General features: G+C 46.9%; 4 protein-coding genes across 15 annotated transcripts; 1 reads left to right on the top strand and 3 right to left on the bottom strand.

The window, feature by feature from the left end:
* The first annotated feature begins 22303 nt into the window (after positions 1-22303).
* Positions 22304-42026, top strand: PINK1 (PTEN induced kinase 1). The gene is given in 9 exon segments (XM_020973156.2): positions 22304-22567; positions 22569-22763; positions 30130-30417; positions 31382-31482; positions 33366-33548; positions 34586-34749; positions 36386-36513; positions 36996-37232; positions 41727-42026. Coding segments are annotated over 9 exon segments (1749 nt in total). The 5' UTR covers positions 22304-22372; the 3' UTR covers positions 41985-42026.
* A 1271-nt stretch (positions 42027-43297) lies between these two features.
* On the bottom strand, positions 43298-52050 carry DDOST (dolichyl-diphosphooligosaccharide--protein glycosyltransferase non-catalytic subunit). Its single transcript, XM_020973157.2, is given in 12 exon segments — positions 43298-43643; positions 43745-43851; positions 44231-44351; positions 44644-44791; positions 45313-45461; positions 45747-45840; positions 46201-46295; positions 46413-46516; positions 48804-48890; positions 49575-49685; positions 51511-51874; positions 51877-52050. Coding segments are annotated over 12 exon segments (1704 nt in total). The 3' UTR covers positions 43298-43493.
* A 1245-nt stretch (positions 52051-53295) lies between these two features.
* Positions 53296-114012, bottom strand: KIF17 (kinesin family member 17). Of its 12 annotated transcripts, XM_020973145.2 has the most exons (16): positions 113139-114008; positions 107400-107546; positions 105615-105716; positions 91208-91397; positions 85116-85568; positions 79989-80098; positions 77806-77953; positions 75842-76503; positions 74225-74302; positions 71966-72093; positions 66931-67162; positions 62330-62588; positions 61057-61124; positions 57312-57432; positions 54005-54169; positions 53296-53657 (listed from the first exon to the last, which is right to left on the bottom strand). In XM_020973145.2, the coding sequence occupies exons 1-16, from the start codon at positions 113367-113369 to the stop codon at positions 53653-53655; spliced, it is 3099 nt and encodes a 1032-aa protein (XP_020828804.1). In that variant the 5' UTR covers positions 113370-114008; the 3' UTR covers positions 53296-53652. The 12 variants fall into 12 exon arrangements, with proteins under 12 accessions (XP_020828804.1, XP_020828801.1, XP_020828802.1 ...); XM_020973142.2 differs by having other exon boundaries at positions 53296-54169; positions 57312-57429; positions 113139-114009; XM_020973143.2 differs by having other exon boundaries at positions 53296-54169; positions 57312-57429; positions 61057-61121; positions 113139-114009.
* Positions 114013-115163: 1151 nt separating this feature from the next.
* SH2D5 (SH2 domain containing 5) lies at positions 115164-131448 on the bottom strand. The gene is given in 10 exon segments (XM_020973240.2): positions 115164-119275; positions 121710-121869; positions 122047-122155; positions 123759-123933; positions 126121-126369; positions 127634-127780; positions 128906-128980; positions 130176-130256; positions 131361-131420; positions 131422-131448. Coding segments are annotated over 10 exon segments (1491 nt in total). The 3' UTR covers positions 115164-118867.
* Between the last annotated feature and the right edge of the window lie 10694 nt (positions 131449-142142).

Raw genomic sequence — 142142 nt, 5'->3', positions numbered from 1 at the left:
TTTAAAAAGAAATTAGATTAATAGTAATAGCTAAAATATCAAATCAGCCCTAGCACTACCCTTTTTAAGATATACAGTATCAGGCTCTAAATGTGTAATGTTCTAGTGCCTCAGATTCTTCACCTATGAAATGTGGATAATTATAGCCATCTCCTTTATTGGAATGTGGCTAAGAATGTCCTATTATTAATGGCTACTGGTCTGAAAATAGCATCACAGGAAGATTTTTTTTATAACATTTTTCAGGGTGCCCAGAATTTTGACCATAAGTTGGTGGAAACATTCTGATGCTTGAAGCTGTGACTCTGAACTTGGAGAAAAATACACTTTATATTTATGGAAATGTTTTCAAGGAACATTTTAATGAAGGTTCACTATTTCATGAATAAGGAGCTATTGAAAGGAAAGTGAATGTTTGGAAAAAAAACTATTCAGCAATAAAACTGTCTAAATATACACTTTGTGAGATTTTTAAAAGAAATTCAAAAAGCAAAATCCTCACATGTATCTCTTTTTCTCTAGATGAGGGGATTCCTTTATCCTTTTAGCATGATAACTAGCAGAACTGATAGGCTCTGAGCCACCAAGACTGGGACCCCTGTTTAGTTGTCATACGGTTGGAGGGTCCATGGATCCATTTTTGTAGCGAAAAGGCTAGATGCTGGGGACTTCCATCTTAGCTCTGCTTGTATTACTTTCCCTTCCTCTCCCCAACATGAGTTCATTCATATGATCAGATTCATGGTTTAAGATTGTTTTGGCAGCCTTGTGGAGGGTGGATTTGAAAGGGGGAAAGACTAGAAGCTAGGAGGTTTTTAATAACCAATAATATAATGAACACAATAACCAAATTAATAGGCAAGGAAAGAGGTGATTAAGGGTTGAACTAAGATAATGGTCATGTAAATGGAAAGAAAGGGATGGATGTAAGGGTGTTGCGGATGTAGAATTAATGGGATTTATCAAATGTTTGGATAATGGGAGATAAAGAAGGAAGAGTCAGTGACGACCTGTGAACCTGAGTGTCAAGAAGGATAGTGGTGTCCTCAACAAAAAGAAAGGAATTTGGATGAGGAGCCAGGTTGAGGGGCAGTGAAGTGGGGGTGGGGGGGAAGATGATGAGCTCCTTTTTTTGATATATTGAGTTTAAGATGCTAATGGGACATCCAGGTGGAGATGTCCAATAGGCAATTAGAAATGGGTGACTAGAATTCTGGAGAGATTAGAATCACATATAAGCCAGAGCACTATCAGAAGTGGGTGAACTGGTTAGTGAAATAACCAATAGGTGTGCCATAGGAGGACTAGTTGAAGAAAATGGGGAAACTTAGCCTGAAGAAAAGATTTAGAGAGAGCATGATAGCTGTCTTCAAGCATTTGAAGGTCTGTCCTAAAAAAGAAGTATGTAACAACAACTAGCATTTCTATAGTGCTTTGAGGTTTGCAAAATGCATTACAAATATCTTATTTGAGCCTCACAAGTTAGGTACTATTATTATCCCCAATTTGCAGTAAAGGAAACTGAGGCAAAGAGAGGTTGAGTGACTTGCCATGGGTCATGCAGCTAGTAAATGTCCAAGTTCAGATTTGAACTCAGGTCTCTCTGACTCAATGATTCAATGCTTGCCACCTATTTTCCAGACTAGCTCTCTGGGGAAAGAACTAAAAGCAAAGATGCAAAGAGGCAGATTTTTAAGGATAATAAACTGCCTAAGGTGTAATATACTGCTTCAAGAAGTAATGGACTTTCCTTCATTTAACACTGTCAGGCAGAGGAGGGACAATTACCTGCTGGGGATTTTGTAGAATTCTTAGGCACAGGTGGTTAAGACGGCTTCTCAGATCTTGATTCTGTGATTCTGAATGGGTAAGTGGAGGACTGATTCTTAGACTCTTAGGATCACAGATTTAGACCTGAGAAGAAACTCAGTGACCACTTAGGTCAATCTCTTCATTTTACAGAGAAGGAAGCAGAGAGGCCCAGAAAGGTTAGATGACTTACTCAAAGTCACAGGGGTAATAAGTGACAGAAATCGATCAATCAATCAATAAACATTCCTTAAGCACCTACTATGTGACAGGCTTTATGCTAAAAGCTGAAAGATGGAATTAGAACCCAGGTCCCCTGACTCCAAATCCACTGCTCTTTCCACTCCATCACGAAGTTTGCCAATGAAAGTGAGATCAGCTATATGGCTGAAGCATGAAAGAAACATGAGATGAGCAAATTTAGAGATAACTCCATTCCAAATGTACTTACGGACTATTTGTGCCTGACCTGTGGTCTACTTTCCAAGCCTTCCAAGTTCACATTGGTCTGATCAGCCACAGTTTGACCCCAACACAGGGATGTCATTTTGATCCTTTTCAACCACAAAGGACAAAAACCAATCAGCTATAGTTTGAAGGGATGGCAGGTCAAGGCTCAGGGAACAGCTGAGCACATTTATAGACAACAGGAAGATGATAGAAAGAGAATGAATGAGCAATGGAGCAAGCTCTGGGAGAAGGAAAGAAATAGGTTCAGAATGTAGAGGATTACCCTGCCCAGCTCAGTCAAACCATCAGTCAATCAGCAAACAGACCAAGAACCAACTATTGCTAGGCACTGTCCAAGGTGCTGGAAATACAAAGAAAAAAGGAAAAAATCCTTGTCCTCAAGGATCATGGGAGTCAGTGTCAGAGAATTCAGACTTAGGGTCACAAATGTCCTTCATCCCCCCCTCTTAAGCCTCTCGGGACTCTGTGAAAGGGCTCCCGAATCATCAAAGTCACTTCTCACCCTGGAACATCCCTCTGCTATGCTGACCTCCTTCTTCCACTGGTGAGTTCCTCTTGGAGCCTCCATTTTGGAGAAGGGCCCGGGCCAGTGAACATTCATTTCCCTCTTAGTTGTGCTTCTGACTTTTCAGTCTTCAACACTCCGCTCCCATGTGAGATGCCTTCCCCTCCTTCTCCCTTTCCCAACTCCCTTTTATGTATTAGACTGTAGGCTTCTTAATTAAGGCCAGAAATTGAGGTCATAAAGACTGGCTTTCTTTTTTCTTGTATTAGTATCCAGTGTTTAGCACAGTGCTTGGAACATAGTAAGCTTTTAATAAATGTTTCTTGCTTTGCCTCCTCTTCTTAATCTAGGATCACAGTTTTGTGATGGCCTCAAATATCTTGTTCAAAGTCTTCATGTGCAAAGGGGTCAAGTTGGCTCTAGAAAATGTAGCCTTCGTTGAGCACAGCTGCCATTCAGGGAGCCTGCTGATTACACCAGGAGCTTGTTCCCAGACATCATCTTCCATCATAGTCACTGGAGTCACGAACTAATACTGAGGAGGCCTAGAATTATCCAAGCATTTTTATTAAGCCTGCAGGGCTCCAGCTAAAAACATGGGGCACAAATGTACCGCATAAACATAGCCCTAGTCCAACTTCCCCTCTGGATACAGCAGCTAAAAATTTGACAAATCACATCCCACTCCCCTGCAGTTATGCAACCATGTCTCCTTCCAGACCCCCTCTCCAAATGGAACTCAAACATCAGACCCATGTGCCCTGCTCTGTTCACTGTGGATTGCACAGTCTTCTATAACTAGTTCAAGCTCCAGTGAGAGGAAAAGGAGGAGGAGAGCACCCATTATCCTGGCAACGATCTTTTGGAAGTTGTATATTGTGCCTCAGTTGACCCTCTTGTTATTTTGACCTGGTCTCTGCAGATTCTGCATTCTTGTGTTTATCTTCTCTCGTTTTTACCTGGTAAATCCCACGTCAGCCCTGAGGACAAAGCATCTTCATCTCCTCCATACATTCCTTCTGCTCTTGCATCCTTGAGATGGCATATTCTGAAAGATAAAGCTAACAAGGTTATTGCAATGCCATGGAAGGACCCTCTGTTTCACAGTCTGAGTCCAAGCCAGCCCCTGTTCAGGCCTTATATGCCTCATACAGCCATAGCCTCTTTAATCCCCTCTTTGACCACTCTAACACTCCCTTCCCGCTCTGAGTCTGATTCGGTTCAAGGCAACTGGGTGACAATGTGGATAGAAAGTTGGATTTGGAGTCAGGAGGACCAGAGTTCAAAGCTCGCCTCTGATATTTATTAAGTGCCTAAGTATGTGCCTTTAGTAACTTAGTGATCCCAGGCAGGTCTCTTAACTTCTCTCTCAGCCTCAGTCTCCTCTTCTATAAAATGAGGGGGCCAGTATATGGTGGCCTTTGGGGTCCACTCCAGCTCTAAATCCTTGCTACTGTGAATTTAGTAAACATTTATTAAGCATCTACCCTGTGCAAAGTATTATGCTAATCACTGGAGATACAAAGAAAAATTAAAGTTTCTGTCCTCCAGAAGCCTATTGCTTACTAGAAGGATAAAACATGTACAAAAATAATTGTGTAACTGCTTCCACTCAGTCTGGTGAAGTTTTCCTAAAGGACAGCCCTGAGATTTGCAGGGCATAAGCAAGGGACATGACTCCTGAGAGAATAATGAGCCATGATGCTGAAGGAATGGAGAAGCGACTGACTTCAGATGGACAAGAGGAGGACTTGAAGATAAATGGTTTTGAGAGATAAGCACAAACTCTTAAATGCCTGTTGGGAGCACTGAGTCACAGACAACATGTAATCCTAGAGATTGCTGAAAGCAGACTTTATTATAAATATGTGTGGAGTCACATCGCGTGCGCATTTAGCTTATGGGAATTCAACGATGCATTTGGGGGGGTGGAGGGGAGGTAGGAGGTGGGGGAAGAAAGAAAGAGAAGGAGCAGAAGGAGCAGGCAGAGGAAGAGAAAAAGGAAGAGGAAGAGGAGAAGGAGGAGGAGGAAAGAATGGGTGAAGGGGGAGAGGAGGGGGCAGAAGACACAGGAAGATAAAAGAGAGTGGGAGGGAGGGAGAAGGTAAGGAAGGAGAGAAAGAGATGGAGGAAGGAAAGAAAGGGAGGAGAGAGAGAGAGAGAGAGAGAGAGAGAGAGAGACAGAGAGAGACAGAGAGAAGATGGAAGGAGGGAGGAAGGGAGGGGGAAGGGAGGAGAATGTATTTATAGGACTTCTCTTAAACACCTGACTTTCACCCTATCCAGAGGTGGCACTACCCCTTCACCCCTACCAGTCCTCTACATGCCACCCCTCCTCTCTTCCACACTCCACACTAAATCCAAGATCTCCTAGGTGAACAGCCTAGGTGAACAGATGTAGGTAAGAGAAACTGCTAAGTCAGATTTCAATCTTTGGAATAAGGAAGAATCAACAATAAGGACTGAACTGGTGGAGCCAGGATGAACAAGGTGTCCCTGCCCTTCAGCTGGCACTCTGAGTTTGCCTCTATATCACCAAAAGAATCCTCATCTTCTGCCCTCCTTTCCACTGGTCCCCTTGAAATGAGGCGGTAATTATACTGGGGAGTGGGGAGGAAGGTGTGTAACAAGGGGGCTGAGAGGTCTTCTGATTCTGTGATTTATAGGCGATTTAAGGGACTCCTGAGAGAAGGCAGAACTCTACTCAATTTCTACTCTGTACACAGACTTTAAAACCTCACCTCCAGGTAACATGAGTTTCCACTCTACAAAGCAATCATAGAAGGGAGAATCCTCATAACTTGGGAGACCGGGGAAGACGATGCCTGAGCTAAGCCTTAAAAGGATACTAAGAGGCAGAAGTGAAGGAGTGTTTTCTAGGCATAGGGTAATAACCTATGCAAAGACAGGGGGTCAGACAATGGAATGTCAAGTTCAGAGGGCAGCCAATTTGGCTGAAATGCTGAGTTCGTGAAAGGGAGAAATGTTAAATAAAGGCTAGAAAAGTTGATTGCTGAGAACTTTCAATGGCAGATATCCAGGGACTTGGTATCTTATGCTGATGGGAATAGGGAATCAATGAAAGTTTCTGAGCAGAAGAATGACCTGGTCACATCTGGGTCTTAGGAATATCCTTTTGGCAGCTGTGTGGAGGTCGGATTGGAATGGGAGAGACTTGAGGCAGGGAGACAGATTAGGAGGCCACGGTAAGAGTCCAGGTGGGAGAGAAGGAGGCCTGCACCAGAATGGCAGCAGAGTTGAGGATTTCTTTCTTTCGGGAGGTGTTGGGAAGAGGAGTGGGAGGGGCTGGACAGAGTACTTTCTGCTCTCTCTGTTCAGACATCCCTGTTAGTTTTTGTGCCTAGGTTTCCCCGCCACTATTCCATATCCTTGGGTCTATTCTGAGTGCCTTTCTAATTATAAACCTCACAGAACATCCTGTCTTGCAGGCACTGGGCTCAAATTTCCACCAATTTGGATTTCCGTTTTGAGCTCTTGGGAGAGCTGCAGCCGTTTGTCTCTGCAGAAAGAACTGGGCACTTCAGCAAGGCTGATGAACTCATCTTGCTTTCTGGATAGTTAGATCCCTTGGACTCTTGGTCCACATTAAGAGCTGAACTTCAAGGTTGTCTTGCTTGGGCACTCCCTGCTCTCTATCCTTGACTTGCAGGCTATTGTGTGGTTGATTATCGGTGACCTAGGAGCAGCCTTATGCCCCTGGATGAGAGAAAATTTCTGGGTCCTACTCCAGGAAAATGCAAGCTCCTTGAGGGCAGGGTCTGTCTAAACCACTCTTGTCTTTGTTTCCCCGTCCCTGAGCACAGTGCCAAGCAGAGAAGGAACTTAAATGCTTACAGATTGATTTGCCACTGACTTTAAGTACAATTCCCATCAACGTGGTATGGTGGGGGAAAACCAAATGGAGTGGGAGTCAGAAGACCTGAGTTTGAATCCTCATTTTTTCCACAGGCTGGCTTTGTGATCTTGGCCAAGTCAAATCTCCTCCCTAGGCTTCAGTCCCCTTCCTCGCACAACGAAGCACACTAGGTGGCACAGTGCATGGAGTGCTGGGCCTTGGAGTTGGGTTTGACCTAAGTTTAAATCCAAATCTGAGATGCTTGTTAGCTGTGTGATCCTGGGCAAGTCACTTAACCTCTGTTTGCCTCTGTTTTCTTAACTGCAAAATAAGGCTCATAATAGAACCTACCTCTCAAGGTTGCTGTGAAGATCAAATGAGATAATAATTGTAAAGAGCTTAGCACAGTGCCTGGCCCATAGTAGGTGCTTAATAAGTACTTATTCCTTTCCATGGTCTCTGTGATCCTAGTCTATAGCACTTCCCTCCCAGGGACCACACAAGGAAGAAAGTCTTTCTCCCACTCTGCCTCCCTCCCCGGTTTTTTGTTTGTTTGTTTGTCTGTTTGGGTTTTTTTTTTTGGTCTGGGCCCATGATTTCATTAATGTGAAGAACTTCTAGTGTGGAAATTGCCTCCACTAATGTAGAACAGTAATTTATCTATAAATTTAGTTCTTGAAGATTTGCCTAGAGGGACTGACTTGCCCATGGTCACACTAGTAACACACAGCTAGTATGTATTAAAGGCAAGACTTGAACCCAGGTCTTCCTGACCCCAGGGTTGGCCCTTCATCCACATGCTGTCACTCATTTCCATTTTATGGATGATGAAACTGAACTTCAGAGAGGGGAAAGCAACTTACCTGCTCTCACACAATTGGTGTGAGAGCTGGGACTTGCACCATGGTCTCATGACAACCAGGCCAACATTCTTCTGTCATACTGTGCCGGCTTTCCATTGCCATCCCTAGCATTTAAAAAAACAGTTTTAACATGTTAGATAGATGTTAAAGAAGTCTATTATTGCCTTCCCATGAGCCGCACACAGCAAGATAGTAACACAACATAGTTATAAAGCCTATGTGATTCCAACATGAAAGGTTCAATAAGAACAGGCATTTATTTAGTACCTTAAAGCTCAAGAGCCTTTCCCACACAATGTCACAATAACCTTGGAGGTAGATAAGGTACAATTATACCCATTTTATAGATAAGAAAACTGAAGACCATAAAAACTGAATGACCAAATGAGTAGAAGCTGCAAAGAGGCAAAGCTAAGTTTGATGTCAAGAAAAACTTCTGAATAATGAGAACTGTTAAAAGGTAGAATGGTTTGCCTCAGGTGGGTTTCCCTCACAGGAAATCACCAACCTTAAATGACCACTTTTTGGTTATGTTATCACAGGTGCTCTTTTCATGTATGGGACGGATTAGATGGCCACTGAGGTCCTTGTCAACTTTAAAGTTCTGTGATTTACCCACTGTCATACAGCTAAGAACTGTTGGAGATGTTGACATAGACATAGGCATAGGCACAAGCATAGACACAAACATGGACATAGACACAGTCATAGATATAAACATAGACCCAGACATAAAAATAAATACAATCATAGATATAGACATAGACATGGACGCAGTCATAAATACAGACATAGACATAGACCTAGACCTAGACACAAACATAGACATAGACACATTCATAGATATAGACATAGACATGGACATAGTAATAAATACAGACATGGACATAGACCCAGACATAGACACAAACATAGACATAGACACATTCATAGATATAGACATAGACATGGATATAGTAATAAATACAGACATAGACCCAGATAGAGATACAAACATAGACATAGACACATTCATAGATAATAGACATAGACATAGACCCAGACATAGATGCAGACACATTCATAGATATAGACATAGACATGGACACAGTCAAAAATACGGGCATAGACACAGACCCAGACATAGACAAAAACATAGACATAGATGTAGCCATAGACATACAGACATTATTGTAGTCATAGACACAGACAAAATTATGTAGATTGGAGTTGGTAAACTGGGACCATGGGTCAAATCCAACCAGCCACTTGTTTTTGTATGACCTAAGAGGTTTTTACATTTTTAAGTAAAGTTTTATTGTTAAATGGGGATAATAATTGTACCTATCTCACAGGGCTGTGGTGAGGCTCAAATGAGATAATGTATATAAAATGCTTTGCATTAGAGCACTATATAAATAAATGCTAGCTATTAGAATTGTTATTATGTTCTAGCTCAGAGGGACAGGTATGGATATAAGGAAACATCCTACATGATTGGTTGGTTTATTCTTGAAGAGAATCCAAATGACATCACTATGTTAGAGTCACGTTACAGTGCGTCCAACTGTGGATCAGACCACTATGAGCTCGGAAGGCTCTACCACAAGTCAGGCACAAATAGTCTGTGTGAACATCTGGGGTGGTTTCTCTAAATCTGCACATCCTATGTTTCCTTTGAGCTGTTTCAATTCTGCTTTGCTCATAGAACACAGGCCCTTCTCTGATGAGAACACGCCACGCTGGTCCTGTGCCAGTGTCTCCCATGTTTCACAATTGATTCCAAAGTTCCTCAGAGAGACTTGGGACTGTCATTTCTTCTAATCTTTGCATGAGTGCTTGCCTTGTGTGAATTCTCTGTAAAATAGTCTTTTAGGCAAACATATGTTTGACATTCGAACAATGTGGCCAGCCAGCCCATCAGAGCTGTGCTCTCTGCAGTAGACTGTGAATGCCTGGCAGTTCAGGTCAAGAAAGGACCTCAGTGTCTGGTATCTTATCCTGCCAGGTGGTCTTCAGAATCTTCCTAGGACAATTCAGATGGAAGTGATTCAGTTTCTTGGCATGGCACTGGTAGATTGTCCAGGTTTCACAGGCATACAACAATGAGGTCAGCACAACAGCTCTGTAGACCCTCAGTTTGGTAGCCAGTCTAATACCTCTTCTCTCCCACACTTTCCTTCGGAACCTTCCAAACACTGAGCTAGCTTTGGCAATGTGTGCATCAATCTCATTATCAGTACATCACAGCGTCTACATCCCTGGAAAGTATACTGCCGAGGTAAGTGAGCTTGTCCACAGTATTCAAAGCGTTCATAGTTGGAATGACTGTACAGATACTGGGGAGAGGAAAGGTCCAGCAAAGGGGAAAATTTTCTTGCCTATGTCCTATCTACATCTAATGAGTGTCCTTTCTACATCCTTGGTTTTCTGTGATAAATTTGCTATAAGTTCCATGGTGCTTGCAAAGAAATGAAGACACTTAGATGAGACCTAGAAATGAAGCAGATTCCTTTTTTTAAAATTTTTTTTATTTTTGGTGAGGCAATCAGGGTTAAGTGACTTGCCCAGGGTCACACATCTAGTAAGTGTCTGAGGCTGGATTTGAACTCAGGGCCTCCTGGCTCCAGGACCAGTGCTCTATCCACTGCACCACCTAGCTGCCTAAATGAGATCTTTTTTTTCTTTTTTTGTAGGCAATCGAGGTTAAATGACTAGCCCACAGTCACACAGATAGTAAGTAGCTGAGGCTGGATTTGAACTCAGGTCCTCTTGACTTCAGGGCCAGTGCTCTAAACAGGTGTGCCCCCAGCTGCCCTTAATGAAGTAGATTCAGATGCTCCCAGGGCCTAAGCCCTGAGTGGAGCCATATGGATCATTTCTGGACAAAGGGCATTTAGCATTTAAAGCCCTTGACTGCCTGGCCTCAACCTACCTTTCTGGCCTTATTATACTTTCTATTCCTTTCTGCACTTTTCACTCTATCTAAATTGCCCTTCCTGCTGTTCTTTACACGTGACATCCTATCTCCCACTACCATGCATTTGCATAGGCTGTTTCCCATGCCTAGAATGCCCTCTCTGCTCATCATTGGCTCTTAGAATCCCCAGTTTCCTTCAAGGTCCAGCTCAAACGTCATCTCCTACACATGGCCCTTCCTCATCCCCTTAACTACCTATACCTCCCTCCCAAAACTGCCTTGCATTTATTTTGTATATGATTTGAATATGGCAGTTAGGTGGCATAGTGGATAGAGTACTGGGCCTGGAGTCAGGAAGACTTGAGTTCAAGTCTGGCCTCAGACACTTACTAGCTGTGTGCCCCTGGGCAAGTCACTTCAGCCTATTTGCCTCAGTGTCTTCATCATAAAATGATCCGGAAAACGAAATGGCAAACCACTCCAGCATCTTTGCCAAGAAAACCCAAATGAGGTCACAAAGAGTTAAACACCACTGAAAAATGATTCAACAACAACAATTGGAATCTGCTTATACGTAGACATTGTCTCCCCCTTTAGAACGCAAGCTCCTTGAGGATAAGGACTGTTTGATTTTTGTCTTTGTGCCCCCAGGGCCTAGCACAGTGCCTGGTACACAGTAGGTGCTTAATAAATGTTTGTTGCTTGATTGATTCAAAGTTTGATCCAGCACAGGTAGTCCCAGAGTTTTAGTTCCGGGTCACAGCTTATATGCATAGTCTGGAACCCAGATCTCCAGACTCTCCCTATATTGTACTGTCTCTGGTATCTCAGCAAATTAACCTGTTCCTCACAAGCTGTGTGACCTTGGGCAGGCTGCTTCCCCTCTCTCGGCCTCTAAAATCAGGGGGTTGAACCAGCTGGCATGCAGCCCCAACCACCCTCCCGTCCTTGTATATCAGTCCACCTACACGGGCGCGTCCTCAGAAACTGCCATTACTAAAGCAGGCTCCTTGCCTCACTGCAGGAAAAAGAATGCTGACAGCACTGGGACAGCATTCCGTATCAGAAGGACTGTTTAAGGCAGATAGGACTCGGTGGCTTGGCAGATATGACAACAGTCTTTGTGCCTCTCCAAAGCCACATTCATTTCAAGGAGAGAAAATAAATGAATCCGCAGGTAATAATATGTAAATCATGGGTCTCAAAGGTATTTCTAGAGCCTGTCGCATAGTGAGAATGATTTTTTAAAAAATAACAAGCAAGCCAAAACTTTTATATCCCACTGAGCACTGTTCCTTAAAAGAAGTCACCTTGGGAAGTTCCAGACTTATCCCAAGGCCATAGCCCCTGCTCAGAATGCTAAAATGCTTCTCTTTGGGTAGAAACTTCAGAGATTGTGGCAGGCTAATAATCTATAACCCATAGTCCAGCACCCCACACTCAGGGTATGTATGGATCAGGTTCAATCTTGGGGACCTCCCACAGATCACTCTTTGGCTTGGATCCCCGTCCGGTGTTTGCCCTAGGAACCTAGAACTTGGCTCATTTTGTCCCCACTCACAGTTTCCCCTGGGAATAGCAGAATAAAGTTGGTATCTAGATCTCTATAGATTTGTCTAGTTCTCAGCTCCCATGCAAGCATTGATGCTAACAATATGTATATTGGTCAAAAATAGCCTTTATTTCACTACACAGGAAGAACTCAGAAACACCAAGGACTCACTGGTGCTCATAAACAGTTCAAGAACTTTCACTATTTTACCACTGCCCCTAAGTACTACCATCTCTCATTTCTTGGGGTCATATGGTTTCCTGCCTCCAGAAACTCCTTGGCTACTCTGCCACTGCCTCTTCACAGCTATTATTTTTTTGGTTTGGTTTTTTTTTGGTGAGGCATTTGGGCTTAAGTGACTTGCCCAAAGTCACACAGCTAGTAAGTGTTATGCGTCTGAGGCTGGATTTGAACTCAGGTCCTCCTGACTCCAGGGCCGGTGCTCTATCCACTGCGCCACTTAGCTGCCCCCCATCACAGCTATTATTTCTGGGACTTCTGGCTCCCCTGGAGGATTGCTTGGAGTCACAGATTCATGGCACCCTCCCTCTCTCCACCCTAATCTATGCTCCAAAGACAAGAGTGCATTTAAGAAATGTGCCCAACTCAGTTCAGCTTAGCCCAAATTTGGTTGTTCCTTTGTATGTATTACTATAAAGATATAATAGAGGTTACCTACTACATAGGGTACTATCCCTGGGTAGAGTTTAGAACTTCAATAGCCCTGATCGAATCATATCCCCAAATACCTGTCACTCAATTATCTCCATACGTTAATGGGGAGATCCATACCTTTCAAAAGCATAATAAAGGCCTTTTATTTAACCACCCCATCTCAACTGGGAGGACCACTTCTTCTAAATAGGATTTCACAGGATTTAGAACTACAAAGGACTTTAGAGAGGATTTATCTCCTTAAAAATTGAAGTATTTTACTAAAAATTCACATTTCTATAGCAACACAAGGGTTAAAAATAATTTCCATTATAATGATACTGAAAAACAGATACTATGAGTAAGATGATGCCACTCTGGTGGAGAAAGTGAAGAATGAAGAAGCCTCTTGATGAGGGTAAAAGAGGAGAACATAAAAGCTGGCTTGAAATTTCACATCAAAAAAGCTAAGATCTTGACAACTGGTCCCATCACTTCCTGGCAAATAGAGGGAGAAGAAATGGAAGCAGTGTCAGAGTTTATATTCTTGGGCTCAAAGATCGCTGCAGATGGTGACTGCAGCCATGAAATTAAGAGACGCTTGCTCCTTGGAAGGAAGGCTATGGCAAATCTGGACAGCATACTAAAAAGCAGAGATATCACCTTGCCAACAAAGGTCCATGTAATCAAAGCTCTGGTTTTTCCAGGATCGACGTATGGCTGTGAGAGGTAGACTATAAAGAAAGATGAGCACTACAGAATCGATGCTTTTGCATTGTGGTGCCGGAGAAGACTTTGGAGAGTCCCTTGGGCAGCAAGGAGGTCAAATCAGCCAACATTTAAAGAAATGAACTCAGGCTATTCACTGGAAGGTCAAACACTGAAGCTGAAGCTTGAACGTTGGCCACATAATGAGAAGACAGGACTCGTTGGAAAAGATCCTAAGAGTGGGAAAGATTGAAGGCAAAAGGAAAAGAGAATGTCAGAGGATGAGATGGGTGGACAGTGTCATGGAAATAATGAATAGGAGCTTGGACAGACTTCAGGAGATAGCAGAGGATAGAAGGGCCTGGCATGCTGTGCTCCACAGGGTCATGAAGAGTCGGACACAACTGAACAGCAACAACAAACATTATACCCATTTTACAGGTGAGGCTTACATTGAGACTTAAAAAGGGGGAGTGACTTGCTCATTGTCACAATACTATATAGTCTGTGTGACTTCATGACTCCAAGTACAATTTGGACTAGGTGACATGACACCTGGGCTCTCTTCTAACTCAGAGATTCTGTCGTTCTGGGAAGTGACTGAGCTGGCATTCTTTACACTACCCTCTACCACATTCTTTTTGTTGTTGTTGCCATTCAAGTCCTTTCAGTTGTGTCTGACTCTTCCTGACCCCATTTGGGGTTTCCTTGGCAGAGATGCTGGAGTGGTTTTGCCATTTCCTTCTCCAGCTCATTTTACAGATGAGGAAACTGAGGCAAACAGGGTTTAGTGACTCACCCAGGATCATTTATCCAGTAAGTGACTAAGGCTGGATTTGAACTTAGGAAGATGAGTCTTCCTGACTTCAGGCTTGGTGCTGTACTACCTATCTGCCCCACCACATTCTTTGGAATAGTCTCAAATCTTTATCCTGTGAGGTCAGTCTGATATTTGGAAAGAGCAGCAGCCCCTTTAGAGCCCAGCTGGATGGCAAATAAGGTGGAGAAGCAAGCTAAAGGATCCCTTTGGGGATCCAAAACAAGGTTCCTCTCTAGCGGAACGAGATGAATTTTCTCAAGTAGCTAATAAGTCAGTTCTAAAGGTCACCCCCACCCACTAGTGTTTGGAAATATAGGGAAGTTGGCAGCTAGGAGATGCAGTGGTTAGAGCACTGGCCCTGGATTCTGGAGGACCTGAGTTCAAATCCAGCCTCAGACACGTAACACTTCCTAGCTGTGTGACCCTGGGCAAGTCACTTAACCCCATTGTCTAGCCCAAAAAAAAAAAAAGGCAAGCGATTCGATATAGGTTATACATGTGTAGTCATGCAAAGCATTTCCATATTTGTCATGTTGTGAAAGAAAACATGGACCAAAAATGAAAAAATAAAACCTCAAGGAAATACAGGGAAGCCCTTCTGGGATGAGGGTCCCTGGCTTCTTTGAGAAGAGCTCTCCAATCCAATCCAATCTAACCCAACAAGCATTTATACATAGACATTTTGGCCCATTAAAACAAGATCTTCACCTCATAGTTGCACTGCCTAGATACATAATCTGCAAGCTGTTTTCAGAGTAGCACATGCTGTGATTCCAACACTACTAAAAAAAAATTAAGCATCCCAGATTCCATAGAAATAAATAGAATTGTGCATATTTCTGGACTTCTTAGCAATTCCTCCTCCATCACTCACGTAAGCGTCACAATTGTTTTCCTCTAGGATTCCATTCTTGGAAATTGTTTTCAGACATGTAACTAGGGCAGGGCAAACTGGGCCTTCACTCTAGGGCACCAAAATTTGAGGAGAGCTGACAGCACTCCTTCATGGGGTAGGAACAACTCAGCTCAGCACCTCATTAGGAAGAACAATGAATTCCCAGCTTCACCCTGCTCCTTCCCTAGTGGAAGCCTCCCCAATACCCACCTTGCTGTGACTGTCTTTACCTAAGGTATCCCTATTCCCAGGTGAGTTTATAAAGGTTTCTTTCCCACTGCTTGTCCCAGGGAGGCCATTGGTGATGTTTGTCCTGGAAACCAAAACTGTTAGTTATGGCTCTGCTGGTCCCTAATGGCTAGCAGAGCCATCCTGGGTGCTTGAGTCACAGGGCATAGGTCACAAAACCAGCAGGAGCCTTGGAGGTCTTCTAGCCCAAGATGTTAATTTTACAGGGAACAATGAAAACTAGACAGAGGAAGTGACTGGCCCAAGATCACACAGTAAACTAGTGTTACAGCCTCAACTAAATCCTGATTGCTAGACCAAGAAACCATGCCACTTTCAATAACTTGGAAATACATGTTTTTCCTTATCTCAAGCCTCAAGCCATTTCTTTGTCATTTCCATTCACTACTCCTTGTTCTGGCCTCTGAGGCCAAACAGTATAAATCTAATCCTCTTCCACCCAGACACCCTTTAGCGTACTTGAACACATCCATCCTCTCCCCTCCTGAGGCTTCTCTTTTCTCTGATAATCACCCTCAGTTCCTTGAACTGACCATTGTGTGGCAAGGTCTTCAGACCCCTCATTGTCCAGGTGGTCCTCTAGACAATTTCCACTTTATCAATATCCTAAAACAAGACTGCCAGAATTGAATCGGCCTCTGAAGTCTCTTTCAGTTCTAGATCTCTGATCCTATGACGCTATGTGGTCTCACCAGAAAAGAATACAGAGTTTTCTATATTAGATACTATTAGATACTAGACATAGGCCCCTATATATTTTTTTAGTTTTACCTATAGTTTTATCTAATAGGTATAATCCATTTTTGAGCATGAGATACAGAGAAGAATACAGGCTATCATACACACACACACACACACAAACACACACACAGAGGTGTCTTAGATCCAATGCCTCTCTTAATGTAATCCAAGATTCCATTAGCTTTTTTAATTGTCATATTTTTCACAGGATTGTCAGTAATTCTTACCCCTAGGATCAGGCATCATAGCATCATAAATTTAGAGTTGAAAGAAACTTTAATCTAACTCCCTCTTTTCACAGAGGAGGAAATTGAGGCCCAGAGAAATTTTTTTCTTTTTTTTTTTTTCTTTCTTTTCTGTTGTTAATCACCAACAATATGCAATGTGCTGTGGGAAACACAAGGCACAATCCCTGTCCTGGTGGAATTTATGATCTCTTAGACTTCTCATAGATATAAAAACTGAACCTTTGGATCACCTAGTTGTAGTAGATGTAAACTCTCAGGGTCTTTATCCTAATTCATACTCACATTGGCAAGTCAGGTCTCCACAGCTAGGCTGCTATATCCCCCCTCAGGTTTCTAGGGGTAGTCCTGAGGAGTTGAAAGTGTCTTTCTAAAGCAATAATAGCTCATGAGTCCCCCATAGGTGTGCTTCCCACCATCATTGTCAGTTGATTATCAATAAGTCAGCCAGACTTAGCTTTTAGAAAGGGGTATTTCCTAAGGTGATCTAGTAAGAACAGTTGGTATAAAATATGGCCCCTCAAAAATCTATGGCACTCTCTCCCACAAGAATATGCAGATTCCTAGGAAAATGAAATCAAGCTTAGAGAACATGTGTCAAAGAAAGTCCTTCACCCCTCATTGTGGGGTGCTCCAGAAGTTCCCCTCAAATATATGTAGCTTCTCTGTCGAATTCCTTGTGGAAACATGAATCTGCCTTGACTTCCAATGCTAATGTTGCCTCCAATTTCTCCACCAAATGCTTGAATACTTTGGGCACTGGATTCATTTTCTGTTTCATAAATGACACACAAAGTGTGACCGAATTTCCTCAGACAATCTGAAAACTACTACTGTCAATGTCACTCCAGATCATCTAAGGATTTTTTTCTAAAACATTTAATTGAAAGTCTTTGACTAATTGACTGGGACATCATTTCACCTCATTAAAATAGCATTTACTTTACATGGGATGGGATGATTTAACTGATTTATTCAATCTAGTCCATACTTATATAGTACATCTCCTATAGCCTTAATGTTTAGCACAGTGCCTGACACGTAGAAGGGATTTAAATACTTTTTGGCTGACTGACTACAAAAGGCCAAGAAAATGGAAGTGATCTGCCCAAGATCACATAGCTAGTAAGTAATGGAGACAAGATTTGAACCCACATCTCCCAAATCCAAATCCTAGGTTCTCGCCACTCTGCCCACCCCCTTTATGTTTTCATTAATAATGATGCTTAGACTAATAACGAAATTAATGATTTCATTAAGTGAGGTAAGTCAAGAGGCTCAGCCAGAGTCACATGGTGAAGTCAGTGGCCAAACAGACTTGAATCCAAGTATCCTGATTCCTAGGCAGCTAAGTGGCAGCAGTGGACAGAGTGCCAACCCCGGAGAGTTCAAATGCAAGTCACTGCACCCTGTTTGCCTCAGTTTCCTCATCTCCATTTCCTGGAGAAGGAAATGGCAAATCACTCCAGCATCTTTGCCAAGAAAACGCCAAATGCGTTCATGAGGAGTTGGATACAACTAATTGACTGAACAACAGTATCCTGACTCCTGGGTAGCCTTCTTATTTAATTCATTATATGCTCCGTGGAATAATGGAAAGAGTGTTGGGGGAACATGAATGCTAGTACTCAAATATTACCCAAGTTCTCTAAATTTCTGGGGCTCTGATCTTTGATTTGACCTGGACTATGATTCATATTGGTTTCCCCATGCTTCTCCTTCCAAGACAGTGGGGACCTTCAGGACTGGGCTCTGACTCTCTGACAGAAAAAGTGGGGAAAGTAAGCAGAGCCAAAATCATCTTGTGACGTGGTGCGGCGTCCATGAAGGCAGGAAGAGACACGAGAATGGACTGGAGGAGGAAGCTGAACAGGAACCAGGAGCTATGGCAGCTGACCAGTATCTCAAATCCAGCTCACAGCCCATTAAAGGTTTTCTCTCCTCCCACTGAGGGTCACCCCCAGAGCCACTTTATTTATCTGATCACGTCACTTCTTTTCCCTGATAAAACCAGTGGGAGAAGAGAGTAAACCCCATTCCTACCTCCCCCTCCCCTGCTGCAACCATCAAATCGTCATGGCCTCCAAACAGAAGGCCGCTCCTCTGGATGCGTTTTTATATTCCTGCGCTCTTTGAAATAGATGTTTAAGCTATTAACTGCGATTTAAGCTGTTATGTTAGAAATTAAGGTAAACCAAGAGACAAAGTTCTTTCTGAGCATGATCAATTTATTACTTAGGCTAGCAGTAACCAATAAACAGGGTCAATGGCCTCTCTCAAAGACCAAAGACCCCAAGTGAGGGCTGGCAAGGTTTTTTTATAATAATTAGTAAGATGACAGAGCAAAATCTTGAGCAACATCGTTGTGTCTTCTGATTGGCTGTCCATGACATAGTGAAAATTAAGATTACATCATTTGGACCGCCCCTTTCTCAAAGTCTCTTAACCACACAAAGGTAGCCAGGCAATGGGAGTAGTCTATAAAGCTTTGATTGAATCAACTTGAAATGGAGTTAAGTGGGTGATGGGTGTGGGTTTCAAAGATAGACAATATAAAGGTATAGATTCAATTCATAATAGAATTGAATCTGGAGTGGAGGTCATTATAAAAAGCTTGGCCTTTTGGCAAGGGCGAAGGGTGAAGTTACAAAGGTTACATTTGGATTTACACAATATGAGGTAGTATTAAGTCCTAGCCAGCTCCATTAAGTCTTAAAAAGAGAATTAAAATCAATTTTCAATTTTACAATACCAAGGCTATAAGTGCATAGTTTGGGACTGAGAGGAGAAGATAATTAAAAGGGTACAAAGATTTTCCTCAGTTTAAGTTGAGGCTTACCTCAGCTAATTAAAAGAGAGAATTACTACAATCTAGCAATCTCTTTAATAGTCATACCTAAACTACATTTGAACCCGGAAAAAGATTTAATAAAGAAATGAGCCAGTAACAGTGAGAGGTGGCAATCGGTGTGTTTGTTCAGGTAATCAGACTGTGGGCAGACAGCACTCAGCCTACCCATCATCCGGCTACCTAAAAGACTGAGTGGGAAGAATGGGATTCTACACTGTCAGAACTGGAAGGGACAACAGAAACCATCTAAAGTCCAGTCTCTTCATTTAGCAGGTGAAGAAACTGAGGCACAAGAAGATTAAATGATTTTCCCAAGGTCACATAGGCAATGAGTATCAGAAGCAGGCTTAGAATCCAGATCCTCTCCTTCCAAAACCAGCAGACTTTCCATGTGGCAAGGTACTGTGCTGGGGATGAGGATATACCTTCCTTCAAGCTTTGTTGTTCTGTCCTGTACCACTCTTTGTGACCTCATGAACTTATCCGTGGGGTTTTCTGGGTAAAGATAGTAGAATGGCTAGCCATTTCCTTCTCCAGTGTGTCCCATTTTACAGATGAGGAACTGAGGCAAATTGGGGTTAAATGACTTGCCCAGGGTCACATAGCTAGTGAGTGTCTGAGGACAGATTTGAACCAAGATCTTCTTGACTCCAGGCACAGCACTCTATCCACTGCACCACCTACCTACCTGCTTACATATTATTGGAGAACACTGCATGTATAAAGATAGGTAAATATAAAGCAATTTCAGGGGATGAGGACATGGGATCAGGAAAGACCTCTGTTGAAGAAATGGCATCTACACTCAACCTTAAAGGGAATTCAGAATTTTTAAAGCTTCAAAGATGGAGAAGGAAGAGCATTCCAGGCCTGGGGGATGGCTTGTGTAAAGGCAGGAGCTGTGGGCAAGGAAGAGTAAGCAGGTCAAAGTGGCTGGAAAGCAGAATGCATTAGGAGGAGCAATGTGAAATAAGTTTAGAAAGGTTGACTAGAGACAGCTCATGGAGACTTGTAAACGTCAGGCTGAGGCATTCGTATTTTATCCTGATGGAGAGATTGTTAAGCAGGGCGCTGATGTGGTCAGAGTCAACGTCAGAGCTGGGAGAGACTTTAGAATACAGAATGTCAGAGCCAGAATGGACATTAAAATGCAGAGGATCAGACTGACTAGTTAGACTGACTAACTAGTTGAATGTCCCGGTGTGTGGGACAGCAACTCTAAATCAATTAAACTCAGAGACTTCTCAAGGTGGAAGAAAAGTTACTTTTTATTACAACCCCACCAGAAGGGGCGTCCGCTCCCCCGTACACTTCCAGGAGGAGAGAGGCAGGCACAGAAAGCAAAAATGAGATTATATACCCTAACACAAACAAACCTCCACCCACCACTATCCCTTATTCCCCTTAGCTGGGAGGCAGGCTTATATTCTAGGCTCGAAAATTCAAAGACAAAGAACAATGAAAAGGGGTATAGCCAATCCAAACATACATGTCCTTATTTAGTAAACCTAATTCTGATGTGACAGTGGTGTGGTAATCAGGAGGGGGTTTAGGGCCAGATTCCTATAGGTCTAGGTAATTTCTAGGAAACCTTCCCCTCCCTAACCTCCTTCTCCTTATCCCAGAGACAAGAAAAGGCAGGAAGCTTTTCAAGGGCAAGCAGTTCAGGTTGGGGGCAGGGCTATTCTTTCTGCTAAGCATTTAAAAACAGGGTGGTGGGGGGGAGGGTTTTGAAAGCAACAATCAAGAAATATTAACAAGAACCATTGATCCCCTGAGGAGGCTTCACTTCTGAGAGATCATCTCTCACACTGGGGTCAGGAAAAGGCTGAAGAAAATTCCAAGACTGTGTTGAGGTTTACAGTTGGCAGAGCTGGTTCAAGTGTGAAAGAAGTTACTTAGACCTTCTCCGTAGACACTGGTGATGAGTTCAGGGTGGACCCCAAGAATGTCGGGGTGCTACCTGAAATGATGAGAAATAGACATGCGGGTCCTAGCGTCCTGAAAGAATTCACTCGGAGAGTCTCCAAGTTAAAGAAAGGCATTTATTGGGGTGAGGCACAGCCCCAAGGGGCTCTATTCCACCTGGGCGGCAGCGAGTAGGCCTCAGGCCCTGCTCCCCTAAGGGAGTAGAATGGCCCTTGCTTCCCATAAGAGGCAAAGGCGGTTAGCTAGGTCAAAGGTATGGTTTAAATACAATTTGATGGAATAGCGGGACAAGAGAATGGGAGGAGCAAGCGTAGCTCCAAAATGCCTGGGACATCAGGTAGTCCAAAAGTGGTAAGCAAAGACAACAGGAAAGGGGAGGGGAAGAGTTGTTCTGGAATTCAGGGTGCTTTGTGAAATCACACAGGAAGTCCATGGTGAGAGCTTCAATGCATAGTCTTCTTTGATCACTTCTCAGGCTAGTCGAATCCTGCATCTCATCTCCTATCTCTCCTCCTGCTTGCTCCATGCCTCACATTCCTTTCTACTTCATCAGACTGGATGGCTGTTAGCACAAAACAGGTCGGATTTAGGGGGAAACCCGGACAGGTCTTCAGCTTCATCTGCTCTGCCCCACAGGGAAGAACTGGGAGCAAAGGGTGGGACGTGCAGAGGTAGATTTAGGCTGGATGTCAAGAAAAATTTAGGAGCAGGGTAGACGGGGCAGTGGATAGAGCTGGGCCTGGAGTCAGAAAGACCTGACTTCAAATCGGGCCTCAGACACTTACTAGCTGTGTGACCCTGGGCAAGTCACTTCACCCTGTTTGCCTCAGTTTCCTTATCTGTAAAATGAGCTGGAGAAGGAAATGACAAACCACTCCAGTATCTCTGCTGAGAAAACCTCAAGTAGGGTCATGAAGAGTTGGAAAAGGACCTGAAATGACTGAAGGACAACAAAGAAAAACTTTCTAACATAACTGTCCCCAAAGTGGTCTAAGCTGACTAGATAAGAAATGAGCTCGCCACCACTGGATGTATTCAAGGCATGGGGAGCGTGCTGCTGAGCTCCTCCCCATGCTGGAGACTGAGCCAGAAGAACCTGGGAGGCTGACAGGTCTCAGGGGCCAGGTGCCGCGCATGCGCACGAACCCGCACTGCGCCCCACCCCCTCGTGGAGCAGATTCTGTAAACAATAGCCTCGTGGGCAGAACGCGCCCCCCCACCCCGCCTGTGCGCCTGCGCAGCAGCTGACGCGTGCGCAAACCAGCTCAGGCCTGCGGGCCCGTGGGTCAGTGCTCCTCGGTGTCGTGCGGGCCGCGGTCAAGGCCATGGCTCTGCGACAGGCGCTGGGCCGGGGCTTGCAGCTCGGCCGGGCGCTGCTGCTGCGCTTCTCGGCCAAGCCGGGCCCGCCGGGAGGCCTAGGGCGGGCGGAGCGGCCCGGGCCGGGCTGGGGCCTCAGGGCCCGAGGGGCGGCGGAGCCGGCTCCGGGGCCGGGGCCGGGGCTGGGGCTGGGCCTTCCCAGCCAGCCGTTACCGCTTTTTCCGGGAGTCGGTGGCCGGGCTGGCGGCCCGCCTGCAGCGTCAGCTGGTGCTGCGGGCCCGGGGCGCCGGGCCCCCCTGCGGCCGCGCAGTCTTCTTGGCCTTTGGCCTGGGGCTTGGGCTCCTGGAGGAGAAGCAGGCAGAGGGTCAGCGGGCGGCCTCGGCCTGCCGGGACATCCAGGTGAGGGCCGGGCCCCGGGCAGCTCGCCCCGCCGGGCCCCGGGACTTGTGTCCTCCCCTCGGACCGCCCCCCGCGGAGACCGCGTGCCCGAAGGCGGGGCAAGGTCAAACCGGAGCCCCAGGCGGGAGGGTCAGCTGGGGGGGGCGGGAGTGGGGAGAGACCTGGTAACCATGAGAGAGCCTAGAGCCTTCGCTGTCCGAGGTAAAGGTGCGCTAAGAGCAGGCGCTGTCTGGCCCGGCCCAGGAGAGACGTCTTAGTGTTCTCCTGTGTGATGTCAGCGTGGGAGCTGAGCTGGGAACGGCTTTAGACCCAAAGACCTAGACCCAAAGACCTTAGGATGTGGCGTGTCACCCCTGAAAGGAATCCTAGCCCGTGGAATGTCACAGTTATAAGGAACCTTGGAACACAGAATGTCATGTCTAAAATCACCTTAAGACATAGCAAGTGTCAAGTTGGGAGGGCCCTTAGAACAGGGGATGTCAGAGCTGGGAGGGAGCCTTAGAAGCCAGAATGTCAGAGCTGGGAGGACCCTTAGAACACAAAATGTTAAAACTAGGAGGGGCCTTAGAACACAGAGTGTTAGTACTTGAGGGACCTTGAAACCTAGAACATAGTCATAATTGGAAAGGACCTTAGGACATAGAAATGTCAGTGCTGGGACAGTCCTAGGACACATAGGACTAGGAGGAACCTTAGAACATAGAACGTTAGAACTAGAAGAGATCTTAGAACAAAGAACATCATAGCTGAGAGATTATGTGTTACAATGGAAAGAGTATTGAATTTGGAGTCTTTGGACTTCCTTTGAATTCCAGTATGCCATTTATTACCTATTTGACCTTGTGCAAGTAGTACAGTGGAAAAAGCATTGAGACTTGAATCAGGAAGATTTGAGTTCAAATCCAACCTCAGATACTTTACAAACTGTGTGACCCTAGGCAAGTCACTTAATTTGTCTTCCTCAATTTCCTCAAATGTAAAATGAAGATAATAATACATTACCACCTAGCAGCTAGGTGGTGCAGTAGATAGGGCCTGGAGTCAGGAAGATTCGTCTTCCAGAGTTCAAATCTAGTCTCAGACACTTATTAGCTGTGTGACCCTGGGCAAGTCATCTAACCTGGTTTGCCTCAGGTTCCTCATCTGTCAAATGAGCTGGAGAAGGAAATGGCAAACCAGTATCTCTGCCAAGAAAACCCCAGATGGGGTGACGGAGAGTCAGACAGGACTGAAAAGAGTGAACAGCAAGCTTAGCAGTGTGCCTGGCATAAATGCTGGTTCCCCTCAATCTCATCTTTAAATGGAGGGCGTTGGATGAGAAGGTCTTCCGTTTCCAGATCCTTTAAAGCAATATGATGTGGCACAAAGAGTTCTGGATTTGAATTCAGGTGACTTGGATTAAAACTTGTTGTTGCTTCACTTTATGGCTTGACAGTGTCCAGGTTTTAAGGTATCACAGATGCCATCTGTAGAGCCAGAAAGGACCTCATAGGCCATCTAGTACAACCCTCTCATTTATAAAAGATGGCGAAGCTAGGGCCGAGTTAAGTAAGTGACATGCTCAGTTGCAGTTTAAGCAGGAAGTGGCAGAGCCTAGGTTTGAAGCAGGCCCTCTGACTCCAAGCCTGTTGTGTTGGGGGTGGAGAGATGAAGACATTGGCACACAGAGTATCCCAGAGTTCCTTGAGGGCTGAGACTTTTTTTTTTGGTCTCTATCCTGATTTTTGTGACTTTAACTCACAGGATGTCAGAGATAGGAGAGGCTTTGGAAGCTCTATAACCCCTTAGCATTCGAGGTACAGCCAGCCTGAGATTTAAAGCAAAAAAACTTGTTTTAGCTATTTAGCTAGCACACATGATGTCAATAGGGTCCAACTAATTGGCTTTCCTTATTGGTGTGTAATTTGCTGATGCTGACTGTTGTGTTAGTGAGCTTAAAATGAAACAGTAATTGACACCAAATGTAATTAAATCTGTAATTAAACTCATGTTGTACACTCCCACTTAGGAACTTCTGACCCTGTGGCCCATGCCTACACCTGATCTGGCCCAACATCCTTATTTTACAGAGAAGACTGAAGCCCAGAACGTTTAAGGGATTTTCCCAGGGTCATAAAACAAGTTATTCAGCAGCCCCAGACCTGGAAGCCAGATCTCGTGATTCCTAGTTCCAAGTCTCTTTTGTTTTACAGATAGGAAAACTGAGACCCAAGGAAAGGGATGGGTTTGTCCAAGATCAAGTGATCAGTCCACATTTAAGGTCCTGTTTGGTGCCTTAGCACTTAGCCCTCAGAATACAAAAAGAGGCCAAAGGCAGTCCCTGCCCTCGAGTGAGGCATCTACAGGATAAATGAGAAATAGTTAAGAAGAGGGAAGGTACCAGAAACAAGAGGGGCTGGGAAAGGCTTCCTGTAGATGGTGGGATTTTAGCTGGGACTTGAAGGAAGCCAGGAGGCAGAGATGAGGGAGAACAGTCCAGGCATGGGGGACAGCCAGAGAGAATGCCCAGAGCTGAGAGCTGGATGGTCTCCTTTGTGGAACACCCAGAGGCCAGTATCACTGGATCCAAGTACGTATTGGGGTGTGAGGTGGGAGAAGACTGGTGAGGTAGGAGGGGGACGATTGAGAAGGCCATTGAGTGCCAGACTCTTTTGTATTTGTTCCTGGAGGCAGTAGGGAGCTGCTGGAGTTCATTGAGTAGAGATGTGACATATTCAGATCTGAACTTTAGGAAACTACTTTGAGGCTCAATGGAGGGTGGATTGGAGTGAGGAGAGACTTGAGACAGACAGGAACCCCCCCATCCCCATAGCAGGCTACTGCAGCAGCCTAGATGTGAAGCGATGAGGGTCTGCACCAGGGCGGGGTTGGAGGAGAGAAGGGGGTGTATTGGAGAGATGTCGTAAAGGTGAAATCGACAGACCATGACGACAACTTGGATGTGGGGGGGTGCGGGATGACATTGAGGTTGGAAGGATGGTGATGCCCTTTCCAGTAACAGGGAAGGTGGAAGGAGGCGGGAGTTTGGGGAGAGAGATAAGCAGTTCTGTTTTGGATGTGTGGAGTTTAAGGTGACTACTGGACATCCAGTTTGAGAAGTCTGAGCTTGTTAGGGACCAACCTATGTGAACTTCTGTCTTCTGACTCTTGACCCAGGGCTCCTCCCACTACTCAGGGCCACCTCCCAGCTGAGCTTGAGCCAACCTTTGGTGACCCCAAGTTCTATGCTTTGGCTCTTCCTGCCCTTCTGATGAGCAGAGGCCAAGGACAGGAAGCTTAGGGAGGTTCTCCACCAAGTGTGTCGGTGGAAGAGACGGAACCACTCCCGGCTCCCAGATCTTTCCATTCCATACTCCTGCTTCTTCATTCCTTCTCCCACATGTTTGTGTTGAGTAAGTGAGAAGCCGAGGGGGACGCTGGGGCTGCCAGCCTGCATGACTGGAAAGATGGTGGGGAGGGATGGAGGCCAAAAGGGTGGTTTCTCCTCGGTTCATTTTTAGAGTCTCTCAGCACATATTTATTGAGGCTTTCCTAGGCACAAGTCACTGTACTGGATACTGTGAGAGATACGAAGATCATGATAATATCTCCAGTTTACCTGTGGCTTCAATGCTTGCCCAGCATTGTCCCTTTGACAAATAGCCCCATTTCACAGATGAGGAAAACAAGGACTGGACATCAAATGACTTGTCTAGGGCCACTTAACTAGTAGATGACACTCCAACCCAACTCTTTTTTTTTTTTTAGGATAGGCAGTGGGGTTAAGTGACTTGCCCAGGGTCACACAGCTAGTAAGTGTTATGCGTCTGAGGCTGGATTTGAACTCAGGTCCTCCTGAATCCAAGGCCGGTTCTCTATCCACTGCACCACCTAGCTGCCCCCCAACCCAACTCTTATGACTTCATGGCCAAAAGTCATGGCCACTGACCTAGAGAACTTGCAGTTTGTTGGCAAAATGAGACATACATAAAGTAACAAATATCATACATAAGACAAAAATGGCACGGTGGAAAGAGTGGTGGACTTGGAGTGAGGAAGAGTTGAGTTCCAATTTTGCCTCAGCTATTTGGCTGTGAGCCCCTGGACAAGTCTCAGCTTTCTGTGGGGATAATAATAGTACCTGCCTCACAAGATTATTGTAAGGGCCAAATTAGATAACATATAAAGTCTTTGTAAACCGTAAAGCAGTAAATAATAATTAGCTGTTCTTTTTATTTAGTCCTGTAATGTTACGAAGCGCTCTCCTCGTAACAGCCCTGTGAGGTAGGTGATGCTGGTATTATTCACATTTTACAGATGAAGAAACTGGGGCTCGGAGCAGTTACGTGACTTACTGGTAAATGTCAGAGCTGGGATACAGACCCAGATCCCTGGCTTGTGCCATGCTGAGAAGATACAGAGTAAATGTGAAGCACCATGTGGTTGGTCTGGACAGAACCGTGGAGGAAGTAAGAAGTGAGGGGGGCGCTGAAGTCAGGGAAGTGGGTGCAGCAGAGTAGGGAGGTGAGCATCCCTGTCAGTAAGCATTTATTAAGCTCCTGCTGTGTGTCAGGAACTGAGCGAAGGGTGAGGAGTACAAAGAAGAGAAACAGCCCGTGCCTTCAAGGAGCTTACATTCTAGCGGGATTCAAATGAAATTTAGCTGGTTAGATAACCAAATAGATACAAAATGGACGTTTTAAGGTAGTTTGGGGAAAGAAGGCACTAGCAGTTGGGGGAAGCAGGAAAAGTCTCGTGTAGAAAGTGAGACAGGGATTCTAAGAGGCAGAGGTGAGGAGGGAGGGCATTCCAGGGTGAAGAACAGCCAGCGCAAAGGTGTGGCGATGGCAGATGGAATGCTTGTTAGGGCAGAACAGCAGGTGGGCCAGCAGGACCACGTTGCAGAGTGTATAGAGCGAAGTAATGTGGAAAAAGACTCAAGGAGCTTTTATATGCATATATATGGGATCCTGCAGGTAATTGGGAGCCATTGCAGTTTATTGAGAGAGAGAAGTGTGCAGATCTAGAAACTGGAGTGTCGGAGTCAAGAAACATTAAGGGTCTACCATGTACTCAACACTGTGAAGAAGGATCTGGGAGGAGCTCTCTCTCCAGTCAAACGTGGAGGGGGAGCAGGTAGTATTGAGGAGGTGAAAATTTCAGAGTTGATGTCATCTTGTGGGATGATGAATTTACAGAGATCGTGAAGTCCAGAAGAGCAGGCAATGATTTAGGAGAATCTCTTTGGCATAGTGGAGGATAGATTGGAGTGTGGAAGCTCAAGCAAGGGAAACCAAAGACACTTGAGAAGGCCTATCCCAGGGTGATGGCTATGTGAGGGGGAGGAAGGGTGGTGAAAGATGTGGAGGTGAAGTGACGTGATGTGGCAGCTGACGTCAGGGCGAGGCGAGTGAGAGGAAAGAGCAGCAGATGACCCTGAGGCTGCAAACCTGGGTGACCAGAAGGGTGCTGGTGCCCTTGATAGCACTGTCTAAGAAGAGGGGTGTTGAGGGTAGGGGAGATGATGAGTTCTCTTTTGGACGGTTTGAATTTGTGGTGCCTACAGGACAAGTAGCTCAAATGTCCGATAGGCAGCTTGTGGTGTGTGGGACTGGAGCTCAGGAGAGGGGGACTATTGTTGTCTGAGGTCGAATTTGAACTCAGGTCTTCCTGACTTCAGGCCTAGTGCTCTATCCACTGTGCCACTTAGCTGATATGTCGATCTGGGAATCATCAGCACAGAAAAGGTCACTGAACCCATGAGAAATGATAAGGTCACCCGGGGAAGAAGCAATGTGAATGTGAGGAGGAAGAGGAGACAGGATTGTGCAAGGCATGCTTGACAGATGTCATGTAGACCAGAGCAGCTGGAGCCAAGTGTCCATGGAGGGCAGAAGTGCTTTAAGGAAGCATTTCCTAACAGAGCTACCCGGAGGTGATGCAGATGTGTCAGAAGGAAGTGGTTTTCCCCCTCTGCGGGCTTTCACTTGGGGCCAGATTCTGCAGGGCCCTGAAGGCTGTACTCTGTATTTAATTGTGTTGGTCATAGAGGACCTTGGAAGGCTTTTCAGGAGAGGAGTGCCGTATTTCTGGCAGATTCATTTGACAGCCTTTCCAGGCTGAATTGGGAAAGGGTAGAGACTGGAGGCAAGGGGAAGCAGTGTGGCACAGGCGAAAGAGTCAGAGGACCTGGGTTCCAATCCCGCCCCGGATACGTGTCTGAGGGAACTTGGACAAGACGCTTACCATCCTTGGGCCTTGGTTTCCTCATCTGTGAAATGAGGGAGTTGGACCAGAAGGCTGTCGCGGTCTCTTCCAGGTCTAGGTTTCTGATTCTTTGAATTAGTTTCAAAGTCATTGCACTTACCTCTAATTGAAATTTAGCCTTTCCTTCAATGATGAGTTTTAAGGAACGTAACATGAAGAGTCCCAAAGGTTCACCAAACTGCCAGAGGTGGGCATGATACCCAAAGAGCTAGGAACTCCTGCAGTTGTCCCCAAAAAGGGTCATAATGGCTTGGACCAAGGGGGTAGGAGAAGGAATGGAAAGCAAGGACCGAAGAAAATACAAAAATCTTAGGTCTTAGGATTTAGAGATCCTCTGGATGAGGACTCGTTGGATATGGGGGAGAAGGGAGAGAAGGGAGCACCAGCTATTAGGAGCCACCCTGATTGGGAGGATTCCATTAACAAAGAAAGGAAAGCCAGCTTTAGGGTGGTCGACCCATCTTCAGGCTTTTCCTTTTTCCAGCAGCTCCTGGTTGTCCTGTAGGCACCACAAAGATTTCACTCCTTATTAAGACCTTCTGCTTCAAACTGAGAGGGAGAATCAGCCTCATTAGAAGATGGATGTTGGGACTTTGCTCTGTCTTCAGATTTCAGAAGACCTTGATTAAGGGCAGTAGTGACCTCAAGGCACTAACAAGTCATTAGCCTAACTGCCAGTTGTGGCACACTGCCCATCATCCTCACTACCGTGCCCAGTACCTGTCTAATACTTGTCGTCTAAGGTCTTTGTAAAAAGAGGTATCTCTCTAGTACAGAGAGCTCTGAGTTGGTGCCAAGAGACAGATGGCAGCACGTCAGTAATTGTGCCAGCTGCAGAGTCCCGAAATTCTGACCCCTAATCAATTATTCTTTCTGCTGTGCAGGGGAAAAAAAAATGAGTGTTTGTAGCAAAGTTGCTTTGAACAACAAAAGAAAGAGGCTGAACAGCTTATGGCCTGAGCTCAGGCCTAGCAGCAAAGGACAGTTGTTTCTGCTGGCTCCTAATCTGACCTTGCTTGAGGGACCTCTCTACCTCAGCACTGCTCTGTTCACAGGTCTGTGGACATATAAGCCTCAGCTAGCCCCTTGCTTCACCAGGGCCTTTTTTCTAACCTCACAGGAAATTTTTACCCAGAAAAATAAACTTCTTCCTGACCCCCTGGCAAGTAGGCGTTGGCAGGGCTTCCGGCTGGAGGAATACCTCATAGGACAGTCCATTGGCAAGGGGTGCAGTGCTGCAGTTTATGAAGCCACCATGCCCACCTGGCCCCAGAAGCCAGAAGGCCCCAGGGACAGGCTTCTTCTGGGACAGGATCCAGCCATTGCCCCTCGGGCAGAAAGCAAGCAGAGTGCTCAGCACATGGCCACAGCCTTTCCCCTGGCCATCAAGATGATGTGGAACATCTCAGTAAGTACATCACCCCCTCCGGCCCTGGCTCCTTTAGAGGAGGCTGCTCTTCTGTGAGAGTACCAGTCTTGCAGGACAAAACAAACTTCTTCAGTCGATAAATGGACATCAGAAAGGATGTTTGCGACGACCAGTCCTCCTCACCCTCCTTAACTGGTCAATCATAGTAAACAAGTTGATCCCAGGGCGTTGGCTAGTTGATTTGGGGGCTTCAAACCCGCAGAGTATATAACCTGGAGTACCCAGCCCTTTGTCAGGCTGCCTTCCTTCCCTGCGGTCTGCCAGCATTTCAGGGGCAAGATATGCCATCTCAGAAAAAGTCAAGTAGTCTGGCTTTTGTTAGAGAAATGGCCAGCCTGAGCACTTCTGTCGATTAGGTTTGGAGTCGGAAATGAGAAGTAACTTGTGAGTGACAGCTATTTCACTTAGAAAAACCAGAGAAATTGATCTGGAATCTCGTGGTTAATGTGATACTCTGAGGAGAGCGTGCGTTTCCTTATCCCAACTAACCAGGGCTCTACAGTAGGTGACGTGCGTGTCCCACCAAACAGGCTGATTGAAGCCCAGCTACCAGAGCCAAGTAAGGGGAGTTTGTTTGCCCCACCACCTTTGCTCACCCTGGGTGTTACAGGTGCTCGGATTGTTAGGAGTCCAAGGCTTGGGGTAGCTCCAGCAGTGCCTGACCTGCCCTTCCTCGGGAACCTCACTCTCTAGACATCCCTTATCCCATACCCTACCCACTGCCCCCACGAGAGGGAATGAAGACTTGCTTGGCCTGTCACTGAAAGGTGCTCAGGGCTAAGGAGACTGTGTCTGATTTCGAAATAGGAGATGGGGGCTGGTCTCGGCTTAGGCCATTGGAAATGCTTGCCATGATAGCTCCCTCTCCTAACACCCTGTCTCATCCCGTATATGATGCCTCTTGTGTTTGTATAATGCTCTGTTTGTTGGGGACTTGTCACAGGCAGGTTCCTCCAGTGAAGCCATCCTCAGCACCATGAGCCAGGAACTGGTTCCAGCCAGCCGCTTGGCCCTGTCTGGGGAGTATGGGGCCACCATTTCCAGGTAAGGGTCAGTAGCCCTTGGCAGAGATTGGGGGTAGGGTGGGGGATGAGGGAACAGTGGGTCATAGTGGAAGGACCACTCACCTGGAAGGCAGCAGAGGACAGACTTGGCAGAGGCAGCAAACTCATGCCCCTGGACCCTGAGGACAGAACCAGGGGCCATGAATAGAAGTTGCCAAGAGGTCACTTTAGGCCTAGTGATGAAGACAGCTGTCCAAGGTGGAAAAGACTGCCTCAAGAGGTAGTAGCCTGCCCTTCTCACCCACCTACCTCACCCCCTGGCTCTCGAGCCAAGGCAGGCGGTGGCCCTGGAGGAGAGGGGACCCTTAAGCATGCTGACCTAGACAGTCGCCGAGACCCCACCGATGCGGAGCTTGTAGGCAGCCCAGAGCCTCGCACCACCTTCATGTGGGAGGGCACTGGCCTGAAGATCCCTGAGGCCAAAGGTTCTGTGCCCTAAGGTTCCTTCCAGCTTTTCAGTGCTCTTCTGCTCGAATTAGTGGGCTAACTTTGCCTGGTAAAGAGGTAAGAGCCTGAGGGTCAAGCCATTCCAGTACTCCCAGTTTTTAGATTGTTGAAGCCTATCCCAGGATTCCTCTCTGGAAGGTTGGCAGCTGCTGACAAAATGCAAGTGGGGGGCGCCCTCTAGTGGCATCCACAAACAGGGTGCCCATATAGCTACAGCTGGTCAGCGCCGATCTCCCATCCTTGCAGGAGCCCTGGGATTGGCACAAGAGGAGACACTAAGGTAAATATGGTGAGACTCCTCCGGAGTAGCAGGGGAATGAGGTGTGCACAGGTGTGTGACAGCTACAAGTCTTAAGAGCAACGGAGTGCAGCGGGCATTGTTGCAACCTGGGGTCTCGGCAGGGGTGTCAGCAAGGAGGCGGCATCATCAAAGATACAGGGGCCAGAACGTTCACGTAGTGACATATTGACTGGGATGTCACACGGAAGGGGAGTAGTGGGACACAAAGGGAGGCAACAGAGAATGTGGCCGCATCCAGGCCTGAAGGCCCAGCCAGGCCAGGCCCACAGACACTGATTAAGTGTACACTCTGGGCTAGGCCCTGAGAATACAAAGTCAAGACAGCCCTGCCTTTAAGGAGCTTACATTCCGGGTTTGAATCCAGGTGCGTGTGACATAGAATCAGATCTGGAGCCAGAAAGGACCTCACAGGGCATCTGGTCCAACCTCCTCATTTTATAAATGAGGAGACCGAGGCCTAGAGAGGATGAGGTTGGAGTCTCTACGTGTCAGCGTCAGCAGGGTTCAGACTTCTCCTTTCACTCCAAAGAGAGTGCTCTTTCTGTTGTACCAAGCAAGTCACTCGTATCTTTGGCCCTTAGTTTCCTGGTCTGTAAATGAGAAAACTGGACCAGATGGTCTCCAAGGTCCCTTCGCGCTCTGAAGCTCCCATCCTCTTAAAGTGTAAAATGAGCTCAGGGGCTCTGCCAAGAAGTTTGGCCTTTATTCTGTAGGCAGTGGGGAACCACTGAAGAATTTTGAGCAGGTAAGTCATGTAAGTAGTGCCAGAGGGCTAAGATATGAGTAATAATGGGAATATGAACTGAGGCTGCTAACAGACTTAAGATAGGTCTGTCTGGCCCTTACATGTCATAGATACTTAATCAGTGTTGATCAGATGAATGAGTAAGTAATCAGCATTTTCTCAAAGACTGTAATGTAAGCCGCTTGTAAGGTAAAAGTAAATGGTCTTCCAGCCCAGTACATGTGATCTTAGACCTGGACCCATGCTTTGGAAGAAGGGTCTTATGTAAATAGCTGGTATCTGCCATATTAGCATTCCTTATAAAGTTGGAGCAATAGAATTCTTTGCGTGTTCAAGGCCTGGCCTGATGTGTGCTCTCACTTTGAAACAGAAAACACGAGAGAGGTTCCAAGCAGCTGGCCCCACACCCCAACATCATCCGGGTACTCCGGGCCTTCACCTCATCTGTGCCCCTCCTGCCTGGGGCCCTGGTGGACTACCCTGATGTCCTGCCTCCAAAGCTCTGCCCCTCAGGCCTGGGTCATGGACGAACGCTGTTCCTTGTTATGAAGAAGTAAGTGCCAGTGAGATCTGTGGGAGCCTGGGCCTTGCCTGGGCAGGCGCCTCATTTTTGGAGTGTGAGAGCTGGCCATGTACAACTGCATGGTTACTGCACAGCAGCAGATATCGGGGGTTGTCTGGGAGAAAGAGCCTCCAAGTGGGATGTGTCAAAGCTTAACTAAGGAGAGCCTCCCTTTGGGAACAGGGTGTAGTATAGAGAATACTGATGTGGAGACTGGCCTTGCATCTCCTCTTTGGTACGTAGAGAGTAATTACTAGGGGGCAGCTAGGTGGCACAGTGGATAGAGCACCAGCCCTGAAGTCAGGAGGATCTGAGTTCAAATCCGGTCTCAGACCAAACACTTGACACTTACTAGCTGTGTGACCCTGGGCAAGTCACTTAACCCCAAATGCCTAAAAAAAAAGAGTAATGACTAACACATTTGTAAAGTGGGGGCAATAGTCAGTGCACCAGCTGCCCCATGAGGTGTTCTTAAGAAAGCATTTTGTAAACCTTTAAGTGTTATAAAAATGAGAGTTATGTCATTTAAGTCAACCTGATTCAACAAACATTAGGCACCTGCAGTGTGCAGGACACTGTGCTGGGTGCTTGGAAAACAAAAAGTAGTCTTTGCCCTTGGCAAGCGTACATTGCACTGGGAGAATTGGGGGAATACACTGTGTGCCCTGCTGACTAAATGCAGAGTCCAAATGGAGAAAAAGAAAGTCATTTCAAGAGGGTTTGGTTGGGCAGGATGGCTGCTGAGGCCCCTTTCAGACCTCAGGATTCTGAGATGCTGGATTCAGATGCTCCCTAATTAAGACATGTGTGTTACGCCCTTCCCTGGGCCCAAGCCCTGCTGGCTGTCCTACTGAGGTGGTGATTGGGCTGGTGCCACAATGTGACATCAGACAAGTGGGGGAGAGTGTAGAATGCAGAGTGGAAATGAGAAGACAGGCAGGTCCCAGACAGAGGCAAAGGGAAGTCCTTTTTGGTACTGGAGACGGGAGATCAGCCACTCAAGTGAACCTGTCTCCCTCTGTGCCCAGCTACCCCTGGACCCTGCGCCAGTACCTGCAGCTGCACCCTCCAAGCCCCCGCCTTGCCACCATGATGACCCTGCAGCTGTTAGAAGGGGTGGATCACCTGGTTCAGCAGGGCATCGCACACAGGGACTTAAAGTCAGACAACATCCTGGTGGAGTTTGACTCAGGTAGGTGGCCAGCCATTGTATTCACTGAGAAGAGCCTCTCCCAGAAAAGTCAGCCCAGGCTCTTCTGCCTGTTCTCTCTGGTCCCTTCCAGGGTGTGAGGCAGAGGTGGAATCCACCTCCTTCTGCAGAATGTGTCACCTCTCACTGGGGGAGGGTGGATGGAACCCCCAGAACACTTTGGATCACCAGCTTCCTTCCTGTTGTCTTTGACTGGGCCCCAGTTAGGTCTGGAACATGGGCAGCCATGCAGTTTGTTAGAGCCCTGGATTTCTGGATTCTGCTTTTGTTCCCTGTGAGGCCTTGGAGAAGTCAGTTCTCTCCGAGCCTCAGTTTCCTCATCTCTGTGATGAGGAAATGTGTCAGTTGCATAAATCAAGGTCAGAGAGTCACAGGATTTAAAGCTGGAAGGGATCTTAGAGACTACCTAGTCTAACGATCTCATTTTACAGATGAGGAAATCGAGGCGCAGAGGGGCTGGGTGACTTGCCTGGGGCCATACAGCTAGTCTGAAGTGTTAGAAGTGGGATCTGAAGCCAGGTCTTCCTTATTTCCAGTGTAGTGCTCCACCTATCACTTTGCTTCTGTCTCACATAGTAAGATGGCGTTTTGGAGCCTTCCAACTCTAAATCCATAAATACTTATATGGCCTTTTTTTTTTTAATGCAATTGATAAATAGTAAATGGCCACTGTTTTTGTCTGTCTCTTAATTTTGGATATTTGTAGATTGGGTTTTCTTAAAAATCAATGCATATCCTTTACCACACTTGGTCCTCCAGTCTTCTGGTATGCCAGTAAATTATTATTAACAACCAGTGATTTGGGGAGATCCAGATGTCCCCCTTTTTTCTAAAGTCCTGATTTCAAAAGCTCAGTTTCTTGAAGGACATTACTGATAATGAGTTTGGACTAACTTTCTCAGCAATTTTGATCAGACCCTACCCAGATGGGGAAGCCATTGTGCTCCACTCAGGTTTGGGTGGGGGATAAACTTTTTGACTAGGTTGCCCAAGGCTGGGGGTGGTCTCTCTTTGACATGATGTCACTCTCAGCCCCTCATTGTAATATTCATCCTCTCATTAATTGTTAACCAATCGGAGTTGATTGCTACCCTCAGAATACCCATTTACCAATGGACATAAAAGCTGTAAGCTCACTGTCATAATGGTCTTTGGTCTAAGAGAGAGATGGCCAAATGACCATCCTTAAATGCTGGCATTATTAATAAAATGATTAAATTATCCTGAAATTACATCTCTCAGACTTTTTAAGCACCACATCAGCCGTTTTCCCAAACAGACCCTGTCCGCACTGCCCAGATTCCTGTTCCCTCTCACCCGTCTTCTGCTGCTATGGGAAGAGTGAGAGGCACAGCAGGTTTTGGAAAATGCCCTGGACTAGAAGCTGGCAACGTGGGTTCTGGTCTGGTCCTAACTTGCCCTGTGACATGGAAGGAGCCTCGTCCCCTCACTGGGCCTCAGCTTTTTCATCTGTAAAATGAGAGGGGTTGGACCAGGTGACCCCCTCAGCCAGTCAGGGACCTGTGGCTTTAGACCTGAAGTCAGTGGGGATCGGAGAAGGGAGGGAGGGGGTCCTCTCCACTGACTGTTCATTGGCCCCTACCTGTTGCCTTACCAGCTGGCTGCCCCTGGCTGGTAATAACAGATTTCGGTTGCTGTCTGGCTGATGAGAGCATTGGCCTACAATTGCCTTTCACCAGCTGGTACGTGGACCGGGGAGGAAATAGCTGCTTGATGGCTCCTGAGGTAACTCTTGCTGTGTGTTTGTCATTAGGCAGGAACCCCTCCCTGGATCCGATGGTTGGGTTTCTTCCCCCATCACACAGTGGATCCAAGACCTGACACTCCATCGTCCTCTAGGACCCCTTGATCTTTGCATGTGTGTGGTGGATAAAAAGAGCACTGCATTTGGAGAAGGAGCTAGGTTCAAATCCAGGCTCAGACACAAGTGCTATATGAATATGGATTATGTTTTCTGGCCCATACACCCAACAAAGACCTTTTCTATCCCTTATTATGAGACATTTAACCTTTTGTAAGTTCTGTCTGAGCTTAAAAAGGACGTACAGGATTCTCTAAGGAGCAAGTCTAGTCATGCCAGGGCCAGCAGATGCCCATTCAGTGTGATTTTGATTATGTCAGTGGACCACACGACCCACACAGTCTTTATCGAAACACCAGCAGCACAAGGTGGTAGGTGTTCCACCTCTTTCTTGTTGCCCATGCAGGTGTCAACAGCCTGTCCTGGTCCTGGAGTGGTGATTGACTACAGCAAAGCTGATGCCTGGGCAGTGGGAGCAATTGCCTATGAGATCTTTGGACTCCCCAATCCCTTCTATGGACATGGCAGGACCCAGCTGGAAAGCCGCAGTTACCGTGAGTCTCAGCTTCCTTCACTGCCAGAGAACATGCCCGTGGACGCGAGGCAGCTGGTAAAGGCGCTGCTCCAGCGAGATGCCAGCAAGGTGAGGACTGACGCCAACTCCACTGGTGTCACCTTTAGTTTGTTACCTGGGACACTGGTCTTAAGGCCTGAAAACTCAGTTCATCTGCAGGGCCTGCCAGGTTGTGAGGAGCATTAACTAAGAAACTGGTAGGTACCACAGTGAGAGAGTTAGCTGAAGGCTAATCCTCACAAGCTTAAAATGTCTTTAGTTTTTCCGTCAAGCAGGAGGTCACCGAGGCAGATGATTGGTCAGAATTCTAGGAATTTTGGTTCACTTTCCTCTCTCTGGGGGAATATATAAGTTGTTAGAAGGCATTTAGAAGAGAGGGCAGAGACAAGATGGTAGAGTAGAGGCAGCAGTCCAGCCAGACTCTCTCAATATTCCCCTCCAACTTTATAATAATTCCTCAAATCAAATTCAGGAGCAGGAGAGCCAAGAAAAGGGCAGGATGAGATATCTCTCCAGTAGTCCGCAGGAGTGCACACAGTGGCAGTACCAGCATTGGGTCTTGGAGGTGGGCTGTGGCATGGCAGCATCAGCTTTGGGAGCCTACCACCCAGAGATGGTCAGGGGATGATTAGACAGCTAGAAAGATGTCCAGAAAGAGAGTAGAGGGTACCCTGAGCTGACACTGGATGCTGGACCACATGCTATTTGGCAACTCTATCATCTATACCCAGTTCCGGGTCTCAGTTAGTTCCATGGCAGCAAGAGCACCAGCATTTGCAGCTGCAGGGAAGCTGGGGCCCTTCCTGACTAAAGGCCAGAACACAGACCATGACAGCAGTAGCCCACACCTCTCCCTAGATCGTACCTCCTTGGAAGCACTGAAAATTTGCAGACTCCCCAGAACTAACTGAAAACAGCAGCAGGAAAAAGCCTGAAGCTTGGAACAGTGCCTCCCTTCCTCCCCCCAAGGTGGGCAGAGCCCAACTTTAACATAAAATTCAAAGTCAAGAAATAGACTAGAAAAATGAGAAAACAACAACAAAAAGAACACGACCATAGAAAGTTACCATGGTGACAGGGAAGGTCAAAACACAAACTCATTTTTTGTGTGTGTTTTCTTTCACAACATGACTATTACGGATATGTTTTGCAAGACTACACATGTATAACCTATATCAAATTTCTTGCCTTCTCAATGAGGGGGGGTGGGGAGGGAGGAAGGGAGAGAATTTGGAACTCAAAAGTTTTAAAAACAAATATTAAAAATTGTTTTTACATTTAACTGTGGAAAAATAGAATACTAAATTAAAAGAAGAAAATTTTTTTAAATTAAAAAAAATAAAGTATGAGCTCCTCAAGAGCAAAAATGATATAAAGTATTGGCTTTAAAAAAAACTCAGAAGATGACAAAGTCAAAAGCAGTTATATCTAAAGCCTCAAAGAAAAATGTGAATTGGTTTCAGCCCCCCCCAAAAAAATTCCTACAACAGCTCAAAAAGGATTTTTAAAATCTAATAAGAGAGATAAAGGAAAAATTGGGAAAAGAAATTAGAGGGATACAGGAAAATAATGAAAAGAGTCAACAACTTGGTAAAAGAGGCACAAAAAAAGTACTAAAGAAAATAACACCTTAAAAAACAGAATAGGCCAAATGGTAAAAGAGGCCCAAAAAATTCACTGAAGAAAAGAACTTAAAAAGCAGACCTGGCCAAATGGAAATGGAGGTACAAAAGCTCACTGAAGAAAATAATCCTTAAAAATTAGAATTGGGTAAGTGGAAACTAATAACTCTATGAGACACTAAGAAACAATAAGACAAAGTCAGAAGTATGAAAAAAATAGAAGAAAACGTGAACTGTCTTATTGGAATAACAAATGACCTGGAAAATAGACCAAACAGGGATAATTTAAGAATCACTGGACTACCTGAAAGTCATGATCAAAAAAAGAGCCTAGACATCATATTTCAAGAAATTATCAAGGAAAACTGCCCTGATATCTTAGAACCAGAAGGTAAAATAGGAAATCGAAAGAATCTACCAGTCACCTCCTGAAAGAGATCCCAAAATGAAAACTCCCGGGAATATTATAGTCAAATTCCAGAACTCCTAGATCAAAGAGAAAATATTATAAGCAGCCAGAAAGAAACAGCTCAGATATTATGGAGCCACAGTAAGGATCATACAAGGTTTAGCAGCTTCCAAGTTAAAAGGATAGAGAGCTTGGAATATGATACTCTGAAAGACAGAGGAGCTAGAATTACAACCAAGAACAATCCACCTAGCGAGACTGAGTGTAAGTTTTCAGGGGAAAGAAATGGCTATTTAATGAAGTAGAGGACTTTCCAGCATTCCTAATGAAAAGACCAGAGCTGAATAGAAAACTTGACTTTCAAACACAAGACTCAAGAGAAGCATAAAAAGGCAAATATGAAAATCATAAAGGACTCAATAAGGTTAAATTATTTATATTCCCACCTAGGAATTCCTACATGGGAAAATGACGCTTGTAACCCTAAAAACGTTATCATTATTAGGGCAGCTAGAAGGAGTCTACACAGTCTGAGGGCACAAGTGGGAGCTGATTGGGTTGCAGTGATCTGGGGGAAGGAGGGGAACAAAGGGGTAAGAAAGAGGGATGAACCAGGATAAGGGGGAAGGGAGAGGCAGGATGGGGAAAACTACCTCACAGTAAGAGGCATGCAAGGGAAAGCTTTTACAGCAGAGAGGGCAATTGGTGGGGGTTGGGGGTGGCTCACAACACTTGAACCTCAGTCTTATCAGAACTGGGTCAGAGAGAACCAGTTACATCCAGACTCAGTGGGTATATCTGTCTTAACCCAGTGATAAGAGGAAGGGGGAAGAGTGGTAAAAGAGAGGGTGGATCAAGGGAAGCAGTGGTCAGGAGCAAAACAGACTTGAGGAGGAACAGGGTAAAAAGAGAGAGAAGACAAACACTAAATGGGATGTAATCATACCTGTGAATGGAATGAATTCACCCGTAAAACAGGAGCAGATAGCAGGATGAATTAGAAACCAGAATCCAACAATATGTTGTTTACAAAAGAGATACTTGAAACAGAAACACACACACAAGGGGCTGGAATAAGCCATTATACCTCCTCCAAAATAAAGGTAGGGGCATCAATCATATTATCTCAGACAAAGCCAAAGCAAAAATAGATCTGATTAGAAAAGATAATCAGGGAAACTACATTTTGCTAAAAGGCACCATAGACAATGAAGTAATAACAAAATTTTTACAGCAAGTTTCTTTGATAAATGCTTCATTTCTCAAATATGTAGGGAACTGAGTCAAATTTATAAAAATGAGAATCGTTCCTCAGTTGATAATGGTCATAGGATATAAACAGGCAGTTTTCAGAATAAAAGGTATCAATAGTCATATGAAAAAATTATGTAAATCACTAATAGGGAAATGCAAATTAAAACAACTCTGAGGAACCACTTCACATCCATCAAATTGAGGAACATGATAGAAAAGGATAATGAGAACTGCTGGAGAATATGGAAAAATAGACACTAATGTACTATTGGTGGAGTTGTGAACTAGTTCAGCCATTCTAGAGAAAACTATCTGGAACTGTATCCAAAGGGCAACCAGACTGTGCGTCCCCCTTGACCCAACAGTACCACAGCTAGGTTTGTATCAAAAGAGAGATCAAAGAAAAAGGAAAAAGACCTATTTGCACAAAAAATACTTACAGCAGTGCTTTTTGTGGTGGCAGAGAATTGGAAATTGAAGGACGCCCATTAATCAGGGAATGGCTGAGCAAGTTCTGGTATATGGTTGTGATGGACTAGTATTGTGCTATAAGAAATGAGGGGGATGGTTTCAGAAAAACCTGGACTTATGTGAACTGACGTAGAGTGAAGTGAGCAGGACCACATCCTTGTGCACGGTAACTGCCATATTGTAATGATGACCAACTGTGAAAGACTCAGCTTCTCTGATCAATACAGTGAGCCAAGACAACTCCAAAAGATGCATGATAAATGCTATCTGCCTCCAGAGAATTGATGAACTCTTGAGTGCAAATCAAAGTATTTTTTCACTTTTTTTGGAACATGGCTAATATGGACACGTTTTACATGATTGCATATGTATAATTGATATACTGCTTGCCTTCTCAATGAGTGAGGGAGGAGCTGTAGGGAGGGAATCTGGAACTCAAAGAAAAATTTTAATACTAAAATTTCCTACTATTTAATATTAAAATAAAGAAAAAAATAGAAGTCATTCAGAAGAGAAAGCTGAATTTTTAGTGTGCATCGAGAGTAGAGCAGAGCAGAGATTTGAGCAGGTATAGACTGGCCAAGAGGCTTCCTAGGAGGAAAGGGAGACATTCTGAATTTGTGCTAAAGGCAAAAGAACTAATTATCAGTCAACTAATACAACAGGGAAAATGTATACGAGAACTTTTAGCTTCTGAAATGTTTCCTCTTCTTTACGAGAAACAACAGCCAATCCACCTACCTCTTAAGGTAAGGTGGGTTGTGGGCTAATTGTACTGTGGCTCATTCCACCTTTCTTCTCTTTCAGAGACCATCTGCCCGAGTAGCAGCAAATGTGCTTCACTTGAGCCTCTGGGGTGAAAGCATTTTAGCCATGAAGAGTCTGAAATCAGACAAGATGATTGGCTGGCTCCTTCACCAATCAGCTGCCACTCTGCTGACTGATCGGTTGATAGAGGGGAACAGCGTAGAAACCAAAATGAAGATGTGCTTCTTGGCTAACCTGGAGTACGAAGCCCTCTGTCAGGCTGCATTCCTTCTCTGTTCCTGGAGGGCAGCCCCTTGATGCTCCCATGTCACCCAAGTTTACTAAAAGCACTTAGCAGCATTCTTTGTGTCTTGACAGTATCTCAAGGGAACCCAGTGGCTTTGCAGGTGCAGGTGGTTTGTGTGTGGATAGGGCAGGAAAATAACAGATGGAGTCGGGGGGAACGATGTGTGGACTCCCAGTCTTTGAGCCCTGAGCCAGAGCAGGGGAGACACAAAAGCCTTGGAATGGGTAGCTGTTGGAAGGATTGTGAAAGGAGTCCCTTCATGATCAGATTGTAGCTATTAACTCTAGTTATGCAGCAATGGGCAGGTCATTTAACTTGCCAGTTTCAGCTCCTGGTCTATAAAATGAGAAGGATCAGACTAAGAGGTCATGGAAAAAAATTGATTCCTTGTTTGCCCAGTTATTTAGTAGAAGCAGGCAAACTAAAGAATCCAATCCTGATTTCCAAAAAATGAAATTCTTTTATTTCACAAGAAACTTAAGACAAAAACACTCTTTTTGCACCAGGGGGAAAGGGAAGAGGCAGAGGCTGGCCAAGTCAAAGTGATGGAGAAGGTCCAAGTTAGAACTCTCTGGTTGTAAAATTAGAGTATCTTGTGCTGAGAAGTGGGGGTTCTGCTACCTAATTGGTAAGCATGCAGCATGGTCCTGGTGCATTTCTGGGAGGAAAAACCAAAAACCTGGCTCTTGTAGCAGCTTTCTGTGAAGCCTTCTATTTAACATATCCAGCATCTCAAGAAACAGAAGTAAGTGTGCTGTGGAGCATCCTTCTGACTAAGGTCTCTTGCAGGAGCTACTTTCAAGAATTAAATGCATGTTTACAAAGGTACAGTATGCCTTGAAATGAATAATAGGGACTTTGTGTGGTTTTATGTTTGGGGACAAAAATAATACCTCTTCACAAACATCTCATATAGTTTAAAAAAAAAAAAAAGCTCAGGCCCAGTTACCCTAAACTTTCGGCTATAAGGAAACCTGGGTCCAAGGCTTGGTTGTGACAACTGCAAGCTTCACAGACCTCTGAATCTCATCTATAAAATGGGGGCAAGAACAGTTCTAATATCCAGAGGCGAGAGCCAATTTTTAGATAGAGACAGATATATGTATATGTTTATACATATATATATATCAGTTGTCACAGATACTGTTTGGTATCATTTAAATGCAAAATAGTTCATAAAAACACACTAGCAATGGCTTAAGGAGTCATTGCCCTAATATGGTTTTTAGTGATCTGATACAGAGAGCCAATGGACAAAAGATGTTTTGAGTACAGGTAGAATGTGACTCTGTGTGGCTTGTGTTTTACATGGATCAGGAACCAGTTAGGGGAACACCTATTTTTATTTCACAAGTGGGAATGGGTGGCTTCAGCCACAGAAGACCCCAGGGCAGAGATGCTGGAAGAGAAATGATGCCCCACCCCTGGTAACCCAATTGTCTCTCAGAGAGGTCAGGCTGGTCCAGGCCACCCACACTTGCCAAGCCAACAGCCCGTGAGGGTCCAAGGGCTCTGCCTCTTCAATCAGATTTTTCTTTCTCTTTCATGTGCAAAAAGACGGCGCTGAAGAGAAAGAGTCCAGCCATCATAGAGAAAGCACTTGCGTAGTAAGGGAAGGCCGAGGGGATGAATCGCTCGTACTGTGTGTGCTGAAGGGGCCGCACAGACACCTGTGAGAAAGACAAAAGAGGGAGCAGACTGGTCTAGAATGATCGCTTGGCTGGGCACCTGAGCACATGGTTTTGCCCATCCGGAGCCATCAGCTGCTTACCTGAGTAGAGGAGTACAAGTGAGTGTAGCCCAACCGATTGTAATCCACTTTGAACTGGAAGACCCCATAGACATCTGGCAACTTGAACTGGACGCTGTACTTGCCACCTAGAAAAGCCCCAACCACATCAGAATAGAATTCAAAGGGTGTCCTGTCTTAACCCCAAAAGCAAGGTAGCCCAGCCAGGCAGGCTGTGTCAAGAGTCAGAATTTGAACTCAAGATCTCATCCCTCCTACGTCTAACCCACTTTTTTAGGACACTGTGATTACCCACTGGAGGCAGGTGCTTGCACTGTTGCCTGCATGTTCCTCCCCACCCTATTTCAGCATGTTGGGATCCAGATAGGGAGTCAAAGGGGCTGTGGCTAAATACCACTGTGAGGAAAAGTGGGAGCTACCAATAACTGTACAGCTAATAAAGCCAGTCTAGGACCACCCTGCCTGGTGGGGAGAGGGAGGCTGCCTGGCCTCCAGACTGAGACTTACCCTTCCTCTTCAAGAAAGTCCTCACAAAAGGATCAATCCGAACAAACTCTAGCTGAATGTCATCTCCATCAAAGGGGACCCACTTGCCTTCGGAGAGCTTCTCGATCACAATGCTATACTCCTAAGGCACAAGGTGGGGTTAAGCAGGGCACGACAAAGGCCATGGTCGCTGATCTGACCCCCGCCCCCCCCAACACACACACACACACACACATACACACACACACAAGACCACTGAAAAGGCCTAGAAATAATCACAACCAGATAAAAGTCAGCTACTGCCCCTCACCCACAAACGGTATCTCTGGGGTACACAGACATGTCCTCTTAATTCCTCATCACCAAGTTTTGCATTGAACCCTTCTCAAGCAAAACATACACTCCATAGCCTCCTTGCCCCCACAGGTCCTTACCACGAGGTCTGTGACAGTGTAAGCACTGGGTGGGGCCTTCTCTCCAACTCGATGATGAGATACAGCCCCTACCCGAAGCACACCCTCCTCCTTGAACACCCATCGAGACAAAGCAACCGCCAACTCGTAGTTGCCTGTTTGGGAGTACCTGTACAAGACAGACAAAAAAAGATGGGAACCGCGATGGCTAAGCAGCCCTGAGGCCCCAGGCTAGAAAGAAAGGGGAAGCGACACACTCCAGCTGACAGCAACATCCTTGTGCTGGCCTGAAGGGAAAGGCACACTGCGCCACGCTGGGATCAAAGGACTCCAAGCTGGAAAGGATCAGATAACCCTCTCTTTACGAAGGAGGAGGCTGAGACGCAAAGGTGGAACGATTTAGTCATGAGGGCCAAGTGACAACCTGGAATCACTTAGAAGAACCCCAAAGGTTTCACTGAAGAGCCAAGAAGAGGAAAGAGAGCCCCCAGGGAGGTTACCATCTACTTCTCTCCTACAGACATCTTTAAAAACTAGAAGTAAGCTTCTAATATTCCTGGCTCTACATCACACGTAGGAAAATGCTTTAAATGACTCCAGAGGATGATGTGCTGTGTACATCTAGGAAGAGCTAAGCTAGCCCTGCCTGTGGACACTCCTAGCTCTCTCACCAGACCCTGTGGGCCATACCTCTGTGAGCCAGGGCTGGCCTTCTGCACAGCCGAGTTAAAGAAGGCATCACTGAAGAAGTCCAAGGAGCCGCTGAAGATGACTCGGGCGTTATTCCGGGCCTGGAGGCCTGCAATCAGGAGGGTGTTCTTCCCCACTGCATGGGGATACTAACAACAAAACAAGATTAAGTCAGCTTCTTGTCGGCTTGGGCCCTGGCCCAAACCCTGAAATCGTAGTTGACCCTAGCTTTCTTAAATGTCCTTCCACTTCCTACCCAGCACCCCAGCTTTCAAAGTCCACCATCCCAAGGTCTGATTTGCTCATCCAAATTCTGCCCCTAGAGTCAGTACAAGAAAGACATGTGTCACCTGTCGCCAGATGCCCAAGGGCTGGGTTACTTGAAGCCTCCTAACGACAGGGCTGGTATCATAGGTGCTCCAGTGGGCACTCACCTGTGTGATGGGTTTGTCTGGGAAAAAGGAATATGAAGTAGAGGAGCCTGTTAGAATATCCAGTACCAGAGGATTATCGGGATCAGCAACCATCCTACAGGAGAAAGAAAGGAAGCCAGTGCATACACAGGACTTACCATACAGACGTGCCCCAATGCTGAGCCAAGCAGGTGGCACCTGGAGTACCCTAGTGGCTATTTTCCCCAGGGGTGAGTCCCATTTTAAAATAACCAAACAAACTGACACTTTCTATCCTGAGAAAATGAAGTCTGACTCCCAATGACAAAGAACAGAATAACACTGTTATGCTCACAGGGGCAAACTAATAGCCAAAGAACGCTGAGTTTTGTTTTGTACCCAGGGAAAATTTCTACCATTTTCTATGGGAAGGAAAAAGTGACACCCCGCCTCCCACTTCATGGAGGTCTCTGCCGGCCTTTGCTGGATCACTTACCCAACACCCCGAAACAAGATGGGATTGAGGGATGTTCTTCCTACAATGGTCGGGGCCTTGAGGAGGTTTTCAGTGTCTGCCACGATGAGTGTGTGCTGTGAGGAACGGAGGGAAAGGCAGAGATGATAAAGAGAAGGTGCCTCCCACACAGTGCTGCTCTCCCACCACGGCCCTTCCCTTCTCTGCCTGCATCACGGAGACTGGGTCCTTACCTCTCCAGGGTCAGAGATGTCATAGTTGTGATGGTCAATGACAGCTGTTTTCTCCTCGTCAAATTCAATCCCACATTCACTGCCCAGCTCCCTCAGTGGGTCACCTAGACCAGGAAATGCCCAGCTTAGCCTTTACAAGTTAAAGATAGGGACTTAGGGACCAAAAAGAAACAAGTTGTGTGTGGCATTTTCCACTGCCTGCCTGTCAGCCCAAGCATCACATTTAGGGGCCAAAAAATCTAAATGTCAAGGCCATCTATCATGTTCCCTCTTCTCGCCAGTTCTTTAGCTCCAGTCCCCTCCACCTCAATCCCTTTTGCTCTAAGCTCAAGGAGGTGCTTCTCAGTTTCTGGCCAAGGCCAAGCCCTTTACCTGTACCCTCCATCCCTCTCTCCCCTAGGAGCTTACCCCTTTGATCATTCTCATTCTCTTCCTAATTTTCAACCTCTTTTTATCCACTGGTTCCTTCCCTGCTGCTTATAAACACTCTCCCATCTCCCCCATCCTTGACCATCCTCTCAAGCGCCAGGAGTGGGGAACCTGCAGCCTCAAGGCTACATGTTCCCCATCTCTGCCTCAAGCTATTGGACTGAATCGCTCCTGCTCACAGCCAAACTCCTAGAAAAAGCTGTCCCTTCTCACTGTCTCCACTTTCTCCCAAGACACTGTCCCTACCACTCCAATTAAAGTGCTCTCTCTGAGGTCACCAACAGCATTCTTCTCAGTCTTCATCATTCTGGACCAACCTGAAGCATCTACGACAGTGAGCCAGACCCCACTCCTACTTCTGGATACTCTTTCCTCCTCCCTGCATTTCAAAAGGCTGTTCTGTCAGAGTTCCCTTCTGCACAGTCAGAATGCTCCTTCTCAGTCTCCTTTGCACGTTCACTCATGATCCACCTGTCTCTTTGTATGGATGAACTCCAGGCCTCTGTCCTGGGCCTAGTTCTTAGGCCCAAGTTTTGTGTGACAGACCCCTTTAGCAGTCTGTGTGATGACTACGGACACCCTTCTCAGAATGTTTTCATATGCATAAAATAAATACACAGGATTATAAGGTAAGCCAATTATATTGAAACAGTTATCAAATTAATGTTTTTTAAAAACCAAGTTCAAGAACTCCAGGCTGATTCCTACTCTACATTCTCTCTCATTTCCTCCCACGGGATCAACTATTATATCTCTGAAGACAATACCACATCTATATAGCTACACCTCATCTCTCAAATTCCATTCCATAAAACCAACTGCCTGCCCTACATCTCCACCTGACTGTCCCATAGACGACTCAAACTCAACGTGGTTGAAACAGAATTCGTTACGTTTCCCCCTAAACCCACTTCTTCTACTCGCCAAAGTTCACAACCTCAGAAACATCCTTGACTCATTCTCCTTCGTATGCAATCAGCTGTTAAGTCTTGTTGATTTTCCCTCCTGAGCATCTGCCCCCTTCTCTCCACATACCTACTACCTTAGGTCAGTGGTCTCTCTCTTCATGGCTTCCCAGCTGGTCTCCCTGACTCCAGGCCCTCTCGATTCCATCCTCCACTTGGCTGCCAAAGTGATCTTCCTAAAGCCCACAACTACCGAAGATACTCAGCTGCTCAAGAAGTTCCAATGGCTTCTCCTTGCCTCCAGGTAAAATACAACCCCCTCTGGTATCTACAGCATTTCACACGCAGGCTCCTACCCACCTTTCCAGACTGGTCACACACATACAAACACACCCCCTTCCAGACTGAAATCTCTATCTCTGTCTCTCTCTGACACTCACTCCCCATCATACACTCTACATTTTTGCCAAACTGATAGTTCCAATACAAGACAGTCTATCTCCCACCCTGTGTACAGTCTCTTCCCCTTTGCCTCTCTTCTTCTGGATCACAAGTTCCATAACGAAGGGAGGGGAGGAATCCTCCCACCCCCTCCCAAAAAAAAGAATCTTTTAGGGCCCCACACCAGGCTCACAGCTTCTATTTCCTTTACTCACAATAACAGCAACTTATAACCATACAGCACGTTTTGGTTTAAAATATCTACCCCCTTTGAGTCTCACAACAATCCAGTTGGGTAAAAAGAAATAACAATACAAGAATCATCACCTCCAAAACCAAGGACCTAAGAGATTTGGCCAGTCTCTCATCACACTATGAGTTACAGAGCTGGGCTCTGAACTTGTCTCCTGACTCCACACCAATTTTCTTTCCAATATACCACAGTTAGAACCGTAGAGAAACAAGGTCGGGGTATGATGGCATTGCCATGTTGTTCCAGCTCACCCAGGCTAGGCAAATACTAATCTGACAATCTGCACTTGTGATTGGGGGGGGGGGTGCGCCAAGAAAATGAAAAATAGCCTGTGTCTTGAATTCAAGGAAAGGCCATACTCACCAATGTCTGAGCTGGCAGCCACCAAGACACTGCCCCCTCCATCAATAAAAGAACTGATGGTCTCTACATTAATATTGCCTCCAAAATCTGAAAGAAATCAAGGCACAATGAGTCACTACTGTCTCAAGGATTCTGCCCCACAAAGATCAGAGACGTAGCGGGCCCAGCTTGGGCACTACCTACACCAGGAAGTCTTATCTAACCCTACTTTCTACCTCCAACAAAAGTAAACACTCTCACCTCAAATTCCTTTCAGCTCTTTGATGGGACTTCATCCTTTGCACTTACCTGATCCTCCCCTGTTTGTGGTTTCCCTTCCTTTCCCATCTCACCCCACCCCCATCTAGTCAGTTATGCTTCTGTCCTCCATGCTTATGCACAGTGCTGGACAGTGTGGACACAAAACAGATGTGATGGCGAATGAAGGGGGCTGGGAGCTGCCCCTGTCATGGGAACAAATCACTGTATTGCTGATTCCCCTTCTGCTTCTAGGAAACCTTTTAAGCATCGACCCCAGCCTCAACACAACAGCAGGCAGCCTGGGTCAGCTGCCTGGTCCATCTGGTAATGGCTGGTGAAGGCTCTGCACCACCCACCCCTAACTTTGGGGACCTGAAAGTGGACCATCTGTAATAAAGAAGGCTTCTTTGAGGACAGCAACAACAAAAGGCAGGCTGAGGACAGAGTGACTGTTGCTTCAGCACCGTCTCTACTACCTGGGCCTCTCTCTTCAAGGTCAGATGCTCCCTGCTCAGGACCACAAACACTTACCTTCCACAGAAGGAGAGAAGATGATAAGATTGTCATATAGGAACTCCCCATACTTAATAAGAGACAGGCTGGGGTCATCAGCAGTCCTATAGGTGAGGTCAAAGCCACGGTCTGCAAGAAAATAAATAAGGAGGCAATGACACTACACACGTCAAGGCACAAAGACCACAGGCCCCACTGAAATCTCCCTTCTAAGGATTAGACAGGAGTGAGACGAAACGTTTTCTAGGCCTTCCCTAAACCTGTGCTGTCCTCCCCAAATCTCTATGTGTTAAAATCCTACTTACCTTGGAAGGCCAAGCTTACTCATATAAATGCCACCACCTCCATTCAGCTTTCCTTGATTCCCTTCAGCAATGGGGCACACAGTTCATAGATCATACATGAATATTAATGATAATTTAATTCTTTATGTGTAATGAACTGATCAAGGACATGTGGTAGCAGGTAGAAAGGGGTCCTGCATTTTCCCTTGACATGAGTAATCCCATTTTTTAATATGCCTTCATTTCAAGTATAAATGAGCAATTATACCTAATTCTAATGCCAATCAAAAGACAAAATCCACTATCTAGGACCCACGAAGTCAATGCCAGAGTAGCAGACAGAAAATATCTGTATCTCCTACTCTGAAACACAATGAACAAGGCCAGTTGCTACCATCCTAAAGTCAGAATGGCTGTTTTCTGTATACTCTAAGTATCTATGGGAAATAGTATATATTGAGAAACCCATTTGCCCCACAAAGACACACTTCTCTGAGTGTTAACTGATTATATCTTCTGCCATGACATACGAAAATGTAGAAATGAAGCCTTCTTCTAATGTATTATCAATTTTTTATCTTGCCATGACAGTTCAATTCCGAAAGAACTAAGCTCTTAGTACTTCTGATCTATTAAAAGAACCAAAGGACAGCGGGGTAGATGCCAGAAGACATAGACAAGATTAGGCTACAGAAGACTGGGGGAGTGAGGGGAAGAAGGTTTGAGGCGATGAAACTAATCAATACCTACAAGGGCCCTGGAATCAGCAAGACCCAAATTCAAATCCAGCCTCAGACACTTCCTAGCTGTATGACCCTAGGCAAGTCACTTCACCCTGTCTGCCTCAGTTTCCTCATCTGTAAAAGAGCTGGAGAAAGAAATGGCAAACTACACCCCAAACGGGCTCACAAAGAGAGGGGTGCGACTGAAACGACTCCACAAGAAGAAGCACCTACTAATCGAAGGGCATTGTGCAAAGGATGCGGAGAAAGGTAACAGATAAGCCCTGGCCCTCATGGAGCACAAGATCCTAAGGGAGAGACACCCAGCCAATGCCTTGGTACAAACAAGCGACAGACAAATTAAGACAGTCTTAAAAGGAAGGAACTAACACTGAGGGAAATGGAAAAGCTTCTTGCCCAAGACAGGACTTCTGTTGTTGAGTTATGTCTGACTCTTCATAACGCCATTTGGGTTTTCTTGGCAGATACTGGAGTGGCTTGCCATTTCCTCCTCCAGCTCATTTTACAGATGTGGAAACTGAGGCAAACAGGATTAAGTGACTTGCCCAGGGTCATACATAAGTGTCTAAGGCTGGGGGCTCTATACCTAAGCACAGAAGGAAGCCGGGGGGAAAGAGGATGCAGGGAGAGGGCATTCCAACCCATCCCAAGGCCGCCCCTTCTCGGTCAGCCCGGGACCTCCCCCACCTCAATCCTTCCATCTCCTCCCCTAGACTCCTCACCCTCGTGACCTCTCCACGACCCCCGTTCTTACCCCACAGCCCCCGAAGCTGCCTTCCCCTCCTACCTATGCCCCCACTTCGTGGTCAATTCACTTCTCGCAGAAGACAACACCCCCATCTCCCGGGGGTCCCTCTCCCCCAGCGCAGGCCTCCGCCCCCTCCCCCCACAGCGCCCTCCCCTAGCACACGCCCCCCGCCTCCTCACCCGCCAGGCTCCGGAAGAAGAGCGAGTGTGTCTCGCGCAGGTTGACGTTCTCCAGCAGCACGAGGGTCCGGCGCGCTCCGGCGCTGGCGCTGGCGGTGTCGAGTCTCAGCAGCGGCAGCAGGAGCAGGAGGAGCAGGCTCGGAGCCCGCACGGAGGCGGGGGCGCGGCAGGACTGGCGAGCGGCAGACACGGGGCCAGCCTCCATCTTCCTCCCGCCGCCACAGTGCCCCGGAATGCCGCCCCGGAAGTGCCGCGGCCGCAGCCGTCCAATCGCCACGAGCGGGCGCCGGTAGCAATTCGGCCTCCCGGAAGTCCGGGTGGAAGTGTACTGGCAGCACGAGCGGAAGCTCCCGAAGGGCGGGGGGGGGAAGACTCTTGAAGCCCATTGGGTAGGAAGGACGACGTCCCGCCCTCGCCACCTAGGGAACGCGTCAATCCCGATGAGCCAGCTCTGCAGAGGAGACCAATCAGTAACGCCCGCCCCAGAGGGGCAGCCCCTTTCCGGCTCGTCGCAGAGCTAGTACCTGGAGCTCTTCCCATCACACCGTGCGTCCTCCGCCCCCCAGCCCCTCCTGCAGCGCCTGTCCTCCCACTCGAGTTTGCTGACCACGCCACCCCGCTGCAGGCCTAGGGGGGCGGGAGGGGGGCCGACACTGGACCTCGGGACTGAAAAGAACCTTGGAGGCCACCGGGTCCCCGCCCCCATTTTGTAGATGAGAACACTGAGGCCCAGAGAGGGCGAACTGGCCCAAGGTCACACCACGAGGCAACGGCCTTGGAGCTGCTCTTTCCATCCCCTTGTTCTCACGCCCTGAACCACTCCTAGGAAGGCGCCCCGAAGTACTGCAACATCCTCCTTGTTTTCCGGTGTCCAGTCCCCTCTCCATTCTGCTTCCAGATCAATCCAAGGTCCATCTGACCAGGTCACTCCTGCTCAGAAACCTTCAGTGACTCCCTATTGCCTCCTACTCACTTGGAAAAGTTAAAAAAAAAAATACTGAGTCACTTAACCTCAGTGCCTGAGTTAGCACCACTTACTTCCAAGGTTTATGAGGATAAAAATAAGATAGTTGCAAATGACTTTAGGAATCTTAAAGCCCTATATAAATGTTGTTACTTTCATCATAAGTGTGATTTCCTGGTGTGAAATGACCCCTGATCTGATGCAGATACTATAGAGTTGCCTGGGACACAGGTTAAATGACGTACTCAGGTGTCAGGAAGGTCTCCAGCCCAAGGCTTCCTGATTCTGAAGCTAGTCCTCTGGCTTCCCACCCAGTAAGTCACTTGCATATTTACAGAGTAGGCATTTAGTGTTTATGGAATTGAACTGACTTGAGGGTATGATTTGTAAATGCATGCCTATCAGTAATGTTTTAAGACAATGGTCATAAATGGGGCGGATGAGATGGAGGAGGAAGACATAGGAGTCAGGAAGAACACTCCAGGAGCCTATTAAATCGTGCTTCTTAGGGTCCTCGCTGTAGAGACATGTAGTTCAATTGTCTATTTTTGCCTATGAGGAAACTGACAAGGGCTCAAGGGACTTGGCCAAGGTTAGACACATAATATAGATAGGGGCAGAAGCCTGGGTTTGAAGCCGCCTCATCTAACTCCTTACATCCCACCTTCCCCCATACCATGTTACCTCCCCTTCCCAGACTCCCCGTTTTGGGGGCACCTGAGGGGCCCAGCTCCGGATGGCCCTGCTAGACGGGCACCTTGGGTAAAACAGAGCCCAGAAGGGGTTCTTAAAACAACAGAGAGGAGTCGCTCCGGGGGAGCTTGTCAGAATGAGGCAGTTTAATGTGCCAGCTCCGTGGGAGGCTCCCCGTGTTCGTTGGGGAGGGCCGGCTCCCACCTAGAGCCGGGGGCTCCGCAGGGAGGCCAGGGCTTGTCCCTCCATCCATCTGGACGCGCCATTTATTTTTCTCATCAGGAATCCAAAGCTCAGTCAGCAGGAGAGGCCAAAGAAGGACCCTCTCCCTCCCTCTGGTCAAATGGCTTTCGTTCCAGTCTCATCCATGCAATTAACCCTGAAGGGTGGCCCCCCAGAAAACCCTTGGCGGTGGTGCGTTTGGGGAGGGGTGGTCTGCTAAGGTCCGTCAGGATCACCACTGGCTGGCAGGTTCTCAGGGGGGCTCAGGCTGCAGGTGCAAACAAAATGGGGGGGAGTGGGGGGCAGGAAAACAGCTACTGCTGTGTCCCTTTTTTAGGAGCGAGAACAGAGCTGTTGGAGGGGTTGGACAGGTGTCCGGATCATGAAGCGCAAGGAGTCTTTCCTTGCCTCAGTCCTGCCAGCCAGGCAGGCTGAGGGCAGGCTGGAGGAGCTGTCCCTGGCCCAGGGCCAGCTGGCACCCTCCGCACCCCCTCCCCCCGGCCGGAGGAGAGGGGAGGCAGAGTCTAGCAGGGCCAGGACAGGGGCAGCTAGCTCCGGGCGGGGCGGGGTGGGGTGGGGGGTGCGGAGCTCAGAGGGGCTCATTGCCAAAGTTACTTTTGCTTTTCTTGCGCTTGGCCTTGGCAAAGGGGATGTCCAGGGACTCGAGACGGAAGGGCCGAGGCTGGGGCATGTCCGTGGCCTGGGTGGGTGAGATGGGTGTCAGGATGGAAGAGGCGTTGTTCAGGGAGGAATTGAGCCCGGGCGGTGAGTTATGGTGAGCTGCGGAGGCAAGGGAGACAAGGAAATCAAATGAGGAATCCTGAAGGAAACAGAGCTTACAGAAGTGGCCATCTATCCATCCATCCACTGCTTCACTCACCTTCACTCACCTACTTTGTGCAAAATATGATAGGCAGCATAAGACCCAAGTCCTTGCATTTAAGGAACTTAGTAGGGGTGATAAGTCTACAGACATAAAATAAAGCACCCTGAGAAAAATGACTCCCATTCATAGCGCTTTGGGAAATATTGCAAACCCCATCTTACAGACGAGGAAATGTAGGCTTGGAGCATGGTTGGGACTCAAGGTCACATTGATAGCAAGGGGCAGAACCAGGTCTTGGAACCCAGGACTTTTATGCCTTGAAGGGTAATGTTCTTTCCATTGTACAAGCTGATACCTAAGCAAGGTATTGAACTGTTTGTTGCTTAAGTGATCAGAATTATCGTTACATACACATATCTTTGCAACGTCAAGGGAAAGGAAGGAAGACACCGGCTGCCCCTCCGCGCGCTGGATGGACCCCCAGTGATGAATTTAAGGAAGGACACGGACAAGGGTCACAAAGGGCAGGCACACAGGGATAGGTTGTAATCTGCGTTGTTGGAGAGATTAATGAGACCTTAGCCCTGTTGGTGTGTTTGAGTAGCATTATAGAAGAGCTCCCATGGATAGTGACTTACAATTTATACAGGATTTGGGGGGGGGGGGGTCAGTCAGTAAGCATTTATTAATAGTCTGCTGTGTGCCAAGCACTGAGGACACACAGAAGGGAAAAAGGTAATCTCTGCATTCAAGGAACACATACTCTAGTGGAGCATTTGAGGGGGTCAGGAAAGGCTTTTTGTAGAAGATGGGATTTTTGCTAGGGCTTAGAGGAAGAAGCCAGGGAAGCCAAGAGAAGAAGATATTTCTCTGTGTGGTCTCTTCTCCAAGTTAAACCTCTCCAATTCCTTCAATGGATCCTCATATAATGTGGACTACAGCTGTCCAATTCGTTGTCAATGGTCACCATCCTCTGGAAGTACTTCAGTTTGTCAATATCCTGTCTAAAATGTGATGCTCATTAAAGAGCATAATACTCCAGATCATACAGAATTTTCTTCACTAGGGCTGTGAGTTGGGTGACTTAGTATTATCCCCATTTTACATAAGAGGAAATAGGCCCAAAGAGACTGGGTGACTTGCCTACAGTCATGCTGCAGGGTCAGGACTCAAACCCAAGATTGCTGACTTTAAGTCAGAGATGTTCTCCCTCCTACATCTTGCTTTGCACAAGTACGATGTATATTGCTTGCTTTTAAAAATTGAAAAGGTTGTTTTATACACCAAAGAATTACCACTGATGATCCCCCATAGAGCAATGGAGAGAGGCAGTCTTCAATCCATTGGGAGTGAGAAATCATACAAGAGAAGTGGTTTAAAGCGGTGGGACCAAGTTCAGATAGAAACACTTCCCTATAGACTGCACATTGACTCAGAAGCCCACAAATCAACATTTATCTGTTATGTTGTATTCTTGCTTATTTTGCTAAACATTTCCTAATTCCCTTTTCATCTGGTTCCTGGCTGTGCCAGACATCTGGCTACAAATTTGACACCTCTGGCCTAAAGGATATCACCTATAAAAAGTGTGACTGGAGAAAAAGATGAATATGGAGGGAGAGCAAAGGACAACAGATAGCCTGTACACTCCAGTGGTATATAGAACAAGTGTCAATAGAACAAGAGGAAGACTCTCAGCATGTTGAATGGACCATCAGGGATAACTTTATGGAAGGACCTTGGCAAGAGTAACCCAAGATGAGTAGGCAGGTAGCTGTGATCTCCATCACTTCAAGGAAAAGCCATGTCGATGGGGTTATGTATAGTTGTTGTTCAGTCTTTTTTCAGTCGTGTCTGACTCTTTGTGACCTCATCTGGGGTTTTTTTGGCAGAGATACTAGAGTGATTTTCTATTTCCTTTTCCAGCCCATTTTACAGATGAGGAAACAAGGTTAAATGACTTGCCCAGGATGACACAGCTAGTAGGTATCTGAAGTCAGATATGAACTCAAGAGTGAGTCTTCCTAACTGCCAGCCAAGTACTCTGTCCACTATGCCACCTAGCTGCCCACAGAACCAAGAGATCCTTTTACCTGTATGTTCCATCCCTTTATATATTTTTTTTCTATTGATTACTGGCCCTTGGCAGATCAAGTTTCTCTGTCCCTGGTGACTATAACTTAGTAATCATCATTTCCATTTCTATAGCACCTGAAGGTTAGCAAAGTTCTCTCCTCTTGATAGCTCTAAGAAATGAAGAACTTCTGCTTACAGTGGACCCCTGGTTCTCCCCTACAGCACTAAGATTTGGGTTTGAATCCCAGCAATGCCACTTAGTGACCTTGTAGCCACTGTAACCCTAGGCAAGTTACCTGTCCTCTAAGGTGTACAACAAGGTCTCAGAAAAGACATTAGTAATTCCTTCTCCCATTTCCGTGATTTTGCCATTGGCATCCCCTGTGTCTAAAATGCACATTCCTCCTTTCTGCTTCATAAAATCCTTCACTTCTGCCAAGACTTCTACACAAAGCCTTCCCTGTTCCCCCTAATATGTTAGAGTCCTCCCTCCCAAATTAACTTGCAATTACTTTACACATATTTATATGTGTATATATATATATATGGGTGGGTGTATGACATATTATTCCCCTCAATAGAATGTAAGCTCCTTGAGGGCAGGGGCTGTTTCATTTTAGTCTTTGTATCCCCAGAACCTTGGACAGTGCCTGGCCCACAGTAGAAGCTTAAGAAATATTTTTGATTGACCAATTGATGTATTTGTAAATATGTATATATTATTCCCCTCCCCCAACAGAATGTAAGTTTCTCGAGGGCAGGGAATGCTTCATTTTAGTCTCTGTAACCTCAGTGCCTGGCTTACAGATGGATTGACTGACTGATGGACTCACTAATATAGACCAAGAGTCCCACCCTGGATGAGGGACCAAGATTCCGTGGACAGCCACTTTTTCTTCCCTTCCCCTCTATCCTCTCCAGGGGTGTCAGGGTTGTCTGGCCAGGTCTAGTTATAGCAAGACTTTTTCAGACAGGCTATGAATTAAGGAGGAGGAGGAGGAAATGAGAAGCATCCCCTACCCAGACTCTTCATGGGATCCGTACTGAGGATCTGGCTGGCCCGTTTGGATCGGAAATAGTTGCTGGCAATATTTTCACTGTCGCTCCTATTCAGCATTAGCTTGTAGCGATCTTCTTCCTGCTGGGATAACCAAGGCCCGTAAGCTGAGACCCCTCAGTGGCTCCAGTCCCACCCCCACCCCATCCCCACCAATGCCAGCACACAAAGCTCTATCACTGCAGGATTTACAAAACATTTTCCTTAAATAGGTAGGGCAGAAATTATTAATCTCATTTTATAGATGAGGAAACTGAGCCCCAAGAAGGTGAAGTTTCATGAAGCTATTAAGGGCCACCAATAGGTTTCAAACTCAAGACTGGCCATTCCCAAGGCTTTCCCAGTCTTTGCACTTTGCACTAATACTAGTTTCTCCCCCTCCCAAACCCCTTTCTGCTCCTGCTGCAGCTGCCATCTTTAGCCCTTGCCCCCATCTAGTAATAACAACAATTATAATAATTGCTAGCATATATAGCACCTACTATGTGCAAGGCACCATGCTAAGTGCTTTACATATATCTCATTTGATTCTCACAACAACCCCAAGAGGTAGGTGCCATTGCTGTTTTACATTTGAGGAAACTGAGGTGGACAGCGATTAAGTGACTTGCCCAGGATCACATAGCCCATTAAGTGTCTGAGGCCAGATTTGAACTCAAGCCTTCCTGCCTCCAGGCCCAGTGTTCTATGTACTGCTCCATCTTTTCCCTACCTTGTCCCCATGTTAGATTGCCTCCATTCTTCCTCATCCCTCCAGCTGAAGAATATGTATTCCACTCACCTACTCCAGGCCCAGCCCTGGCAGCCTCTGGCCCACCCTCAACCCCTGAGATCTGTTGTGAAAACATCATCAGTGCCTCCTTTGACCTTCTCAGTGGTTTTCAGAGAGCAAAGGTTCCAAGCAGTCTTTCCCTTCCCTGTCTGTGGAGCCTACGCTCTCTATCTTTTTTCCCTCCTTCATCAAGTTCTGGCAGGTCCATTGGCTGTGATCCATCCACATTTGGTACACTCTTATCTTTGCACACACACACAGCCCACTCCTCTAAGTGTCCCCTTCTCCACATCAATCCACAATTCAACTTGGTCCCACCTCCTCTAATCCTAACCATTCCCACCCATGCCATCCTCTGACCCCCTTCCCCAAACTCCTACAGTGCTTGTCCATACCACCATTCAGTTTAGCCTTAGACTGATTCATACTGCTGATTATCTTCCAATTTTTTGCATGAAGTCCTAATACCTGAGCAAAGAAAACTACCCTAAGGCCTTGGAAGTGTGCAGGGTTCATTTCTTCTATGCTTTCCCATTTCTAGCCAAACCAACAATGCCATGCTCCATTGCCCCCATAGGCGCGTGCTGTACCCGAGATGGTGATGCACATCTCCATCTACGAGTGAGTACAGCCCTGAGCAGGGAGGGGCCGAGAAAGCCATCCACACATGCAATGTGCCCCAAGCCCAGGCCAGTATGGGGGTCAACATATGCAACAAGAGGCCAATACGTGACAGCCAAAAATCCTAACGCTGTCTTGGGCTGCAATAAGAAAGGCATTGCTTCCAAGAAGAAAGGAGGGAAGAGTCCCTCTGTTCTCTGCCCTCGTCAGACCACACGTGAGGCATTGTGTTCAGTTCTGGGCTCCACCATTAGGGAAGGACACTCCCAGGACAGAGGCCATCCAAACAAGGGCAGCTCGTTTGGTGAGGGGCCTCGAACCTATGCCACGTGAAGAAAGGCTGAAGGAACTGCAGACGTTTTGCCTGAGGAAGAGAAAACTCAGAAAGAATGTGATAAATGAGGTCAAGTATCTGAAGGGCTGTTATGTGGGAGGAAGATTGGGCTTGCTCTGTTTGGCCCCAGAAGACAGCCCCAGGAATAGTAGGTGGAAGTTATAAAGAAGTCAATGTTTTCAAGTTTCCAGGAAGTTTTCCCTGAAATTGATGCCTGGCGATCAGAGCTATGCCAACGAGGAATGGGTCCTGGAGGGGTGGCAGCTCCTTCTCCCCAGAAGTCTTCAAGCAGTGGCTGGATGGCCCGTGGGAGGGATGATGTCGAAGGGACTTTTGGACGGGAATGGGTAGGGCCTGGTGACCTCCCCTCTGCGGGTAAGATTCTCTGACTCTGAGAGACTAACACCAATAATCATCACTAACACTGAGGAAGCACTTGGAGGTTTTCGGCCACTGAGAAGAGTGACTTTACGTCTGCTGACTCAGAATCTAGCTAAGGGAGAAGAGGCTCAAATGCCAGGTTTATTCATTTCTTCAATTCACAATGGATCGTTGACTAAGTGATTGGTTACTAAGACACTGGAGGGTTCGTGAGCTACACTGACTGAAATGTGTATATATTATATATATATACACACACACAACTTACTCATGGTGTTACGTGCTCAAGAAATTCTATAATAGACATTCTATCTTTTTTTTTTCCTTTTGGTGAGGCAATAGGGGTTAAGTGATTTGCCCAGGGTCACACAGCTAGTAAGGGTTATGTGTCTGAGGCCAGATTTGAACTCAGGTCCTCCTGACTTCAGGGCTGGTACTCCATCCACTGCGCCACCTAGCTGCCCCTGAGTAATAGATATTCTAAAGGGCAAATATGACTAAAAAAGAAGGAGGCAGGTAATGTAGTGAGAATTAACAGCAGCACAAGGTCAGCTTAGGTGTGGCAATGGTATCCAGAGGTTTTTTGTTTCTTTTTGTTAATTTTTATTTTTTTAAGACTAATTCTCTCCATGTCCTCCAGGAAAGTCCAGGGATTCGGTCCGGTCATCCCACTACTAATGGGCATGGGAGCTTTGACCTGCTCTGTTTATGACCTGGGCTGGTTCACCCCTCCTTAGACAAGCTGGTGGCCCCCCAATATGAGAGGCTCATCATAATAATGCCAAACTTAGTGGTGATGCCCAGTCAACGTAACTCACTGAGGCTCAGAACTGGCAGATGGGACAAGCCACCATGCCCGGCTCTAGAAGTTTTTACAAGCCAGAGGAAGGCTTCTGACAGAATAGGTCAGTCCTCTGTGGGACTTTACAATGTAAAAACCAGTATAAGAATCTTGTAGGAATGGACAGGTTGCCATCTGTACTGAGGGAGGAAGTCCTTGTGCTGATAAAATCATGGATCCATTAAACATGCCAATTATCAGCAAATTATTGAGAATAATCATCCTTCAGTCTTGGTTCAGAGGAGCCAACAGGAAGAGCATGGTCAGCTTCAGCTTCATAAGCGCCATGCTACTCTAACTGTAAGTTAATTTGAAGGATAGGGACATAAAGTTAGGTCAATCCAAATACAGTCTTTCTTCATTCATGTAGGAGGTAATAGGTGGGAGGACTAGGACATGAGGATGTCAATCTTCAGGCTCCTAGAAATGGAAATACTGAATCTAAAGCCTTACTATCTCTAAATTCCCTTTCCAACTTAAATATTCTATATCTAACATTACTCTCAAGTTCTAACATTCTTTGTTTTAAGTTCCCTCCCAGCTCTGACATCCTCTGTTTTAGGGTTCCTCCCAGTTCTGATTTCCATGTCCTAAGGGCCCTCTCAGCTCTGACATTCTGTGTTCTAAGGCTCCTCCCAGCTCTGACATTTTGTGTTCTAAGGGCTCTCCTAGCTCTGACATTCTTCATTCTCTTGCCTTCATTCATACTATGTTCTACCAAACTCAGTTCAAGCTGCATCATGAGATACTGGGACCTACCAATGGTTCTCCATTATCAGCTGAACAGGTTTTTCTTGAAGGCTTATTCTGTGGTAATGTTGAAACTGCTATGAGAAAAGAGAAATTGGAGTCACTCCTTACACAAACAGGCCTCTGGGCAAAAAGCAGGTCTCTTCTGACTTCAAACCCAGGGTGCTTCTACTACACTGAGCTGTGGCTTAGGAGTAAGAGGGAAACCTTGGCTAAGGAGGAAGGAAAAGATGATGCTTCTAAGGGAGCAGATGACAGTTCCTCGGGAAAACATGGACTCGCAAGGAGGCTACTGAGGCCATTCCTCTGCCTCTGACAGCACAGGTGGAACACATCATGGCAGATCTAGAAGGTCCCCTAGAACATGCATGGTTAGAGTTAGAAATAAACTTACAGACCATCTAGTCTAATCCCTGGGTGTATGATAAGGAAACTGAGGCCAGGAAAAGGTAAGTGGCCAACCCAAGAACAAACAAGTTTGGTTCAAAGGGCACATTTTAGGGTTTGTTTGAAGGCTCAAAGGAGCCAGAAAGCTGTGAGATGGAGGGGGAGGGCAGATATTGAAGACAGAATTAGGCAGAGGGTGGGAGGGAGGCAGTGTTTCGTATTAGAAAGATGACTGGATTAGGCGCTAGAAGAAAGGGGTTTGAATCCTGTCTCCGCCACTAACTTAATGTTAATTTTACCTGTGTAAAATGAAATATTTGCCCTAGATGACTATAAGTGCCTCCCAGCTCTGACGTCCTGTGTCCTAAGGGCCCTCCCAGCTCTGACATCCTGTGTTCTAAGGCCCTCCAGCCTGTGTTCTAAGCTCTGCATCTGTTTAAGGGCCTCCCAGCTCTGATATCCTGTGTTCTAAGGGCCCTCCCAGCTCTGACATCCTGTGTTCTAAGGGCCCTCCCAGCTCTGACACTCTCTGTCCTCAGGGCCCTCCCAGCTCTGACAGCCTGTGTTCTAAGGGCCCTCCCAGCTCTGACAGCCTGTGTTCTAAGGGCCCTCCCAGCTCTGACATTCTGTGTCCTAAGGCTCCTCCCAGTTCTGACATTCTGTGTTCTGAGGGCCCTCCAAGCTCTGACATCCTGTGTTCTAAGGGCCCTCCCAGCTCTGACATCCTGTGTCCTAAGGCTCCTCCCAGCTCTGACATTTTGTGTTCTAAGGGCCCTCCCACCTCTGACATTCCCTGATTCTGTGACACTTGAAGAAGGAGGGGAAAGCACCCATGCAAAGGTGAGGGTAACAATTTCTAGGCGCCTTTCAGGTCAGACGCAGCCAAACTCTTTACCTACAGGGAGACTGGTTTTCACAATGACAGGCTCTGGCACCTTCCAGAAGCCATTCTCTTCATCCCAGGATGATTCCCGCTTGATCTTATCAAGGTTGCTATAGTTACAGTCCCGTCGAATCAGTGGCTGCATCTGTTCAAGAAGCTGCTGGAAAAGCAGGAAGTCTCGCTCTTGCCTGCGGATGGTGGCCAAGTAATCAATCTTCTCCAGCTCAAATTCTGACTGTAGATCTTTGATCTCTACCTCTGCAGCCCGCAGCTAAAAGACAAGCATGCTGATGCATGAGATGGGAAAGGGCATTTCATAGTTTGTTTCATTCATTCATTCATTCATTCATTCATTCATTCATTCATTCATTCAATGACATTTCCCCTCCTCTCCAGCCTGTAGCCTGAAAGACAAGAACATCAGTCAGTGAGTTAGTAGTAAAGGGCATTTCATGAGGAGCCATAAGTAAAAAATTATTTATAGCAGCTCTTTTTTGTAGTAGCAAAGAACAGGAACCTAAAGGGAGTTGGCCTTTTATTAGAGAATGACTGAACAAATTTATAGTATATGAATGTAGTGGAATATTATTATTCTGCCATTGGAAATGACAAAAGGTACTTTTTTTTTTTTTGCAAGGCAATTGGGGTTAAGTGACTTGCCCAGGGTCACACAGCTAGTATCAAATGTCTGACGCCTTATTTGAACTCAGGTCCTCTGGACTCCAGGGCAGGTACTCTACCCACTGTGCCACCTAGCTGCCTCCAAAAGGTACTATTTTAGAGAAACCTGGGAAGACTCATATGTACTGATGCAGAGGGACATGAGCTGAACCAGGAGAACAATTTATATAATGATAACATTGAAAAAGATAAACATCTCTGAAAGCATTAAAAACTCTGGTCAGCAAAATGATCACACATGACTCCAGAAGACAGAGGATAAAGCGTGCTACTCACCTTATGTCAGGGAAAGAATGGACTAAATATGTAAAATGAGACATATAGTTTTTGGATGTGACCAATGAGAGAACTGGTTTTACTTGACTATGTATAGTTTTTGTAAAGATTTTGTTTTTGTTTTGTTTCTTTTAAATTGGGGGGGGGGGAGGAAGGAAAGAAAATTCCATGAATTCTCATCATTCACAATAGTTATGTTCTATAAAGTCACCATGAACACTGAATTAGCAAATATTGAACCATTGTTCCCAGGGAAAATACAAAGTTAAGTTCCTGCGGACCTCTGGTTATATTTACTTTAGCACATCACAGAGAAGTCTGCAGACCAGAGAATTTTCTCTTCCTTTTTCTAGATGTATCATATTGTTGATTCATTAACTTTAAACTCACAGTCTTCAGTGCTATAACTCATGCATGACGGAAACGTATTTAATGCACATATTTTCTCTGCAAGATCCCACTTGTGCCTTTATCCAATTCATTGATAACAATATCAAACAGCATCTGGCCAGAGCTGAGATACTTCCCCGCAGACCTACGTCTGAGATTTTATCAAATCATCAAGCCGGCTATCCAACCATTTATGAATCCATCTAATCAGACCATCTCTACCCCACTGTTCTCTTTTCCACAAGAATAATGTGAGATATATTACTGGGTAATCTTAGGTAAAATCAAGGTAAACTCAATAACATTCTCCAGGCCTATCTGTGTAGCAACCCTGTCAAAAAGAAAAGAAAGAACTAAGTCTAGTCTAGCAAGATCTGTTTTTGTTGGAGCCATGTGGGACCATGGGATCACTTCTACATAATCACAAACCTTCTCTTTAATCATCCATTCTAAGGAATCAGTCAAGTTCACTGCCTATAGTTTCCAGACTTGATTCCCTTCCCTTCTTTGGAAATCAGGACAACATTTGCCCTTCTCCAATCCTGTGACAACTTTCCCCTTCTCCATGATATTTCAAGTATCACGCCGAGTGATCCAGCTAGCTCTTTTGTTGTTTAAGGAAGTAGTGCATTCAGGCCAGATGCCTTGAATTCATCAGGGGAGCTAAGTGCCCTTACCATCTCCTTACTTATCTAAGCTCCTGATTGGTCTGGGGGCTATTATTGGTCATTTGATGAAAGCCAGAGGGATTTGGGTAGTAGCCAGTAGAGATTTGCAAAGAATCACTGGACTCCTTTCAAACCATTATTTAAAAGAAAAAAAATAGCCATTTTTGTCCTTTCCTTTCCAGGACTCAAAGTCATTCTCTTTGGCAGAGAAAATAGAAGGAAAATAAGTCATTCGATTAGCATTTACTACTATGGCTTACTATGTGCCAGGCTCTGTGCTAAGTCAGCTCTGCCTGCCCTGTCATCAGTTACCAACATCTCACCCGTCCCTTCTTTGATCCTGCTCTGCTCCTCTAGATAGCTTTAAATTCTATTTTTGTCATTCTTTGCTTTCTTCAGAAATCTCAGCTCATTCTGAGCTTTAGCATTCCTAACACTATTATTATAGGATTGTGCTAGGCTTTGCATTAACCGCTGTTACCTGCCCTAATTTCCATCTTTGGTACATTCTTTTTTAACATTTAAGCTGGTTGATGAGTTCCCAATACACCCGTATCGATCAGTCTCTCCAGATAATTCTCAGTTTCCCTCCTCCTATGAACTGGTAACCTTTGTGGCAAAGGCTAAGAGGGAATTGATACTCAAGCTAAGTAAAGAGGTAATCAGAGATTGCTCAGCTGCCTGAGATGAATTCAAGTCACCCATCCCCAGTGAACTGCTTCCTAGGACACTGAAAATGGGCAGAATATGGAGCCAACGTTCAGTGATCCCTTAAAGGTCATGGAGAAGGAAGAGGAGAGGTACCCCAAGATTGGAGAAGGGCAAATGAAATTTTCCCAAAAAGCTGGGGGGGAGGGTGGAATTTAGAGAATAGAATTTACAAACTATAGGTAGTGAATATGACTTCAATCCCTGGTGGAATTCTAGAAAGGAATACTTTTCTAACATATGGAAGAGTAAGTCTTGCTCACAAGGAACCAGCATGGCTTCAACATGGTTTTTCTGGACAACAAATAATGAAACAACTTGTCCCCATGGCATTAAGATGGGATGTAACCAGGGCACAGTACCATATGCCCATATCTACAGATGCAGTCACCACATCGGGTGATTTTGCTTTGTTACAAGGGAGCACTCGATCTGTAGGGAATGACATGGGTTCACCACTCCCCCTGCCCCCAGAAATGACTATGATGGAAAGACAAAAGGCGTCAATAAAATACATTTAAAAAAAAAGACATCATGCTGCATTAAACTCATTTCCTTTTTTTTCCCACGTTACCAGATTCTTGGATCAGAAGAAAGCTATAAATTAGGGATTCTTAAGCCTGGGGCCTGTGAACTCGATTTTAAAAAATTCTTGATAATTGTATTTCGATATAAATGGTTTCCTTTATTATGAGCCCAGTTCACTTGATCCTCACAACATCCCTGGGAGGTAGGTGCTATTATCATCCCCATTTCATAGACGAGAAACCTGAGGCTGTCTCTCGCTTAGGATCACACAGCACTTGAATTCAGGTCCTCCTGACACCATCTAGCTCCCTCCAACTGGTAACTGGTAACCAATCGGGTTTCGAGAAGTGAAGGAGAGAGAAGAGTCTGGCAAAGAAGACCAGATGAATGGATCAGACTTTGCTGGCCATCTGATCCAACTGTCTCAACTGAAGGATGAGGAGACTGGGGTCCAGAGAGACCACTTGCCCAAGGTCACCCTGGTACTAAGGGGCAGAAGTGGGATCGGAAGCAAGGTCCTCTCTCTCCAGACCCATTGTCCTTTCCACTGCTCCTTGGTATACCATGGGGTCACTGACAGATTTGGAGATGTGTTCTGGGGGGGCTCAGCTGTTGCTACAGTGAGTTCTAGGTGCTGGGCAGTGGGGACCACCGGTAAGGAGATTTGGTTGCTGTGTTTTGTTGTGGTTTTCTCTTTTTGAAAACACTCCTTTGATGTCACCCTGGTAGAGAAAGCCTGGTAAAGCACTTCCTCTCTTCCCCCCGTGAATACTGTCTGTAATCTCCAGGGCTTGGGCACTGAGGGGCTAAGTCACCTGCCTGCAGTCAGACGGCTGGCGCGTGCCAAACAGGGGCCTCAGACCCAGGTCTTTTTGGCCCTGATGCTGACCTGTGCATTCTAATGTGCTTCTTATCTAAGGGAGAGATCTTAGAAATCATTCAGTCCAGTCCCCCGATTTTACGGATGGGGAAATTGTGTCGCAGAGAAGAAAAGTGATCAGTACGAGGTCCGGGTCGGACTACAAGTATTTATGTGCCAGGCACCATGCTCAGAACACAAAGAAAGCAAAAGACAGTCAGCGCCCTCAAGACGCTTACGTGTAAGATAGATGGACAGAGGAAGCGGAAGGCACAAGCATCCTTGTGAACAGGGAAAAAGGAAAACAGGAAAGGCCACCTACAGGAGGAAGGATTTGAGTGATTCTTGAAGGAAGCTGGAGAAGCCAAGAGGCAGAGAAGAGTAGAGAAGGTGCTCCAGGCATGAGGCACAGCCAGTGCAAACGCCTGGAGAGGGGAGATGAACGGCAGACCGGGACTGGCACTGAATCCACCGCTCCACGCCTGCTCCAGGCTGGCATTTACCTTTCTCTGCATCTTCTCCAGGAGCTTGCTCTTGGCTCTCACTTCCTCCTGAATGGAATCGTAGACGTTCAGGAGCACCCAGTCACCTCCGTCCTCATCAGAGTTCTGCAGGGCTGCCACCAGCTGCTTCTTCCGCTCATCTGCGTAGCGTTTGCGCCGCTTCAATTTCTCCTTCAGGTCCTTGTTCTTCGCTTGCTCTCCTCCCACCACCTGCTGCTCCAGCATGTGCAGCCTGGGACACACAGTGAGAGACAGAGAGAGCCAGCTGGGAGGGGGAAGGGTGAGAGCCTCCAGCCAGGCCAGGCCCTCAGAGGGGAGAATGAAAAGAGCCGTAGGCAGAACTGGCCAGTAGAAAGAAATGGCCTGGGCTGGGAAAGCGGCCCAGAAACTCAGATCTCACTCAAGCCTCTGCCACGAACTCATGCTGCCATTTGAGGGCAACTCATTTTGCTTCTCTGGACCCATTTCCTCTTCCATAAAATGAAAGAATTGGACTAGATGAGCTCTAAGACCCCTCCCAGCTCTGACACCTGTGTTCTAAGACCCCTCCCAGCTCTGACACCTGTGTTCTAAGGGCCCTCCCAGCTCTGACATTCTGGGTTCTAAGGGCCCTCCCAGCTCTGACACCTGTGTTCTAAGGGCCCTTCCAGCTCCGACATTCTATGTCCTAAGGCCCCTGCCAGCTCTGACATCCTGTGTTCTAAGGGCCCTCCCAGCTCTAACATCCTGTGTTCTAAGGGCCCTCCCAGCTCTGACATTCTGGGTTCTAAGGCCTTCCCAGCTCTGACATTCTGTGTTCTAAGATCATTACCAGCTTTGACATTCTGTGTCCTAAGGGCCCTCCCAGCTCTAACATCCTGTGTTCTAAGAACCCTCCCAGCTCTGACAGTCTCTATTCTAAGGGCCCTCCCAGCTCTGACATTCTATGTTCTCAGGTCCCTTCCAGTTCTCTTATTCTAGGTTCTAAGGCCCTTCCCAGCTCTAATAACTTGTGTTGCTAACATTCTATGTTTTAAAGGCATGGCTATCTTACAGCTGACCTCCTGAAATCTTGCAAGGACAGTCACAAACCAGGGTACTCCTCCTCAGTTCTGGCAACATTTACACCACCTCTCTCTCCCTCCAGGCTCCATTGTTATTCCTGGCCACAGACTTCCTTTCTCTCTGATAAAGGATGCCTCATATTCCTATGTTAGAAATTCCTAAAGCATTGTGAACATTTCACTGGTACACCCTGGTGACCTGGTGGTGATCCCCACTGTCTTTGCGATATTGTACCAGTCTTCATTTCTCTAAGTTTTCTTATCTACAAAATGGAGCTAATAGCACTGACCCAATCTGCCTTGGAGTACTGTTAGTGGGTCAAATGAGAGAGCACAGTCAAATTTCACTTTTTGAATCTATTATCTAAGGTTTTTGACTCTACTTTTCTATTTCTTTCTTTCTTTCTTTCTTTTCTTTTGGTTAGGCAATGGGGTTAAGTGACTTGCCCAGAGTCACACAGCTAGTAATTATTAAGCGTCTGAGGCTGGATTTGAACTCAGGTCCTCCTGACTCCAGGGCCAGTGCTCTATCCACTGCACCACCTAGGGGCCCCTAACTTCCTCTACTTTTGACACTCAAGGGGATGTCTGAGGGACATGAAATTTTTAATGTATCCCTTAGTGAAAGAGGTTGGGTTGTATGGCTATTTCCCCAGGAATAGAGAACACAAGAGTATCTCTGTTCCCAAACACTTTTCTCATTAAAAACTTCCATTTGGTAGAAAATATCTGTAAATGAACTTGCAAGGGTCCTTGGAACACAGAGTGTCAGAGATGTGAGGGCCCTTAGGACACAGGCTGTCAGAGCTGGGAGGGCCCTTAGGACACAGAATGTCAGTTCTGGGAGGGCCCTCAGAACACAGGATGTTAGAGCTGGGAGGGCCCTTAGGACACAGGCTGTCAGAGCTGGGAGGGCCCTTAGGACACAGAATGTCAGTTCTGGGAGGGCCCTCAGAACACAGGATGTCAGAACTGGGAGGGCCCTTAGAACACAGAATGTCAGAATTGGGAGGGCCCTTAGAACACAGGATGTCAGAGTGGGAGTTACCTTAGAACACAGGATGTCAGAGCTGGGAGGGCCCTTAGAGCACAGAATGTCAGAGATGGGAGGGCCCTTAGAATGCAGGATGTCAGAGCTGGGAGGGGTCTGTGCTCTCACTGAGAGATCCTTGCCCTTCCTTTCTGTCCTCTTCCTCAGACCTGCTTTCCCACAGCTGGTGTTTGATTTTAAACTGTCTAAATCAGCAGCCTTTGTTGGCTACCAAATGGGATCCTGCTTGGCTAAGCAGTCAGGAGCTCTCCCACCCCCAGACATCCAGCACAACCCAAGCTCTTCTCTGGGCGCTGATTACCATGTGCCTGGGACACCAGACAGCCTCAGCCTGCTCCCAGCTCTCCTGGAGAGCCCAGTGCACCCTCTGAGTTTCCTTTCTCCCTTGTGTTAAAATTAATAATAATGCTGGTGACTGCAACTCATTCTTCCCTAAGACTTCAAGGATTACACAATATTCTCCCCACAATAGTCCTGGAAGGTCAGTAATACAAGGCTCAGATTTAGAGAAAGGACTCGCCCAAGGTCACAAAGGTAGTAGCAGAGCCACTCTGATCTCCTGACTCCCAGATTAAAGAACATGCCACCTGATCTAAATATGAACCTGAACTGTGTCTAATTTTAATGACCAAGTCTGGCCCTGGAGAAGGAAGAAAAAAAATTCACCTCCCTCCTTTGTTTGAAAGGTGAGGGACTATGGGTGTGGAATGTTGTATATACTATCACACATCAATATGTTGCATGGTTTTGCCAAATTTGGAAGGAGGTTACACTTGGGATGGTTCCCTCAATGTAGGATGCTGGAGGGAAATATTGAGAAATGAATGTGATGCAGGGAAAAAAAAAAAGTACAACTTTTTAAAAAAACGAAGTGGAAGGGGGCCGCTAGGTAGCGCAGTGGATAGAGCACCAACCCTGAAGTCAGGAGGACCTGAGTTCAAATTCGGCCTCAGACCAAACACTTGACATTTACTATGCCTAAAAAAAAAAAATGAAGTGGAAAGCTCTTTCCAAGCATGGCTAAGCCCAGGAGGCACAATGGGGTGCTTGGGGCTCATCAGAGCAGCTGGGGACCAGGTCAGGGAGATCATCTTTCCACAACGAGTTTTGTCATAAAGCATCCATTCATGTTGTGTGGCTGTGGTTGTGATTGGGTTTGGCCTTCATTTTCTAAGAGGATCTTGACATCAGGAAGGTGATGCCTGACTTCCAAATGAATTGGATATAAACGAGGCAGGGCTGTGCAAAGTCACCAGCCTCACTCTCTCCTCTGGAGCCATCTGGGTCCAGTGGCCAGATATAGACCAGGATGTCTGGAGATGGCCCAGACCCATTCATGCATGCATTCATTCAGCCTCTACGGGCCTGCTGTTTGCAGAGTACTGTGCTGGTCCCTGCCCTTGCAGAGCTAACGGTGACCACACACACACACACACACAAGCTCAATCCTTAGCACCAGAGAAGCCAGCTTGATGCAGAAAGCTGAATCATTCGGAGAGGTCCCTGACCTTGGGAGAGGAGGCACAAATATGCACTGAGCTTGGGGAAAATGACACAAAAGCCATCCTCCAATCAACTTTTTAAGACCACTGCAATTCAGGGGACATTCCTGACACTGCCCTGTGATGGGAACCGAAGACCCTGGGACACAGCTAGGTCCCAAGAGGAGAGTAAGAGTATGAGACATTCACCCGGGGTCCAGCCCAGGGACAAAATGGAGGCCTCCTCTGATGGCTTCCTGTGCTGACCAATTATTCTTGCTAACTAGGTGCTAGAAGTGGAAAGTGAAGTAGAAAACATAATTGAGAGCTATTAAAGTCTGACGCCCCGGACAAGGCTCCTGACACACAACCTTAGTGGCAGTTCCATGCAGATGTGACTCTGTGTAGTCTTGCACCGTGACTTTTCCTTTTCCAAGAGGACACACCTATCTGTGTGTATGTGTGAGATACTGGTGAGGCAAATGAAGTAGCGTAGGGCTGGGGAAGCAGTGTTACTTCTAAATGGGTCAAGTCAGCAAGGCAGTAGGGTGACACAGTAGATCTGAATGCTGGACTTGGATGCAGGAAGTCCCGAGTTCAAATCCTGCCTCAGATACTTCTTAGCTATATGACTCTGGGCAAATCTGCAGAGGCCTATTGTCTGTCCTTGTAGGTCTCTGCCCAGCAGGGAAGTTCTCCTGAGAAAATATGAGGCATACCAGGGCACAAAAACATACCTGGGGTTAGGCAGGGCATAACGTTCAGGAAAGGAAGGGGGGATGTTTGCTGAACCAAGCTGATTTTTCAGAATCTATTTCACAGAATTACAGAATGTCAGAGTTGGGAGAAGCCTTAGAACATGGAATGTCAGAGCTGGGAAGGGCCTTAGAACCCAGAATGTTAGAATTGGGAAAGGCCTTAGAACATAGAATGTCAGAACTGGGAGGGGCCCTAGAACATAGAGTGTCAGAGCAGAGAGAGATCTTAGAACACAGGACGTCAAAGCTGGGAGGGGCCCTGGAACATAGAATGTCAAAGGTAGGAGGGCCCTTAGGACACAGAATGTCAGGGATGGGAGGAACCTTAGAACACAGCATGTCAGAGCTGGGAGGGGACTTAGAACACAGGACATCAGAGTTGGGAGGGTATGCATATCAATTTCCATTCCCCTTCCCTCAGCCTAGTTACCCTTTTCTGGATATATCCCAGCTCGTCAAGCTTGTCAACTAAATTATGGTCCCAGACATGGAAAGAATGTGCCAGATGTCGTCTGCCCAGGGCAGAGTAGGGCGCAGCACTCTCACCTCCCTTATTCTGCAGACCATCCCTCCATTATTGTGGATCTGGTTAGCTTTCTCTTCTCTGATCAGCCCAGAGGCCCATGGACTCCCGCAATGCTTGTGCCCGCCCCAGCCTCTCTCCTGCAGGGCCCTAGAGCAGCCCTCTCCTCCAGCTCTCACCTGGCCAGCACCTGCTCCTGGTCCACAGCCGCAGGGATTTCCTCTGTCACCACCGCCACTTCCACTCCTACGCTCTCTTTTTTGGGGATCCCCACGTGCTGGGCTATCTGTGGTGGCTGCTCAGCCTCCTGGGCAGGAGCAAAAAGAAGAATGAGGCTTCTGCCGGCTCGAAAGGTGGGGCCAGAGGAGGGACGGAGGTGGCCAGCACGTCAGGCACTGGAGGGAATGGAGGGGTCGCGATGGACCTATTCCACTCACTCTTCTGCTCTGTGGGCCTGGGAGTGCTATGCTCCAGCCAAACCGGACTCCTTTCCTTCCCCAGAAGTCAGCCTGCACTCTCCCACCTCCACTCCTTTGCTTACTCTATGCTTTCTGTCTAGAATTGCCTCCCTCCTCTCTTCCCCTGCTGAATTCCTGCCCACCCTTGACCACCACAGTGCCACCTCGCCCACCAGGAAAGCTTCCCCCAGATCTGCTCTGGGGCTGAACTGTTCTGACTGGAGAGGCAGTCAGCGCAACTGCACACGGTCCACTCTGGCTGGCTGGCCCCAGGCACCAGAAATCCCATGCATTCCAGCAATCTCCTGGCCGCCTGCGGCTCCTCAGGTAAGCTCCGGGAGGGCAGGGCCTGCTTTGCCTTTGTGTCGTGCCCCGCTACCTGGCACACGGGAAGAAACTACTGAATGCTTGCTGGCTGCTTAACTGAACAGGTTCAACTCAATTACCTGTCGTCTGTTCAGCCCTAAATCTATGATTCCATGACTGCTCTGGACACCGTAATCAAATCAATTCCACCACTGCCTACTCTCCCTTCTAGCGCTAAATCTGAGATGCTATGAACCTAGAGTCTAGCATGGAATAGTGGAAGAGAGCGCTAGACTTGGGAGTCAGGAAGACATGAGTTCAAATCCTCCCTCAGACACTAGCTGTGTAACCCTGGGTGAGTCACTTCTCTCTGAGCCTCCATTTCCACATCTGTAAAATGGGGGTGTTAGACACTGAAGTCCTATGACTCCACTCCCCATCCCTGTGACTTCTCAAAGCAAAACGCCCTTTCCTGGGCACTGCTTCCCCCCTTTGTGCCGTTTCCCCCTGGTAGAATGGAAGCTCTTTGAGGGCAGGGATTGTCTGACTTCTGCTTCTGTGTCCCTAGCACTCAGCAGAGTGCCTGCTACCTAATAAACACTTCATTTTTCACTCATTCATTCAGGCACAGAATCTCAGGCACAGAATCTCAGGCACAGGTACTTGCTACAGTGATACTGTATATTATCATTTGTGACTCATCTTCCCGCCAAACTCTAAGCTCTATGAGACCTGGGATGAGTGTCCTAATTAAACTTTGTCTCTTCCCCTCACTGAACCCAGCATAAAGTTTGTATTTCAGTCAAATACATTGAGTGAAAATTAATTACCTTCCTCAAACTCCAGTAAGTCTAAAGCAAATACTTAAAGAAACAAACAAACAAAAATAATTTCTTGCTTTATTGCAATGCCTAGGGGCCTGGATTCAAATCCTGCCTCCGACCCTTACTACCTGAGAGATGCTGTGCTTTTTCCCCTCATCTGTAAAATGATGGGGTTGGGTTCCATGGCCTCTAAGGACCCTCTCAGCTCTAAATTCAAGAAGAGCTATGTCTCGTTTCAAAGGAACTGAGTTCAGGAAACTTGAGTGTTTCTGCTTGGAGTCCCTACCAGGAGTCAATGCTAGCCTGTCATCTGAGCATAGGGCAGGTGGGACCTCCTACAATGGGCTTCACCCTGATGGCCCCAGGTAGCAGCACTCTCTCCCTCCGGAAACCACCTTGTATCTATGTGGCACGTGGCCTGTATCTACTGCTCCATGTATGTAGTGTATCTCTTCAGCAGAATATACGCTCCCTGAGGGCAGTGACCCATTCATTCTTGTCCCTCTATCCCCATTGTTCTAGCACACAGCAGGGGCTTAATGAATGGGATGAATCCAATTCCTGGATAACATAGAACTAGTCCAGTTCCATAACTACAGGATGGCAGCTTTGTAGCAAGGCATTCTGGGAATCGGGGAGATGCTGGGGGACCCTTCAATGGGGGCACCAGGGAAAGGGATGAATCTCTCACACTGTTGACAAGCAAGGCTCCTGCTTCTCTGAATTTGTATCACAACAACCCTGGAAGGGAGGCGATGTGTGCAGGACTGAAGACCTTTAGAAACCTTGTCTTGGTTAGAACCTTGTTCAGACTTCTATGTGGGGAAGGCAGGTGTGAGCAGCTACTCACACTTTTGGGCACTGTCTCAAAGCCAGGGTCGGCTTCAGGCTTCATGTCACTCAGCAGCAGCAGGTCGGTCATGGAATACTTGAAATGGGGAGGGATGAAAAAAGGAATGGGGTGATCTGAGCAGCAGCACCCTCTCCCAACTACTCACCTCCTCCCTTAACACTGGCATTCAACACCTTCTCCCCCTGCATTGAGGAGAGGAGAGAGAAGGAGAGAAGGGGAAGGGAAGGAGAGAGGGGAGAAAGAGAGGAAGAGGAGGAGAAAGGAAGAGGGAAGAAGAGAAAGAGGAGGAGGAGGAGAGAGATGAAGGGGAGAGGAGAAGAGGGGAGGAGAGGAAGAAGAGAGGAAAGGAATAGAGAAGAAGAGAAGGGAGGAGGAGGAAAGAGAAGGAAGAGAGAAGAGAAAGAAGATAGGAGAAGGAGAAGAAAGATGAAGGGGAAAGTGAGAAGAGAGGAGAGAAGGAAGAAAGGAAAGGAAGAGGGGAGAGAAGGAGAGAAGGAAGGGGAAAGGAGAGAGAGGGAGAGAAGGAAGGGGAAAGGAGAGAAGAAAGGGAAAGAAGAGAGGAGGAGAGGAAGAGGAGAAAGAAAGAGGGAAGAAGAGAATGGAGGGGAGGAAAAAGATGAAAGGGAAAGGAGAGAGAAGGAAGGAGATGGAGGCAGAGAAAGGGGGAGGGAGAAAGGGGATAAAGAGAGGATGGATCAGAGAATCATAGATGGAAGGGTCCTTAGAAGTCAATGAATGCAATCCCCTCATTTTGCAGATGAGCCCCAGAGAAGTTACAAGACTCACCTAGGGTAATGAAGGGGAGGAGAGAAAAGGGGTGAATGAAAATAGGAGAAAAGGGAAGTTGAAGACAGAAGGAAGAAAAGAGAAGAAGAAAACAAAGGAGAACAGAGAAAAAGAAGGAGGAAGGAGATAAGAGGAGAAGGGAAGGAGGAAGTAAAGGAGAGAGAAGGGAAAGAAGAAAAGGCAAGAGAAGAAAGGAGGAGAGAGGAAGGGAGTGAAGGCTAGAAGGGGAGAGAGGAAAAATGGGTGAGAGAAGGAAAAGAAGAGGGGAAATAGAGTTCTTTAGTTAGAGGAAAGAGGAGGAGGAATATTCAAAGACAATCTAGAAGTGAAAGGCTGAGCTGAATTCCTCCACATGAGAGAAGGAAGCATGTTCTACATCCCTCACTCTTCCAGTCCCATGGCCTCTTCCACCCACCGCTCAGACAAGAGCACTTCAAGGTCAGCCTCACACCTCCATCTCCTTCCCTTCCTCCATCTCCCACTGCTCCTTTGCCCCAGGAATAACTGAGGGCATTTGCCTCCCCTAACCAAGTCACTGGCGGGCTCTTCCCAGACAGGACACAGAATGGACTCCTCCTTGAGAAGTTACTGATTTACAAAATCCAGTCTATGTATCCCCAGTTTTCTGGGAGGGCTAGATTTGTCCTCCCTTCTCCAGGGTCCCTGAAGTCTACTGTGCCCATCCCCAGGCCATCAAGGAGGAGAGGCACCATGATTACAAATTCTAGTCATGCCCTTCCAACATACTGCTTTAGAAGGCGTACCCTGCTTTACAAATCCAAGGGTAGCAAGCTTCCTTTCATCAAGTCACCACAAAGCGAAAGATACCTGCAGTAGGATTTCTGATATATCCAGCTTGTTGGCAGCCCCAGAGGAAATCTTGGACAGCTTTACCTCCAGCTCATCGAAAATGGCCAGCTGCCCTGTGATCTGTTCAGCTTCCGGAGAGGTAATGTCTAGCATAAGAGGCTGCAACTCCACAAATGTCTGCTCCAGGGAAGGCTGCATTGTCTGCTCAGAGTTGTTTTCACCCTTGAAGAAGGCTTCAGGCTTGGGGAGGACCTCATCCTTGGACAACTCGTTGGGCTTGAACAGAGCTTCAGATGCAGCGATTTCAGATGGCAGTGGGGCCTCTCGCTCAGCAGGAGTGTCTGATGGAAACAGCTCCTCAGACACACATGGGACTTCGGCCTTAGGGGGGACTTCAGATGGGAAGGGGGTCTCAGGTAGGAAGGGGACCTCAGGCTGGCAGGGCTCCTCGGGCTTGTCGGATACCTCCAACGAGGGGAGCTCCAATGACAAGACCTCCGACGATGGGCCCTGAAGGAGTACCTCCAACTGGCCCTCGGATTTCAGAAGGTCTTCGTCCTTGAGGACAGCTTCAGCCTTGGACAGGGTCTCAATCCTGAGCAGTTCCTCAGCTTTGGCCAGTGCCTCAGCTTTGGCCAGGGCCTCAGCCTTGGACAGGGCCTCGGCCTTGAGGGCAGCCTCTGGAAAATGAAAACTTCTTTGTTACTTTTTTTTTTAAGGGGCAGAGGGAATGTTGAGCTCAGGTGACTTCCCCAAACCCAGGATCATTCCAATAAGAGAAAGTTTGCTCCAAATTATCCCAAAGCACACTCTCTCTAAATGGCTAGTTTATATTCAAGGCTCCAAGTGGTCAAGCTTCAGCCAGAAGAGTTTCCTCCTTACTAGCTGTGTGACCCTAGGCAAGTCACTTAACCCCAACTGCCTAAAAAAAAAATAATAAAATAAAAAAGGGAACAGAAGAGTTTCCTCACTAATCCCCCCAACACACATGTATATTCCAGCCTCTGTGTCTTTGTTCACATCATTTCCCCAACTAGAATGTCCTACCATTCCCTCTTACCCCTCTCCCCTTATCCAAACCCTACCCATCCTTCTGGGGTCAGCTGGCTACCCAGTTTCAGAAAGTCTTTCCTGACCAGCCCATTGCACTGGGATCACTCTGCCCATGGCATGACATTTGTGATATTATTGTAGGCACCTAAGTGCCCAAGTTCAAATCCAGTCTCAGACGCTTACTAGCTCTGTGGCCCTGGGCAAGTCACCCTTGAAAAAGCAAGAAATATGATGCCCATTGGACATATAAAGTCATGCAAAATATGTTTCCTCATTAGAAACATACATATTCAAATATAGTTCATGTCTTCATTTGTTTTGCTTGATTGTAACTATTTACTACCAGGGAGAATTCTATTAGGTGCAGAGGATTTGGTGAGATAGTGATAGAAGACAAGAAAAGAGCACCCACAAAACATTGAAAAAGACCAAAAGGGGGCTAGACAGAATTTTAAAACAATGGAGTGTCTCATATGAATGAACAGAACATCCCTGAGCCACCACTGGGAGGACAAGCCCTTTGGGGTGTTTCCCCAGCCCTACAAATCATCCCGGTCCGCTTTTCCATGGGATCAATGGCAGACCTGTGCTAGCAGGCGCCATATGTAATCAGGAAGCAGAGGAAAGATCATCACCTGCCGTGAGAATCACATCTAAGACTTGGCCTCACGAAAACTGGGCTTAAACCACTGAACCAAATGGTTCAGCGTGGAGAAGTGGGAAGGGCCCTGGATCTGAAATTAGAGGGCCTGGGTTCAAATCCCACTTCTGACGCTTATTACCTCCTCTTTGGGCCTCAGTTTCTTCCTCTGCTTGAACCAGATGGCCTCTGAGGTCCCTTCCAGAGCGATGATGCCATGAGATGCCGATGAGCCCCAATCTTAGCGCTCAATACCCCCCACCACCACTCGCCCCTGGACGGTACCCACCAGCCTCCTTCCTGAGGTTCTCTTCCAAGGTAGAAAGTTTCACATCATATGAATTGCGCATGGCGGTGATGTCCTCTTCCAGCTTGGCTCTTGACTCCTGTTCTGCTTCATAATCAGCCTTTAGACGGGCCAGCCGTTCCTCGTATTCCTGAAAGACAGGGCAGCATACGCATGATCGGAGGATCAGAAGATTAAGAGCTAAAGGGACCTTAGAGATAATCTAGACCAATCCATTCAATTATCAGTAACTGCTGGTGCAGTGGTTTGCTCCGGGCAAAAATTGTCAGAAAAACCTGAGTTCAAATCTAGCCTCAGTCGCTTACTAGATGTGTGACTCTGAGTAAGTCATTTCCCCTTTGTCTGCCTCAGTTTCCTCATCTGCAAAATTAGGGTGATAATAATAACACCTCTCTCCCAGGGTTGTTGTGAGGATCAAATGAAATAATATTTGTAAAGCACTTAGTGCAGTGCTTGGCACATAGTAGGTACTATATAAATGCTCAACCCCTCCCCTCCCCTCCCCTCCCCTTCCCTTATAAATGAGCCTTGTCCAAAGTCATACAAGAAGTTCCTGGCAAAGCAAGGATTCCAACTCAAATCCAGTGCTCTTTCCACTATCCCAGGCTTCCCTGGGGCTCAACCAAGAGCAAAGAGGCCTGGGGGGATACCTGCTGTCATCTAAGGAAGGGACCCCTTCCTGTCCAGCTTCACCAGGACCTGGTAGCAGTTAAAGGGACCTGGCACACTGAGTGCATAAGTTGTTTCTGGAGTTTTTTTTTTAAATTTGTATATATACTTTTCGTTTTAACATTACCTTAATTTTTAAACAGATCTTTTCCCTACCTAACCAATCATCCCTTGTAACAAAGAATGAAAAAGGGGGTAGGGTTGGGGGGAGAAACACTACTATGTCAATATCTTCCATAAGGAAGAGAGGGAGACAGATCTATTTTCTCATCTCTACTTGGAGGCCACGTTTGCTAATCATAATGTTAATGAATTACTTTTGCCTAAATCATTTATCTCTTGGTGACCAACTACCTGGTAATGACCATCTCCTCAGTCTGTCATTGGGCCCAGCTGGAGGCCTTTTCTCATGCTGACATAGGCTTTGAGAATTCAAGGTACCATCCACACTGGGATGAAGTATGGAAGGACTTTGTAGAAAGAGGAATAGTTATTATTATCATTATCATTATTATTATTTTGCACAAGAAGAAACTGAGGTTCACAAAGATAGAGTTAATTGCTCAAAGCTAGCCAGCCTGTTAAAGCCGGCAAAGCAGGGACCAGAATCCAGGTCCCCTGGCTTAGGGCTTCTTCCCTCGCTACAGAAGAATCCAGAGCCATACTCCTTCAAACAGCCTAGACATAGGCAACCCAAAGGGAAACCAAGGACCTCAGAGGTGCCTCTGTCCCTTATTACCTGTGTGGCATTTGGTAAGTCATTTAATTTCTCTGGGCCTCAGTTTCCTCATTCATAAAATGAAGGGGTTGGAATAGATTAACTTTGAAGTCATAGAACCTTGTGATCCTAGGACTTCTGAGTCCCCCATTATGTCTGGTGTAAGAGTAACAATCATCATCATCATCATCATCATCATTGTTTTAATAAGTGTTTTAAGATTCACCATGAATCATTTGATTCTCACCACCTAATGAAGAGACACTATTATTATCCCCATTTTACAGAGGAAGAAACCGAGGCAAACAGAGGGGAAGTGAATTCCTCAGGGTCCTGCATCTATGTCCATGGTTAGGACTCATTCCAAGCAGGTAAGCTTGCTTTCTCTTGTCCTTATAAAGGTAGGTTCCCAGAGAGTGCCTAGGCTCCCTGACCTTGTGGGAACAAGCCGTGACTGCCAATCACTCCCCAGGCAACAGACCTCTTGGGTGCCATATGGAGCCATGGAGTAGAGGAAAGATCACTGGACCCCGTGAAAATCAAAGCCAAGACCTGGCCTCATGAAAGACCATGGACTCCAATCACCGAGCTTGCGACACAAAGAAGTCAACATGAGAAAAGCACTGGATTTGAAATCAGTGGGTCCGAGTTCAAAACCCTCTTCTGAATCTGACATTCTACATGACCCTTACAGAGTAAGTCGCACCTCACCTTGCTGGACCCCAGCTGGGGAAACGGCTGCCTCATTTCCCAGGCCCAAGCCCTTGCTAGTTCTTACCTCCCGAATCAGTTGCTTCTCTGCTTCGGTGTCTGGCTGAGGAGGGGGTGGGGGTGGCGGCTTCTCCTCGGTCTGCTCAACTTTACCACACAGCTGGTTCGATAACAAGGCTGGCAGGAAGCAGATCACAGGGGTCAATGTGTCATCCCAAGCACACAAGTGCTTTAGAAACCACGACTCGAAATTAGTTTGTATAATCCTATCGATAACAAACAGTTTTACATACATCACATAAATAAATTAAATATGTTTATCTGGAGTTTAGACCGGACTTGGGGAGCCGCTGGTCTACGGTCATGGTGTCAACCTCATATAGAAACAGATCCCGGCAGGCAGTCATATTGACCTAGAAAACCACAAATCAACATTATCTAGGTTGTATCCAATTTTTATTTATCCTGTTAAAGATTTCCCCAAATGCATTTTAATCAGGTTCAGCAGGGTGTTTTGTTCAAGTTTGACACCTCTGGTATAAGGCACTCCTGAGGAGGAAATTCCTCCAGCAATGAAGATCAACCCCTACTCTCTAAAGTGATTTTCCTTAAGCACAGATCAGGACCCTGTAACTCCCTGGCTCAGTCGACTCTGGCGGTTTCCTATTGCCTCTACATCAAACATAAGCTCTTCTGTTTAGTTTCCAAAGCCTCGATGTCCCCACCTACCTTTCCAGCCTCAAAGGATATCACTCCCCTCACCACATTCCAGGAACCAGCCAAACTGGCCCTCTTTCTGCTCCTCACACAAGACCCTCCATCTCCTATCTAGAATGCCAGTGCTTCCCTCATCACCATGTCTGAAATGCCCTCTTCTTACCCCTGCCTTTTTTTTTAAGCAATTGGGATTAAGTGACTTGGCCAGGGTCACACAGCTAGTAAGTGTCAAATGTTTGGTCTAAGGCTGGATTTGAACTCAGGTCCTCCTGACTTCAGGGCCAGTGCTCTATCCACTGCGCCATCTAGCTCCCCCTCTACCCCTGCCTTTCTTATAAAGCCCCTCTCTTCTTATAACGGTAGAAGGGTCAGAATTTAAGAATACCTCATAAGAAAAAACAGCATCGACTGACACTATAGTAGGTTTCTGTTTTTTTATCAGTAAGGCAAGGAAAATAGAGTAGAACTAAAATCTTTATTTCAAAGCAAAATTAAATAATTAACTTATAAAATAATTAATGAATAAGGCCTGCTTATAATTATTTGTTTTTAAAATGCATTTGCACAGATAGAAATCATAATAAAATTATTTACATTTTTTTAAAATTCTTAGTGCAATCAACTCGTGTGATTGGCTCACCTGATCTTAGAGACCGTCTTTTACATGAATCCTTTCCTAACTCCCCCAGCTCCCTTCCAGATTACCTTGAATTTTATTACTTTGTCTATATTTGTATTTCATCACTTTAAATTAATTCTGTCTATATTTTATACACAATTCTCTTCCCCACAAGCTCATTGCAAGTAGGAGTCTTCAGTCTTTGTACTTATATCCTCAGCGGCTGGCACATAGTAGGCACTTAGTCTTCACGGGAACGTAGTAGGCACGTGGTGTTCACGGCAATAGTAGGCACTTAGTACATGTTGATTGGTTGATATAAGAACTACTTCTAGAATAGAGGTTCTCAAAACTTTTTATGCTTTACAGTCTCAAAACTGATTGGTCACCTACCCCCAAAGAGCTTCTGTTATGTGGGTTATATCAGGGGGCATGTTGGAGCCAGCTCATATCAGCTCAAGAAAGCTGATTATTAAATTTTCATTGTGAGCATTTACATCGTAGAAATAGGCAAGTAATACAAATCAGGGCTTGATGCGTTGTTTGGTTGCTTGTCTAGGCTCAAGAAAGTGATGGAGAAAATGATAATTTTGCAGATTAAACTTAAAAGTATATTATAAATATATCCTCTCCCCAGAGCTGGTTGTTAACTATTTGCCAGCACATCCTTGGTTTTCTCTATCAATATTTACCATATTAGAAATTAAAACATCTTAGTATTATTATGAAAATAGTTTTGATCTCACAAACCCCCTGAAAGGGTTTCAGGGAGCCCCAGGGCTAAATGCTATTCTAGAAGGCATTTCCTGGTTCCAGTAAGTGCCTTCCTTTCCAAGGTTACCTTGTATCCACTTTATACGTGTCCTCTATATGCCTATATATGTATTTTGTATAGCCCTATGTATGTAGAGTCACACAGCCAATAAATATCTGAGGGAAGGTTCAAACTCAGGTTTTCCCGACTCCCAGGCCCAGCGCTCTGTGCACTGGCGCCCCCTAGCTGCCCATCGGAAGGAACCAGAGGGAAGCCTCCTTATGTCGGTAGGTCTTCTGTAGCTGCTTTATGGAAAGAACTGGACCCAAATCGCCTCTGCTGATGTGGGAGTGGGTTGGGCAGCCCTGCCTCTGGGGATGAGGTCAGAGAGCCCTTGGCGTCATCATTAAAATATAATAACATCTGGCCTTTACTTATAAAGGGTTGATGCTTCACAAAGTGTTTTCCCATCAGTAAGGCAGGGGTTGTTATCCCTATTTTACAGAAGGTAAAGCTGAGGCCCAGGGAGCCAACTTGCCTGAAGTCTTGCCTAAAGTCACACAAGGAGTTAGTGGTCGGACCAGAAGCTGGACCGAGTTCTCTGGAATCCAAGGACAGCGCTCTCTCCATGACATCATAGGAGATGCAGCCCACCCCCAAGGAGAAGGCTAGATGGGAGCACAGGCAAATGTTCCCTTGCTTCAGGGTTCTGATGAGGGCTGGTCCTCTGTCTCAGCTTTTGCAGCTCCCCTCAGTCCCTTATCAAGTCAGAACTGATGGGCAGCATGCCTGCAATGACCTTTGGGGTCATTGAATCTGGAGGCAGGAAGACCTGAGTTCAGATCTCGCTATGTGATCCTGGGCCTTGGTTTCCTCATATGTAAAATGACAGGACTGGCTTTGATGGTCTCTAATTTCCTTTCTGCTTTAAACCTGTGAACCTATGAGTATGATGAGAAAGGAGCATCTCCAGATGGATGGAGGAGTCTGGGGGCTCTCTGGTTCAGTGCCCCTGCATTACAGCAGACCCCAAGAGCTGGACGATCATGGCTCTGGAGTTAGGGTTGGGGGCTTTCTGGGAGCCACGGCCATTTTCACCCCATATTCCCACGGTCTCTAGTGACAGCAGAACATTTTGGTAGGACACATGATGAGCAAGACAGTCTAATAAGCATGTGGGGGGGGTGAGTCATCCCAGCTGATGAGCAGCTCAGCACTGCTGCCATGGGGACTGGCGGAGGAGGGTGGCGGTGCATGGGTGGTGGGAGCAAGGAGAAAGAGGCCTGCCCCCTAACTGGCAGATATGATCAACATGGCCCTCCCACCTCCTACACCCACTGTTGCCCTGGGGTTTGCCAGGAAGCTTCAAAGAGCCCACTATCTCCCCTAGCCTACGTGGGCAAGAATTCAGTGGAAAAGGTCCCCGTCATACAGATGGGAAGACCAAAATACTCAGAGGGAAAAGGATGTGAGGCTCAAATGAGACAGACAGACACAGACAGATAGATAGATAGATAAGATAGAAAGACAGACACATGCATATATATGTATTATATATGTGTGTGGATGGATGGATGGATGTGTATATATGTTTATACAGATACATAAAAATGCAATATAAATGCCAGCTGTTATAATTACAAACAATGAATTTTTTCAGCCCCAGCGACTTATGAGGATGTTCTGCTATACCATGAAAGGGCCGAGAACTGTGTTGGGGAAGGTGTGCCTCTACCAAGAAATCACCAATCCATGAGGGATTTCAGCATAGTTTACATTAGACTTAGCCTCTGGAGACCTCAGGCAACCTTGGATACCTGAGGAGGCATGTTACAGTGGGTAGAGCACTGGTTGGGAAGCCCTGGGTTTGAATCCAGCCCCAGCTATCTACTGGGTGGCCATGGGCAAGTCATGGGATGTCCTGGGGCTCCAGGCAATCCTGAAATGATAAGTTACAGAGCAGCAGGTTTATTAGTCAAGGGAAATTTCTCACTGGGAGCTTCCTATGCTTATAATAAAATAACAGGTCTGCCTGAAAGAAAAATGCAAGGGATCATTCTTATGAGGGCAAATAACACCACTCCATCTCCTAAGAACAGAAGGATTTAAGAAGCCCCAAGGTGGGCAAACATCTTGTCCCATCCCATCTCCTACAAAGACCCTGAGGGACAGTTTGGGGGCAGGTGTCCTCCCTGAAGGACTCCAAAGTTCAGGAATGGTCCTGCTGAACCCATCTCAGGGGCCCCCTCCTACAGGAAGCTTTTCATGATTTCCCCTACGTGTGTCTTCCTCCTCAAATCCTCTTAGACCTACTTATCTGTGTAAAGGCAGCAAACCTCTAGCAGAATGAAAACTCTTTGAGATCAGGGTCTGTTTATCATTTGGGCTTTCACACATTCCAAGTGCCCAGCATGGTGTCTACCACACAGTAGGCACTTAATCGATGTTTGTTTAATTGAATTGAGTTCCTATTTCGACCTGGTAGTGATTCAACTCAACAAATCCAACAAATATAGTAGTGCCTGCTACGTTCATAGTGATACAAAAATTGAAAACAAATCACCGTGGATTATTGCAACAGCTTCCTAATTATTCTCCCGACCGAAAGCCTCTCTCTACTTGAAAACATCCTCCACTTTGGCCAGAGGGACCTTCCCAAAGTACCGAGCTCCCCACGTTACTTCCCTGCTCGTTAAGCTCCAATGGCTCTTTGTGGCCTCTAGAATAAAACCCTGTGACCTTTAAAGACAAAGTCACGATCTGGTTCCATCACAGCTTTCCAGACTTACTCCACATTACTCCCCTACTCCAGGAAGGAGTGAAATAGTTGGATGTCCTAAAAGACTCTCTCTCCTCGAGAACCTTCTGAAGCTCCCTATCCCCTCCAGGATAATGTATAAATTCCTCTCCCTTTCTAGTCCAAGTCTATATGGGTGGGAGGATGGATTAGACCACGGCACAAGAGAGATCAATTAGGAAGCTAGGGCAATGACAAGGGGTTGTAGACACGTGCCATCCAAATAGACATCTACAGCTTTGACGCTCATCCCCACACAGATCAGCCAAAGAGCCACGGCGTCCCCTGGTGGCCCCGGCGAGCCTACCTGTCAAGTGGTTTGAGTTCACCGTTTGAGCCAAGATGGCCTTCAGTTTCTTGATCTCCTCCTGGTACTCTCTCAGGAGGGCGTCCTTGGGATCCTCGTTGATGCGAGGCTTGTTCTTGATGTTTTTAGCTCGGTTGGCATACCGCAGGGTGCTGAGCGTCTCATCGTAGTTATTGTCGGCAGGGGACAGGCAGGCCACCATGAGGGTCTTGGTGTTGCCCCCAAGGGAGTCCTGCAGCAGCCGGGTCAGCTTCGAGTCGCGGTAGGGGATGTGCTTGCAGCGGCCGTCCACCAGGGCCGAGATGACGTTGCCCAAAGCCGATAGTGAGAGGTTAATTTTTGTGGCTTCCTTGAGCCTCTCCCCTGTAGCTCCCGTTTTTGACTGCCGCTCACTGCCGGCCAGGTCGACGAGGTTCAATTTCCCAGCCCGGAGGTGGTCTTTGCCTCGCTCATCTGCAGGGGAATAAACAAGTGGTAGCCAGGGAGAGAGAAAGGGAGAGGGGTGGGTTGTTTGGTAATCTCCATCCCTGGTCTGCCAAGATGAGACCTTGGGGAGACCTTATCCAACAGGCTCAGTGGACAGGGCAGTGGGCCTGGAGTCACAAAGGCCCGGCTTCAAATCCCCCCCTTAGACACTTACCAGCCACACACCCCTAGGCAAGTCACTCAAATTCTCTGAGCCACAGTTCCTTAATTTGTAAAATGAAGGGGTTGGATTTGAGGGCCTCCAAGGTCCCTTCCAGCTCAAAATCTACAATCTGATAATACATTAGAGCTATGTGACCCTCGACAAGTCTCTTTATCTCTCTGTGCCTCAGTTTCCTCATCTGTAAAATAAGGGAGTTGGACTTGATGGCTTCTAAAACCCTTTCTAATGCAATGATTGTCTATCTGTAATCCTGGACTCTTTCCTCTCCTAAATAGTTCCCAAGTCTTGAAAATTCCATCTCAGCAACATCTTTTGAGACCATCCCCCTCCCTCTAGTCCCACCCTAGCACAGGCGGCCTCTGATTACTCCCCTCCTAGACTATTCCAATAACTTCCTAACAGATTCTCCCACTCCCCTTCTCTTCCCACTCAAGTCCATCTTGTAAACCCTGGAAAAATCCTCTTTCTTACACAGACATACAATCCTGTCCCTTTTTCCTCTGCTCACAAGTTTTGCTAGCTCCCTGCCTAGCTAGTTAGCTAGCTTCCTAGCAAGTAAAAGTCACCCAGGCTAAAATTTAAGGACCTCTATGATGGAGGACCAGGGAATCTCAGAATGAGTTGGCAAGGACCCGAGATACCATCTAATCTGACCTTTAACTGAACAAGTATCCCTTTCGCAACACACCAGGACGAGAAGTCACGGAGCCTTCAATGGGTGGCCCATTCCCCTTGGGGACAGCTTAATTGATATCAAACCTAGATATACCTCTTTGTAGTGACTCTCCAAGGCTCCTCATCCTGACCTCTGGAGCCAGGGAGGTGAAGACTAATGGTCTTTTTCATGACAGCTTCAATATGCTTTCAATATACAATCTATTTCAAATACTTTAAGACAGCTCTCATCCCAAATCTCTCTGACTCTTCTCTTGCTCAGGTTAAATATACCAGTTCCTTCAGCTGAATCTTCTATGGACACAAGATCATTAACCATCCCAGCCTCCCCTCCCCTGGACGATGCTCTCCAGCTTATCCACATCCTTAATAAGTGGGGTGCCCAGAACTGAACACAGCACCCTAGATGTACTCTGACCAGAAAAAAGGACAGTGTCCCTCTTTGTGGACACCAGGCCTGTCTTAGTGCAGTTCAAGATCCCATTAGCTTTCTTAGTGGCCACATCACACTGCTGACTCATATTGAGTATGTGGTCAACTGAGACCTCCAGATTTCTACCCCAAACAACCAGTATCAAACTATGACTCCATCTTGTACTTGTAAAGTTGACTTTATAAATCTACTTTGGGCCCAACGTAAGATTTACATTTTTCCCTGTCCCATTTCATCTTGAGAGGGTAAATGGCATAATATATGGAGAGCTGGCCTTGGAGTCTGGAAATCCTGCATTGAAATTCTTCCTCTGTTCCAGCCTAGTTATGAGACCAGGGGCCAATCCCCCTAACTTCCCTTCTTCCAAATAACCCTCTAAAGCTGTAAGTTACAGAAGAATGGCTGATCTAGATTGCTGGAGGGAGTTCCCATACTGGGATCATAGGTTCAGATGCCCCCCATTTTTACTGTATTAGATTCAGCCCAGTGTGCCAGCCTGTGACGCTCCCTTAGAATCCTGACTCTCTGACCCAGTGTGTTAGCTCTCTTTCCAAGCTCTACCCCATCTATCTTTCTCACCTCATATCACTCTCCTACACATAAGGTAGAGTGTTGTCCAATTTCTCTCCTCTGTGTGGTCTGAGCGCTTTTGTTCACCCCACTCTTTATTAGCTACAATGCTCTTCTTCTTTCCTTTCCTCTTAAAGAATTCCTCTTCATCCCTTAAAGCCCCATTCAAACCTTACTTCCTCCAGGAAGCCTTTTCTGATTCCTCCCAGTCAGTAATAAATTCTCCTCTTGGACCTTACAGGGCACTCTGTGCACACCTCTCTATAGCATTTTTTCATGTAACATTGTAGGAATCCACGTTTGAATCTTATCCCTATACTAGACTGTAAGCTCTATGAGGGCAGGGACTGAGTTAGCTAAGAATCTGGCATGATATTCTGCACACAGAAAGTGCAAGCCTGCACCTGAACTTTTGAAACAGTGGCCTTTCATTAACCCCAGAAAACCCCATCTGTTCTATGGTGGATTCAGGGTGCAGGGAAGAAGAGAAAGGCAGGAAAAGGAAAGGAAACTTGCTTCAGCAACAGAGCTGGCACTGGGAAATTTTGTATCTAGGACAAGAACCTAGACATCCCCAAATGGCTCAGTGAAATCCAGATATTACACACCCCCAAAACCAGAAAACAATTCATCTTAAGTAAGCCCTAATAATAACTACCCTGTCTCTATAGCACCATCTGAGAGCTTCCTATTTTCTATTCTTCTTATTTTAACTAACTGTTCTCACTAATGAGGTGCTACGTGTTGTCCTTTGCTTGTATCGTCAACGCCCTCCAAACTCAGTGCTCTCACAATGACACCCTCTAAATTCAGCACCATGGGGCAAAGCCTCAGTCCCCCTGCCCTAGTTACAGCTCTGTCTAGTGGTGGCAGGAGAAAGGGGGCTGCCCTTGCAATGTGGATACTCAGCCTCAGAAGGCAAGTGCCTGTGGTAAGTTGATTACTGCTTGGGTCCCATCATAAAATGGTTCTAAATCAGATGGGGGAAGGGTTCTTTGATTCTCCGATGTTTCTGTATGTCAGGCCAAATGGGATCAATGAATGCATGTGATATTGGGGGGAGAAGAAAGAGGGAAGGAGGGGGCTGAAAGACAAATTTCCTGGTGGTACTTGAGTGCTGTCAAGCAGCACAATAAAATACAAACAATCCAAAAAATTGCTCATCTTAAATAAGTCACTGGGAGTGCCCTAATAATAAAAACCAAGTTTCTAAGTGCCACAGCAGATAGAATGCTGGGGCCTGGAGTTAAAAAGACCTGAGTTCAACTCCAGCCTCAGACACTTCCTAGCTGTATGACCCTGGGCAAGTCACTTAACCTCTCCCTGCCTCAGTGTCTTCATCTATAAAATGGGGATAATAATAGCACCTACCTCGAAGGTTGTTGACCAAATAAGGTAATATTTGTAAAGCACCTAACAAGTACTGTTCCCTTCCCCACCCCCACCCCACCCCCTTTTCAGCATTTCCAGTTTGACAAAGCATCTTCCTCACAGCCCTAAGAAGCAGAGAGGTACCCACTTTACAGATGAGGACACTTTTACCTAGAATCGTGAAATGTCTTCTCTACCAACACACAGCTAGGAGGAAGAATCTGAACTCAGGTCTCCTGGCCCCCAGATCTGGTGCTTTTTCTATTCTATTATATCACACTCCCTCCTGAGCCACACTCAAGGCAGGGGGTGGGCCTCCCACCCTAGAATGAAGCCACTGTCCAGCCTGAGGAGGAAGACTGGGGAGATGGCCCTCAGCCCATCCTCTGGCCCAATGAGAGGGATCTCTGGGTTGGGATCGGTCAACCTTCTCTTCTAACAACAAAAAATCCTCTACACCCCTAAGGTCAGAGGGAAATTGCATGGAGGGAAGGAACCAAACTTTTGTTTGTAGAAGCAAACTTTGCTAGAAACGGGTAAGGAGTTAGACTCAGAGAAACAGGAAAGGGTTTTGGAGACCACCAAGAGTCTCAGTGGTGGGGAACCTGCAGCCTCAAGGCCACATGTGGTCCTCTAGGTCCTCAAGTGTGGCCTCAAGGCTGCAGCTTCCCCACCCCTGAGAGACCCTCCTTTGACAAAAGGAGAGGGTAAGGCCTGGATTAGAGGGAGCCACTTGCTTCAGGGCACACAGCACATCAGGGATAGACCTCAGGCCATAGGATCATGAGACCACTGATCTAGAGCTGGAAGAGGTCTTGGAGGTCATCTAGCCCCCTCAATTTACAGATGAGGAAACTGAGGCTGAGAAATTAATTGGCTTGCCCAGGGTTACTTGGCTAGTATATGTCTGAGGAAGAATTTGAACTCAAGTCTCCTTGATACAGTCCCTCAGTGTCTCACTTTAACCAAACAGCACATGAAAATAAGGATTTATAGATAATTCTTGACTTTCCCACTTTCCCACTGCCCCTGGCCCTTACTGCAATCTGTCTGGATGCTGCCATAGCATCCTAGTGGGTCTTCCCACTTGGACTCTCTTCCTCTCTGATTCATCCTTCATAACACCAGCAAGACCTTTTGTACAGAATCTGGACATGTCACTTCTCTGGTCAGGAATATTTAATAGCCTCCTATGACTTCCTAGGTAAAGTCCATCTCTTCTGTCTGGCCTTCACGGCCTTTGTGTTGACCCTCCCACTGGACCGGGAGCTCCTAGAGAACAGAATCTGTCTTTTTGCCTTTCTTTGTATCCCCCAGCATTTGGCATAGTGCCTGAAACATAGTAGGTGCTTAATAAATACTTGTTAACCCCACAGTCTGGCACCACCCTCCCTTTACAAACTTATATTATGCCTTTCTATCAACTCTACACTATACTAAATGGACTACTTATTCCCCATATGAGTCCTAACCTTTCCTGTCTTTGAGCCTTTGGTATGTGCCTGGAAAGTCCGCCTTCCCAAGGATCTGATGAATTCCTATTCATCCTTTAAAACCCACATCAGATACCACCTCCTCCAGGGCACCATCTCTAATCCCCCTCTCCTCAGTCATAATAACCTTTCCTCCTGCTATATAAAGCTAAGGTTCTTGGCATAAACCATTTTGTATTTGTGCATCATGTCCTTCTGCCAGATAGTAAGCTCTTGGAGAAGAGAGCTCATGGCATATTTAATCTTTGAATCTCCACCCCACCCCACTCCTTACCCTCAGTGCATTGTATACAAGATGTTTAATTCAACTCCACAAGCATTCATTAAGCTCCTACTATGTCCTAGAAATTGTGCTAGTTACTGGAGATACAAAGATGAAAACAAATGCCTGCCCTCAAGGAGCTTACATTCTTATGGGAAGAAATAACATGTCTACACAGATAAGCAAATACAAAGCTAACAGAAGTCTGAAATTTCAGCACACTGCTGGGAAACCCTTTAAGAGAAGACACTTGGAAGAAAGCTAAAGATGCTAAGACCTGGAAGAGAAGAGGGAGAACTAAGCATTTGTGGAATTCAACGGAATATGTCGGCTGAGGCTCAGCTTGGGCATGAAGTTGGAGGATCTTGGCTCAAGTCTCGGCTCTATTGCTTTACTAGCTGCATGATCCTGATCCAGTCACTTTAGCTGGGCTGGGTTCGAATCCCTGCTCTACCACTCACTATCTAAGTAACCTTGGTCAAAACCCTTTGCCCTTCTGTGTCTCAGTTTCCTCATCCGTAAAATGAAGGGGGTGGATTAGATGACCTCGGAGACTCCTTCTAGTTCTAAATCTGTAGCTTATATTTTAGCAATGGTCTGTGTGTTCCACCCCCCTCCCGCCAGACTGCCCACACCTACCCACAGCATAGATCTCGATGCTGATGGTGAAGATGGAGTGGGAACGCGAGGAGTCCTTGTTCATGAGGGTGTAGCCCACCGAGCGGTTCTTCCAGCCCATCTCCATGATGCGCTCACACTGGGCCACGCTGTGGACCGTGTGCATGGACAGACCCTTCACGTACACGCCTTTCTCTGGGTGCTCCTTCAGCTGCCGGAGACAGCACAGCCTGGGTCACAAGGGAGCTTGCAGACCCTGCCACCCACCTGTTGCTAACCTCAACCACTATGGCATCTCCACCATGTGTCCATAACTCCGTCCTCCTTGGCTGGAGCAGCCACCCACAAATGGGACAGAATTGTAGGATTTTAGCATTGGATGGGACCTCAGGGGCCATACACCCCAACAAAGATTACCCATTACAACATATCCCGTGTGGTCATTCAGCCTCTGCTTGAAAACCTCCAAGAAGGGGGGAACCCACTACCTCCCCAGGGAGCCCTGTCCACCTCTGGACAGCTCTCATCATTAGAAAGGGTTTTTTTTCTTTTTTTAAGAACTTAATCATTCATTCATTCATTCATTGAAATTCAGTGGCCTTTTCTCAATGCTCATCCTTCTTGACTTCTCTGTACTTTCATGGTTTTTCATCTAGCAAGTTTTTTCTTAACATCAAGTCTAAATTAGCCTATTTGTAGCTTTCACCTAATAAGCCCTGGTCCTACTCTGTGAGGCCAAACAGAGTGAGTCTAATTCTTCTTTCACATGACTATCCATTAAATACTTGAAAACTGTTATCCTGTCTTCCCCATCCTCCCCAACCTTGATTTCTCTCAGTCAAACATTTCCATTTCCTTAAGTCAGGCCTTCCATGTCATGGATACAATTCCCTTCACCATCCAGATTGCTCTTCTCTGAAAACTCCCCAGCTTATCTCCTTCCTTCCTAAAATGTGGCAGCCCAGAACTGAACACAATATTCCAGTGGTGGAGAACACATGTCCTCATCCCTGGAAGCCATGCTTCTCTTAATTTAGTTCAAAATGGCACTCCCTCATGTTGGGCCATATCTTATTATTGACTCCTATGGGGTTTGTTGTCTACTAAAAGCCTTAGGTGTTTTTTTAAAGACAAACTGCTATCTTACCATTCCTCTTCTGTCTTGTACATGCGAAGTTGATTTTTGAACCCCAAGATCTGAGTTTACATTTATCCCTACTGAATTTCATCTTATTAGAGTAAGGCCAATGCTCTAGCCTGTTATGTGTGAGCTATCCCTCCCAGTTTTGCACCACCTGAATATTTTACCAGCAGGCCATCAAGGCTTTTATCAGAACTGAAAGAGAATGGGCTATCCTATGTGACTCTGGGACTGCAGCACTCCAGTCTGAATCTCCTTAACACAGCTCTCTCTGCTCCGCTGGGATGGTTGTTTTCTTGAGTGGCAGATTTAGTCCTTAACTCTCTGGTAATGAGTTGCTAATGTGAGTGGCTATTTCCATCCAAAACACCAGTCACTCCCTGTTCACAGAAGCTGCCTTCCTAGTCTGATGGAGAGCAGCATTCCAGATAGCTGGTGGCAAACACATTAGATCATGCAATTGCCAGCCTGCTTCCCAAGCTGCGGAGCTGTTTGGCTCTTGACTAAAAGCTGTGAAATACAATATTTTCCAAGTGTGAAAAAAAAACCCAACCCAGACCCTGCATCACTCTAATGGATATTTAAAAAATCAGGGCAAGAGTCCATTGTCTGCCAAGCAGTCCCAGTTGGCTTCGTAGCCCCCAGCAGCCTGGAAACCATCACACTGTCAAAGACCAGTATGCTTCTCACATGCTGCAGCTACGATGTGACCAGAATCTAAAGAAGGACAGCTGCATGCAAGAGGAGAGCCATCCCTCTCTACTGGAAAGCAAAAAAGATTAATAATCTGAAGGCATCGTCTGAGGAAGTGGAGTTAGACTCATTCTGGCATGACCAGTTTTTGTACATAAGGTACAATGTTATGGAAGGGTCCTTAAAACAGAAAACGTCAGGGCCCTTAGAACACGGAATGTCAGGGCTCAGAGAGTCCTTAGAGCACAGAATGTCAGAGTGTGCAGGGCCTTTAGAACACAATGTCAGAGCTGGGAAGGACCTTAGAACACAGAATATCAGGGCTAGGAGGGGCCTTAGAACACAGAATGTCAGAGCTGGAGTAGACCTTTAACAATCTAGAAACAGAGACTTTTATAACTGATAGGGACCTTTGAGATCATCTAGCTTGACCACCTCATCTTGTGCGTGATTCCAAACCCAGCCCTCTTTCCTCTTACTGCCTCTGTCAACCAAGGCATTAAAAGAAAGCATTATATGATCACCAAAGAGGCTTACCACTGTTGGGAAGAACGACCAGTGAAGAATTCAAATGGAAAAGAGATTCCCTAGAGGTTTCTCTAGATTTGCTGTTAATACAGTGCTGATGCACCAAACCCTAGGACACTGAAATGTTAAATGATGAGAATCACCTATGCAAATTCAGCCTAGGAAAAAATAAGTGAATGAAAACTATCCCTTCTCCTGACCAAGATGCTCTGATATACAGTGATATAGCCACCCACAGAACTGATACATCATATACCTTGGGTAGATACTGAGGATGAACAAAGAACTGGGTCCAGAATGGAAGAAGAATGAACTGGAAGGCCTTTGGCGACTGTCCAGTACTTTTTTTTCTTTGGTGAGGCAATTGGGGTTAAGTGACTTGCCCAGAGTCACACAGCTAGTGAGTGTTATGTGTCTGAGGCCGGGTTTGAACTCAGGTCCTCCTGACTCCAGGGCTGGTGCTCTATCCACTGCACCACCTAGCTGCCCCTTGTCCGGTACTTTTAATGAAGCCAGACTTCTCCCTGAAACAAACTTCTCTCGTGCTTTAATAATAATATTTCCCCAATAATGCCACAGAACCCACTATGAGGTAGGGAATACCGAAGTCTCTGAAGAATTAGAGCTGCCAGTCACCCAACGAGGAATGGGGAGGCACATGGTAGATATGAGTTGTTCAGTTGTTTTCAATTGTAATAACTCTTCACGCCCCCTTTGAGGTTTTCTTGGCAAAGATAGTGGAGTGGTTTGTCATTTCCTTCTCCTAGGTATGAGCAGACTATAACATATTGCTAATGAATTAGCATATTAGTAATACAGGAAAAGTGGCTTTAAGCAGAGGTGTCAAACTCGCTGAAATGACTAGCAAAAATAAAGAAAAATCGAATGTTAATTAGTGGTTTTCTAAGTCAGTTTGTGGCCTGTGGTGATCTGTTTCTATTTGAGTTTGGTTTCAATGGCTTAAAGGATAATATCAGGAAAAACAAGATGTTTTCAAACTCTTAGAACAATTTAAGCTACTCAAGTCATAAGGGCCCTTAGAACTCAATTATTTCAGAGCTAGTAGTGAGGGAGAACTTAGAACACAGAATGTCAGAACTGAAGGGGGCTAAGAGCTATTAACACTTAAAACTAGCCTGAGGCATTTTGAACCCATATATACGATCAGAAAAAGAGGTTAGCAGAGTATCAAGAATGAGGGGGAAACTGATGGAGAGCCCACAAGTTCCACTGATATATGCACAATAATATCAAGGGATCTAAAGGAAAGGTCCCAGCATAGTAGGCGGGCTCACGCTCAGCTCGACAGGCTAATTTTAGAGATTGGAGGGGTGGATCTTTCCTGTTCATTCCCAAACTTTTAGCAGAAAACACTCTCTAAATGGATAACACAGAAAGCATTATAATCATGCACCGAAAAAGGGGGAAATGGGGCCCAATGCATTTCTGGTGCACGCACATAGAATTTATTGAAGCTAGAGCACAGACAGTTGGGTCTCAAGGTGATGGAGAAAGATGCTAGACTATGATCACCTCTGCCCTTCTTTCTGGACCTGCCTGTGTGTTCTGTCTTCTTTGATTTCCTATGCCTGGGGAGGGCAGGCAACAGTGTAGCGTAAGGATGAACCGTTCTTGCTTATGTACAGAAGAAACCTTGACTCTGATGTAATCTATCAGTAGAGACTCACTTTTGATCTGGTCCTGAAGGCTGAAGAGTGCTGACTGGCCTATGCTCACCTCCATCTTTCTGAACTCATGCTCGGTCTTTCGGGCTGCTTGGCCTTGGCACACAATCAACCTTGGAAGAGAGCTATTAGCGCACAGTAGGCAGTCTGCCAAGTAAACTTAACCTAAGAAGGACCGTGAAGAAGCTACTGTTACGAGAGTGGACGGCAAAGCAACGTCTCTTGCCTTTGTGAAGACAGGTAGAAATCCACAGGTTCAAAATGAGGCACACGTGTTCAGATGCAGCCTGCATATTGATTTGTTTAGCTTGACTGCACTTATCCCCTCGAATGGAGGGTTCTCTTGGCAGGAGAGAGATCGCTACAAAGTGACAGTAATATTGAACAAGGAAAGAGCATCCATAAAACATTGGAAAATGTATCCATAAAACCTGTTGAACTTTTTAACAAGCAAGCTAAGAGGTTATAATGATATAATGATACAATGATACACTTCAAAGAAAACTTTGTTGTTCAGTCATGTCTGACTCTTCATGACCCCATTTGGGGTTTTCTTGGCAAAGATAATGGAGTGGTTTGCCATTTCCTTCTCCAGCTCATTTTACAGATGAGGAAACTGAGGCAAACAGGGTGAAGTGACTTGCCCAGGGTCACACAGCTAGTAAGTGCCTGGGGCCAAATTTGAACTCGGGTCTTCTTGACTCCAGGTGCAGTGTTCCATCCACTGTGCCACATAGCTTCCCAAAACTATTAGCTTTTAATGTACAGGCAGAAAGGGTTATAATTGCTATACAAGTTTCTCCCACTGAGAAAGGAAGTCTTCCCAAATGGAAGTCACACTGATGGTTTCAGAAGACAAGAGGTGGTAGAAAGATTCCATTATAAACAGTGAGTTAGTCCATTACTTGGCCTTATATCTACAGGCAGAATTTCATGCATTAGTGGTCACATAAGGGCCTCCCATAGTGGGGAACCCATAAAGAACTCATGAGAAGACACAGACATGGAGCGGATGGGTGAGAAGTGAAATGTAGTATTGGATGAGATCACAGGTCTAGCGAAACATCAGTGTGTCCATGTGTCTCAGCCCCTATAAGGCTATGCCTTGGAAATTAGGGTGTATAGTTAATTCAATAAGCAACAAATATTTTTTTCCTTTTCTCCCCCTTTTAAAATGTTCCATTGATGCTATTTTTAAAATATTACCATCACTTCTCTGTAACTCCCCCTTCCAGGTGAACATTCCCTTGTAACAAAATTAGCACAGTGAACCAACACAATGACCATGTCTGGAAATGTAGGCCTCATTCCAGACCTGTAGTCCACCACCTCTCTGATGGAAGGAATGCATGCTTCATCATGAGTCCATTGAAGGGTTGTAAAGTCTTTTGGAGTTGTTTTCCTTTATGTTACTGTGGCCATCAGCTAATTTGAAAATCCTGGTTCTTTTATTTTGCTTCCCACAAGTTTCCCCAAATATTTCTGAGTACTTCCTAATTATCATTTCTTATTGTCAATAATAGTCCATTACATTCACGTACTATAATCTGTTTAGCCTCTCTCCAAATGGATACCTACCCACTTTTTTTCCAATTCTTTACTCCTACAAAAAAGTGATGCTACAAGTTTTTTTAATTTATGGAACCTTTCCTTCTATTTTTTACCTCCTTTGGCCTCCTGGAATCTAAGTATATGTCTATTAGTGATGGTATGTGGTGTTTAGTGACCTTTTAAACACATATACAAATTGTCTTCCAGAATGGCTGGACTGATTCACAGCTTCCCCAACAGCCCGTTTTTCCCAGCCCCCTTAACATTTACCATTTACATCTTTCACCATCTTTGTCAATCTAATGGGCATAAAGTGAAACACCAAAGTTGCTTTAATTCACATTCCTCTTATTATTAGTAATTTGGAACATTCTTCCATTCTGCAGGGGTTTTGTGGATCAATCATTGAATCAAAAGCATTCATTAAGCACCTACTATGTGCCAGGCACTGTATTAGAAGACACAGACACAAAGATATAAATCACATTAATTTCTGCTGTGGAGAAGTTAACATTCTATATGAGGACACAGCATATACTTATTTACAAAAATATACATAATAGACAGAAAGTAATTTGGGATATTAGAAGGTGAAGGGATCAGAAAAGGCTTTAAGTAGAAGGTGATGGTGAGCTGGACTTTGAAGTGAACAAAGGATTCAGAAGCAGTGGTGAGGAGGGAAGGCATTCCAGGCATGGGGTACAGCCAAGGCAAAGGCATGTAGACAGGAGTTGGAGCACTGTGTTTGTGAAATGACCAAGGAGGCCAGCTTGGCTGAGCTCTAGTTTGTGGAAAGGAATAATGCATAATAAGGCTGCAAAGAGTAAGGTTGTGGAGGCTTTAAATGCTAAAAAGAGGAGTTTGTATTTTAACAATAATAATAGCTAACATTTATATAGTGATTATTATGTCCCAGGCACTGTGCTAAGCGCTTTACAAACATTATCTCATTTGATCCTGGAAGGCAGGGGCTATTATCATCCCCATTTTACAGATAGATGGGCAAATTGAAGTAAATAGAGGACAAGTGACTTGCCCAGGGTCACACAGCTAGGAAGTGTCTGGCTGGATTTGCACTCAGTGTTCCTGACTCCAGGGCCGGAGCTCTGCCAGCTGCACCACCTAACTTCCTAGAAGAAAGGGGTCAACATGAGGAACGTTACAAAGACAGACTCAACTTCTAGGGGTACGGTGAAAGGAACACTGGATTTTGGAGGCAGAAGACCTAGGTTTGGAGTTCCAGTTTCAACACTTACCAGCTGTGCGACCTTGAGCAAATCGTTTTTCCTCTCTGCAACTCAGTTTCCCTATCTGTAAAATGAACAGCTTGTCTAGCCCTAAATCCCATGATCCCAAGATCTGGAATTCTATGAGTGAGTGAGTTACATCGGTGGGAGGCTTTATCAGGCTCACATCAGGAAAGCCTTAAACCGTGGCTGGGATGGAGACAGCTGGCTGGGAAGGATTCTCATCCACACTTTTTTCTCCATGGGGGAACCAGAAACACAAGAAAAGCTTGGTTCAGGGGCAGCTAGGTGGCGCAGTGGACAGAGCACCGGCCCTGGAGTCAGGAGGACCTGAGTTCAAATATGACCTCAGACACATAACACTTAATAGCTGTGTGACTCTGAGCAAGTCACTTAACCCCAACTGCCTCACCAGAAAAGAAAAGAAAAGAAAAGCTTGGTTTTCAGTGCGAGCAAGGGTAGCGATGTCCTCTGAGATCCAAGGAACTGTGACCTGAAGTCCCAAGGCTTAGGAGAGAGTGAGGACAGCCCTTGCAGTGGCAGAAGCAGCCAAACCATGAGCTGTTCCCACAGGCCCACCCACCATCTGTCCTCTACTCGAGGGGTGAGGCTGGCTGGGGGCGGGGGAAGGCACTGAATTTTCAACATATTCCTGAGGCGCCAGAGACTAGGTCATCCAACGGGGCCGGGCCTATGGCTAACAGTGGGCCAAGGCCTAAGAATAAAAAATTTTAGAGCTAGAAAAGAGTCTTAGAACATAGAATGTAAGAGCTAGAAGAAGCTAGCTTCTGACACAAAATTTCAGGTGTGAAAGAGCCCTTAGAGTATAACATGTCAGAGCTGGGAGGGCCCTTAAACAGAGAATGTCAGGGCTGGGAGGGCCCTTAGAACACAGGATGTCAGGGCTGGGAGGGCCCTTAGAGCACAGGATGTCAGAGCTGGGAGGGCCTTTAGAACACAGGATGTCAGAGCTGGGAGGGCCCTTAATAACCAGCATTTAGATAGAGCTTTAAAATGTGCCAAGTGTTTTTTTTTTACTTGTGTTATCTCATTTGTGCCTTACAATACTCCTGAGAGAGGTATAATGAGAGTAAAATAGGGCTTAAGTGGACGTGCCCACCTTAGGATGACTATGAGTGTCAGAGGTGGGTCTTCCTGATCCCCATCTAGAATTCCATCCATTGCATCTTGCAGTCTCTTGGAGCATTGGATGCCAGAGCTGAAAGGGACCTTGGTGGTCACATAGTCCAATGGCCTCATTTTATAAGGAAGGAAAATGACACTAAGAGGAAGGGAAAGGACTTGCCCAAGGTCACCCAGCTAGCAAGTAACAACCATAGTAACAACTACTACTATTTCCTCTCCTTTCTGGCTTTAAGGTTTGCAAAAGTTTCCTCCCAACATTTTGAGGTGAACAGCATAAGAATATGATCCCATTTTACAGATGAGGAAATAGTGACTTGTCAGGTTAAGGTGAAGATAATAGCTTTACAGGTAAAAGAGATCTTAGAGGCTATATGGCCCCATTTTGCAGATGAGGACCTGAGGCCCAGAGAGATCCAGTGACTAGTCCTGGGTCCTTGACCCAGCTGGTAACCATCTGAGATGGATTTGTACCCAGGCTTCCTAACAAAGTCTCTACTCTTTCCTTTGGGCCATCCCAGCAGACTCCCTTGAAAAGCCCTGGCTCTCTAGTCAGAAAACCTGGGTTCGTCTCCCAGCTCTGCCCCTTTCCCCATGTGACGTCTCTGGGCTGAAGTCTCTTCATCTGTAAAATGAGGGGAAGGGTTTGAACTAGAAGACCTTTCTGATCCCCTCCAACTCTGGCATTCCATATTCCAAAACATGGCATGGCAATAGGGTGCTGGGATTTGAAATTACAGAGATGTGCGTTCAAATCCCACCGGCGGTACTTGGTAGCCACATGACCCTGGACAAGTAGTTGGCGCTCAGTTCCTCATCTACCCTTGGGGTTTGGGGGGTTGGATTGCATGGCTTCTAAGGTCATCTATGATCTTATGAACCTAAGTTTCTGAGGCTGACGATGACAGGCAACTGCCCCAAGGCATCCTCAGATACCCCCGTTAGAACCAGAATCAGTGGCTGGATCGGCTACTCTCCAAAGCCACGATGAAGGTGGAATCCGGGGAGCTAAAGGGCACCAACAGCAGAACACAGAATTACAGTAAAGAAAAACAGCTTCAGAAGACTTAAAAGCTCTGATCAACACAATGACCAGCCAGGACTCCAGAGGACCTGTGCTGAGGCCTGCTGCCCATTTCCTGACATACAAGGAACAGACTCAAGAAAGAGATAGACAGGGCCAATGTGGAAATTTGTTGTGCTTCACTAGGCTTGCTGCTCCAAGGGTTTGTTTCTCTTTGTTTCAAGGTAGGGATTGGGGAGGGAAGTGGGAGGGAAAGAAAACAGATTTTTTTTTAAATAAAAAATTTAAAGGGAAGCAATAGGAAAAAAAAGCAATTAGAATACATTGGCCCCAGCTCAGCCTTCCTGTTGCCTCCTGCCAGCTCCATTTTTATTTTGGGGAAGGGGGAGAACATTTATTAAGCACTTACTATGTGCCAAGCACTTCATTAAGCACTTAACAAATTAACTCGTTGATTTCCAGGGAGGTTCCTGGAGGCTTGATTTCTACAATCCAGGCCTTCAAATATGAACATAAGCCTGAGCTCTGAGACTCGGCCACAAACCTGATTGCATATCAACAGACTGGAAAGTGATCCTCACGGGTCTGCGACCCAGCCTAGCTGGGACTGAGAGGCAATGGTTAGGAGAAACGGGCTGCCCCAAGGAGGAAGATGCTCCTGGTCTGGGAGGCTGAGAGATGGGACTGGCCTGTTAAGTATCAGCGAGCCTTCCTCTGTAACCCAGGCAGCTGCCATGCTCTGCCCAGCTGCTGCTGCACTGGCTGGCAGCTCTTGGTTGCCATGGCAACCCATTATAGGGATGCAGAATAAAGAGCAGGAGTTTCTGGAAGGCAGCTTCCAAGACCAGAAATCTCCCTCATGGGGCCTCATGATGCCTCTCTCTGCTCCTCCCATCCCTGTCCCCAGAGTGTGTGTTTGTAGGAAGAAGGTAGGGGAGTTAACTGAGAGAGTGGGCTGGGGAGTGGGGGAGGGCAAGGAAGGGGAAAGGCCATTACCCACAATGCATTGTTGCACGCTTTGGTTGAGAGGGGAAGATTAATGAAGCCTTGGTTGCTCTGTCTCAAGAATGAGAAACTGTTCCAAATCTCAAGCTATCAGGCCTAGGCATGTCCTTGGAGAAAGGAGCAGGCATTCCTTCCCAGCAGAGGGGCATTCACTGGTAAATGCCGATGGGGATTTTGTTCACCCTCTCTGAAGGGAATAAACTCCACTGAAAACGTGGGTGTGTTTAATACTGAGGTCTCCATTATGTCTTAGCCAAGGAAAGTTAAGAGTGTCAGAGCCAGAAGGGTCCTTGGAGGATGAAATGTCAGAGCTGGGAGGGACTTTAGAGCAGAGAATTTCAGGGGTAGAAGGGGTCTTAAGAGACCAAGTGGTCCGGTCCCCTCATTTTATGGAGAGGGAAACAGATGTTCAGAACAAGGAAGAAGGGCACCCAATTAGCAAAGTGGGTTCTAGGTCTGGGTCTTCCAGCTCCTAGATCTTCCATTGTACCAGGACACTTTTCACCAAAATGGACCTGGTCCAAGGACATACACGGTAGCTGAAGGAAGTAGGGGAGGAACACTTTTTACTGGGTTAAGCCCATGTACATCTGCAGTTATCTCTCTGGTAATTCTTGGGTTAAAGTTGTATTCAAACACAAGGTATGATCTCTTTTCCTCCATTCCTTCCTCTTCTTTCTTTGCCCCAGGTATGGGGAGATACCAAGGTCAGAGAAACGAAAGAAACCCTGAAAGCTCAAGCGGGTCCCCTTTGGGCCAAGGGAAACGAAAATATAACTGTTCTCTGTCGTTTGCTTCCTTCGCTCCTACCCAGCAGACACTCCACCTTCTCCAGGTTAAAAGCTCCGAGGCCCAGCTGGGAAGGAGAGAAGCCAATTCATGGACCACATCCCAATTTATCACTATCTCTGGTCCCATGAGGCTCAGATGAAAAGGAAGGGGCTTCTGAGGCAGCTGGTTAACAGCTGTCTTCCTCAGGGAATGAAGGGGCTGGTCAAAGGGCAGGCAAATACTCCCCAGGCTGAAGAGCTGAGCGGTGACACAGGCCACATCCCCCTACCCCCAGCAACCCCCCCCACAGCCCTCCCCAACGCCTCCTCTACCCTCCAGCTGACTGCAGTGACTCACAAACACAGCAGGATAAATCAATATTGATGGGGAGAGAAATCTCACTTAGAGATGAATTTTCCAAACAGGACTAAGGAGCCTGTGAATGGAAAGTATATGATGGGGGAGGGGAGGTGTCACTGAAGTGTGAAGGCACCTCATTAAATCCTCCTCCCAACTGCCTGGGCTGAATTATGACAGAAGGGGAGAGGTAGAGAGGAGGGAGAGAGCAAAGGGGTGGGGGAGGAGAGGGAGGTGGACGGGGAAAAGGTGGAAAGGAGAGGGAAGGAAAGGAGGGAGAGAGAAGAAAAGGAGACAGAGAGAGAAGAGAGACAGAGACAGAAAGACAGACAGACAGAGACAGAGAGAGAAAAGGAAGGGGAAGAGAGGGTGAGGGGAAGGAGGAAGGGAAGAGAGAAGAGAGAGAGGAAGGGGAAGGGGAAGAGGGAGAAGAGGAGGAATTCTTCCCAGTGTAAGGAGGAGGTTCCCTTTAAAATCAGAAGATGCTTTGGGTCAATTCAATGGCCAATCGGGCACTTGCCTCATCAAATATAGCTGGAGTGAAGTGGGAGGTGTTATAGGGAGAGGGGGCTCAGCCAAAACCAAATGCTGAAAGGGTCAGGGGAAAAGGGACAGGGGGCTCTGGAGCTGTTCACAGGTAGTGCCATTTCAATGGTGTAGCATCCTAAAACCCTGCCACTGTGACCCCAGCCCCATCCTCCGATCCAATAGAACAACTATTCTGTGCCCGGCACTGGGGATACAAAGACAAGAAATAATCCCTGCCCTCAAGGAGCTTCCATTCTACTGAGCTTCAGGGCTACTCTAACATACTGTAAATGGATGTTTGCACTTGACAACTAAGATTATTAGGAAAGATTTCCTGTAGGAGGCATACCCTCCCCCAGTGACATCCCTGAGTAAAGTGACAATAATTAACAGCCAATTAAATGTATGTAGCACCTTGAGCTTCACAAAACACTTTTCTCACAACTACCCTGTAGGCGGTACAGGTATCATTATCCCTGTTTTACAGATTAGAAAACTGAGGCTCAGAGAGTGGGAATCCATTTTCCCAGGGTTAATATATATCCAGCTAGGATTTTATTCCTCTTGACTAGGCCAGGGCCAGCCCTCCCTCTGGTACCAGAGTTGGTTTCAGGGTATGAAGTGGCTGATGGAGAATGGGGGAGGGATAGAACTATATTTATATGTGACAAAGTACGGGGGCAGGCTTTTCTCCTGTAATTTCTAGGTTAAAGTCGCATTCACAATAGCACAATAGAAGCCATCATTTCTTTTTCCCATCTCTCTCTTTCCTCTTGACTATCATCAGAACCTGCTTGGCAGGTGCCCTGAGGCAGAACCCAATGTCCAAGTCCCTTTGGCAATGACACATTGAGGCGGCAGGGAAGGCAGGGAAAACTGAAACGTTCCCTGCTCCTGACCTATGCTCCTAAACTCTATTGGTCCTGACACTGGCTGGGCCATTTGCCCTCACTAGGCCTGTCTGGGCTTCTCCTTTTTTTCAACTGTAAAGCCTGAAGAATGTCTTTTTTTTTTTTTTAGTGAGGCAATTGGGGTTAAGTGACTTGCCCAAGGTCCACAGCTTGTACATGTCAAGTGTTTGGTCTGAGGTCAGATTTGAACCAGGGCCTCCTGACTTCAGGGCCGGTGCTCTATCCACTGCGCCACCTAGCTGTTCCAAGAATGTCTTTAAAAGCCCTCCCAGTTCTTGACCTGTTCACCGGCATCCTCTGGGGCCACTGAAATTTGGTACAGTAGAAAGAATGAGGATGGAATGGCAGCCCTGGAGACAGAGAGGGCCAAGGAATTTTTAAAGGGTCCACTGAAAGTCCATGGCAGGATATTGGAGCAGGGAAGATCTCAGGTCCCCCCTGAACTTCGACTGCAAACAAAGGGTCAGGTACTCATCTCCTTCTCCAGAGCCTAGAAAAGGCATTTGGCAAGTAACTGTAATTGTCATAATCATGATAGCTTAAATTTACATAGCAAAGTGCTTTTTTTATCCATCATCTGACCAAGTTTTTCACAACCCTCCTCTGAGAGAGATGATGTTATTATTAACTACCCTGTTGTACAGCTGAAGGAAATTGAGGCTGACAGGTTAACTGACTGCCCCAGGATCACACGGCTAGTAAACTGAAGGAGAATCCCAGGGCAGATATTCCTGAGTCCAAACCTAACATGCCGTCCACTCTCCCAACTGCCTCTGTATAGCACAGACTCATCAGGGACCATGCTGGTAGCCAAGTCCACAAAACCGTCACCAAGGCTCATCCCCTGGGAAATGGAAAACACTTTGTAACTAAATTCACAGCCATGGGATTCTGCCCAGAACCTAGCTATGGAGCAAACACGGGGTGGAGTCTATGCCTGGAAATAACAGATTTGTCTGTAAAGAAAATACCTTGAAAACCCACTGCGTTTCTCAGCAGCCTCTGGGAGAAAACAGAAATTCTTTGGCTTAGCATTCAAGGCCCTTTACAATGCTGGCCTCAATTCCCTGCTTCAACAGACTCTTACATTTTGGCCTAGCTATTCTCAAGCACCTGCTTGTCTGCCTTCCTCCACTGCTCAGTTTTTGCAAGCTGCTCCCCTCCCCAATCCCAACACCTAGAACCCACTCCCTCTATATCCCACCAGCTGAAATTCTTTCTCTCCTTCCAAGACCCCATTCGGGTCCAACTTCCTTCAAAAAGCCTCTTCCGTGTCTCCCCCCCGGCTCTCCCAGCCTTAGTGGAAAGTGGTCTCTCCTCTTCAAATGATCCTAGAGAAAGAGCTTGGTCTAGGCTGTCTTAGAGCACCCTTTTGTCTACAGCTCTCCCCATTACTGTCACTCCCCCCTGTATTAGGCTTACCCATTCACTGCTGGCATCTCTCCTTCCTTGCCCACCCCACCACACCCCCAGAAGAATGTGACTTTCAAGAGGGCAAGGGCTGTTTCATCTTTGCCTCTGCATCTCCAACGGCTTAGCACAGCTCCTAGCACATAGTAGGGGTTTAAGAAACGCTCATTTTTGGATTGACTGAGTGACTGATAAGACTGCTATTCACTTTGTATCCCCAGTACCAAACACAATCTCTTGCATGCAAGAAACGCTTCACATTTTCTGAATGAAGGTAATCAAGACTGGCCTGTCCAGAGCTCTCCAGAGGTCCTGTTATCAGTCCCTTGCTAATGGGACTGAGGTCCCCAGGATAGCCACAGTTGCCATCTCTTTCTAATGGCTGCCCAGGCCAGAGTTCCTGAAAGATGATCCTTGGGCCTGTCTGTCCTCACCTCCAGCTTTTGCTTGGTGTCAGCTCCCAGCAGGTCTCGAATATCCTCATTATAGATCTCTAGATAGGAAGCCCGGACCAAGAATTTGGTGTTCTCTGCACACTGTATGGAGGAAATGGAGAGAGACTTTGATCCTCCGGCACAGAGCCTTGCAAAGCCAGACCTGAGAGCACCCAGGCTGGTCCTGCCGAAAGGATGCTTAGCTCTAAATTGCATCTCATTTGGTCAGCGTGCACAGAGGTATGTAATGAGCAGAGATTAGCTTGGGTTTCTCTAGAACTGTACAGTTTACAAAATACTTTCCTTACAAAAGCCTAGGGTGCAATGGACTCTGATGAGGCTGGAAGAAATGATGAATGAGATGAATACAAAGAAGTATGGGAAGATTTACATGAACTTAAAACCAAACAAAATAAGGAGAACCAGAAATAGTTACGCAGTAACTATTACATCAACGTAAAGAATGTGTTGCTGTTCAGTTATGTCTGACTCTTCATGACCCCATTTGGAATCTTCTTAGCAAAGACACCGGAGTAGTTTGCCATTTCCTTCTCCAGCTCATTTTACAGATGAAGAAATGGAGCAGAAGAGGGTTATATGACTTGCCCAGGGTCACACAGGTAGTAAGTGCCTGAGGTCATATTTGAACTCAAGTCTTTTGGACTCCAGGCCCAGTGATCTATAAACTTTGCCCCCTCGCTCATGGGGCATGCTTCACAGAGAGTAGCAGCCTGAAGAGTAGTAGAAAACTGGATCTGGAGCCAAGAAGATCTGAATTCAAATTCAGCTTACTTTCTGATACTTACTTTCTCTGTGACCCTGGACAATTTATTTAATCTCCATCAGGCTCAATTTCCTCTTTAGCAAAATGGGGATAATTGCATCTATCAACTCACACAGGGTTATTTTAAGTTCAGAGGAGATAGTGTCTTTAAAGCTCTTTGTAAACCACCAAAGCATTATATAAAGGTGAGCTATTTATTACCTTGCCTTCTAAGAGTTAAACAATTTTCTTATATTGTATTGAATTTGGATAAATGTTCCTTTGCAACTTCCCATAACTCTCTCTTTTCCAGGTAGAAAAATGAGGCCTAAGGTGGATGCCTGACCTTGACCAAGGAGCCTAGCAACCTCTTTTTGTGTGGCAAAGAACTGGGTGCCCACCTTATTGGGGGATGGCTGAATGAATCATGGCAGATAACAGAAGACTTGGGACGGAATACCACTTTGCTGTTTCAGAGAAACCTGGGAAGACTTGTAGGAACTGATGCAGAAAGAAGTGAGCAGAACCAGGAGGACATTTTATGTAACAAAAACAAAAGTTCTATAAAGACAAATAACTTAAGATGTAAGAACTCTGACATGACTCCAGAGGACCTTTAATGCAGTCTGCTGCCCACCTCCTGACAGAGAGGGGAACTAAATATGCAGAATGAGACATTTTTTAATATGGCTAATATGGGAATTTGTTTTACCTGAATATTTGTTACAAGGGTTGTCACATATTTGTTATTTGTTGTATATTTGTTACAAGAGATTTGTTTTGTTTTTCCTTTTTTTCCAGTGGGGAGGTGATAGGGAGAGAAAATATTTGTGTTAATTGATTTTTAAAAATAATTTTAAAAAATAGTTGAATTAGTTTGAAGAAATAGATTCTCTTCTTGATGGAACTCACCCCCAGGGGTCACCAAACAGGTGAGCCTGTGGAAAATGGCAGGCTTAAGGTGATTTCTCTTCAACCAGCATCCCCTCCCAGCCCAGTTCCACCCCCTCCAGCCCTCATACCTGGACACTCTCAAAAATATGTTCAAACGCTCTGGGGATGATGCCTCTCTGGGTGGAAGGGTCTGGCAGGCCTTGCATAGTAAAAGACTTCCCACTGCCTGTCTGGCCATAGGCGAAGATGGTGCCATTGTATCCCTCAGTGACACCCTGCACACAGAACCAACACAGACACCGATATTTAGGGTGTATTGGGGTAGAGAAGGAGAGAAAATTGATCTTTGTTAATTGAAAAAAAAATTGAAAAAGCAAAAACAATGTCAAGGGTGGGTCATGGGCCCAAGCTGTTAAGTAACCCTTGGTCAATGGGGGTGGGGGTAGGGGTGGGGGTGGTTCACCAGCTACTCAGCTCCCTTTCTGGTAAAAGGGAGAGGGGATGGTCTGAGCTATTCCTGGAGATCTGGAGCAGCCTTGGGGTTTGAGAGCAGTCATAGCTCCACAGCATCTCAATCAATCATTTATTAAGCACCTACTATGTGCCATACACTGTGCTAGGTGATGGGGACTCAAAGACAGAAATGAGATGGTCCCTGCCCTCTGGGATCTTACACTGCACCAAGGGGAACTATATGGACACAGAAAAATAAATACACAGCCATTAAGCAGAGCCTCACAGCCTCAGTCTTTCTTCTTCTTCTTCTTCTTCTTCTTCTTCTTCTTCTTCTTCTTCTTCTTCTTCTCTCTCTCTCTCTCTCTCTCTCTCTCTCTCTCTCTCTCTCTCTCTCTCTTGCTTTCTCTCTCTGTGTCTGTCTCTTGCTCTGTCTCTCTCTCTCCCTGTTCCTTTCTTTGTCTCTGTCTCTCCCCCGGTCTCTTTCTTTCTCTGTCTCTCATTTGTGCACACTCTCTTTCTCTCTCTTTCCATATCTCTCTCTCTCTGTCTCTGTCTCTCTCTCTCTGCCTCTGTCTCTGTCTCTGTCTCTCTCTGTCTCTCTCTGTCTCTCTCTCTCTCTCTCTCTCTCTCTCTCTCTCTCTCTCTCTCTCTCTTTCTGTCCCATCACCATATCCAATTAATTGCCAAGTCTTGCTGTTCCTGTCCATTCAACATCTCTTACATACACCCCCTTCTCTTGACGCCCAACACCATCACCCTAGTTGAAACCCTTGGAAGCTCTAGCCACAACCACCGTGATGCCCTTCTCATTCAGTCTCCCTGCATCCAGACTCTTCTTTCTCCAACCCATCCTCCCCACTGCTGCCAAGTGACATTTCTAAGGCCAAGGCCTGATCGTGCCACTAACCTGCCCAAGAAGGTCCATTGGCTTTCTATTGTCTCTTTGATCAAACCCAAATCTCTCAGCTTGGCATTTAAAGCCCTTGACACCCTGGCTTTGGCCTGTCTTTCCAGACTGAGTTCACATTCCTCCCCTTCAGGCATCCTAGCTTCTAGCCAAACTGGCCTGTTTGCTTTTCCTCAAACATGACACTTCATCTCCACACCTTTGCACCGGCCATTCCCTCATGCCTGGGTTGCATGGCTTCCCTCAGCTTTCCACCTCTGAGAATCTTCAGTTTCCTTCAAAATTCAGCTCAAACTGAGCCCTACATGAAGTCTTGCCAGATTCTCCCTTATACCATCGATCCCCTCCCCCAAATTACCTTGTACCTCTTGCACAGTGCCTGGCACATAGCAGGTGCTTAATAAATCTTTTATCGACTGAATGATTATATTTACTTAAATGTGTTTACTGTTGTTTCTCCTAATAGTGGGGAGAGACTGTCTCATTTTTGTCTTTTTGTCCCCAGATATTAGTGCCTAGCACATAATACCGTCCTCACAGCTGGGAGTCAGGACAGCGATGGGCAAAAGCTGAACCAGATAATGCATCTGTATCCGGGTCACAGGGGACCTTGGGGTCTCCTCACTATTGATTTGCACATAGTTTGCATGCTGCTCATTTAATGAGTAGAATTCATCAAGGGCAGAGGCTCAGTGTCTAATTTCATTATTGGTGCCTAGCACTGTGCTCTATATAGAGTATTTTAAAAATACCTGTTCTATGGAATTGATTGGTTGAAGGAACTGTGGATCTGGGAAAGGCTCAAGGGAGACATGATAAAATATCCTCAAGTATTTGAAGGACTCTCATATGGAAGAGGGATTTCACTTCTCCTATGTGATCCCAAGAAGGACCAAAGGCTCTTCATTTAGTATTGCATGACCTTGGCCTCCTCCCTCAAGGAGTTTTAGATTCTATTGGAGGCTTACAACACAGATAAACCAATGCAGAATAGAAAAAAATAATAAAATATAATAAATAAAAATAAATAAATAAATAAATGAGTTGCCAAAAGGCAAATTTAGATTTGCTATCTCGAAAATTTTCTAAAGGTTAGAGCTGTCCAGAAGTGGCTGGGTCCCTTCTGAGGGTTTCCCCTCATCGGAGATCTTTGGGCAGAGACCGGATGCCCTCTAGCTATGTTACATTACGGCCTCAGGTATGTTACCAGAGGGATTCCTTTGGGGGTATTATTGTGCTAGACAGTTGCTGAAGTCCCTTTCAACTCTCCTATAATTTTGCACGAATAAAGAATGATTTCAGGGAGGGAATCAGGAAAAGGTCTCTTGAACCTCTCCACACGTGCAGTGCAGCAGATAAGTGCAAAACCCAGCACAAAGTGAACTCGAGTGAAAACTGATGCAACATGAGCAGTAGGGTGGAGATCAAGAGTGATCCCGGGAAGGTTGTCTGGGATCAAGTTACAAGAGCATTGGAGAGGGAAGAGGAAAGCAGAGCCTCCCAAAGCATGAAATTCCATGTGGGAAAAGACCTAATTGTTAGGAAGTTTTTTTCCTGACATCAGGCCTCTCAATTTGTCTCTTGGCAACTGCTACTCAATACTTAGGTCCTCTAAGAAGAAGAATCTTGGTGCCAGCCCAGGTCAGAAATGTCCCCATTGTCTGCTGTCCAATCTAGGTGAGGATGCTATTATCAGGGGCAGTGGAAAGTGGAGACTCAAGGATAGAACGAGGGATGACCAACTACTGTAGCACATTTGAGAGAAAGCAGAAACCCTGGTAATTGGCAGAGTGAGAACGGGACCAGAGACTTAGGACTTGAGGGGAAAAGAAACTTAAGAAACTTCGGGATGCATTGACAAGGTTGAGATAAGACTGGGCTGTTAACCTAACTGGTAGGACAAGAGAAACACAGACTTCTTCACTTCTCTGACCCCCAGGAATGAAGAGCAGGTCCAACCCGTTTCCATCATGGAAAACTGCCAAAAGACTGACTCCTTTCCATGCTGATTCCTGAGAACTGGAAAACCGGGCTAGATAAAAGGAGAAATCCAAATAACCAGAGAAAAACTGTTATCTTGTTTTCAGTGGTTTCATATCCCTGAATAAATGGGAGAATTGAGGGGTATTTCACATTACTCCAGGGCTGGCCAGCTACTAGCCCAATCCTGTCTTCTGAGACTAGGGCCTGGTCACTAGGCTAACTCGACCTTGGGATTTCCCTCTGTAAAGCCATCAAGCCAAGTCTGAGGTCAGTAGACAACCCCAAGGTAGAGGAGACTTATTCAATATTCCCACATCCCTGAAGCACCCCTACCAGTATCAGACTAACACATTTTAGAATGGCCTTTGTACATGACTGCCATGGAACCCTCAAATGCTCCTATTGGAATATGGGACTGGGCAAAAAGTAGTGGATTTGGAATTAAAGAGCCTAGGTTCAAATCCCACCACAGATGCTTAGTGGACGTGTGACTGTGGGCAAACGATTGAACCTCTCTGGTCCTTAGGGTCCTTCTCTGTAAAATGGGGAGGCTGAAGTAAATGGCCTCTGAGGTCCCTTTCGGTTTAAAGGGAATTCAAGTTATAAGAGGGAAGAGCTGCCCAACATTTGTATCACAGAATCCCTGCCTCTGGACATGGTAGAAGTCCCACACCCATACACACACACACACACACACACACACACACACACACACGAGGTCTTAGAGGCTAAATGACCACACGTCAAAGGTGTTGAAAAGGGGTTTTTTGCTCAGGTTGGACAAGATGACTTCTGGGAAAGTGAAGCCCAGAGAGAGAAAGCAGCCAAGGTCACACAGTAAGTCAGTGGCTGAGCTGAGGCCTGTGCTTTCCTAACAATGCCACTGATTCACTGGCAGTAGGACATGAGATGCTTTGAGCAGCCTGATCAGTGGACTTGGGGCTTAAGCAGTTTATGAGAGCTAACTAAATTGCCAAGGGCTGAATGTGGAACCCTAAGCTTCAATGCCCCTCAATATACTTGAAGCAATGGGCCATAAATGTGAGGCACAGTACCCAGCAGACACCAAATGGGGCCCCTTGACCTCCCTGAGACTGCTTAATGAAATGCCAGCTGTGTTTCTCTTTCAACAGCCTTTGGATGGGCTCAAGTTATCTTCTAATAAAATCAGCCCTGCTATTTCAGGACAGGGTTATTTAAACTCAAATTTTATCATCTCCTGCTGTCTGCAGGTCAAGGCTGGGACCACACTGGGCTTCGGGTAGACACCTTCCTCCTTCTGCTATCCTTTTATGGGACCCATTTCTTATTTTACCTGGGCCTGTGGTTTCACAGAGAACTTCTAGCAGGGAAATTCCCTCTACCAATGACAATCTGTGACTGATTAGCAATTTATTAAAGTTTTCTAATGCCCTTGGTGGGGCACGGAGAAGGTTCATGTCTTGCCCGGGGTCACACAGCCAGTACTGTCACAAGTGAGACTTGCACCTAGGTTTTTCTGACTCCCAGGCTGCCCCAGAGAATTCCTTCAAAGGGCCCTAAGTTAGACAGGTCTGAGTGCCCAGTGGACAAGAGAAACAGGAATCACAGCTTCAATAAAGGCTGGGGACATGGGAAGAGTTTCAACACAGGAAGCCTGGAATCCTCCAGGTTTAGGGAAGAAGCCTGGCCTTTCTGTCAGGGAGAAGGAAAGCTGAAGACCTGAATCCTGGGAAGAAGAGGTTGACTCCCACAAAGGAAAAGGGGAGCATGGTGGTGGATACTGAGAACTGGAACTCTGTGGGAAATATACGTCTGAGTGAAAAGGGAAGTCAAAGCCTGAATAGGTAGGTAGGGTAGAGTGTAGGAGTGTGATGTATGGTTCAATCAGTCAGTCAACAAATATTTATTAAGGGCTTACTCTGTGCCAGGCATTGTGCTAAGCGCTTGGAGATACAAAAAAAGCCTCAAAGAGTTCACCTTATGAGGGGGAGAGACGGGATTTGAGACGGGATGAGACAATATGCAAATCATTATGTACACACAAGATAAATAAAAGCTAAGGTAATGCCAGACCGGAGGGCACTAGCTTGAGTGAGGGGCAACCAAGTGCGGCCTTTTTTAGAAGGTGGGATTTGAGCTGAATCTTGAGACAGGAGGTTGGCACTCTAGGGCTGCCTGCCTAGAGTCCTAAGCAGAGGGAGGCTAGGGAGGCAGCAGACCAGAATCCAAGGGGGATGGGAGTGAGCCCGCTGGTAAAGACTGAATCCTAATCAGAAGGGCAGTCCTAGATTCCTTGGATGTGGAAGAGAAGCTAAACAGAGCCTGGCCTCTGGACCATCATCCTCCCCTGGTAGAACGTAAACTGCTCGAACGCAGCAACTGCTTTTCCCAGGGCTGGGCGCACGATGGGTGCTGGCTAGAATGGGGAGGCAAGGCGGTGGAGAGCGGGCTGGGTCCTGGGCGGGGCCCCGTCTGGCTCGGTCCTCCGCCGGCCTCCCTCGGCCGAGCACACGCCCCCCGACCCCTACCCCTCCCTCACCTCCACCAGGGGGTAGGCGATCTCGTTGTAGATCTGCTCGGTGTAGTGCTCCAGATAATAGGCGCCGTCGAAGGTGAACTGCTTGGGCGGCTCGTCCGCGGCGCCCGGGTTCTGGATGAAACACTGGCCGCGGGCGCAGTCCACTGTCACCACGGACTGGCAGTTCAGCTCTTTCTCCCGTTGGTTCATGGGCCGACAGCGAACCACCACTTTCACTGTCTCCGAGGCCATGCTGCCGCCGCGGCGGAGGGCGCGGGGCCCTGGCCCGGGCTGCAGGCCCACGCCGGGGGGCCTACTGGGCTGGGCGGGGCAGGGCAGGGGCGGGGCAGACTTGGCCGGGGTGGGGGAGGGGGCACCCCTTCCCACTGGACTGGCGCAAGGCCTGAGGAGAACCTGGGACCTGTTCGGTGGTCTGGGGGCGGGGCTTCGACAGGACTGGGTGGGGCTTATCTGGGGTGGGGGTAGAGAGGGGTGGAGGGCTGACTACTCGAACTAGTTTGGGTGGGAGGGATGGCTAGGGAAAGAGGGTGCGCTTAGCCTCTCTCCTCAGGGCTGGTGCAAGAGTGGCTTGGACCTGGGGGACCAGCGGGGGATCCTGCCCCTCGGGGTTGGGCACAGGGCCCGGGGAAGACGAGGTGTCTCCTGGCTCCTCAGGGTGGGTGCAGGGCCTGGGGGCAGCGCAGGGGTCTAGGGAGGGAGGTGGGTGGCTGACACCGACCTCCTCGCGAGGGCCAGGTGCCAGGGCCTGGAGGGGATCGGCAATGAATGCACTGTGGGTCGAGGGGAGGGGAGCCCCACTCCTGGGTGGGCGGGGGGTGTCTAGGGGTGGTGCAGCGTCCGGTAACGGGGCCTAGTTGGGGCGGGGGGAGGGGGAAGAGGGCTCCCGGGCGGGCGGAGCCACCCGGGTGACCCCGGCGCGCTCGCGCGTGGGAGGTGGGGGGCCGAAGCCGGCGCCTGCTTCTCCTCCTCCGCCCCGGCTCTCCGGTCCCTGTGGCTGGGCCGGGGGGGAGGGGGGAGGGGTCTCCGCGCTGCAGGCGCCGCCGCCGCAGGGACCCAAGCCCGGGAGCGGCCCCTGCCTCCCACCTGTCGCGGCGTTTGCGGCTGCCTAGCGACCGGCTCTGGCGTCACAGGCGGCGGCCCCGGAGAAGGCCCGGAAGTTCCAAGCTTTTCTGTGGCCCATCAAAAGCCACGTCCAGCGAGCGTTCCTCTCTAGCCCCACCGCGCCGAGCAGCCTTGCCCCAGTCACCCTTTCAACCCGTGGGGGGGGGGGGGTGTCGATCCAGGGAGACACGGGGCTCAGAGATTCCCAGAGAGACGACAGACAACATCAGTAGGTTTGACTGCCCTAAGCAATTGACACACGGGTGCTTAAGAGGCACTGATGAATTGGAGAGGGAGGGACAGACACCTTTGAGTTAGAGATCCGGGCTAGATACATTTTAGAAACACTCATTAAGCTAGACAGAGATCCCGGAAAAGGGAGGGATGGTTAGCGTCTAGAAGACACAGGCACGATTTTGGGAAAAGTTAGGGATGTGGGGAGAGATAGATGAGTGCTTTAAAGTAAGACACCCCTAAATAAGAAACTCAAGGACAGAGAAAGAGACCCCCAACCTCCCTCTCCCTTCTCCCTAACCCTACTCTTTACAGAAGCAAAAGTAGTGGCTACCCAGGCCGGGTTTCCCTTTAAAAGACAGGCAAGTCGGGGCTACTAAACGGTAAATTGTTTCGAGAAGGTAATCCTGTCCTCAACCTATTCAACCAAGTCTCACTCCTGAGCCTGGCCAGAACCGGGAGTTGAGGGGGAGAGGGGTAGTAATACCGGAAACAGGTTCCAGGCCCAATGGGATTCAGGCAAAAGAGTCCAGGGGCCGGGGACAGGAGACCAAAGACGAGACGAACTCAGTCAAAGAAGAGGCTCGCACGAGAGGTCTCCGAATTTGTGAAAAGGGAGATTTTTTAAAAAAGAAACCTAGGACGCTTAATCCAGATTGCCTCACCAAAAAAAGCCAAAAAGAAAAAAAAGAAGAAAGAAACCTAGAGTTTTATTCCCAGGAAGTTCACACAGTAATGGACAATTAGGCTCATATTAGTACATTCCTAGTTTGTAGGCAAATAGGGCAGTTGTCTAGTGTCTTTGCACGTAGTAGGTACTTAATTATACTTGTTGAATGAATGTTAAAGTGCTTGGGAAAAGTTGTTCTATGTAGGGTTAACATTCCTCTTGAAACCTTCTTTACGCTATTTGCTCCATCTTTTTTTTTTTTTAATGATCTGATACTGGCCTGTTCTTGTTATTGGCTGGGAGTCAGAGCTCATGTCACAATAGGGGGAAACTGTGACACTGGGACCCAGGACTAGGGCTGCATCCCCCTACCAAGCATTCTTCACTTGATGGAATAAATGGATTCCACCAAAGAGACATAGAAAACCAACCCTATTTCCCCATTCATCTTCATTAAGTCAAAGAAATGTTTTCATTGATAACCATGCTTTTCCCGCCCCTTCTCCCCACCCCTACCTCAGCCACAGAATTCAGTACAGTCTAACCCAGGGGTGGAGAACCTGCCCTCTCCAGGCCACATGTGGCCTTGTAGGTCCTTGGGTTTGGCCATTGACCCACTCCAAATTTTACTGAACAAACCCTTTTATTAAGGAGATTTGTTCTGTGAAGTTTGGATTCAGTCAAAGGGCTGAACTTGAGGACCTAGAGGGCCACATGTGGCCTCGAGGTCGAAGATTCCCCACCCTTGGTCTAACCCATGACCCTTCTTTCAAAAAAGTCCCTCAAAAGAAAACTGGAGAGGAATCAGATTTGGAAGCTCCCTCCTCTCCCCGCCCCCCCCCCAGGTCCTACTGGGTACAGCTAATTCCTGAATTTTCAGAAATCAGCCTTTGTCCATCAACAACTCTTTCAAGTTCAAACTCAACTGCCATGATGAAAATCGGCAGGGATCTTTTCATCTCAGCCCTTCATTTCACAGATAAGGAAACTGAGGCCCATAGAAAGGAAATATGCCCAAGGTCACACAGTGACTGAGTGGCTTGCTTCTCCCTTTGTATACCTTAGTTTGAGAATCCACGGAACTCCACACAGCCAGGCTCCAATACTTTGTGCCTGGTTTGGGGGTGGGGGAGGCACATAGGAGGTCAGATGCCTTATATACACAGGCCAGCTGAAACAAGGAGAGACCTTTGAGAATTCAGCATATTGAAGATGAATGTTTTTCACAATTGTCTGAAAGACCTCATCATGCTTACTTAAAAGGAGGGTTGCTTGCATGGTTTAACCTAACCCAGAACCTGAGCATGGGAAGCTTCAGAGGCTATTTATTCTGAGCTCACATCAGGCCTCTCTGACAAGCAGACATAAAGACTACTTCAGTGACGGTGAGCTCTCTACCTCACCCGACAGCTGATTCCACTCATGGACAGCTCCAAGTGTTAGGAAGTTCTGAAATCTGCCTCTGGGTGACTTCCATCCTTTGCTTCTGGTTCACCCCTCTGAGGTCCAGCAGTACAAGTCTAATAAATGTCTTTCACATGACAGTACTTCTCATACTTGAAAGCAGGGTTCTCTAACATAGATTACCCAAGATCTCTTGGGGCCCCATCCTGGCCCACTCATACTCTGTATTCCTTCACCCTCTCAAGGGCTTTTACCCAACCCCCTGACCTCTCCTTCCATCCCTACCCAGTACCTAAATGTTCCACCATTGAAGCCAGGGGTGAGATTCAAGCTTGCAGTTTCCCAGAGGATGGTACAGTGAGGAAGAGCAAATATCATAAAACATAAATGAGTTTAGGCTTCGGTTCCTGCTATGGGGGGGGGATCTCGGCTATATTTCTCCATAATTCTGTAGGTCTTATTTGGCTCTTGGCTCTAGCTGGCCAAAAAGAAAGCAAAGGTTTGTAGATTTAAAGTTGGAAGTCACCCTGGAGGTCGAGTTCAGCCCTTTCATTCTACACAAAGAAACTGAGGCCAGAGATGTTACGTGACTTGTCCAGAGTCACACAGTTTTTAAGGCAGGATTTCAACTTGGGATTCATGATTCTTAAGTCAGGAGCCCTATCCATTATATATCAAACAGCTTGGGAGAATGGGAGAATCAGACAGAGACAGAGAAAAAGAGAGCTGGAGAGGGAGAGGGAGAAGAGGTACCGATAGATAGCAGAGGGGAGAGAGGGAGGGGGAAGGGAGAGGGAGAAAGAGACAGAGAGAAGAGAGGGAGAGAGAGAGAGAGACAGACAGACAGACAGACAGACACACACACACACACACACACACAGAATAGGGACTGAGAATCGGGAGATGTGTGGATTCATCAAATATATTCAAATCCCACTTCTTACACTTCCTAGCTGCCTAATCCTGAACAAGTCACTTCATGGGGCCTCAGTTTCCCTATCTGTTAAAAGAGGGGAGAAAAGATCCTTCAGGTCCCGTCCTCAGGGGTGGGGGGATTGTTTTTAAAGAAAGCACTTGGTAAACCTCAAAGCCTAGAGACCCAGGAGCTAGTCCAATGAATTCACTCCTTAGCTTTTTCAAGTTACCCAGACCTGATGCTGAAGTTTTGATTCAGCTACTGACTACGTGACCTTGAGTAAATCACTGCCCCCCCCACCTCCTGAGCTTCTCTGTCCTTGAAATGGGACAGCTGGACTAGAAGGTCTGGAAGGCTCCCTCCAACTCTAAACTATATGATCATACTATTTGGTGCAGTGAGTTACATTGTAGACACCCCTGGACAATGTCTGGGAATGTCTGCACCTACACTGATATGAACTTGGAAGGGGGAGGAGATGGTTGTCCACCCAGTGTTTCTGCAGCAACCTTCCCTACATCCCTCATACCTGGGGAGTCTTTGAAAAATAAAGAGGCCTCAGCTTCAAGGAGCATCTGAAGACCAAATCAGCCCTTCTGCCTTCCCTTCTCCTGGGCCTGGGGCATCCTTTCCAAGTGCTGCAATCGAGGACCTAATAATCCCTGATCAGTGATGAGCCTTGCAGCACCTCCAGCCCCAGATACAGGGACTAGCAGAAAGAAGCCCAGAATCCTAGGGCACTAGGGACCATCTGGTCCAGTCTCTTTATCATAGATCATAAATTTAGAGCTAGGTCATTGAGTCCAACCCCCTCATTCTGTGGATGAGGAAACTCAGGCAGACAGAAGTGACTTATTCAAGGTCACACAGATAATATCTGAAATGGGATTTAAACTCAGGTCTTCCTGACTCCAGGCCCATTGCTCTATCCACTACACCACACTGCCTCCCTTTACAGAGGAGAGTCCAGAGAAAGTAATAATTTCCTGAAGGTCACAGAGCTAAGATTAGGTAGATCAGAGGTTCAAACCCAGGTTTTTTTCAGTTGCTATGTTTGGATGCCTCCCTCACCACCAGGGGATCTTCTGAACAAAATCAGGTATTCATAAGAAAGCTTGAAACAGAGCCTGGGGTGAGCCCATCCAGGCTAGGGGCATACTCCTGGGGTGATCGGCTTGGGGACTGAGACACGTCCATGCACAGAAGGCAAAGTCTCTGATGAGGGTGCCTACAGGCAGCCATCCTGGCCAAGCTAAGCAACTGTCTCCTTGTCCATAACACAGCAAGTCAAGGGAAGGCTGGCGTTTCTCTTTCCTCCAGGCCATTTCTGAGGACCACAGCTGCTGCAGTGTGAGTGTTGGGGGGTGGAGGGGCAGCAGAGAAACCAGCAGTTCCTGGTCTGATTCATCCATCATCCAAGAGATTACCAACCAGGGTAACTTCCCATTCAGGGGCTATGCTCCTTGAGACAACGGAAAAGATTGCTCCAACTGGAAAGACCAAGAGTGTATACACACACACACACACACACACACACACACACACACACACACACACACACCCCACACACACCCCCACACACACTTTGACAGCTGGGGCATTAGGGAATTCAAAGGTGGCCTTAACCCAGTTCTTGCTGCTGGGGCTCATGCTTGGGGTGGCTACGGAGCCATGTAGGCCATCCGGCCCACAGTCCTGCACCTCATAGCAGGGGTTCAGGCGTCCCATGTCCAGTGGGCAGAAAAGGCTACGCTCGGCTCCTGAGTGGTGCTCCACCAAGGCCTCCAGGCTGGGGAACTCCATCTGCAGATGCTGAGGGAGGGTAAAGGAAAAAAACAGTCATCCTCAATCTCCAGGGCTCCAGCCTCCTCCTGCCACCCCCCACTGGTGGACAAGGGGCTCAGCCCCTCCAAGCCTGAGTCTGGGGCCCATGATAATTAAATGCATTGATTCTGAGAAGGAACACACCTCGTGCAGCATCTGGTCCCACTCTTCTCATTTTACAGAAAAGGAAACCTCCCCAGAGAAGCTAAGTACACGCCTTGAGGGTTATACAGCTTGGAGATGTGAGAGCCCGAACTGTGTCCCCATTTCCACCACACCGTAAAGTTAACTCAGTTCAAATCCCCCTCTGGGGAGGGGCTGGGGGGCTTTCCTGGTCCCTCTACCGCTAGTGCCTTCCCCACTGAGATTCTCTTCAATTTACATTGTCTATATCTCGTATGTACAGTTATCCCTCCACATTGCTGGGGTTAGGGGAGCGGTGCTCCTGCGATCTGGAAAAACCATATAAATTTTTTGGCTCTGCCTTCTTGCAAGAGAAGTATTCTGAATTCTTATGGCATTCAATGATAAAATATATTGATATCATACAATACAATGCATATATTTTATGCATTTCTGAGTTTCTAAACTTTTTCTGTGTCGTCTGCGGCTTCCATAAAACTCCCCCCAAATTCCCATTTAATTCCTAGTGCCAAGATAGGGAAAGTTGCTGTGTAGAATGAGTAACTGTGCATAGTTACTCCCATAACTGAAGGTCACAGCCTCTCTCAGCCAGTTTCTTCATGTGTTAAATGGGGATAAAACACCACCTACCCCACAGAGTCGTCGTGAACATCAAATGAGATGATATGTAAAGCTCTTTATAAATGTCAGTCATTAAAATAAAATAGTAAACTTTTTTAAATGTTAAAATTAAATGTTAGTTGTTCTTAGGTTGTCTCCCTCATTAGAAAGGAAAAGAAACAAGCATTTATTAAGTGCCTACTGTGTGCCATGCTCTGTGCTAAGTGCCTTATAAACGGGGGAAGAAGGGAATAAGCACGTATATCACTCCTACTATGTGTCAAGCACTTTACAAATATTTTCTCATTTGAGCCTGAGCCTCCCTGCCAACCTGGGAGACGGCTGCTCTTGACTGTCCTCACTTTACAGTGGAGGGTACTGAGGCAGGCAGAGGTGAAGTGACTTACCCTTAATCACACATCCAGGACGTGTCTGGGGCTGAATTTAAACTCAACTCTTCCTGACTCCTGGCCCAGGCTGTGTGCACCCAGCTACCCCCGGGCATCGAGGGCAGGGGCTGTATTTTTGCCTTTCGTTCATAACTTCAGAGCTTAGCCCAGTGTCATGAACAGGATGGGCATTTAATAAATGCTTGTTGACCAACTTTCCTCACAAGAGCCCGGCAATGCCAATTACTGTCAGTCCTGATGTAAGCGTTTATCATCGGGGTGCAAACGAGGGAAAGCCATGTCCAGGGCCACATTTCTCTCATGTTTTCAGGTTTCCAAAGGGCTTTCCTCTGCGTGCTTCTACCAATGTGTTAATCCACTTCCCAGAAGGCTCCATTCACTGTCACGATGACTGCCCAGGCCAAACAACCCTGTGTGGTCACCATCCCCTAACAGAGTGGAAGCCCCTTAAGGGCAGGGATCTGTTCACTTGTGGATTTGTACTGCTAGTGCTTAGCACAGTGGTTGAATCTCTCCCCCTCCCTTCCTGCTTCCCTCCCTCCTTCTCTCCCTCTCTCTGTCCCTACAGTCCTTCCTTTGCTCCTCCCTTCTCTCTTTTCCTTCTTCCTTCCTTTCTTTCTCTCTTCCTCCCTCCCTTCCTCCCCCTTTTTCTACTTTCTTTCTTCCCTTCTCTCTTTCCCCCTCCCCCCTTTCCTCCTTTCCTGTCTTCTTCCCTTCCTCATTTCCTACTTTCTTCCCTCTCATCCTTCCCTCCCTCCCTTCCTTTCTTCCTTCTTCCCTTCTTTCCTCCCTCCTTTTTTCTCTCTCTCCTTCCTTTCCTTCCTCCTTTCTACTTTCTTCCCTCCTATTCTTCCTTCCCTTCCCTCCTTCCTTCTTCCTCTTTTCCTCCTCCCCTTCTCTACCTTCCTCTCTTCCTTCTTTCCTCCCTCCTTTCCTTTCCTCTTTGCCTCCTCTTTCCTCCTTCCTTCCTCCCCTCTTTCACTTCTTCCTGTCTTCCTTCCTTTCTTCCTCCTCCTTTCTCTCCTCTCCCTTCCTTCTCTCTTTACTCCCTTTCTTCTTCCCTTCCTTCTTCCCTCCCTCCCCCTCCATTCTTCTTTCCTTCCTTCCTGAAACTACAGGAGTCTCCTAACACAGACACCCTCCAGCATATACGCCCTGAGTCTCACAACCCAAGATTTCCAGGGCCTTTGAAGTGTTCCAAGGAATGTGAACAGAGGAGAGGTTGGGGGTGGGGTGGGGCTGAGCAGGGGCAGACACCAAGCACTCACCTCCACACTGAACTTGCCCAAGTGGGTCCTGAAGACTTGATGGGGGACCACGCCACACTGTGTCTTCACTGACAGGCACCACTGGCCACTGGATCCAGGCTCAGGCCACAGCAAAAAGGCCCCCAGGACATCTCTTCGGAGCAGGGAGAGCGCACGGGTCCTGGGGTAGAAGGTGGGCTTGGTGAGTAGCAGGCCTCGGGTAGCACTTTTCTGTGACTCTTTGGACAGGGGCCAGCTCACCAGCTGCACTTCCCAGAAATGAGGAGGTTGCTCCCCGGTGTGGCCTGGCCTGTCCCCAAACCCCTGAACAGAGCCCTGGGGACAGAGAAGGACTTACCTAGAGAGGCCAGCAAAGGCCCAGATATTCTCCGTCAGGCTTCCCTCGCTTTCCACCAGGCAAACCAGGCCACTGGGCCTCTGGGCCCAGCTCTCCCAGGCGCTCGGAACTGTGATATTTGTGACACACATGTTAACAAGAGTCGACCTATATGCAGCACTTTAGAAAGCGTTTTACCCCACTCTCTCACTGGAACCTCAGGACAGCCCTGGGAACCCATTTTACAGATGAGGCATAAACAGGTGATAAGTAGTAGTCAATGTACAGACACAAGCCCTGGACTCTGTGCCCAACACTCTCCACTGTGCCACAGTCTAGATCTGGGGTCACAAACACCTTTCACTCAAGTCCTGCCATAGACACTTGCTTACTAGGTGCAGGACCCTCTCCGTCAACTGGAAAATGAAGGGCCTGGACTTGGTCTCTAAGAGCCTACCCAGCTCTGACATCCTGTGTTCTAAGGGCCCTCCCAGCTCTGACATTCTGAGTTCTAAGGGCCTTCCCAGCTCTGACAGGAATCCTGTGTTCTAAGGCCCCTCCCAGTTCTGACATTGTGTGTTCTAAGGGCCCTCCCAGTTCTGACATTGTGTGTTCTAAGGGCCCTCCCAGCTCTGACAGGAATCCTGTGTTCTAAGGCCCCTCCCAGTTCTGACATTGTATGTTCTAAGGCCCCTCCCAGTTCTGACATTGTGTGTTCTAAGGGCCCTCCCAGCTCTGACAGGAATCCTGTATTCTAAGGCCCCTCCCAGCTCTGACAGGAAATCCTGTGTTCTAAGGCCCCTCCCAGCTCTGACATCCTGTGCTCTAAGGGCCCTCCCAGCTCTGACAGGAATCCTGTGTTCTAAGGCCCCTCCCAGCTCTGACATCCTGTGTTCTAAGGGCCCTCCCAGCTCTGACATTCTGAGTTCTAAGGGCCTTCCCAGCTCTGACAGGAATCCTGTGTTCTAAGGCCCCTCCCAGTTCTGACAGGAATCCTGTATTCTAAGGCCCCTCCCAGCTCTGACAGGAATCCTGTGTTCTAAGGCCCCTCCCAGCTCTGACATCCTGTGTTCTAAGGGCCCTCCCAGCTCTGACATCCTGTGTTCTAAGGGCCCTCCAACCTCTGACATCTTGTGTTCTAAGGGCCCTCCCAGCTCTGACATTCTGAGTTCTAAGGGCCTTCCCAGCTCTGACAGGAATCCTGTGTTCTAAGGCCCCTCCCAGCTGTGACCATTTATGAAACTCCATGAGGGCATGGAGAGGCCATTAGATCTTGAGTTAGATGATTTGTGCTTAAACCCTTTCTCTGTCACTTGGGTAGTTGTCACTCTGGAGCACTTTATATTTTAGTCCCAATTTTCTCTTTTGTAAAATGGAGCTAAGAACCTTCAGACTACCCCGGTAAGGCATGGAATGGGTTGGATCTGATGGTCTCTGAGGTTTCTTCTAAGTCTGAGACCATGTGATTCTGGAACTCCACATTCATCGGAATGTAGCTGGAAAAGCAAAAGCGGAGGGCCTTCCTCATCCCCTCTGCCTGGCTCCCTTCCCCACAGCCAGTCCTCGGTCCTACCCCCTCCCCTATTTCCTGTGGTTTCCATAGGCTCCCCTCACCCACCCCGCAGCCTCCCCTGCCTCCCCAGACACCCACATCCCTCACTTGCACCCCCAAGAGCACACAGCACAAGTGCAGGTGTGCTCTCCAGCACACACACACACACACACACACTCACAGGCCTCCCGGGCAGACTGCTGCAGCTGCGTCTCATAGGTGCAGCAGCGATAGGCCCCTGACCGGATCACCTTGCTTCGAATTGCCTTTTTTCGCACAAGGGTTGGGGAACAGTAAGGGTTCCCCAGGCGGGAGTGACGGGTGGCCCCTCGACCTTCGGCCTCCGACATTTCCTTCTTTGGACAGGGACCAGAGTGAGACACACAGAGACATCCCAGACTGAACATCATAAACACCATTCCCGGGGAGCAGCCGTGGCCCCCGTTCTGATCACCCACAGAGCTGGCCGCCCTTCCTGCCTTGGGCACCATTCCTCTGGTGCAGCCCCTGTTGGGGGCCCGTGGCACTAACCAACGGGCCACAACTGGTTGTGGAATCCGAGGGCTTGGGTTCCAATCCCAGCTCCGACCTGTAGCTTACAATGTAATTGGGCAATATTTAACAACATAGATAGAGACAATGCAACACAGACAATGTTAATTTGTGGTTTTCTAAGTCAATGGTTAGCCTACAGGGTCCAGGTCCCTTCCAGCTCTGAGTCTATGGCCCTAGGAACCAGGAGCCACCTCCAGAAAAGGGTCAGAGCACATGTGACTCAGTGGAAGGGGTCGAGGCACAAGCCTGTCCCAAGATGTGCTCCATGGCTGGCCCTGTTAGAATGGGCTCAAATCCCCGTAGAGAAACAAGGGTCCTCAGAGGCAATCACATCTCAACCCAGTATTTTCAGGTAAGGAAACTGAGACACAGAGAGCTGGGGATTTGAGAGCTAGGATTTGAACTCAGGCCCTCTCACTGTGAATCCAGTATTCTTTCCTTCTTTCTTTTAATGTAAAAAGTATTTTATTTTTTCCAATTATATGTAAAGATTCCAGTATTCTTTCTTTTTTTAATGTAAAACATTTTATTTTTTCCAATTATTTGTAAAGAATCCAGTATTCTTTCTTTCTTTTAATGTAAAACATATTTTATTTTTTCCAATTACATGTAAAGAATCCAGTATTCTTTCTTTCTTTTAATGTAAAACATATTTCATTTCTTCCAATTACATGTAAAGAGTCCAATATTCTTTTTTTCTTTCTTTTAATGTGAAAAGTATTGTATTTTTTCCAATTACATGTAAAGAATCCAGTATTCTTTCTTTCTTTTTTCAATGTAAACAGTATTTTATTTTTTCCAATTACATGTAAAGAATCCAGTATTCTTTCTACTTCACCCTGAGGTTTAGAATTGGAAAGACCTCAGAAAGGACCAATTCCATCAACTTTCAGATAAGGAAACTGAGGTCCAGAAGAAATAGGAAGTGGCCCACTGTCACAGAGTAGCCAGTGACAGAGGTGACATTGTAGGTCCCCAACCTCAGATATGGTTTCTATCCACTTTAGTATACTCACTACCTCAAACTAAGGAAACTTTCTCTACTGCCATGTGCCAATTCTGTCCCTTCCCCTCTAACCCCACCCCCAAGCTACACTTTAAATCCCCCTTTCCTCAAATTTCAGGCAAAGAAAGAAGTCAGAGAAGGCTCATTCCCCTGGTCTGAGTTCAACCTGGAATCTTTGCCTTATTTCCCATCTTAATTAGTCAAACGATCAGCAAGCACTTATTGGGTCCTACTATGTGCTAGTCAAGGCCCCCTTTTATGTTCCACCTCCCCCTCCAGCCCCAGGCCAGGCTCCCCCAGAAGAAGCCCTGGAGGCAGCCACCCTTCTTGAAACTGCTTAGAAAAAAGTGGGATGTCTTTCACAACACGACTCATATGGAAGTATCTTTTACATGACTGCACATATATAACCTATATTAAATTGTTTACTGCCTTAGGGAGGAGGGAAAGAAGGGAGGGAGAAAATTTGGAATTCAAACTGTTATTAAAAAATGAATGTTAAAATTGTATTTACGTGCAACTGGAAAAAATAAAATACTATTTAAAAGGGAAAAAACTGGGATGGGCCAGAGATTTTAACTCTCCTGTTTTACAGGGGAAAGGAAACAGGTCCAGATATGTGAAATGATTTGCACTCAGGGTCACCCAGGTAGTAAAAGAAACAAAAGGGGGATTTGAACCCAGGCCCTCTGACTCTAGAACCAAAGCTCTTTCCATGATACTTTGCTGCCTCTTAAAAGCAACCGGAGCACCTGTCAAGCTTCCCAAAAATCTGCTGCATCCCCTAAGATAGGGAGCCCCAAGGCAGAGCCTGGAGCTGGGCAAGCAGCCCCTGTGAGAGCTGCCAGGAGGGAAGGCCCTCTACAGATCTGGACCTGGAGATAGGCGGCCTGGCGAGGCTTTCCTTAGTTCCCTCCCACCTCTGAGCCATCTGCCCATCTCTCCTGTTCCCCCCAGTTCACTCTAAAGGTAAGCAACTCACTGTGCTGCCTGCCGGGCCATCAGCTGGGGCCGGCAGCCGCCGGAAGGACACCAGGGCATGGACATTTTGAGAGACCTGATCCCGGCCGAAGGGCTCCCTCACCATCCCCGCAGGGCAGCCAGGGCTGGGCAGAGATTTGGGGGCCTCCTCTGCGGGTGGCCCTGGCCCAGGCTGGGCCTGATCCTCGGGGTGTTGCAAGAGGTATGACAGCTGAAAGGAACGGCAAAGCAGCAGATGTAGGATCTGGACCTGCAGAGGCAAAGCAGAGATGGGGGTGGAGGGGGAGGGTGGGGATGCAGTGGATTAGAAGTAAATCAATGTCTACCCCCGCCCCCAAGGCAGCTACGGACCATAAGGAGAAGGGGTGATCTAGAGAAGCTTCCTTTGGAACGCATCACCCTTAGGATCTTCAACCCACAGGGACCATCTCTAACACTGACTCCACTCCGGCCAAACCCCCTCACTTCATGTATAATCCAGCTGATGTTCACACATTCCAGCTGGGAGGGTGCTCACATCATGAACTGTCAGAGCTGGAAGGAATGTTAGAGAATAGAATGTTGGAAATGGGGGACCCTAAAATATAGTGTCAAACCTCAGAAGGCCCTTAGAACCCAGAATGTCAGAGCTGGGAGGGGCCTTAGAACACAGATGTCAGAGCTGGGAGGGCCCTTAGAACCCAGATGTCAGAGCTGGGAGGGCCCTCAGAACACAGGCTGTCAGAGCTGGGAGGGCCCTCAGAACCCAGGAGGGCCCTTAGAACCCAGATGTCAGAGCTGGGAGGGAGCTTGGAACGCCCCTCCATGCCTGTGTACTCTTCCCCTCCTCCTAGGATGCTTTCTGTCCTCACCTCTGCCTCTTATCATCCCTTGGGATAATAAGGAGGGAAGCCTTTCTTGCTGCTAACTCTCATCCCCTCCTCCTCCCATTGTCAAGTCCACACTTGTCTATTTACATGTTGCATCCTCCCCCTTCCTCCCCTCACAGAGTAGAATCTCCTTGAAGGCAGAGATGCTTTCTATTTTACCTTTGTACGCCCACCGCCTCTACATAGGCAGGAGACCTGAGTTTGAATCCTGGCTCTATATTTAATAGCTGTGTGATCCTGGTCACATAACAATTCAGCCTCTTCAATGTGGACAAAAAGACCACAAGTACTTCGTTAGCCTCAGCCTGCTCTAGATAAGCCAAGATTCCCAGTAGCTTGGTGGGTTCAGCACACTCAAGCAAAGGGAGAGTTGGCCTTTATCCCTGTGTTTCGACACTTAACAGGAAGTCTCAGACTTGGGTCTTGGGCTTTCCAAGGGCAGCTGCTGGGTACAATGGGGAGGACCCCACCACTATCACCCCGGCGTTCACGTTGGAGAGTGGGCACCATGATTGAAGCCCAACACTGAGCCTTGGCAAGCCTCTGCGAAGCTTCTCCCCATTCCGACGATGCCTCCCTAGACTGACAGCCAACGGGGGGGTGTCTCAGACATGGCCCCCTCCCGTTCCCTGGGGCCCCCAGTACCTCCCCAGGCTGGCTGCCCACAAACAAGTGACAGAAGAGTTTGCTGGCAGGGCTCCGTGGGTTCCGGGAGATGAAGGCAAACTGGCATTCAGCTGGGCACCAGGTGGAGTAGAGGATCCTCTTCAGAGCATGAGCCATTAGAAGAGTCTGGGAGAGGGGGTGGGACACAGGTGGGAGGTGTCTCTTGGGGAGCTGACACATGCTATCCTCACTCGGCAGCCACTGGTTCTAAGCTGTCATTTCCCTGGGGGACCCTCTGCCAGCCAAGCTGATCTGAGCAAGCTTGAGGGTGGCGCACAGTTCAGCCACTCCCTCTCGGGTGCTCAAACTAATACGAGGAGCCACGTGACCTCGGACAAGTCATTAACCTTTCTCCACCTCCAGTTTCTACATCCATAAAATGGGAGTGTTAATACTTTCACTACTTGTACTGGAACTCTTAGCCCGCCCCTGCCAAATATCCAGTTCCATCAGTTCCTGGGCCTTGTGCCTCTCAGCCTTACCCTTCTCCTCTGCCACCATCAGTGCCCAGTCCTGGGGGCTCCGAGCCTTTACCAGGGTCCTTCATAACTAGACCGTGCACAGTGAGGAAGCTCATTTATTCCCCCCGCCCCATTCCCCTGTAGATGTGCAGTGCCCACTTGGCCTGTTGAAGGTCCCTTATCTACTGCCCAATATTCCTGGGGAATCAAAGGGTATATTGGTTAGGGCTGGCTTGGGGAGAAGTGGGGCACAGCCACGCTAGGCAGGCCACATGTGGAGTCTGCTCAGTCTGCTGTTCCAGCAGCCTCAGGGGATCACTAGCCCGGGCCTGATCTGGGGACCTCCAGCCAAGACTAGGAGGCCTGGCAGCCCCTGTGCTCAGGGCCGAAGGAGGAGCTTGCTGTATGACTTCCAGAATCACCAAGACAGAAAGGACCAAGTAATACACCTTTAAAAAAGAGGAGTAGGTAAAAAAAAATTGTTTTTTAAGGGGAGGGAGATAAGGAGTGAGCAGCAAGAATGAAAATGGATCCATTAGAGCAACAGAAAATGGGAGAGGACCTTCGGCCCTGTGGAAAAGGAGTTGGGGGTGAGAAGAGAGGGGTGAGAAAAAAACCACAGAGGGGTAGGGCGTGGGGGAAGAGATATGAGGTGGAAAGAGATGGGGAGAGCCAGAGTGATAGGCAGGGAGGGTGAGGCCAGACAGTTGGACCTGAGCTCATGAGTCACTGAGGGGGGAGAAGGGATGACTGGGAAGCAGTGGCTGCCCCCAGTGAGCCGAGCACCTACCTCCCCCTCGGCACTGTAGATCCGGAGGCCCTGTAGACTGAATTTTAGGATCACAGCTCTTCGCCTGGGGCAGTCCTGGCAAGAGGAGAGAGAAGGGGGTGGCTTAGAACCAGGCTCGCCCTGAGGAACGGATACTCGCTCCTATTCTCATACTGGCCGGGCCCTGCTGGGCTCAGGCCTGTTAGCTGAGAGACCCAAGCTAATGGGCCAGGGTTAGAACTCCAGGCCTTGATCTGGGGGGAGAGGGGAGTGCTCTAGGTTCCCTGGCTCACTCTGCAGACGAGGGTGAGTGTGCAAGCCATCCTCACTGCTGGAGACTCGGTTCAAAGGATGCAGCATGGACCTCACAAACATGAAGGACCAGCAATAGGGTGAGGATGGTTGTGTGGTGACGTGGACAGAGCCCTGGACTGGGGTTCAGGAGACCTGGGTTCAGGTCCTGGCCCTGAGGCTGCTGGGGATTCACTGTGGGGCTGTCACTTCCCCTCATCTGAAAAAACAAAGGGATTGGACTAGAGAAACTTTTTTTTTTTTTGCGAAGCAATTGGGGTTAAGTGACTTGCCCAGGGTCACATAGCTAGGAAGTGTCAAGTGTTTGAGGTCGGATTTGAACTCAGGTCCTCCTAACTCTAGGGCTGGTGCTCTATCCACTTTGCCACCTAGCCATATCTTAGATGAACTTCTAACGTCCTTTCTTGTTCTGACATTTTCTGTTCTGAGGCCCCTCCCAGTTCTGACATTCTGTGTCCTAAGGGCCCTCCCAGCTCTGACATTCTGTCTTATAAGAGCCCTCCCAGCTCTGACATTCTCTGTTCTAAGGCCCCTCCCAGCTCTGACATTCTGTGTTCTAAGGGCCCTCCCAGCTCTGACATTATGTGTTCTAGGAGTGGGTGATAGTGAAGAAAGGCCATGGGGTTGTGGGATTTTTTCCCTCCTTGGGCTCCCCTCTCCCTCACATGCCTTTATTCTCCAGTTCCCCACTCCTAGTCAGAGACAGCTGGTTGATACAGTGAATAGAGTCCTGGCATCAGGAAGATCTGAGTTCAAATCCGGCCTTAGGTTCTAGCTGTGTGACTCTGGGCAAGTCATTTAACCTCTGCCTCAGTTTCCTCAACTGTAAAACGGGGATAACAACAGCACCTACCTCAGCAAGGTTGCTGTAAAGATCAGGAAGATAATATTTGTAAAAAGAGCTCAGCACAATGCCTAGCACATAGTTGGTGCTATCGAAACACTAATTCCCTCCCTCCCCAGGCATTTTTTTACCTACCTTCAAGGCCCATAGCTGCTGCTGGACCATCCACACTTTCTCCTGAAGCCCCAGGTCATCTACAGTAAAGGAGCCCACATACTGTGATGGAGGCAGAGAAGAGCACATCAGAGAAAAGGTCCGCCCTCCCCTGCCATCCTCCAACCTCCCGCTCCTCCGCCCCCTCACAAAGCCCTTGGACACCCAGTAGGGCCGGGAAGACACATGAGCCATGCTTTCAGCCTCAGTCCTACAGAGAGCCCCTCCTTAGAGATTCTCCTCCTACACCCACAGAAGTGCTGCTGGTTCTGGCCACTCGAGAGTCAAGGAGTAGGAGTTGAGAACTGGGAGTTGACTTGGAGGTCATCTGGTCCAACCGTCTAATTTCACAGATAAGGAAAGTGAGGCCCAGGCTGGGGAAAGGACTCACCCAAGGCCTCATAGAAAGTAAGCAGCAGGGGTGGTACTCAGGTGGCCCTAAACTTCCTTGGGGAAGGGGAAGAGGTCTGTGTGTATGTACTGGGTGGAGGGCAGGGCAGAGAAGCATGGCTCTGATTTTCCACGGGACTTCTCTTCGTCTTCTTCCCCAAACCCAGAATCACTGCAGTAACCAACAACCTTCACTCTCCTGCCGTTTTGTCAAAGCCACAGAGCTCTCAGTGTCAACCTTGGACTCTCCCTGGCACTACCTGCGGCAGCAGCTTAACCCCCCCCGGCCAGGCCCCAGCCTGCAGTGAGGGGTGGTCCTGGAGGCAGGTTCCCTGCAATGATGTCCCAGGGCTGGCCCCTGCTTCACCAGGTCATTCCCTTGGGCAACCATGGACAGGAAGTTTTCACTTAATAGCTTCAGGGAGTGACATTTGGGAGGGGGCAGCAGTGTGAACAGAGAGAGGTCAGGGAGGATTCTTGGGGAATGCCATCATCCCCAGTCATCAGGCAGCAAATAAACCCCTCCCCCCAACCTCCGTGTCTATAAAATGCAATAATTCCGTGCGCGCGCGTGTGGTTGACTGTGCAATAATTCCTAACTAGAGTAGGCCAAGAAACTCTTTGAGGGATGCCTCCCCACCCACCCCCTCCCGAAGCCCTCAGGAGATTAGGCTAAGGACCCCGTTTACCAGGCCAGGATGGCTATGGCATGTCTGCTCACTAGGTGCCCCTCCCTCTCCCTCATCCTTTGGGAGATTCCATTTTGGTTCTACCTACCTGGGCAAACTTGGTAATGCCTCTTGACCTGTGTGGAGTGAGGGCTGTGTCCGAGGCCCTCCCGGCCGGCCGCCCCCACCTTTTGCATGGCCCCCAGGAACACCTAGCTCTGGAGGCTCCAGAGGGGAGGAAGCTGCAAAGGCCAAGGTGTACATGGGTTAATTTTTTTAGACTTTACCTGCCCCAGAAGAAACACAACTGCTCACAGCTCCCATTTCTATAGGGTATAGGTGAAGTGGGGCCACCACAGATCTGTCAGGCATGCAGTGCCAGGACTACTACTACCCCCATTTTACAGATGAGCAAACTGAGACTCAAGAAGGGTTAAAAGATTTTCTCACACAGCCAATAAGCAGATCAGGAACTCAAATTCAATTTGACAAACATTTATTTAGTGTCTACTGTATACAATATTCTGTGCTAGGTTCCAGAATTATAATAAGATGTAGTCTCTGCCCTCTGGAGGTTTGTATTCTAATAAGGAGGTAAAACATGTACCGGAATTTCAATAGGTCATCACTCTGGAATTGGAGGAGACCAACTCCCTTATTTTACAGAGAAGGAAACTGAGGCTCAGGAAGTTTAAGTAATTTGCCCCCAAGGACAGACAGACAGTAAATATCAGAGGCAGAATTGGACCCAGGTCTTCTACTACAAGACAGAATGTGAGAACAGAACGAGAGAGATCCAGGGAAAAAATGCAGGGAGAAATGTGAAGACAGAGAGATTACATTCATCTAGTGGGGGTGAGGGGGACTGCTTATCAGGGAAGACTCCCTGAAGGACGTGGCACCTGAGTTAGATCTTGAAAGGAATACTGACAATTGAAGAAAGGGAAGAGTCCATTCAGGTATGGGTGTGAGCAGAAACCTGGTGAGATCTGGACAAGAGCAAAGGATAAAAGAGGCCAGGATTGTTAGAAGGCAGAGCCTGGGAATAATGGTAACTAGCATCTACATAGCACTTTACTATATGCAAAGCATATACATGGTTTCATTTGAGCTTCACAATCACCTGGAAAAGGAATAAGAGACATTATGATACCCATTTTACAGATGGGGAAACTGAGGCACAGAACTAGTAGTGATTCACCCATGGTTACATAGGTAACATTATTGTCGTTCAGTCGTTTTCAGCCATGTCTGACTCCTTAAAATGCCGTTTGGGGTTGTCTTGGCAAAGATACTGGAGTCTTTTGCCATTTCCTTCTCTAGCCCATTTTGCACATGAGAAAACTGAGGCAAGCAAGATTAAATGACTTCCCCAGGATCGCACCGCTAGTATGTACATGAGGCTGGATTTGAACTCACAAAGATGAGTGCTCCTGACTCCAGGCCTGAAACTCTGCACACTGTATCACCCAGCTGCCCCTAGCTAATATTAGGGGTAGGATTTAAGTTAGGTCTTCCCCGGCCTGCTTCGAGCCTTCTCTTTGCTGATTTTATCCAATTTATCCTATACACATCTTTGTGCTCAGCTGTACAAAGTATCTTATATGTTTACATTGTCTCCCTCATTAAACTGTCAGCTCCCTGAGAACAAGGATTGGTTTTTTGCCTTTCTTTGTTTTCCCCATACTTAGCACAGTGACTGGTATATAGTAGATGTTTAATAAACACTTACTGACTTGACCTGATTTGGTGCTAGGTTGTGGAGGGCCTTAAGGACCCTAGTTTTATTAGCAGGCCATGGGGATCCCCTGAAGTTTTCTGAGTCAAGGAGAAGTGTGAATGGTGAATTCAGAACATTATTTATGAAGGCAAAGGTAGCAGGGATAGACTAAAAGTCAGAAAGACAGCTAGACCTTTGTGCTCCAACTCTAGTGGTGTTTCTACCATGCCATCAGAATCTTCCTGCCCCAAACTGGGCCCTCCTCCAGCCAGGGACTTTTCTGATAAGGAGGGGATGAGGTCAGCCAGGCCCAACTTGGCCATCAGGGCCTTGGAGAATTCCATGATCTAGAGCTGGGCAAGGTTTTCAAACTCAGGGGCTCCCTTATTCTGCCCAACACAACCCACACTCATTTGACTGGGGAAGGGGAAGAAACGATCCCTCCCAGAGGGTCCTTTGACTTTCTTCCTAGGGATCAAGCCCAACACCCACCCCTGCTTGGCCTTAAGTTTGAGGTTTGGGGAGCAGGGGGTGCAAAGGGATTGGAGAACCCCAAGCCCTATTGATCAGGGGAAGAAGATGCAGACCACCAGTTGGAGTTAGCCAGGTTCCCAACTCCCGTCTCTGGGTGCAGACTCCTGGGTGCAGTATGCATCCCATCCAGGAGAGGAACCCTGCACATGAACCCAGTCAGTCCCCAGGCTCACTGCCTCCTTTCATTTTCACCTTCTCACTGTCACCTCTCCCAAATCTCCAATCAGCTGCCAAATCTCATTTCTCCTTTCACAGCATCTCTCTCAGACATTCCTTCCTCTCTGCTCACATGGCAGCACCCTAGTTCAAGCTCATCTCAGTGCTTTTACAAGGCTATGCCCCATCCATGCCTGAAATTCCCTCCCTCTTCACCTTTCTCTTATAATCTCCTGATTCCTTCATGACTCAGCTCACATGCCATCTCCAGTGGCCCTTCCCGGTCCCCCGAGCTGGTAAAGTCCTCCCCATTAAGGTTACTTCCCCTCTACTCTCATTTAAGATCTCTATGCCTCAGTTTCTTCATCTGTAAAATGAAGGCGGGTGGATTCAGTTCTATGATCCTATGATCTCATTTTCATGTTGTCTCCTCAGTGAAAACGTAGGTTTCAGAGAAACCCTGGTTAGACTTGTATGAACTGATGAAGAGTGAAGGGGGCAGACCCTCAGGAGAACAATTTATACAATAACAGCAACATTGTTTCAAAAAAAAAAAGCTTTGAAAGACTTAAGAGCTCTGATCAATGTAACAGCCAACCACAGCTCTGAACTGACCATGATAAAGGATTCTCTCACCACCTAACTGAGAGGCCAGCAAGACTAACTTTTTTGGACATGGTCAGTGCAGGAATTTGTTTTGATTGACTCAGCATATTTGTCACAAAGGTTTGGGATTTTTTTTTCCTTAATAAAGGGAAAGAAAATGATTGTTAATTAGAAAAAATAAAATTTTAAAAATTAATTTATTAATATTTAGTTTCAACATTCACTTCCATAAGATTTTGAATTCTAAATTTTCTCCCCCTCCCTCCATTCCCCCCTCCCCAAGATGGCAGGCAATCTGACATAGGCTCTCTACATATACATTCATATTTAACATATTTGCACATTAGTCACGTTGTAAAGAAGAATTAGAACCAATGGGAGAAACCACGAGAAAAAAAAAACAAAAAAAAAAGAGAGAGAGAGAGAAAGCAAATAGTATGCTCAGCTCTGCATTCAGGCTGCATAGTTCTTTCTCTAGATGTGGATAGCATTTTCCATCGTGAGCCTTTTGGAGTTGTCTTAGATCCTTGCATTGCTGAGCAGAGCTAAGTCTATCAAAGTTGGTCATTGCACAACGTGGCTGTTACTGTGTACAACGTTCTCCTGGTTCTGCTCCCTTCACTCAGCATCAGTTCATTTAAGTCTTTCCAGGTTTTTCTGAAGTCCACCTGCTCATCATTTCTTACAGCACAACAGTATTCCATTACATTCATATACCACAACTTGTTCAGCCATTCCCCAATTAATGTGCATTCTCTTGATTTCCAATTATTTGCCACCACAAAAAGAGATGCTATAAATATGTTTGTATAACTAGGTCCTTTCCCCTCTTCTCCTTTTTTTTTTCTCTTTGGGTACAGACCTAGAAGTGGTATTGCTGGGTCAAAGGATATGTATAGCGGGAAAAAAAATTTTTTTAAAAGAATGTAAGCTCTTTGTGGACAGGGAGTAAGATTTTTTTGCTTTCTTTGTATTCTCAGCACTTAACACTATTCCTGGCACACAATAAGGGCTTAATAAATGTTTGATATCAATTGCTTGGTTGCCAGGGATGTAGTTTATGTTTTAAGTAGAGATAGGGCTAACTGGCTTCTGAACTTCTGTGTGCTCTGAGATTCTTTTTAAGGAGGGGAGAGCCTACTGGAAAGTGCTACACTACCTACCCAGCCCATCCCTGGGGGTGGAAGTGGGTGCGGCAGTGACACACCCTCTTCCTGTCCTGCCTGTGTCATCAGGTAAGGGCCCAGACTGGGATGAGCTGGCTTGGTCCTGGGGCAGAAGAGGGGATAAACCAGCCCAGCACAGCCCCTGAAGGAAGCTCCAGAATTCCAGGGCTTTGGAAAGAGAACATTCTGTTTATTCACAAGAAGGAGGAATGTTGGGGCTGACTGCACATTTCACCCCATGTCCAAAGGTCCATAGTTATCAGCCTGGGGAAAATAACCAGCTCCCCATCCCAGCCTCCACTGGGATTACTGCCCACAGCCCAGAGAAGGGCCAGAGACTGACCCACTGAGCAGCGAGTACTGAGGAGCAGTGAGGCAAAGGGGACTGCAAATGAGAAATGCGGGAGAACCCCTCCCCAAATACACTGTCATAAAAACAAAGTGTTAGAACTGAAAGATGAGCTTGGAGATTATTGAACTCAACCCCTTCAGCTTATTTGCACATGCTTTGCTGCTGTCTTTGTTTTCTATCACAGTCATTAGCCACCCATCTGTCCGGAATAAGAATCCTTCCTTGTCACAATGGGAAAATGATGAAGAAAATACATCCAGTATAGAAACCTCATCTGATAATGCCTACAATAATTTGTCCTATAGTTTCCCCCACCTCGCTGGGGTGAGGGAGGAAGTCTGTTTTATTATCTCTTTTCCAGGATAGAATCTTCTCTATGCAGATGATTCCCAGACCTGTGTTTCCAGCCCTAACCTCTCTATTGAGCTCCAATCTCACATCTCCATGCACCCTACAATTGGACAATCTCAAACTGGATGTCTTGGAGGCATCTCACCCAACATGTCTGAAAAGGAATTCTATTTCTCCTCAAACCGTCTTCACTTCCAAATTTCCCTATCACTGTGGTAGGTATCAACTTCCTCCTAGTCACCCAGGCTCCCAACCTTTCTGTCACCCTCAACTCTTCACTCTTACTCACCCCATGGAGCCAATCAATGCCTAATCTTTTTTCTAAGGCTAGACATGTACAATCATATTAAACATATTTCCACATTAGTCATGTAGTGAAAGAAGAATCTGAACGAAAGGGGAAAACCATGAGAAAGAAAAAAAAGAGAGAAAATAGTAAGATTCAGTCTGCATTCAGACTCCTTAGTTCTTTCTCTGAATAGCATTTTCCAGCATGAGTCATTTGGAATTGTCTTAGATCACTGTATTGTTGAGAAGAGCTAAGTGTATCAAAGTTGGTCATCCGCACAATGTTGCTGTTACTGTGTACAATGTTCTCCTGGTTCTACTCACTTCACTCAGCATCTGTTCAAGTAAGTCTTTCCAAGTTTTTCTGAAGTCCACTTGCTTGTCATTTCTTACAGAACAATAGTATTCCATTACATTAATATACCACAACTTGTTCAGACATTCCCCAATTGATGTAATGCCCAATCTTGTCAATTTCTTTCTTCCACGTCTCTCATATACATCCTTTCCTCTTCACTCACAGGGACACCAACTCATTCAAATCCTCATAGCCTTTTTTTTTGTTTTGGTGAGGCAATTGGGGTTAAGTGACTTGCCCAGAGTCACACAGCTACTGAGTATTATGTGTCTGAGGCAGGATTTGAACTCCGGTCCTCCTCCTGACTCTAGGGCTAGTGCTCTATCCACTGTATGACCTAGCTGCACTGCCCCCCCCTTATAGCCTTGCACTTAGACCATCACAACAGCCTCCTAATGGCCATCTCCTCACTCCCGCCATTCTCCATATAGCTGCCAAACTGATTTTCCTGAAGCACCTGTCTGACCATGACATCTCCCCCTTTCATAAACTCCAGAGGTTCCCCTTTACCTTCAGCATCAAATATTAAATCCTGCTGGAGCTCTTCCTATCTTGGCCCCTGCCACTTCCAGTTTTCTTCCTCCCCTCCATGCACCCTACAATCCAAGCACCCCTTCTACAAGAACCCCCCCCAGTTATTAGTGCCCTTACTCCCCAAACTACCTTATATTTATTTTCTCTATATTCTACATATATGTGTGTGTGTGTGTGTGTGTTGTGTGTGTGTGTGTGGTCTCCTAAGTTAGACTGTAAGCTTCCTGAGGGCAAGGACTGTTTAATTTTTTGTCTCTGTATCCCTGGTGCCTGGCTCATAGTAAGTGCTTAAAGAATGCTTCTAGGGTGATTGAGTTTGAAGAGAAAGAAGCCTCAGCAAAAGGAAATGATTAAGAGCTGGAAAGGACCTTAAAGATAATCTAGTCAAACCCCTTATTGGGCAGATGAGGAAACAGAAGCTCAGGAAGGTTATGATTGTCTAAGATCACAGAGGCAATAATCATCACAGGCAGGATTTTTACTCAAGTCCTGTAATTCTGGTCACATTTCCATTAAGTTTACATGGAAAAAAAAACAGGGAAATAATTGACTTGACCTTTTTCTGTAGAAGGCAACTCCGGAGGGCAAGGGCAGTTTCAATTTTGTCTTTGTATCTCCAGTGTACAACACATGTGCCTGGCACACAGTAAGAGTTTAATAAGTGCGTAAGATTTATTGCCCCAAATCACAAAGATATAATAAGGGGATGAGGTAACTTTTTGGTAACAAATATCCATATACAAGCAAAACAAATCTGTATTTTCTATGTTCAAAAAAATCTGTACATCTCAATCTGCATCCTGGGTACATCCCTTCTCTGCCAGGAGGTGGGAAGCATGAATCCTCCGGAATCATGGTAGGTCATTGAGCTCCCTGGTTTGACCTGGTTTGTCTTTACAATGCTGTTATTATTGTATAAATTTTTCTCTTGGTTCCATTCACTTCACTCTGCATCAGTTCATACAAATTTTCCCAAGTCTCTCAGAAACTGTCCCTTTCATCATTACACGCCATAATTTGTTCAGCTGTTCACCAATTGATAGGTATCCCTTTAGCTTCCAGTTATTTGCCACACAAAAAGATCTACCAGGGATATTTTTGTATATACAGATCCTTTTCCTCTTTCTTTTACCTCTTTGGATATAGGCCTTGAGTATTAGGTATTGCTGTGCCAAAGGATATGTAGAATTTAATGGTTTGGGGCAGTAGAGTTGCTTTTTAGAATGGCTAGACCAATTCGCATCAATGTGCTTGCTTTCCCATAGTCCCTTCAGCATATCATTTCCCTTTTCTGTCAACTTTTCTAATCTGACGGGCTCTATGAGGAACCACAGAATTGCTTTAATTTGCATTTCTCCAATTGTTAGTGATTTGGAGCATTTTTTCACGTGGTAATTGAGAGCGTGGATCTCTTCTTCTGAAAACTATCTATCATCACCCTTGACCATCTATCAATTGGAGAATGGTTCTTAGTCTTGTAAAGATTTTCCCCTCAGTTAACTTTCTAATTTTAGCTGCATTGGTTTTATTTGTGCAAAAAATTTTCATTTTATATAATAAAGTAATCTATTTTACCTTTTGGGAACCTTCCCCTACCCATAGATCTGAAAGGTTTGTCATCCTTGCTTCTCTCATTTGTTTATAATGTCGTTCTTTATATCTAAGTTATGTAGCCACTAAGAGCTTACTTGATACAGGGGGTAGAGGGCCAAGGTTCAAACCCAAGTCCTTCAGCACATTTCCCTTTCAAGGTCACACATGGCTACATCATGTGACTCCAGATCCATGGCTCTTTCTCAGTGCCAAACAATGCTGCGTCTCAAACAAAATAACACAAATAAAAACTATTGAGACCCAGACAGATTTGGCACAACCAGGATTTGGTTCCTGGTCTCTTGACTTCCAAGGGCTGCTAGGAGACACCATAATACACAGAGCACCAGATCTGGAATCACAAAGATTCATCTCCCTGAGTTCAAATCCAGCCTCAGACACTTATAATCTTTGTGACCCTGGGCAAGTCACATAACTGGCTGTGTGACCCTAGGCAAGTCACTTAACTCTGTTTGCCTCAGTTTCCTAATCTGTAAAATGAGCTGGAGAAGGAAATGGCAAACCACTCCAGTATCTCTTCCAAGAAAACTCCAGATGGGGTCATGAAGAGTTGGACACGACTGAAAAGCAACAACTCTTGACTTCTGATACGGTGTGCTTTGCACTACAACGATTTGGCTGGCCTCCCTCCCATCCATCCCCACCCCTGACTGAATTTAAAAGGAAATGATTTCTTCCCCAAATTTCCCCCCCATTTCTATAAACATCCCAAACTCTGACTTCATATGCCCAAGGGACACAATGAGCTATGTGCTCCTCAGCTCACTCAGGGTCCCTCCCCATCCCTGCTTCTTCCTCACCCCAGCTATGATTTCACACATCAGAGCAGGGAATATTTCTTTGGGAAGCTTAAGGAAGTCACTCTTACTGCTTTTGTTTTGTTTTGTTTTAGAGCCTCAGTGGCCCTATCATGACCAGACTAGAAGTGCAGAGGCCAGATCCCATTAATAACCTATTCTATTTCAGACTTGGGAAAGTCAGACCTTTCTCAGCCATTCTGATAGTACCCTGCCTCCCCACTCCCATCAAGGGTTTCCCATATTAATTTTGAATATAGGGCAGACTCCTGATTGCCCTAATCCATTGGAACTCAGAACTCCTGAAATTAAGCAATCCACTAGCCTCAGGCCCCAGAACTAGGAATTACAGATGGCCTCACCACACCAAGCAGATCTCATTGCTTTATAATCTCAATGTCGAATTCCATCTTCACAAAGATTTCCTTGTTTTCCACGGAGCATCCCTCCCCCCTACACCCCCTCCAAGAAACCAATTCCACACAGCTTTGGAATTTTTGGAAATTCCTACCTCTACCCAGGAAAAAAGGATGTATGTGCTTCCAGCCTTCTGCAGGGAGGAGTTTGTGATGAATAAACCCACTCCCTCACACCCCAAGGAAGTCTCCAAGATGTTAGGCTGCAATCATAAGGAATGGTTTCAAATCCTAGCTCAGACATTTCACCTTAAGCTTTCCATAATATGGGGATAACAATGCATATACATCTGTCTCACCAGGCTGTTCTATGGACAGTGATTTATAAACCTTAAAGTAGTCAATAACTATGAGTCATTATCATATTACCTCCTGCTTTCCTCAAATCAGAACAGGAGAAGTAGAAAGATGGAAACTGGCATCCTCCACTCTCACCAGAAGGCCAGGTCAGGAAACCTATTTCTTCGGGGCCTGAGGAAAAGAAGGAGGCTGCTGAGGAATGAAAAAGATATCAGCTCTATTCCCAAAGCCCCAGGAGGGTGGGTACAGGTAAAACATAACATAAGGGGGGATGTAAAGTACTAAGGGCCCTCCCAGTTCTGACATTCTAGGTTCTAATGGCCCTCTCAGTTCTAACTTCCTGTAGGCCAACATCCCAGAATCATAGATTTAGAGTTGGGGGAGCCTTTATTGATAAACTAGAGATTTCTTATTTTATCCATGGGGAAATTGAGGCTCAGAGAGATGAAGTGATTTGTCCAAGGGCACACACGTCCCTTTCAGTTTTAATATTTTATGGCTCAGAGATATGCCTGGACTCAGGGAGATGGCAGCGGTGGAGCCAGAACCCAGCTGCAGATTAAGCAAAGAATTTAGAAACCTTAAATGACAAACTAGAAGCTTTGACCTGTCAAGAGGTATCAAGCAGCAGTCTACCAATATACATCTATTAAATGAGATTCTGTTTCAAGCACTCGGTTCTAGGGAAATGAATACCAAAGTGAGACAGTCCCTGTCCTCAAGAACAACAGTCTGCTCCTAGAATATGTCACCCACCTTCCTAAGCAGGGTAGCAAAAGTCACCCAATGGGAGGTCTCTGTCCCCCTTTCCGAGGACAGAAATCATGGGACCTTAGAACACACTTTGGGACAAAAACGGGGAGAGACAAAGAGAAAAATCTTAAAATCCTATGTAAGTAAATTATTTTTGTGACCAAAGACTGAGAGAGAAAAAGAGAGTGAAATGGAAGAGAGAAAGTCCAGATTGGGAAGAGAAAGAGAAAACAGAAAGTCTAGGTTGGAGAGAGAAAGACAAGTAAAGATGAGGTCGGGAAAAAGGCAGAGAAAAAATAAATGCGAGAAAGAAGAACAGAGTGGAGATGGGGGAGAAAGAGAGGAGGTGGAGGAGGGAGAGGCAGAGTTGAGATGAGGAAACAAAGAGAAATGGATTTGAGGTGAGAGACGTGAGAGGAGTAAGAAAGCAGAGAGAACAAGACGAGAAATCTCGCACCCAGGCGGTGCTGCTGACAGCCCCTTCAGCACCCCGGGCGCCACGGAAAGCTATCACACCTCTCTTGTCGCTCACACGCATACAGAAGTCAGACAGATTGGCTCCTGGCTGAGAGCTGCTAGCTGCTCCCAGACATTCTTTTCCTTTGCAGATCCTCCAAGGAAACCAACAGCATTCAGTGATAACCCAACCTCACTCTTCCCTTACCCCACAGGTCAGACTCTGAGTGACCTAAGCAGCCCCTAGGATGGATGATGCAGGACCGAGGAGCCTGATTTCAGACTCTAGCTTAAATCTGTTTGGACTTGGTTAGGGATGGTCTGCCTTGAAGCGAGGGATTACCATTTCCAATAAGGAAAGACCAGAAGCCCCTGCTAGGTAACACCACCACTGACTTCCACCTACTTTGCAGCTACAGGATTTGTATTCTGCTGGATTTTGAGTCAGGAAATGTGGGTTTGAATTCCTGTTCTGATGCTTATCAGTTCG

This window comes from Phascolarctos cinereus, unplaced genomic scaffold (genome assembly GCF_003287225.1).
Source record: "Phascolarctos cinereus isolate Bilbo 61053 unplaced genomic scaffold, phaCin_HiC Scaffold_726;HRSCAF=1367, whole genome shotgun sequence".
Taxonomy (NCBI): Eukaryota; Metazoa; Chordata; class Mammalia; order Diprotodontia; family Phascolarctidae; genus Phascolarctos; species Phascolarctos cinereus.
This window is presented reverse-complemented; position numbering and strand designations above follow the sequence as displayed.

Excerpts from the sequence above, each read along its gene's own strand:
- KIF17 (XM_020973140.2), bottom strand. The coding sequence starts at position 113,369 with ATGGCCTCGGAGACAGTGAAAGTGGTGGTTCGCTGTCGGCCCATGAAC. Across the intron at positions 91,398-105,614 it reads ACACCAAGCAAAAGCTGGAG|CTGAAGGAGCACCCAGAGAA; the intron begins GTGAGGACAGAC and ends TGTCTCCGGCAG. Across the intron at positions 62,589-66,930 it reads TGGAGAAGATGCAGAGAAAG|CTGCGGGCTGCAGAGGTAGA; the intron begins GTAAATGCCAGC and ends CTTGTCTTTTAG.